The sequence below is a fragment of the Aulonocara sp. 'chitande type north' Nkhata Bay genome, linkage group LG4 (genome assembly GCF_057382095.1).
Source record: "Aulonocara sp. 'chitande type north' Nkhata Bay isolate Kocher_YH1m ecotype deep benthic linkage group LG4, A_spYH_male_GT1.1, whole genome shotgun sequence".
NCBI lineage: Eukaryota > Metazoa > Chordata > Actinopteri > Cichliformes > Cichlidae > Aulonocara > Aulonocara sp. 'chitande type north' Nkhata Bay.
The window spans coordinates 20,562,642-20,706,156 of NC_141347.1; the positions used below are offsets into that span (position 1 = coordinate 20,562,642).

The 143,515-nt window shown below is 40.8% G+C and overlaps 9 protein-coding genes across 23 annotated transcripts; 1 reads left to right on the top strand and 8 right to left on the bottom strand.

Moving 5' to 3' along the window:
• Positions 1-3,245: 3,245 nt before the first annotated feature.
• On the bottom strand, positions 3,246-5,596 carry LOC147332459 (uncharacterized). The gene is made up of 2 exons (XM_086290600.1): positions 5,412-5,596; positions 3,246-4,475 (listed from the first exon to the last, which is right to left on the bottom strand). Exon 2 carries the CDS (start codon positions 4,472-4,474, stop codon positions 3,452-3,454), a length of 1,023 nt encoding a protein of 340 aa, XP_086146726.1. The 5' UTR covers position 4,475; positions 5,412-5,596; the 3' UTR covers positions 3,246-3,451.
• Positions 5,597-15,161: 9,565 nt separating this feature from the next.
• On the bottom strand, positions 15,162-21,749 carry LOC147332460 (uncharacterized). Its single transcript, XM_086289019.1, has 5 exons — positions 21,645-21,749; positions 18,069-18,129; positions 17,643-17,847; positions 17,406-17,549; positions 15,162-16,371 (listed from the first exon to the last, which is right to left on the bottom strand). Exons 3-5 carry the CDS (start codon positions 17,771-17,773, stop codon positions 15,549-15,551), a joined length of 1,098 nt encoding a protein of 365 aa, XP_086145145.1. The 5' UTR covers positions 17,774-17,847; positions 18,069-18,129; positions 21,645-21,749; the 3' UTR covers positions 15,162-15,548.
• Positions 19,632-27,587, bottom strand: LOC147332461 (uncharacterized). 2 transcript variants are annotated; one of them, XM_086289020.1, is made up of 2 exons: positions 27,343-27,587; positions 19,632-21,749 (listed from the first exon to the last, which is right to left on the bottom strand). In XM_086289020.1, exon 2 carries the CDS (start codon positions 21,746-21,748, stop codon positions 20,819-20,821), a length of 930 nt encoding a protein of 309 aa, XP_086145146.1. In that variant the 5' UTR covers position 21,749; positions 27,343-27,587; the 3' UTR covers positions 19,632-20,818. The 2 variants fall into 2 exon arrangements, with proteins under 2 accessions (XP_086145146.1, XP_086145147.1); XM_086289021.1 differs by lacking the exon at positions 27,343-27,587 and adding an exon at positions 26,753-27,096.
• Positions 27,588-29,415: 1,828 nt separating this feature from the next.
• LOC147332462 (uncharacterized) lies at positions 29,416-31,272 on the bottom strand. Its single transcript, XM_086289022.1, has 2 exons — positions 31,255-31,272; positions 29,416-30,337 (listed from the first exon to the last, which is right to left on the bottom strand). Exon 2 carries the CDS (start codon positions 30,334-30,336, stop codon positions 29,467-29,469), a length of 870 nt encoding a protein of 289 aa, XP_086145148.1. The 5' UTR covers position 30,337; positions 31,255-31,272; the 3' UTR covers positions 29,416-29,466.
• A 2,292-nt stretch (positions 31,273-33,564) lies between these two features.
• On the bottom strand, positions 33,565-34,870 carry LOC147332463 (uncharacterized). The gene is made up of 7 exons (XM_086290803.1): positions 34,866-34,870; positions 34,629-34,746; positions 34,469-34,551; positions 34,219-34,388; positions 33,940-34,092; positions 33,785-33,865; positions 33,565-33,710 (listed from the first exon to the last, which is right to left on the bottom strand). The coding sequence occupies exons 1-7, from the start codon at positions 34,868-34,870 to the stop codon at positions 33,565-33,567; spliced, it is 756 nt and encodes a 251-aa protein (XP_086146929.1).
• Positions 34,871-39,250: 4,380 nt separating this feature from the next.
• LOC147332464 (uncharacterized) lies at positions 39,251-43,006 on the bottom strand. The gene is made up of 2 exons (XM_086289023.1): positions 42,878-43,006; positions 39,251-41,235 (listed from the first exon to the last, which is right to left on the bottom strand). The coding sequence occupies exons 1-2, from the start codon at positions 42,922-42,924 to the stop codon at positions 40,539-40,541; spliced, it is 744 nt and encodes a 247-aa protein (XP_086145149.1). The 5' UTR covers positions 42,925-43,006; the 3' UTR covers positions 39,251-40,538.
• A 13,678-nt stretch (positions 43,007-56,684) lies between these two features.
• LOC147332465 (zona pellucida sperm-binding protein 3-like) lies at positions 56,685-59,215 on the bottom strand. The gene is made up of 10 exons (XM_086289024.1): positions 58,758-59,215; positions 58,565-58,680; positions 58,367-58,470; positions 58,125-58,299; positions 57,763-57,880; positions 57,603-57,685; positions 57,368-57,522; positions 57,093-57,242; positions 56,938-57,018; positions 56,685-56,863 (listed from the first exon to the last, which is right to left on the bottom strand). Exons 1-10 carry the CDS (start codon positions 59,136-59,138, stop codon positions 56,703-56,705), a joined length of 1,524 nt encoding a protein of 507 aa, XP_086145150.1. The 5' UTR covers positions 59,139-59,215; the 3' UTR covers positions 56,685-56,702.
• A 5,506-nt stretch (positions 59,216-64,721) lies between these two features.
• Positions 64,722-69,887, top strand: LOC147332466 (uncharacterized). Its single transcript, XM_086289040.1, has 4 exons — positions 64,722-64,997; positions 65,291-65,647; positions 65,718-65,824; positions 66,469-69,887. Exons 1-4 carry the CDS (start codon positions 64,949-64,951, stop codon positions 66,685-66,687), a joined length of 732 nt encoding a protein of 243 aa, XP_086145166.1. The 5' UTR covers positions 64,722-64,948; the 3' UTR covers positions 66,688-69,887.
• tnrc6c1 (trinucleotide repeat containing adaptor 6C1) lies at positions 68,710-114,277 on the bottom strand. Of its 14 annotated transcripts, none has more exons than XM_086289028.1 (22): positions 114,101-114,277; positions 105,627-105,727; positions 104,563-104,586; positions 96,480-96,553; positions 95,713-96,069; positions 83,618-86,038; positions 81,942-82,136; positions 80,640-80,806; positions 80,451-80,528; positions 80,052-80,270; positions 79,670-79,804; positions 79,281-79,400; positions 79,027-79,110; positions 78,706-78,946; positions 78,470-78,622; positions 78,005-78,181; positions 77,626-77,790; positions 77,150-77,260; positions 76,220-76,438; positions 75,527-75,600; positions 75,288-75,427; positions 68,710-75,189 (listed from the first exon to the last, which is right to left on the bottom strand). In XM_086289028.1, exons 2-22 carry the CDS (start codon positions 105,686-105,688, stop codon positions 74,790-74,792), a joined length of 5,616 nt encoding a protein of 1,871 aa, XP_086145154.1. In that variant the 5' UTR covers positions 105,689-105,727; positions 114,101-114,277; the 3' UTR covers positions 68,710-74,789. The 14 variants fall into 14 exon arrangements, with proteins under 14 accessions (XP_086145154.1, XP_086145153.1, XP_086145156.1 ...); XM_086289027.1 differs by having other exon boundaries at positions 75,527-75,597; positions 79,670-79,810; positions 114,101-114,276; XM_086289030.1 differs by having other exon boundaries at positions 75,527-75,597; positions 77,641-77,790; positions 79,670-79,810; positions 114,101-114,274.
• Positions 114,278-143,515: the final 29,238 nt, after the last annotated feature.

Consider the following 143,515-nt stretch of genomic DNA (forward strand, 5'->3'; position numbering starts at 1 on the left):
CATCATCCTCTTCATGCATGTTGTCTTACTCCAAGCTGTATAGGCTCGAAAGCCTATACCAATTAAGCATATTAGGTGATGTGCATCTCTGTAATGAGAAGGGGTGTGGTCTAATGACATCAACACCCTATATCAGGTGTGCATAATTATTAGGCAACTTCCTTTCCTTTGGCAAAATGGGTCAAAAGAAGGACTTGACAGGCTCAGAAAAGTCAAAAATAGTGAGATATCTTGCAGAGGGATGCAGCAGTCTCAAAATTGCAAAGCTTCTGAAGCGTGATCATCGAAAAATCAAGCGTGTCATTCAAAATAGTCAACAGGGTCGCAAGAAGCGTGTGGAAAAACCAAGGCGCAAAATAACTGCCCATGAACTGAGAAAAGTCAAGCGTGCAGCTGCCAAGATGCCACTTGCCACCAGTTTGGCCATATTTCAGAGCTGCAACATCACTGGAGTGCCCAAAAGCACAAGGTGTGCAATACTCAGAGACATGGCCAAGGTAAGAAAGGCTGAAAGACGACCACCACTGAACAAGACACACAAGCTGAAACGTCAAGACTGGGCCAAGAAATATCTCAAGACTGGTTTTTCCAAGGTTTTATGGACTGATGAAATGAGAGTGAGTCTTGATGGGCCAGATGGATGGGCCCGTGGCTGGATTGGTAAAAGGCAGAGAGCTCCAGTCCGACTCAGACGCCAGCAAGGTGGAGGTGGAGTACTGGTTTGGGCTGGTATCATCAAAGATGAGCTTGTGGGGCCTTTTCGGGTTGAGGATGGAGTCAAGCTCAACTCCCAGTCCTACTGCCAGTTTCTGGAAGACACCTTCTTCAAGCAGTGGTACAGGAAGAAGTCTGAATCCTTCAAGAAAAACATGATTTTCATGCAGGACAATGCTCCATCACACGCGTCCAAGTACTCCACAGCGTGGCTGGCAAGAAAGGGTATAAAAGAAGAAAAACTAATGACATGGCCTCCTTGTTCACCTGATCTGAACCCCATTGAGAACCTGTGGTCCATCATCAAATGTGAGATTTACAAGGAGGGAAAACAGTACACCTCTCTGAACAGTGTCTGGGAGGCTGTGGTTGCTGCTGCACGCAATGTTGATGGTGAACAGATCAAAACACTGACAGAATCCATGGATGGCAGGCTTTTGAGTGTCCTTGCAAAGAAAGGTGGCTATATTGGTCACTGATTTGTTTTTGTTTTGTTTTTAAATGTCAGAAATGTATATTTGTGAATGTGGAGATGTTATATTGATGTCACTGGTAAAAATAAATAATTGAAATGGGTATATATTTGTTTTTTGTTAAGTTGCCTAATAATTATGCACAGTAATAGTCACCTGCACACACAGATATCCCCCTAAAATAGCTAAAACTAAAAACAAACTAAAAACTACTTCCAAAAACATTCAGCTTTGATATTAATGAGTTTTTTGGGTTCATTGAGAAAATGTTTGTTGTTCAATAATAAAATTATTCCTCAAAAATACAACTTGCCTAATAATTCTGCACTCCCTGTATATTTTACACAGGGCTCTGTATTATCACAGCAGGACTACTGGTGTACATGGAATGATCAGCAGATGAATAACAAGAGACATGAAGACCTAGTTACCACCGTGAGGTAGCTGATGAACTGGTGATGAATGGAGGGATGAGTTGGTCTTAAATGTCATCCTGCTGATTGGCGCTGATGGGTTACAGGTGGAAGATGCAGGTGTGGAACCTTCACGGATGGACACAGCAAAACAGGAACCAAGCTGAAAAACACCAGACACTCGTTTGGATCATAACACCTTTAAACATGCACTATGCCTGGTAGGACAGGGGAAAGGCTCTGAAAATCATGCCCAGAAATTTGTATAATATTTGGATATGTTCTACAAAACAACTTTGCTTATTGAGACACTGAACGCTTGTACTTTTCAGTTCCTCCTAACATAATATAGAGTAACCCTGATAAATGTTCTCTAGCAGTTTCTGGCCTACAAGTAAAAAATAAAAATGTAAAGAAGTCACCTTGTGTAGTGGCTTTCTTAATTTCTTCTTGGAGTTGTCTATTTTTCTTATATTTTAAAAAACACTCTGGATGGATGAGACTGTTTTATGCATCGGTTTGTGCAACAACGATGGTAAAACCATCGTGTCGCACCATATCCTTTTGAGGCTTTTCAAAATAAAACATTGAATAACTATACATGGAGCTAACACCTTGGATGTATCTAGCTGCAGACCTTGTTTATTGAGCTGTAAGTAAGGAAGTAAAATAAGTTGATACTATGAGCTGAGCTGCCCTCGCCCATTGTTTTCAATGAAGTAGTATCTCAGGATTGACGATGCGTCAGGTGTCAGCGTGGTAACTACTGTCAATGAAGAGTCTCCTCTGTCCAGAGTCAGGATCAGTATAACATGTGAGGTTGTCAGAGCTGAGGGTATAAGCAAAACTGTCAATTTACTAGTTGTCTACATCCCTACTCTCAACCTATGGTCACGAGCTTTGAGTAGTGACCGAAAGAACGAGACTGCAGAAATAAGCTTTTTGTGAAAGGTGGTTGGCCTCTCCCTTACAAATAGGAAGAGGAGTTCAGTCACTTGAGAGGGGCTCACAGTCTGACCACAAAAAACGTTGTGTGCTCCTTCCTGCTGCTGGCTGAGGTCTGTTGTTGTGTTTGTGAGAGGAATACTTTTCCTCAGAAACAATAAAGAAAAACAGTCAAAGACAAGAAAAGTCACCTTGTGGTTTTCTGATCTTCCTCAGCTGGAATCATCAGCACTGCTTCCATCAGTCAGCTCATGTCATTTTCTTCCACAGAAAACTCTCTGATCTCCTTCAGCAGGTTGGTAGTGAGCTGATATGTATGCTCTGGATTAGACCTCATACGCTGATTTTCATGTCTCATAATGCTGTGTGATGCACATTTGGTCTGTTATCAATGCCTCAATTTGCTCCTTGACTGTAATTATAATAAAATCCTTGTTACTTCTCTTATTGTCGGCCACATATCTTATCTGCTGTTTTTTATACACTAAGTTGTGAATCATGAAAGTCCTGCAACAAACAGTCAGAGATGGATTTGAATCAAGTGAATCGTGTTGGTTTTAGGTCAGCAGATCTCCAGGAAATTTGTATTATTGAAAACATTAACTATTATATCAAATACGACTTTTGTGTCAAGGCAGTTACGACACATCACAAAATGACCATCACACACATGAAAATATATTTTATTGAACAGTGTTTTCAAAACTACAGAAATAATCAAACTTCTACACTCTGCACCATAATGAAGTATATTATACTTAATAAGACCAGATTATTGCAGTGCATTAAATTTTATTGTGTTTTTATATAATATTTGTTATTTATAAGTAGATTTTTCTTATTGAAAAACATGCAACAAATTCCTTTCTCAATGTTTTTTCGGGTCATGAACGGATTAATGGCATTTCAATTCATGTCAGTGGGGAAAATTGCTTTGACATACGAATGATTTGACTTATTAGCTCCGTCACGAAACAAATTAAAGTCGTGAGACAAGGCACCACTGTATATAATAAGAAAGACTGAAAAAATTATTGTTAGAAAACAACAACAGAATAAACACTGAACCCGGTTTTTCTCATTGCACCTGTCTCTTCGTGAGGGAGATGTGTAATGCCAAGGATCAGAGTTGTACGTGTCCAGGACGACAGAGTCACCATTTTCCCTGCTCTCTGGGATATTGACCACAACATCACTTTGTGTGTTGCTTCTTGGTGCTGGCTGACGTCTGTTGTTGCGTTTGTGAGAGGAATATTTTTCTGGGATCACAATAAACAACAACAGTCCAACACAAGCGAGGTCCCCCCACATGTTTCTTATCTCTGATAGCTGGGAGTCATGAACTCTGTTTCTGAGAGCCAGTGAGTTGATGTTATTGAGATGCAAGGAAAACTTTCTCAACACTCTTAGAAGGCAGGTAGTGACCCGATATGTATGTTGTGGATCATACTCTGTCCCTCGAGCTTCATATGGCTCATAATGCTGTGTGATATAGACTTGGTCTATTGTCCGTACTGCGTTGCGCCCCCTGACTCTAATTATAATGCGAGCCCTGTTACTTTCCTCAATGTCCGACTCCACGACATAATCTGGAAGTTCCAGTGATGCATCTTGGTAGATGTTACCGACAGTGTAGTATCGGTATCCCCTGGGCAGTGGGTCTAACAGCTGTTCATCGTTGCGATAATGATGTGAGCCATAATCACCACGGTTTGGGTCAAAGGTCAGCAGGATGATGTTGTTATTGTCAAAGTCAACTGTGGTTGCAAACCAGTGGAGCAAGCAGAGGCTGTACTCGGGCACAGACTGGCCAAAGCCTACTGACCTCAGATCAGTGATTGAGTTGAGCGCTCGTCTTACAGCTGACACAGAGCTGAAGGTCAGGAGGAGAGCCACACAGCAGCTCATCATTCTTCCAAACATCTTCATCCTGTGGAGATTTAAGAAGTCACTGTTTTTATTGTTCATACTTTATATTCTGACATTCGTTACATGTTTTTTTTTACCAGTGAAACATCAAATGACTATGTGTTGACTGCAAAAAGTGATTAACAGATTATTAATGATTAAGACAGCTTTAAATTTATTCCTAGTTTATAATTTGATAGCCATTCAGCCACACAAACTCTGAAACAGGTTTTAATTGTTTGTCTCCTCTCTGGTTTATACCATCCATCATGGGTTGGAATTGCATTTTAAAATTTAGCTTTCTTCAGTTGAAATCAAAAGTTACTTTTTTAATATTAGAGTTTACTTTTAATTAAGAGGGTGTTAAGAGAGGCTTGTTAGTGAGAAATGTTGTTTTCTCAAACAGCTTTAACTTTGTGACATAAAGAGAGAAAATCACACTAATAACTTGTATCTGTAACTTGTTGGCTGAAGCCTCCTGTCAGCTTCAGATAAATAACAGGGAAGGATCGCTCAACACTCAGTTTACAGAGGATTAATTAAACAAAGCAAACTAAGTAATTCTTTAACAAAGAGGTGAAGCATATTTTATAGCCATGACCAAACATGCTTTTATTTTCCCCACTTATTCATTACACTTTTGTTAACCCAGAGTTTTACTTATTTATGTTGTCAGGTTTGGCTCTGGTTTCATGATATTCGCCTCTCCCTTTCTCAGAAAGTTAAACTAATTATATTGTTTAAAACTGTAATACTGCAGATGAATAGATCATTTTTATGTGAATGAGTGTGCTTGTAATTTAAGAGAAGGTGGACTAAGTGCAATGTAATTGACTCCATGTTAAACCCACTTCATTGTATCTTTAAATGTAGAATAAATGCTGCATTAGAGACGAAGGTAAAGTCATGTGAGTGACAGTAAGTAAAAATGAATCCACCAGGAAATGAGAGAACGTACCTGTGTAAGTCTGCTGCTGCTGTTTGTGTGAGGACAGTCGTAGCTCCCTTTATGTTTTGCGTTTCCTGGTAAATGAAACCAGAGCAATAAGCTCCGCTAGTCGTCAAGAGGAAGTTTGATAATCCAGCTATTTAGATGAGGCTATCAAAGAGCAACACCAGTAGTAGTTTAGCAGTCACATAAATGCAAATTATTGATCTTTTTACGAGCAGGTTTAGGTCCAAAGTTTGAATATGGACGTGTCTGCCGGACTGCAGGGTGAGAGATTGCAGTAGTGTCTGTAATCTAGAAGCTGGTTACAAATGAATTTCAAATAGTGTACAGATGTTTTTAATGGCAGCGTTTTCTTGTATGATTTGTTTGGTAATTCAGGTTTTCATCGTTTAAAGGTGTTCTATCATTGCTGTCATCATATAATCTTATATCTTTCTGCCGTCATATGTAGAAAGATGTGATTGTGTTACAACTCAAACTTTTTCCCCCCAAAGATTTATTTATTGCTTTTCCAAAAGTATTTTAAACAAGGAAGACAGAGAAAAATAAAATAAAATAAAGGAGGAAATTGATAAAAATACAACTCAAACTTTTAGTTTCATTATATCAAACTTCAACTAAAAGTTTGCGTCATTTTTTATTTGAATGTTTTTACTAAAACATCAGAGGTCAGAGGTCACATTTTCTAGAAGTCTTGTAAATGCAATGACTAATTCCACTAGGATTTTATCATTGATACCAGGAGGCTAAGAGGTAACGCTAGCTGCCGCCAGTAGTTTTCCTTTAAAAAAAAAGGTCCTTCTTTTATCAAACTAAGATGTTTAATGGAAGAACTTTATGCGCTGCCCATCCACTGCAGCCTACTCAGCAGTGATTTAAGATGTCTTTCAGTCCTGTCTTTGATTAAATATTATTCATGAGCTCCACTGTTTCACTGGACTGCACTCTTTAGACGGAAAAAACAAACGAACCTGTGACGCACAATGCCCACAATGAATCTATATTCTACGATCATCATGTTTCTGTGCTTTTAAAGTCCTTCAACAGCTGCAAGGAACACTGTCAGTAATTCTGCCCTATAGAAATCGTGTCAGCAGGGTTAAGTAAACTGGATTTGCCTGCACCAGTTGGTCCACTGAGTTCTTTTTTCTTCTTCTAAGAAATCTGTGAGACATAAAGGAAAAAATGTAAATGTTGGCATAGATGTATTTAAATGAATGGCTACAATAGACCAATGAGTCAGAAGTCAATACTTTAGTAGTGAGTGACGCCATAGAGCTTTATTAAGGACTAAAAAAGGCCTCTATGTTGTTATATCAATCCACCTTTAATACTTAACCATGACATCATAAAGGAGGAGGAGTTTACTTTCCAGGCATTTGCTCTTTGTTTACTTGCTGTTCAAAGTCAACAAAGATCTCAGAGTCAGTGTGTCTGAAGCTGTCAAAATAATGTTACAGGATTAAACCTGATCTGTACGGTGGCCACTAGAGACAAAGCACGCACAAACTCCAAAACACATGCAAATTCCAAAACACAACGGAAGTGCTCCAGGACGCTAGGGGCAGTGTTGAGCTCGATTTGCAAAATAAACGGCAAGTTTGTTGCAAACATGGGCTGTATAGGACGCTCTAGTCTCCGCTTCCCAGGTTGCCTAGCAACCATGATACTAACCGCTGGAAACGTGTCATACAACTTTGTTTGACAGAAATGAAGGAGAACATCTTTTGTTCATTTGTTTGTTTGTTTCTACAAGAGCTTTGTGTGATTTGATAAGTATCTGAGGCTGAGACCACAGGACAGTTTGCACGTGTTTTGGAGTTTGCATGTGTTTTGGAGTTTGCACGTGTTTTGGAGTTTGTACATGCTTTGTCTCTAGGGGCCACCGTAGTACCATAACCTCATGAAACATCTCCAAGCAGTAAAGTTTTACAGTCTCTGTAGATCAGGGGTGTCAAACATAAAGCCCAGCTAGGACTCCACTACAGCCCAATGAATTTTTACCTTTTAAGCATGTTTTAATTAGATAGGTCAGAAGGTCGAGTGGTTGCCACATGATCAGAAGGTCGGGGGTTCGAATCCACTGAACGGCTACCCTGAGGTACCCCTGAGCAAGATACCGTCCCTACACACTGCTCCCTGCGTGCCTGCCCACTGCTTCACTGAGTGAATGAGTAAAATGGGGAAAAGTAATTTCCCCACGGGGATCAATACAGCACACATTATTATTTAATTATCTGCTATAGAAATTCATCTTTTCCCTCCCAAAACTGATTCTGTTTATTTGCTTTTAAACACTGACAAAATGTTAGTTAAGATAAGATAAGATAAGATAACCTTTATTAGTCCCACACGTGGGAAATTTGTTTTGTCACAGCAGGAAGTGGACAGTGCAAAAGTTATGACGCAAAAATTAGAATACAATAAGAATAAATACAGTACACAACTGTACAGAATAGAATAAAATAATATACTATATACAGTAGAATAAAATAGAATAAAAATATACAATAAGATAAAAATAGAATACGAATGCTATATACAACTGAGTAAAAATACAACGATGCCAGAAAGGATTATTGCACTTAGTGTTATTGCACATGTATGGATGTGTGTGTTTGTTCAGTTAAAGTCTTTATTATGGAGTCTGACAGCAGTGGGGAGGAAAGACCTGCGAAATCTCTCCGTCCCACACCGTGGGTGCCGCAGTCTCCCACTGAAGGAGCTGCTCAGTGCTGTCACAGTCTGCTGCATGGGGTGGGAGACGTTGTCCAACAGGGATGACAGCTTAGCCGCCATTCTCCTGTCACTCACCACCTCCACTGGGTCCAGAGGGCATCCTAGAACAGAGCTGGCCCTTCGGATCACCCTGTTCAGTCTCTTCCTGTCCCCAGCAGAGATGCTGCCGCCCCAGCAGACCACGCCATAAAAGATAGCAGAAGCCACCACAGAGTCATAGAAGGTCTTCAGGAGTGGGCCCTCCACCCCAAACGACCTGAGTCTCCGCAGCAGGTACAACCTGCTCTGCCCTTTCCTGTAGAGGGCGTCTGAGTTATGAGTCCAGTCCAGTCTGTTGTTCAGATGAACACCAAGGTACCTGTGGCTGTCCACAGCCTCAATGTCCATACCTTGGATGTTCAGTGGTTGCAGTGGAGAATGCTTGTGCCTGCGGAAGTCTACCACCAGCTCCTTGGTTTTACTGGCGTTGATCTGGAGCTGGTGGTAGACTTCCGCAGGCACAAGCATTCTCCACTGCAACCACTGAACATCCAAGGTATGGACATTGAGGCTGTGGACAGCCACAGGTACCTTGGTGTTCATCTGAACAACAGACTTAGTTAGTTAGTTTGTTTGTTGCAATAATATCGTATCATGAGAGACCTATTGTGATGTCGTATTGTGGGGTGTCTGGTGATTCCCACATCTACTTACCAGAGTGTCTTCTAATAAAGAAGGTTAGAAATGAAGCTTTGAAACTTTGAATACTTAGTATTTAGAGAATTCAGTCAGCTCTTATTATGACACCAAAAGGGGGCAGATCTAGAGAAACTTTCTTAGGGTGGCAAATGGAGAAATCAAGTAGGGTGGCAAAATCAAAGCCTTTTTTCTTTTTTTTTTACACATATGCAGGTGTTACATTCTGTAATATGCGAGGTTTCAGACGTCACCAGTGATCCCACTCTCCCTGCTTTACAGAGAGCGCAGTCTGCCTTTTCGACTCGCTGTGAATGCCTACTAGTTAAACTGTGTGTGCAAAGCCGAGGTTAGCTGAGTAGGGTTTGTCGTATTGAGTTACTCTTCCTCCCTTCCTCAAGCCTCATTTACTTATCTAAAATGCCCTTTGTGTGTGTATGTAACGTTGCCCATTGGCTTGCTGTGCGCAGCCCTCATGGTTTTCAGTTATACAATTGGTAATACAATCCCTGTTTCTGTTAGATTCCTGTGTAAGAGCTGTTACTCTCCCCCTGGCCTCTAGCAGAGGGGGTCGTAACAGTCTAAATGTGCAGAAAGCATTTGTAGAACTTGAACCTAAATGAAAGTAAGAATGAGCCAGCAAAAGAGTCCAGGGTCAGAGATGTAGTAGAGTCTCCAATGTCGAAGCTTATGAATAAATTTAAAATAGAGTGTACATGTTTTTAATGGCAGTGTTTTCTTGTACGATTTGTTTGGTAATTCAGGTTTTATTTAATCCATTTAATGTTGTTCTATAGTTACCATCATACTATAAAACTTTTGAGATCATTCATATGTAGAAAGATGTGATTGTGTTACAACTCAACCCTTTTTTTCTTGTCATCATTTATCAAACTAAGATATTTTATGGCAGAACTTCAAACACTCCACATGCACCCGATACTGATTGTCTTCCAGCTATCATTTTGATTAAATATTAGTCATACACTGCACAAAAACCCTTTGATGCACTTACTGTAATGCCCACAATGAATCTATGCTTCTTTAATCATCACATCTCTGTGTTTTGAAAGTCCTTCGACAGCTGCAAGGAACACTGTCAGTATTTCTGTCTTCTAGAAATTATGTCACCAGGGTTGAATAAACTGGATTTGCCTGCACCAGCTGGTCCTCTGAGTCCATTTGTTTGTTCTATGAAATCTGTGAGACACAAAGAAAACAATGCAAATGTTGGCATAGACGTATTTAAATGAATGTCTACATTAGACCAATGAGTCAAAGTCAATACTTTAGCAGTGAGAGATGCCATAGAGCTTTGTTAAGGACTAAAATAGTTCTTTCTTTTGTTATATGAATCCACCTTTAATTGTGCAGCATCACACAATTGCGAGGACGAGTTCGTTTTCCAGGTATTTGCTGTTTGCTTACTTGCTGTTGAAAGTCATCAAAGAGCTCAGAGTCAGGGTGTTACTAAGCACAGCATCTGAAATAATGTTACAGGATTAAACCTTGTTTAACCGTGAAACTTCACTGTAGGTCACTGTAGGTCACTGTAGGTCACTGTAGGTCAGCTTTTCTGTTATTTAATTATCTGCTATAGAAATTCGTCTTTTTCCCCAAGAAATTTGATTCTGTTTTTTGTTTTTAAGCATTGACAAAATGTTAGTTAGTTTCTTTGTACTGTATGTGGCAGACAATGGGAGAAGTAATGGGACTCAAATTATAATTAGAGTCAGGGAGCAGAATGATGTATGATAATAGACCAAGTGTATATCACACAGCATTATGAAACATCTGAAAATTAGGGCACGAGGTATAATCCAGAACATACCAGGTGACTACCAACCTGCTGATCAGAGAGTTTTCTGTGCAAGAAAATGACATAAGCTGACGGTTTAGAAGCAGTGCTGATGATTCCCAACTACTGTCATGGTTTTCTGCGTGGCAGGCAGAATGTAGGACTCGAACACAGAGTAAACTCAAAACAGCAGCTTTACTGCTGGAAAAAGTCTTACACAGAAAACAGAAAACAAACCCAAAAACAAGAAACTCATAACCAAAAAATAAGAAACTGAACTGGGAACAGAGAACTCGGAAATACAAGGAGTACGACAGAAACACACAGCGATGAGGGTGTATGATTGTTAACGAAGGGATAGAGGACAGAGGAAAACACGGGGCTCAAATACACAAGGAAGCAACGAGGGAATGGGAAACTGGAGGGAAACACAGCTGGGACTAATCTGACATAACAAGACAAAGGAGAAGTAAACTCAACACACTGAACACAGAACAAGAGACTATCAAAGTAGAACAAAACAGGCACGGAGACGCAGACTTGACAAGGAGGCACAGCTGACTGGGAAAAAAGAGCGAACATAGAGACCGGGGTGACTAGACATGACACGTGGGACACGGGAACAGAAACTAAACAAAAAGATGAAAATAGAGGGAGGGAGAACTAAGATTGCTGAGAGCTTGAAAAATAAGAATAACCAAAACCAAGAGCAACAGTAATCAAAGAATATTAAACCAAAAACACAAACACTGGATCATGAGACCCATTTCCATGACAACTATGACAGATAAGAAACATGTGGGGTGACTGGTCCTGATTCAGGACAGAGAAGAGACTTCATTGGTTGCTGTGCTGGCACACTCACACCTGACCCAACATCAGGCCCAGAAAATGGGCAGATTCACTTAAGTTGCAGCTCGTTACCTGTTTCAAAGGGATCAAGTGTTGTTTTTTACACATATATAACTTGGCTGCATAAATAACTGGAAGCTGAAACTACAATATAGAGAATCAGCCCAATTAAAAAGCCCTGCAATTACATATACTCAAGGTTATGTTTTTATTGTAAATGAAAGGAAATAATCAGGAAATGAGTGTTTAGCAGTCATAATAAGAGCTGACTGAATTCTTTAAATACTAAGTAAAACTGCTTCAAAGCTTCCTTTGTAACCTTCTTAACTAGAACATAGTCTGGTTAGTAAATGTGGGAATCAATAGACACCCCACAATACGACATCTCACTGTCACTCATGATACAGTATTATTGAAACAACATACAGTGGGGCAAAAAAGTATTTAGTCAGCCACCGATTGTGCAAGTTCCCCCACTTAAAATGATGACAGAGGTCAGTAATTTGCACCAGAGGTACACTTCAACTGTGAGAGACAGAATGTGAAAAAAAAATCCATGAATCCACATGGTAGGATTTGTAAAGAATTTATTCGTAAATCAGGGTGGAAAATAAGTATTTGGTCAATAACAAAAATACAACTCAATACTTTGTAACATAACCTTTGTTGGCAATAACAGAGGTCAAACGTTTACTATAGGTCTTTACCAGGTTTGCACACACAGTAGCTGGTATTTTGGCCCATTCCTCCATGCAGATCTTCTCGAGAACAGTGATGTTTTGGGGCTGTCGCCGAGCAACACGGACTTTCAACTCCCGCCACAGATTTTCTATGGGGTTGAGGTCTGGAGACTGGCTAGGCCACTCCAGGACTTTCAAATGCTTCTTACGGAGCCACTCCTTTGTTGCCCGGGCGGTGTGTTTTGGATCATTGTCATGTTGGAAGACCCAGCCTCATTTCATCTTCAAGGTTCTCACTGATGGAAGGAGGTTTTGGCTCAAAATCTCACGATACATGGCCCCATTCATTCTGTCCTTAACACGGATCAGTCGTCCTGTCCCCTTGGCAGAAAAACAGCCCCATAGCATGATGTTTCCACCCCCATGCTTCACAGTAGGTATGGTGTTCTTGGGATGCAACTCAGTATTCTTCGTCCTCCAAACACGATGAGTTGAGTTTATACCAAAAAGTTCTACTTTGGTTTCATCTGACCACATGACATTCTCCCAATCCTCTGCTGTATCATCCATGTGCTCTCTGGCAAACTTCAGACGGGCCTGGACATGCACTGGCTTCAGCAGCGGAACACGTCTGGCACTGCGGGATTTGATTCCCTGCCGTTGTAGTGTGTTACTGATGGTGACCTTTGTTACTTTGGTCCCAGCTCTCTGGAGGTCATTCACCAGGTCCCCCCGTGTGGTTCTGGGATCTTTGCTCACCGTTCTCATGATCATTTTGACCCCACGGGATGAGATCTTGCGTGGAGCCCCAGATCGAGGGAGATTATCAGTGGTCTTGTATGTCTTCCATTTTCTGATGATTGCTCCCACAGTTGATTTTTTCACACCAAGCTGCTTGCCTATTGTAGATTCACTCTTCCCAGTCTGGTGCAGGTCTACAATGCTTTTCCTGGTGTCCTTCGAAAGCTCTTTGGTCTTGGCCATGGCGGAGTTTGGAGTCTGACTGTTTGAGGCTGTGGACAGGTGTCTTTTATACAGATGATGAGTTCAAACAGGTGCCATTCATACAGGTAACGAGTGGGGGACAGAAAAGCTTCTTACAGAAGACGTTACAGGTCTGTGAGAGCCAGAGATCTTCCTTGTTTGAGGTGACCAAATACTTATTTTCCACCCTGATTTACGAATATATTCTTTACAAATCCTACCATGTGGATTCATGGATTTTTTTTTTCACATTCTGTCTCTCACAGTTGAAGTGTACCTCTGGTGCAAATTACTGACCTCTGTCATCATTTTAAGTGGGGGAACTTGCACAATCGGTGGCTGACTAAATACTTTTTTGCCCCACTGTATATTATCTGCTGTTTGTTATACACTATGTTGTGAAACATGAAAGACCTGCAACAAACAGTCCCAGATGAATTTGAATCAAGTGAACTGTGTTGGTTTTATGTCAGCAGGTCTCTGGGAAACTCAATTTGTATTACTGAAAAAATAAACTAATATATAAAATACAACACAGAGAGACTGAGGAGGAGCTTCTTCCCGCAGGCGATACGGTCTCTCAATCACACCACCACACAGTACTGACCCACACATATGGTTCTTACACACACACTGGACTTTCTGGACTTTGGTTTTGCACAACACTATATTCTTCATTTCCGGTTAATACTTGTACAGCTGCTGTTATTGTGTATATATTTATTTATATTTAGATTTCTTCATACATTCTTATATAGTTCTATATTGTGTATTTTGTTGTACAGTTATTTTATTTTCAACTTTAATTTATATATTTTATCTTATTCTTCCCAGTTAAATTTACCCTTCATTCTAATTTGTGTTGTACAGTTATTTCATTTTTAACCTTAATTTATATTTTATTCCTTCCTAGTTAAATTTACCCTTTTTAATTTTTCATATTTATTTCCTATCTTATTCATAGCCTTTTCCTTTTTTGTTTTCTTTAGGTCACGAGCAGTTGTCCAAGCATTTCACTACATATCGTACTGTGTATGACTGTGTACGTGACAAATAAAATTTGAATTTGAATTTGAATTTGAATTTGAAAATATGACTTTTAGTCAAGACAGTTACGACACATCACACACGTGAAAATATATTTTATTGAACAGCGTTTTCAAGATTACAGAAAGAACACAAACCCATCAGTGAAACAGACTCTCAATCAACACGTGTCATTTATCCATCAGAGTAATTGTGCATTCTCCTCAAACGAGCCACACTGATTCACAAACTGTTGTTTTGTAAATTCAGTTCAATTCAATTTTATTTATTCAGCGCCAAATCACAACAACAGTCGCCTCAAGCTCCATAAAACTGTTATTAAACACTTTCTTGTTGTTTCTTGTTGTTTCTTGGCAGTTTTAATAGGAAAATGCGGCACAGGCATCTGAGTGTTTCAGGTTTTCAGTCCAAGCAAGCAAACATCACTTCACTGTAATATTCTGACGACTTCTTCAGCTCCTGGTGATCATGTGTTGATCACTGACAGTTTGTACTACTTTTTAGTACGTATACCTACTATACCCCTGCAGTTTTAGGTATAAGTGGTTGTAATTTGTTTTTCTTTTATCCCACACAAAATTCAACATGCGACGAATAAACACGTTTTAGGAAATATCATGAAATGCGAGATGCTGTGATTTTATTTGAAATGTTCCATGTTTTTAAAAATAGAATTTGATAAAACTAGTGAAGATCTGAGGCAGTTTGTTCAAGCAGTGGGCAGAAACTAAATGTCACATCATCCTCTTTATTTTCACATCAAGGCAACACAAAGTGACCCGCTCTACTGCAAGAAAAGCATTGCAGTAGTCAACCCATAAAGAAATCCATGAATCAGCTTTGTCAATAGAGACAAAATGTAAACAATCCCCACCTTCTAAGTTTGATTTAAATGGTCTAAGAATGATTCCTGTGAGATGATAATGCCATATTATGATCAACAGTACTGAATATTGTGGTAAGAAGTAGCATTACTATACCAAATATAATTTCACACCTTTCATGAGAGCAGCTTCTGTGCTGTGACACTGATGAAAGCCTGATTGGAAGATTTCATGGTAGCTATTAATATTCAGGTACTCACTAATTTGGTTTTCAACTATCTGAAGAATAAATAGAGACCAAGAATAAAGTGAATAATTATTATACTGTCTTATAATGTAAAAATATGTAAATTTCTGTCTTTTTCACAAGGGAAAATACCAGGAAAAAGGCTGCAGGGGCTAAGTGACTGAGGGGAAAAAGTCTGGCAGGACATGAAGAACAAGATGAACGATGCCACACAGTTTGCTCAAGGGTTTTGCAATAAGTGGCAAAACAGAAAAGCTCAATTCAATATGAGTGTTGACATTGAGTTTAGTTGAATTACTATTTACGTGAGTATGACAGATACAGAAGACCAAAAACAAGTGAAGCAACAATCACAACAGCACAGATGAAACAATAAACACAAGTGTTGTCGTCCTGAGATTGGAAATGCAAATTAGAGTTGTACCTTTCTGAAAAGAAAAAATCATTGTTTTGATGGCTCTGTGAACTCTGGAGCACATCATGCGGACGTCTGTTGTACTCGTGAGAGGAATAGTTCTCCTGGACTACTCTGCGAGACTGTAAGTTGATGTTATCACGGTCCAAGGAAAACCTTCTCAACTCTGTTAACAGGTCAGTGGTGACCTCATATGTATGTTGTGGATCATACGCTGTCTGTCGATCTTCATAGGTCTCATAATGCTGTGTGATATAGACTCGGTCTATTCTCTGTGAAGTTCGCCGTCCCACATTCTGCTCCCAGACTCTGATTATGATCCGAGCCCTGTTGCCGTACTCGTGCTCTGATTGGAAGACATGATGTGGAAGTCGCAACGATCCTTCTCGATGGATATTACCAAGACTGTAGTACTGATATCCCCACGGCGGTGGCTCTAACAGCTTTTCCTTGTTGCGATAATGATGTGAGCCATAATCACCACTATTTGGGCCAAAGGTCAGACTTATGTCACCATTCATGTTGATGTCAACTGCATTGGCAAACCAGTGGAGCAACCGGAAGCTGTGCTCATTCACGGACTGGCCAAAGCCTACTGACCTCAGATCAGTGATTGAGTTGAGCTTTCGTCTTACAGCTGACACAGAGCTGAAGGTCAGGAGGAGAGCCACACAGCAGCTCATCATTCTTCCAAACATCTTCATCCTGTAGAGATTTAAGAAGTCACTGTTTTTATTGTTCATGCATACTTTATATTCTGACATTCATTACATGATTTTCACCAGTGATGAATCTAATGATTATGTCATGACTGCATATTAACAGATGTTAATGATTAAGACAGCTTTTAATGTACTCCTAGTTTATAATTTGATAGCCATTCAGCCACACAAACTCTGAAACAGGTTTTACTTGTTTTTCTCCTCTCTGGTTTATACCATCTATTATGGGTTGGAATTGCATTTTAAAATTTTGCTTTCTTCAACTGAAATCAAAAGTTACTTTTTTGATTAATTGTTACGAGAGGCTTTTTTATTAAGAAATGTGGTTTTCTCAAACAGCTTTAACTTTGTGACATAAAGAGAGAAAATCACACTAATAACTTGTATCTGTAACGTGAGCTTCAGATAAACAGGGAAGGATCGCTCAACAATAAGTTGTCAGAGGATTAATTAAACAAAGCAAACTAAATAATTCTTTAACAAAGAATTGAGACATATTTATAGCCATTAGCAAATTGTTTAACATGAAATTTCCCACTCGTGGGACTAAAAAAAGGTATCTATCTATCTATCTATCTATCTATCTATCTATCTATCTATCTATCTATCTATCTATCTATCTATCTATCTATCTATCTATCTATCTATCTATCTATCTATCTATCTATTGAAACAACTACATATTTGAGTGCTTTTTCATTCATCTTTTTATTTTTTCCCACTTAGCCATTACACTTCTGTTAACCCATAATTTTATTTATTTATGTTGTCAGGTGGTTTCATGATACTCACCTCTCCATGTGTCAGAAAGTTAAACCAATAACATCAAAACTAGATCATTTTGCACTTGAATGAGTATGCTTCCAATTTAAGAGAAGGCGGACAAAGTACAATCCATTTCATCGTATCTTTAAATATTTTGTCATTGGTAGAATAAATGGAGCATTAGAAAACAGGGTAAAGTCATGTGAGTGAAAATAAATTGGAATGAATTCCCCAGAAAATGAGAGAACTTACCTGTGTAAGCCTGCTGCTGCTGCTGTTTGTGTGAGGACAGTCGTAGCTCCCTGTATGTTTTGCTTTTCCTGGTAAGTGAAACCAGACCAACAAGTTCTGCTAGTTGATAAGATGAAGTCTGATAATCCAACTATTTGGATGAGGCTGTAAAAGAGGAACACCATCATGGATTTAAGTGTTTCTAGTTTAACAGTTCTTTTCTAATTTAAAAAAACAAACAAACTGTGATGCACTTACTGTAATGCCGACAGTGAACCTATGCTTCTACGATCACCACGCCTCTGTGTTTTGAAAGTTCTTGGACAGCTGTGTGGAACTCTGCCAGGGGTCAGCCAGTTCAACCAGTATTTCCGCCTTCTTTGAATCATTTAAGACAGATTAAGTAAACTGGATTTGCCTGCACCAGCTGGTCCAGTCACTCTATTTGTTTGTTCTAAGAAATCTGTGAGACACCAAGAAAACAATGCAAATCTTGGCATAGATGTATTTAAATGTATGTCTACATTAAATCAATCAGTCAAAGTCAAAACTTTAGCAGTGACTGATGTCATAGAGCTTTATTAAGGACTAAAATAGTTTTTTCTTTTGTTATACTGATTCATCTGTAAACTGACACCATAAGGGAGGAGGAGTTCGTTTTCCAGGTATTTGCTCTTTGCTTACTTGCTGTTCAAAATCTTCAAAGGGGCCAGAGTCAGGGTGTCACAACGCACGGCCGCTGAAACTGTCAACATAATGTTACAGGATTAAACCTCTTCTAACCGTAAGCTTTACAACATTTCACGTGAAACATCTCCAAGCTGTAAAACTTTACAGTCAATGTAGATCAGGGGTGTCAAACACACAACCCAGCTAGGTCTCCATTATAGCGCACTGAATGGAAAATGTGAAGGACATGAATTTCTGCCTTTTGCATTTGATAAAGACCTCACCTGCGGGCATCCAAACTACAAAGTAATAAACAAAGTGAATAACAGGAACTTTTCATTCATCACACACTGACAAAATAATAGTTGTGTAAAATCTGAAATGACCATGGTGTTGATTCACGATGTGCTCTGGCATCGGCATCGGTTGCTACTGACAACAAGAAATAAAACCAAGAGATTAATTTAGGATGGCACGTGCCACCCCTGAGGGTCCAGCCCTGCTGCCAAGCATTAGGAACCTTCCTAAATAAAATTGAGACTAGTTCGACAAATACAATAGCAACATAACCTTGAATGTTTGTAACTGCAGGCATTGTTTATGGGGCTGTTCAGAGTAAATAAATAATTTGATATTATATGCTGAGCTGCTCTAACCCATGATTCTTGATGAAGTAGTATGTGGGCACCGGTCAGGTGTCAGAAGTGTGCAGATGAAGCCTCGTAAAGCCTCATGAAACCTTAAAACTTTCAGTCCAGCTGGTTCAAAGTAAGTTTAATTTCTCGAGGCTTCGTCTGACCACGCCCCCTGCTGGTCAAAACCTTTATTGTCATTTCAACCACCTGTGAGGCCTCGTGGCTGTTGAGCTCTATCAATGTCAAAAACCTGTCAGTAAGACTTCACTCAGTGTTTAAATAAATCCAACAGGATATGAGAAGTTTATGTTAAACCTGTTGTGGTGTTTTCAAAAGATGGGACAGTGACTGTGCTCATGAATATTGGGCTGATGGTATTTTCTTTCACATAATGGTGAGGAGGCAGGCGTGCACCAGTATCCCACAGCACAGACACTCATAGGTGATGTGTTGTGCCCCAGTTAATTGGCACACAATAAATACTTAAAAGTGTATTAATTTTGTTTCATTTAACTTAACAAAAAAAAAAAAAACCAACTTGTGAATGTTTTAGTAGTAATGTTTATATGTAACATTCAGCTAAAAGTGTTTCCACCCAGGGGGAAACCCTTCTCCTTTCAGCTGGCTCTTTAAAATCAAGCTCCTCTGTCTCACAGATGAAAACCCAACACGAACGCTAACACGCAAATTTATACATGTTCATAAATCACACCAATGCTCAGACCACCTTCTGAACCAGCGAGGTTTCAGACGTCACCAGTGACACCACTGCCCGTAAAGAAGAAGAGATGTTCATCCAGCTCCTTTGTCCATCATTCCACCCACTGGCAAACAAGATGGCATCACCACAGAGTCGGATGTTCATCCAGCTCTTTTTCTTTGTAGCAAATAAATTACACACAAATTAATCAAAAGTTTTGTTCAGAATTTTTATTTCCAGACCAAGTAGAGGAAAATATATATAATTTACATGTCTACAAATAAACACCTGCAAACATCTAAATGTGTAAAAAGTATTTGTAGACCTTAACAAGCTGTTGAACCTGATTGAACAGAAGAATAAGTCAGCAAAACGTCTGTCAGTTAAATTGATGATTCCAACACAGGATGTGTCACAAGATGTTTGTTTCGCTAATATTTGGGTTGTTTGGGATACATACAGATAGATAGAACATGAAGAAAGCAGCAACATGCATTGAAAATAGAAAATGCGCACAAAAAACAGACAGAAACGGGAGCCAGTGTTGTTACAGAAGTGTAATAAATAAGATTCATGTAGATAAAAAACAAAAACAAATTAAGCTAAAAAGGAGAAAACAAGTTCACAAAGTCCTAAAGAGAAACCTTTGTTTCTCTTCTTGTTTTGTTTTGCATCTAAGTCTTTAAGGTTTTCAGTTCAAGCAAGGAAACACCATTTCAAAGTGTACAATGGAACAACTCCTGTTATTCAACTGGTTGTAACAAAGTGTTGTAGCTGACTGATTCTTAGGACATGGAGTTCTGGTTGTAATTTATTTTTCTTTTTATCACACACAATGTGAGATCAAACTAACTGGGTTTATTTACTATAAAATTAATAAACCCTTATTAAGGAAAGTCATGAAATATGAGATGATGTGGTGTGAAATTAAAAAATTTAGCTGATTATTAAAATAGAAATGGGGAAAGTTGGGGAACAAAAAATAAATCCATAAATTAGCAATTTCTCTCGAAAAAGCTGACTCACTTACAGCCTTAAATCAGGGTGTTATCTGCGTAGTTATGATAAGCCACCCTCTATTAAAGGAAGCATAGACAGAACAAAATTGGCTGAATAAAAACAAACTACATTTTCAACAATCTTATGGATACTTTGAAACCAATAATAGAGACAATAAATATTATAGTGTAAAATATACCTGTTTTTTCAAGAAGGATTGACAACTTCAGTCTTCAGTGCTGCAGGGAAAATGTCAGGAAAAAGACTTTAGGGGCTGAGCTTCTGAGGAAAAGAAAAAAGGGAGTGTATCAAGACTGCAGGAGGAAGACTGATGGCGAAACACGGTTTGCTCAAGGGTTTTGCAGTCAGTGGCAGTACACTGTAATAAAATGCTCTATTTAATCTGTGTGTTGACACTGATTGTAGTTAAATTAATATATAAGTGAGTATGCCAGATACAGAAGACCAAAGATGACTGAAACACCAAACACAACACAGAAACACCTAACACAGGTGTTGTCGTCCTGCAAAGTAGAGTTGAAGCTTTCTGGGGAGACAAAAGCATTGTGTTGCCTGCTCTCTGTGATGTTGACCACAGTATCACTTAGTGTGTTGCTTCTCTGTGATGGCTGCCATCTGTTGTGTTTGTGAGAGGAATTGCTCTTCTGGATCACAATAAACAACAACAGTCCAAGACAAGCGAGGTCACCCCACATGTTTCTCATCTCTGATAGCTGGGAGTCATCAGCACTGCTTCTAAAGTGGTCTCTGAGAGACATCAGTAAATTGATGTCATTACTGTCCATGGAAAACTTGCTGATCGCTCTTAAGAGGTCAGCAGTGATCTCATATGTATATTGTGGATCATAATCTGTCCCTCGATATTCAGATGTACCATAATGCTGTGTGATATAGACTCGGTCTATTATCTGTGAAGTTCGCCATCCATGGTTTGGCTCCCTGACTCTGATTATGATCCGAGCCCTGTTGCCGGCCTCGTGCTCTAATTGGAAGACATGATGTGGAAGTCGCAACGATCCTTCTCGATGGATATTCCCAAGACTGTAGTACTGATATCCCCACGGCGGTGGCTCTAACAGCTCTTCATCGTTGCGATAATGATGTGAGCCATAATCAAAACTATTTGGGCCAAAGATCAGACTTATGTCATCGTTTATGTCAATGTCAATTTCATTGGCAAACCAGTGGAGCAACCAGAGGCTCTGCTCAGGCACAGACTGGCCAAAGCCTACTGACCTCAGATCAGTGATTGAGTTGAGCTTTCGTCTTACAGCTGACACAGAGCTGAAGGTCAGGAGGAGAGCCACACAGCAGCTCATCATTCTTCCAAACATCTTCATCCTGTGGAGATTTAAGAAGTCACTGTTTTTATTGTTCATGCATACTTTATATTCTGACATTCATTAGATGATTTTTTTTGACCAAGTGAAGCATCAAATGATTATGTGATGACTGCATATTGTGATTAATAGAATATTAATTATTAAGACAGCTTTAACTGTCTGTCCGTCCGTCCATGTATATACAGTGGGATGCAAAAGTTTGGGGAACCTTGTTAACCCTCTCAGGCTCAAATTAGTTTTTTTGTTGCGAATGCACAACCAAGTCCTGCAGTGGTACTTCTGAGTAAAAAAAACTCATAAAATATGTATGTGGGGTAATCAGGTTGTTAGTTTTTAACTGTTGCAAATCGGCAACGTCTGCCTTGAGAGGGTTAATAGTCATTATTTTCCTGTATAAATCGTTGGTTGTTACAACAAAAAATGTCAGTTAAATGTGTCATATAGGAGACACACACAGTGATATTTGAGAAGTGAAATGAAGTTTATTGGATTTACAGAAAGTGTGCAGTAATTGTTTAAACAAAATCAGACAGGTGCATAAATTTGGGCACTGTTGTTATTTTATTGATTCCAAAACTTTTAGAACCAATTACTGGAACTCAAATTGGCTTGGTAAGCTCAGTGACCCCTGACCTACATACACAGGTGAATCCAATAATGAGAAAGAGTATTTAAGGGGGTCAATTTTAAGTTTCCCTCCTCTTTTAATTTTCTCTGAAGAGTAGCAACACGGGGGTCTCAAAACTACTCTCAAATGACCTGAAGACAAAGATTGTTCACCGTCATGGTTTAGGGGAAGGACACAGAAAGCTGTCTCAGAGATTTAAGCATCATCTTGCAGCAGATGGAGTCACTGTGCATCATTCAACCATTCGGCGCACTTTACACAAGGAGATGCTGTATGCAAGAGTGATGCAGAGGAAGCCTTTTCTTCACCCACAGCACATTTGGACAAGCGACCTTCATTCTGGAATAAGGTGCTGTGGACTGATGAAACTAAAATTGAGCTATTTGGGCATAACAAGGGGCGTTACGCATGGAGGAAAAAGCACACAGCATTCCAACTCCTGCTACCTACAGTAAAATATGGTGGTGGTTCCATCACGCTGTGGGGCTGTGTGGCCAGTGTGGCCAGTGCAGGGACTGGGAATCTTGTCAAAGTTGAGAGACACATGGATTCCACTCAGTAGCAGCAGATTCTGGAGACCAATGTCCAGGAATCAGTGACAAAGCTGAAGCTGCGCCGGGGCTGGATCTTTCAACAAGACAACGACCGGAAACACTCAAACTCCACTAAGGCATTCATGCAGAGGAACAAGTACAACGTTCTGGAACGGCCATCTCAGACCCTAGACCTGAATATTATTGAAATCTGTGGTGTGAGTTAAAGAGAGCTGTCCATGCCCGGAAGCCATCAAACCTGAATGAACTAGAGATGTTTTGTAAAGAGGAATGGTCCAAAATACCGTCAACCACAATCCAGACTCTCATTGGAACCTACAGGAAGCGTTTAGAGGCTGTAATTTCTGCAAAAGGCGGATCTACTAAATATTGATTTCATTTCTTTTTTTTGGTGCCCAAATTTATGCACCTGCCCGATTTTGTTTAAACAATTATTGTACACTTTCTGTAAATCCAATCAACTTTATCTATCTATCTATCTATCTATCTATCTATCTATCTATCTATCTATCTATCTATCTATCTATCTATCTATCTATAATATATATGTATATGTGTGTGTATGTATGTATATGTGTGTGTATGTATGTATATGTGTGTGTATGTATGTATGTATACAGTGTATAAACATACTTTTGCACCAACACACATGTATACATGTCACTGTTATGAAAATAGTGGGTGAGAACTAGACTTGTAGTCAAGACCATCTAAACCAGCGGTCCCCAACCCCCGGGCCTCGGACCGGTACCGGTCCGTGAGTCGTTTGGTACCGGGCCGCGAGAGTTGAGGCTCAGGTGTGAAATGTATAGTTTTCAGGGTTTTTATCGGTTTTCAGCGTTATTTTGTTATCGGTTTTATCGGTTACTCGGTTTTCCTGGGTCTTTTCACGTGTGTTATGAATAAATTTTAATTTTTTCGGTACCGGTACTAGTTTTATTTTGTTGTATTTATCCGCAACACCTTAAAGGCCGGTCCGTGAAAATATTGTCGGGCATAAACCGGTCCGTGGCGCAAAAAAGGTTGGAGACCGCTGGCCTAAACCAAGATCAAGACGAGGACAGTCCAAGTCATGACCAAGACAAAGTCAAGACTGAGACCGAGACAAAAAAAAGTCTTTAAACTGCACCCAGATGCTGCTTTGTTTACGGGTGTCAGGCATATTTATGTGTTTTTGCAATGCACTCGCACAGCCCTCCTCACCGCTGTCTACTGTCTCACTCACTTACTGAGAGGACAGCTCCACTCGACTGCCGCGTCTCTCTCTCTCTCTCTTTTTTTCTTTTCTGTATTTCCTTTCCAGGGCCTTTTTTTTAAACTTTAACTTTATTGAAATTATAAAGCGAACAGTCAGTCATTCTAGTTCAGTTTGTACAGTAGACATACAAGGCAAATAAGAGTAACAATATACAGTACAATGAAATAAGAAGGATAAATAAATAAAGAAAAAGAAAGGGGGGGTGGGATGTGACAGACTTCATAACAACTTTGTACTTGAAAGTTGTGACAGCTCATTCGTTAAACATGTCTGAATGAATTTCAATCAATGATAAATCTTTTTTATTGGAAGTTAATTTAAGAGAGTTTAAGTAATATTCAATTTCAATCAAAAACAAATTAAATGATGGGGTTGAGTTTTGAAATTTACATTTATATATATGGAATTTCCCTAATAAGATAGAAAAATTGACAATGGCACATATTTTTTTTTCTTTAGTTTCAAAATAAGTGATAATGTTCTTCCCTTCAATTTTGATTTCGTATGTTGTCTTGCACAGTATATAATTTTCAAGCTCTCTCCAAAATGTAGCACTATATGAACAGCCATAAAACAAATGGGTAACACTTTCAAGTTCAGTTTTACAAAAGGTACATTTTCTATCAATGTCACAGAATCTTGAAATGTACGTGTTAGATGGATATATGTTATGTAATATTTTCAAATGTAATTCTCTAACTTTGTTTGTAATACAAAATCTAAAAGGAACAAGCCACGCTTTATCCCAGTTGATATTATCAAAAATAGCATTCCGAAAAAACTTCCCTCTTGGAGTTATTTTCTTCGCATTATACAAACATTCTCTAATATGTTTATTGGTGCATTTCTTGCTTAAGAAATCAATACCATTTATATAAAGAGTGTTAACGGATGCATGTGGTGTGTTCTGTGTTTTGTAGCTTTTCATCAACTCAGTCAGTCCACTGGGAATGGACTTTATTACAGAGCTAAAATCTTTAAATTTGATAGGGAATATTTTTTCTGTAATAAAGTCATTGTAACTAAGTAGCTGGCCTTCAGAGTCAAATAAGTCTTTTAAATATATTATATTTTTATCAATCCAATTCTGCAAATATAGTGATTTGTTCCTCTTAGTAATACATTCGTTATTCCAGATAATAGATCTATGTGGAGAAAAGTTATGTGAATAACATAATTTCCAAGCCAACAATGCCTGTTGATAAAATGCAGACATTTTAACTGGTAACTTTGATATACTATAATTACAAGACAATAGGAACTGTAAACCTCCAACATTTCTAAAAATGTTATGTGGAATGAAATGCCATAATGATCCAGGAGATTTTAAGCATTCTTTTAGCCATTTCACCTTAAATGTATAGTTCAGGTCCATGAAGTCCAGAAGGCCAAAACCACCTTTATCTTTAGGTCCACAAAGCAATGATTTTTTTAGATGATGGTGCTTATTCTTCCATACAAAGTTAACAAATAAGCTATTAACATTTTTACATGTGGAATCATACACATTAAGGGAAAGAGCTGGATACACAAATCTGGAAACACCTTCAGCTTTAGTCAAAAGGATTCTACCAAAAATGGATAGGTCTCTTTGGAGCCATAAGTTCAATATAGTTTTAGTTTTTTCCATCTGTTCTGCCGTTTTTTCCACTATACTACAAAATGTATCATCATTCAATAAATTATTATTTAGCTTCCAAAAACCACGTAGTTTACTTTGACTTTGTTTATTGCCAACTAAGTGAATTGTGATCAATTTGTGATCAGTTAATGGAGCAAAATCATGAGAAGATTCTGAAACAAAATGTAAACATGAAGAAGATATTAACCACAAATCAATTCTGGATTGTAGAGATCTATTTGCATTGCTCCAGGTAAACTCTTTTGTATCAGAGTTGAAGAATCTCCATACATCTATAACTGCAAGTTGTTCACAGAAAAATGCAGTGCTTTTAAATTTTGAGTGTTGAGATGTTCTTATTGGCACTCTATCTATAAGATCGTCTGGAGCATCATTGTAATTAATCTCCTCCAAGAATCATGTGGGCTCCTTTATATTTTGATTTTAAAAAAAAATCAAGTTTCTCAGATAATTGTATGCACATAGATTTGGCCTGAGTTGTGTTGTTATGACTGTATAAATTACAGACTATAAAGAAGGTGTTGTCCAATTTGAAAACCAGAATAATCCATCTGCCTTCACCTGAAGACTGCCGCGTCTCTCACCCTCTCTGTTTTTCACATAATGATATTATCATATCCTCGCATGTGATTGGCCACAATATGGAGGGATTGGAGCATAGCAGAGCCACTGTTTGTACTAATTACAAATTATTTGAATGTATTTAACTTTTTTATATTACACCCCCTGGCATATGTTAATTTATGTCTCGAACTCCTGTTAGCTTCGAGCTGGTGGGTAACAGACGTCTCCGAAAACGTCGGAGCACTTTTGCAAATATGTGATGTCTTGATAAACCGATCAGATATTTGATTTTTTACACGGCTACATTCACGCCTGAAAATATCTTAAACGTTTATCTCGCAAAAGTTCATCTTACTTTTTTCCCTCCTATGTCCCTTGCGGGGCTCCGTAGAAATCTCCCCTGTCATAAACTCCAGCGACTTAATATCATCGCCTTCCTCAGCTGTCGGTCCTTTCTTCGGCCCATATTTAGAGACGCGCTCGTAGCGTTACCCCGATGACCCGTTAGCAAGTTTGCCACTAGCGTCCTTAATCCAAAATATCCCAGGGATGATTCAAATTAAGCAGTGTTAACCGAGGTTGTTACTGGCCGTCCAGTGGCTCCGGACCGAAATCAAAACTGAAATCAAAACGCTGAAAACGGAAAAACTAGTCCAGTAGCGAAAGCAGTGCGTGCGGCACGACAACAAACAGGTGTCATGATACACACCTCTCCCTGTGCCAGAAAGTGAAACTATGACATTTTTCTAAATTGTAATTATACTACAGACTTATAGATCATTTTTCATGTGAATGAGTATGCTTGTAATTTAAGTGCAGTGTAATCCACTTCATGTTAAACCCACTTCATTGTATCTTTAAATATAGAATAAATTCTGCATTAGGGCAAAATCATGTGAGTGAAAGTAAGTGAAAAGGAATCCATGAGGAAATGAGAGAACTTACCTTTGTAAGTCTGCTGTTGTTTGTGTGAGGACAGTCGTAACTCCCTTTAAGTTTTGCTTTCCTGGTAAATGAAACCAGAGCAATAAGCTCCGCTAGTGGCGAAGATGAAGGTTGACAATCCAGATATTTAGATGAGGCTATTAAAGAGCAACGCCATCATGGATTTAAGGGTTTCTAGTTTAGCAGTCACGTGAAAGCAAATTATTGATCATTTTATGAGCAAGTTTATGCCCAAAGTTTGAATATGGGCGTGTCTGCCCGACTGTAGGGTGAGAGGTTGCAGTAGTGTCTGTAATATAGGAGCTGGTTACAAATGAATTTCAAATAGTGTACACATTTATTCAGTGGCAGTGTTTTCTTGTATGATTTGTTTGGTCATTCAAGTTTCCTTATTTAAAGGCGTTCTATAGTTACTGTCATCATATAATAACTTTGAGATCATTCATACATAGAAAGATGTGATTGTGTGTGTTACAACTCAGACTTTTAGTTTCATTATCTCAAACTGTAACTAAAATTGAGTTTCATTTTTGATTTGATTTGTACTAAAAGTCTGTGAAACACAAAGAAAACCATGTAAATGTTGGCATAAAAGTATTTTAATGAATGAATGTGTGCAGTCGACCAATGAGTCAGAAGTCAACACTTTAGCAGTGAGTGACCCTGTAGAACTTTGTTTAGAATTACAGTACTTCTCTCTTTAGTTATATTAGTACACTTTTAATACTGGAGCGTGACACCTTACTGGAGGAGAAGTCTGTTTTCAAGGTGTTTGCTCTTTGCTTACATTGTGGAAATAAAATCATCAAAGAGCTCAGAGTCAGGGCGTCACGAAGCACAGCATCTGAAACTGACAAAATAATGTTACAGGATCAAATTTCATCTAACTCTAAGCTTTACAACATTCTTCATGAAACATCTCCAAGCTGTAAAGAAACAGTCACTGTGGATCAGGGGCATCAAACATAACACCCAATAGAAAATGAATGCTTAAAACAGGCAGCAACAGGAGCCAGCGTTGTGACAGAACTGTAATAAATGAAATTGATGTACATAATAATCCAAATGAAAATCTAAAGAGGAGACAACAAGTTTAGAGACTCCTAAAGAAGAACCATTGTTGACTGTGGATGTTTGGATGAAAGTGATGCTCAGTGACGAATGTGCACGAGTCAAGCAGATGATGCTGAAATGTTCATTTATTGCTGTTCCAATGACACAAAGATGACTGATGATAATAAGCACATTTCCCCAAAATGGACTATATGATGAATAAACCCATTGTAAGGAAAGGCATGAAATATGAGACCATGTGGTGTTAATTTAACAACTTACACGATTATTGAAATAGAAATGGATATAGTTGGAGACGATCTAAGACAGTTTGTTTGAGCAGCAGGCAGCAGCGCTACTAAATGTCATATCACCCTCTTTATTTTCACATCAAGGCACCACAGGATGAGCGGCTCTACTGCAGATACCTGCCAGGTTCATATTAATTAAACATGTCAGGTATAAATTTAGGGCCCAAACTTTCTCAGTGATTTATCTGAAGTAAGTTTAAAAAAACAATTAAATATCTTACTGGAAGTCTGTGCAGTGAGCTAAGAATCAGAGTGATATGCTCTTTAATAAAAATATCGTTGCAGTAGTCAACCAAAAAATAAATCAGTAAATCAGCTTCTTTTTTAAAAAAAGAAGCTGATTCGGTTACAGCCTTAAATATAGATGTCATCTGCATTGTGGAACTTCACATGGTAAATAATCCCGACCTTCTAAGTTTTATTTAACAATCTGAGAATGGTTCCCATAAGACTCCAATAATGCCAGTGTCTGTATTCAGGCAGATATAATTTAACCCCTTTAATAAGATCACTGTCTTCACAGTGACGAAGGCTTGATTGCAAAACACCATAGTTGCAATTAATATTCAAATAGTAACTATTTTGATTTTAAAAGTTCTTTCGCAATAATCGTACCAATTATGGAAAATTTCAAATCCATAATAATCATAATAATTATATTATATTATATTATATTATATTATATTATATTATATTATATTATATTATATTATATTATATTATATTATTTTATTCAAGAGGGATTTGACAATGGGAAGTTTTAGCGATGCAAACACAGCACATTCTGTGTGCTGATACTGATTTTAATTAAATTAATACTTGGGCAAGTTTTCAAGATACAGAAGACCAAAAACAAAAACAAAAAAAAAATAATGAAAATCAAACAGATTGAATAACCGACCCAAGTGAACCAATCATTCTGACGTCTGTTGTGAGAGGAATGGTTCTCCTGCATCACAGTGAACAGCAATAGTCCAAGACAGGCAACGTAGCCCCACGTGTTTCTTGTGTTTCTTTCCTCTGAAAACTGGGAATCATCTCTGAGAGACATCAGTAAGTTAATAGGGTCCAAGAAAAACCTCCTCAATGCTCTTAAGAGGTTAGTAGTGACCCGATATGTATGTAGTGGATCATAATCTGTCCCTCGATGTTCAGATGTCTCATAATGCTGTGTGATATAGACTCGGTCTATTATCTGTGAAGTTCGCCATCCCACATTCTGCTCCCAGACTCTGATTATGATCCGAGCCCTGTTGCCGTACTCGTGCTCTGATTGAGGGTGAGTGACATAATGTGGAAGTCGCAACGATCCTTGTTGATGGATATTCCCAAGACTGTAGTAGTGATATCCCCACGGCAGTGGGTTTAACAGCTGTTCATCGTTGCGATAATGATGTGAGCCATAATCAAAACTATTTGGGTCAAAGGTCAGACTTATGTCACCGTTTATGTCAATGTCAATTTCACTGGCAAACCAGCGGAGCAACCAAATGCCCTGCTCAGGCACAGACTGGCCAAAGCCTACTGACCTCAGATCAGTGATTGAGTTGAGCTTTCTTACAGCTGACACAGAGCTGAAGGTCAGGAGGAGAGCCACACAGCAGCTCATCATTCTTCCAAACATCTTCATCCTGTGGAGATTTAAGAAGTCACTGTTTTTATTGTTCATGCATACTTTATATTATTAATTATATTGTGATTAATAGGATAATCATGATTAAAACAGCTTTAAATGTATTCCTAGTTTATAATTTGATAGTCATTCAGCCACACAAACACTGAAACAGGTTTTACTTGTTTGTCTCCTCTCTGGTTTATACCATCTATTATGGGTTGGAATTTAAAATGTTGTTTTCTTCAGTTGAAATCAAAAGTTACTTTTTTAATATTAGAGTTTACTTTTAATTAAGAGGGTGTTAAGAGAGGCTTGTTAGTGAGAAATGTTGTTTTCTCAAACAGCTTTAACTTTGTGACATAAAGAGAGAAAATCACACTAATAACTTGTATCTGTAACTTGTTGGCTGAAGCCTCCTGTCAGCTTCAGATAAATAACAGGGAAGGATTGCTCAACACTCAGTTTACAGAGGATTAATTAAACAAAGCAAACTAAGTAATTCTTTAACAAAGAAGTGAAGCATATTTTATAGCCATGACCAAACATGCTTTTATTTTATTCATTACACTTCTTTTAAACCAGAATTTTATTTATGTTGTCAGGTGTGGCTCAGAAACGAGTCCAGTATCTAAAGCAGTGCGTGCGACACGACAACAACCAGGTTTCATGATACTCACCTCTCCCTGTGTCAGAAAGTTAAACTGATTACGTTTGTCAAAACTGTAATATTGCAGACTTATAGATCATTTTTCATGTGAATGAGTATGTTTGTAATTTAAGAGAAGGCAGACTAAGTGCAGTGTAATCCACTCCATGTTAAACCCACTTCACTGTATCTTTAAATATAAAATAAATGCTGCATTAGAGACCAGAGTAAAGTCATGTGAGTGAAAGTAAGCAAAAATGAATCCACCAGGAAATGAGAGAACTTACCTGTGTAAGTCTGCTGCTGTTGTTTGTGTGAGGACAGTCGTAGCTCCTTTTATGTTTTGCTTTTCTTGTAAATGAAACCAGAGAAACAAGCTCTGCTAGTCGTGAAGAGGAAGTTTGATATTCCAAATATTTGGATGAGGCTATTAAAGAGCAACACCATCATGGATTTAAGGGTTTCTAGTTTAGCAGTCACGTAAAAGACCATTTTATGTCCAAAGTTTCAATATGGACATGTCGACTGTAGGGTGAGAGGTGTATTAGAATAATTCAGCCTTCTAGAGATCGTGTCAGCAGGGATGGTTAAACTTTATTTGCCTCCAGCAGCAGGCTCACTGAGTCTATTTGTTTTAAGAAATGTGTGAGACACAAAGAAAGCAATGAATGTGTGTGTTGAACCAACGAGTCAGAAGTCAACACTTTAACAGAAGTTAACACTTTAAAACACTTTTAAGGACTTACAGTGCTTCTCTTCTATGTTATATTAATCCACCTTTAACACTGTGTAGCCGGTCTGGCCTGAAACTCCGATCGCTCCGATCGGACACTTTTATCTTTTCATTGATGGAAAGTTGGTTTTGTGGCTCCATCCCGCAGAGCTGATCCATCACTTACTGTTGAAGAAAGCTGGAACCAGCTTAATGGAGAATTACTGAATCAGCTGGTAGAGTCTGTATCTCAATTCAAGACATTTTAAAATCCAGGGGAGGTGCCAACAATGCAGGCCTAGATGTTTGCTGTATTTTATGGAGCTACTAAATCAAATTATTATTATTTTTTGTCACTTAAATGGTTTATTTCCTACAAAATAAAAACCCTGAATCAACATCTGTCTCAGGTCAGCCAATAAGAGGCTATGCTGAAGTGCATGCTCTCCTCTTTGAACAAGATAATGAGTTAAATGTTATCTTTTATAGTGGCAGGAAACAGGAACTACAGCAGAGGTCATCCTTATTCTCAGATATATGTAGGTTATAATATAAACATAATGAAAAGAGCCAGACAGGCTGAAGGAGCTGTTATCGCCAATATGCTTTCATATCAAGGACGGACTTAAGTGGGAAAGATTTTGAAGCTATTAAAGGTTTAAACGCTCCTGTCAATGTTCCCTCTAAGGCAGCGGTCTCCAACCTTTTTCGCGCCACAGACCGGTTTGTGCCCGACAATATTTTCACGGACCGGCGTTTAAGGTGTCGCGGATAAATACAACAAAATAAAAGTAGCACATAACATACGTAAAAAGACCCAGGAAAACCGAGTTAACGATAAAAACAATAACAAAATAACGAAAAGAAAAGAGGGCGATGACATTGATGCCAAGGGTTCTGAACTTATGTTTTGTTTTCACAGTGAACTGATGTCACTCATGTTGCAAAGACACTCATGCAACTTTGGTCAGCCACCAAAATGTTCATATAGAGATTATTGGGAGCAGCAGAAATGTTGGCCATGATGACACATTCACAGTTGTCCACCCAACACCCCAACTGATTGTCTTGTAAGTAGAGAAACAACTTCCTAAATGAAATTCATTTACCACAGTGAGCAATCTAGTTTCCTCCAGTGCTGGAATCAGGCATGACAGAGCATGTCTCAGGAGACCAGCTCAGTTACTGCAGATTAAACTGAATCATGTCTTAATTCACCCATTTTGTACTATTAGACGTTGGCACTGCATGAAGCAGTTTGATTATTCTACAGATCGATGTTTTATGTATTGCCTTGACTTTGATGCTGGCCCTCAAAGGGTTGATTATGTCTGCTGACGAGTCATTTTATTGATGGACAAACAGCACATTTCAGATTTAGCTTTAAGTGCTGCCATTTTGCTCTGTCCTTCACTAAATCCCGGAACTTGTGTTTTCTTCCTCCTGCCTGACAGCTCCATATTTAATATAATCCTGCCATCCACCTGTGCATTGTTGGTGTTATTGATGAGCTGCAAGTCAGACTCAAAACTGGATCTCCTTCCATATACAACCCTCATTCGAGACAGACCAGCACCATCTCACAACCTCATGTTAGAAGACAAGTCCAGTATTAAAATGCAAGTGCACTCGTCAGTTCTTCCCACAGCTATAGGAGTTAGAACCAGCAACATGTTAAGTGCAGCAGTCTCCCATAATCTAAGGTTTCTCCATGTTGCCTGCTACTCTACATCATGATCTCCTTCCAAAAGTCTCATCTTGACCAGTGACCCCGTGTTTCCAAAGAAATGTGCCTTGTTGCAGTCCATTTGCAAGATTGTGTAACTGTGACAGAACAGATTAGTCAGATCAGAGTACAATGTATAGCTAAGTTTATTTCTTAGGGTCAGGCTGTAGCAGTTGCATTAGACAGCATGGTCTCCTCCACTTCAAACTCTGAGGTGGTGTTGACATGGGGAGCTGCAGTGGTGCTGTTGTCCAGAGAGGATTCTTCAAGGTTCACTTTAAACTCTGGAGCATCTTCTTCCCCACCTGTAATTGGAGGAAAGAGAACCCCACATTATCACTGTTCAAATTTTAAAAGACTTGACAAGACCTTAGTTTACCTTTTCCAGCCATTTCACTTTTGCCATCAGTCTCATCAAAGTCTGGTGCAGACAAGTCAGGAAGCAGTCCTTTCTCCAAATCTATTATTTTAAGAAGTTTCACTTATAACAAAACCAGACTAAAAATTTGTAATTACTGTTGCCCTTCTGGTTACCAAGTTTATGTATTCCACTTCTCCACTGGCTGCCATACACAGCAGGCCCGCCGATTTTATTGAGACCCACAGGCAGTTTCTCCACAGGTAGAGGCCTGCTCTTCTGTGAGTGCAGGACCTTCACTGGTCCTAGTTTAGCTTCATGTTCCCACACTTCCCAAAAGAAAATAGGACACCATCAGACTTTCGAGCACAAAACTGGGTTAATGCTGACATCTAGTGGTGACCAGCATGCACAAAACTAAACAGCAGCTACAATGGACAGACTGGAAACTCTACCCTGATTAGTCCTCAGTCCACTTTTCCTCAGCGGTTCAGGTTCCACTGGTTTCCCAAACCCACGGGGACCAAATCTCCCTTGGCTGATGGGCTTACTGCGGGGCTGGACGACTTCATTCTGGCTTTGACACTGCCCACAGAGGTAGTCGTTCCCATCAGCTGACCGCCATCTGAAGAGAATCATTGGCACGTTTTAGTCAGTCCCACATGCATTGACTTTCAATCATCTGTTGGACACTTTCAGACACACCTTTCATTTATGAAGGTGCATGCTTTATTTGTGGATTCTGCATCATTCACTGGGACAGCAGTCAGATGGCATGTGATGTAGACCTAACAAGAGAATTTGTCAGAAAGACAAAGAAAGCACATCTGCAAGAGTACGACTTACTGCCACAATACATTCTCACCTCCCCTTTGTCGGCATTGTGGAACCTAAAGGCATCGATCACCAAGTGGAGCTTTTCGTCTTGTGCCCTGGGTAGGAAGAAGGCCCTCGACCCTGGAAGCCTTGAATCAACCAAGCACCTAAACAAGATTTTAGGGTAATGTGAGAGTCAGATAAACTACACTTAACTTGCATTGACTGTAGAAACTTTAATAAACCTCAAGTCTGCATAACTTAAACCATTCTAGCCAGCCTTTACACCATCTTCATCATCAACAGTTACACATCTACTTACCAGAGTGTCTTCTAATAAAGAAGGTTAGAAATGAAGCTTTGAAACTTTGAATACTTAGTATTTAGAGAATTCAGTCAGCTCTTATTATGACACCAAAAGGGGGCAGATCTAGAGAAACTTTCTTAGGGTGGCAAATGGAGAAATCAAGTAGGGTGGCAAAATCAAAGCCTTTTTTCTTTTTTTTTTTACACATATGCAGGTGTTACATTCTGTAATATGCGAGGTTTCAGACGTCACCAGTGATCCCACTCTCCCTGCTTTACAGAGAGCGCAGTCTGCCTTTTCGGCTCGCTGCGAATGCCTACTAGTTAAACTGTGTGTGCAAAGCCGAGGTTAGCTGAGTAGGGTTTGTTGTATTGAGTTACTCTTCCTCCCTTCCTCAAGCCTCATTTACTTATCTAAAATGCCCTTTGTGTGTGTATGTAACGTTGCCCATTGGCTTGCTGTGCGCAGCCCTCATGGTTTTCAGTTATACAATTGGTAATAAAATCCCTGTTTCTGTTAGATTCCTGTGTAAGAGCTGTTACTCTCCCCCTGGCCTCTAGCAGAGGGGGTCGTAACAGTCTAAATGTGCAGAAAGCATTTGTAGAACTTGAACCTAAATGAAAGTAAGAATGAGCCAGCAAAAGAGTCCAGGGTCAGAGATGTAGTAGAGTCTCCAATGTCGAAGCTTATGAATAAATTTAAAATAGAGTGTACATGTTTTTAATGGCAGTGTTTTCTTGTACGATTTGTTTGGTAATTCGGGTTTTATTTAACCCATTTAATGTTGTTCTATAGTTACCATCATACTATAAAACTTTTGAGATCATTCATATGTAGAAAGATGTGATTGTGTTACAACTCAACCCTTTTTTTATTGTCATCATTTATCAAACTAAGATATTTTATGGCAGAACTTCAAACACTCCACATGCACCCGATACTGATTGTCTTCCAGCTATCATTTTGATTAAATATTAGTCATACACTGCACAAAAACCCTTTGATGCACTTACTGTAATGCCCACAATGAGTCTATGCTTCTTCAATCATCACATCTCTGTGTTTTGAAAGTCGTATTGTGGGGTGTCTGTTGATTCCCACATCTACTTACCAGACTATGTTCTAGTTAAGAAGGTTACAAAGGAAGCTTTGAAGCAGTTTTACTTAGTATTTAAAGAATTCAGTCAGCTCTTATTATGACTGCTAAACACTCATTTCCTGATTATTTCCTTTCATTTACAATAAAAACATAACCTTGAGTATATGTAATTGCAGGGCTTTTTAATTGGGCTGATTCTCTATATTGTAGTTTCAGCTTCCAGTTATTTATGCAGCCAAGTTATATATGTGTAAAAAACAACACTGGATCCCTTTGAAACAGGTAACGAGCTGCAACTTAAGTGATTGTGCAGGACAGCTGGCTGGGATCTTCACCAGGATTTTCAACAAATCCCTCGCACAGGCGACTGTCCCACTCTGCCTGAAGTCCTCCACCATAGTCCCCTTGCCTAAGAAGCCCCACATCTGAATGACTACAGACCGGTGGCACTCACCCCAGTGGTAATGAAATGCTTTGAGAAGCTGGTCCGCAGACACATCACAGCAGCCCTGCCCCGCAGCCTGGATCCACACCAGTTTGCCTACAGAGCAAACCGATCCACGGAAGACGCTGTAGCCACAGCACTCCATGCTGCATTAACTCACCTGGAAGAGCATGGTAGCTATGTGCGGATGCTCTTCGTGGATTACTGCTCAGCTTTTAACACCATCCTTCCACACAAACTGGTGGCCAAGCTACAAGACCTGGGGCTTCCATACAGCACCTGCATGTGGATCAATAGCTTCCTCTCGGGCCGTAGACAGAGAGTCAGAGTTGGCCATCACACATCCTCAGCCCTGAGTCTCAGCACTGGCTCACCCCAGGGCTGTGTGCTCAGTCCACTGCTCTACTCTCTCTACACACACGACTGCACTCCTCGCCACCACAGCAACATCTTTGTGAAATTTGCAGATGACACCACAGTGGTGGGGCTCATTTCCAAGGGAGACGAGTCTACGTACAGAGACGAGGTGGAGCAGCTGACGTCATGGTGTAAGGCCAATAACCTCCTCCTCAACACTTCAAAAACCAAAGAACTCATAATAGACTTCAGAAGGAAAAAGGCAGAGATCCAACCACTATTCATAAATGGGGACTGTGTAGAAAGGGTGGCAAGCTTCCGCTTCCTGGGAGTCAATATAGAGGAGAACCTTTCCTGGAGTGTGAACACCTCCGAGCTGCTGAAAAAGGCCCAACAGAGACTGTACTTCCTGAGAATTCTCAGGAGGAATAACATCACACAGAGACTGCTGGTGTCCTTCTACAGAGCCACCATTGAGAGTGTTCTAACTTACTGCATATGCATCTGGTACACTAGCTGCACAGGGGCTCAGAGGAAAGCACTCCAAGGGATCATTAACACCGCCCAAAAGATCACTGGCTGCCCTCTCCCCACACTGGAAGTTCTACACAACGCCCACTGTTTTAAAAAGGCCCAAAACATCATAAAAGACACCTCACATCCTGGCCACTCCCTGTTCGAACTGTTGCCCTCAGGCAGACGGTACAGGGCAATCAGAGCAAGGACTAATAGACTCAAACACAGCTGTTATCCAACCGCAATAACACATCTGAATACTACAAAAAAATGTCCATCACGCCACTCTTGTGTTAATCTATGCACGGTCTGAAGCATGTGTGTGGGAATGTATGTGAATGTTTTACTGTTATATCTTATTAGTATTTTAAGTATTCTATCTATTTTATTTATTGAATTTTATTGTTTTATTTATATTTTGATATTGCTAGGGATGATGCAATGATCGGGGACCATTCTTAATTTCGTTGTTCTCATGACAATGACAATAAAGTTTCTGATTCTGATTCTGATTCTGAATCTGCCCATTTTCTGGGCCTGATGTTGGGTCAGGTGCGAGTGTGCCAGCACAGCAACCAATGAAGTCTCTTCTCTGTCCTGAATCAGGACCAGTCACCCCACATGTTTCTTATCTGTCATAGTTGTCATGGAAATGGGTCTCATGATCCAGTGTTTGTGTTTTTGGTTTAATATTCTTTGATTACTGTTGCTCTTGGTTTTGGTTATTCTTATTTTTCAAGCTCTCAGCAATCTTAGTTCTCCCTCCCTCTATTTTCATCTTTGTGTTTAGTTTCTGTTCCCGTGTCCCACGTGTCATGTCTAGTCACCCCAGTCTCTATTTCCCAGTCAGTGAAAACAGAGCGAGCGATGGATAATAGTAACAAACTCATCAGTGAAATAGACTCTCAATCAACACGTGTCATTTATCCATCAGAGTAATTGTGCATTCTCCTCAAACGAGCCACACTGATTCACAAACTGTTATTGAACTTGTAAACTTTTTACTCTAAGTAAACTTCACACTTTCTTGTTGTTTCTTGTTGTTTCTTGGCAGTTTTAATAGGAAAATGCGGCACAGGCATCTGAGTGTTTCAGGTTTTCAGTCCAAGCAAGCAAACACCACTTCACTGTAATATTCTGACAACTTCTTCAGCTCCTGCTGATCATGTGTTGATCACTGACAGTTTGTACTACTTTTTACTACGTATACCTACTATACCCCTGCAGTTTTAGGTATAAGTGGTTGTAACTTGTTTCTCTTTTATCCCACACAAAATTCAACATGTGATAAATAAACACGTTTTAGGAAACATCATGAAATACGAGATGCTGTGATTTTAACACAACATGACGCGCTCTACTGCAAGAAAAGAAGTGCAGTAGTCAACCAATACATAAATCCATGAATCAGCTTTGTCAATAGAGACAAAATGTAAACAATCCCCACCTTCTATGTCTAAGAATGATTCCTGTAAGATGATAATGCCATATTATGATCAACAGTATTGAATACTGTTTTAAGAACTAACAATACCAGTACACCAAATATAATTTCACACCTTTCATGAGAGCAGCTTCTGTGCTGTGACATTGATGAAAGCCTGATTGGAAGATTTCATGGTAGCTATTAATACTCAAGTACTCACTAATTTGGTTAATATCTACTTTTTCAACAATCTGAAGAATAAATAGACCAATAATAAAGCCAATAATTATTGTACTGTGTTATAATGTTAAAATACGTCAATTTCTCTCTTTTTCACAAGGAGCTTCATAACCGAAGTTTTCAGTGATTCGGGGAAAATACCAGGAAAAAGACTGCAGGGGCTAAATGACTAAGGGAAGAAAAACCCTGGCAGGACATGACGAAGAAGATGAACGATGTAACACAGTTTACTAAGCGTTTTGCAGTAAGTGGCAATACATCAAAAACGAAAAGCTCAATTTAATCTGCGTTGATGTAACTGGTGTGTTCCTGCGTTGTGTCTGACAAAGAAAGGTAAAAGAAAGAAAGACCTCCAAGTAAATAACGTGACCGCTCCAGCTCCTACGACCAAATACAAACAGTGGGGAAGAGGGTTAGCTCAACCCATCACATCTTCCAAGTGTTACGATTCTTTGATGTGGGGTTGAGAACAAAACCACCAATACACCAACCAAGTAGATTCAAAAAACTGATGTATTAAACACACGTGTGGGAGAAGCACACAACGTCACCGTCTGCATAGATCTCAACTAAAAAACACATCAGACTGTTTTTGTATATCAGGTTCAGCCTCTTAATGCATAAGCAAAAACATATCATATCATATCATACGCCTATTACAGTTAGTGACCTTTAGACACTTCCTATATCTGTATTAAAGAACTATTTTCAGTCGTCTTAGACTGCAGATATTTCCTGTCGTTCTATTCTTTTCGTACCCGACCGGAGCACATCCTGTCCTTAACTGTAGCTAAGCAGGCACGTCTACAAGTTACAAGCAAAATGCTTTTTTAAGGCTCTGCGCGTTCAATAGCTTCTAGATTAACATGTTACTAATAAAAGCCCTCTTGTCTAATAATGTATTTTCCACACAAGCTAGCCAGAATTATATATTCATGTTAGTGTTAACGGTGCCCAAAACACATTTATGGCACACACATACTACACATTTATTGCATCTAACAAAAACAGGCACAATGATGACAATAACTGAACTAAAATCACAATCAGAAACATCAGGGTGGATAAATATACATTATATGTGTGTTGTACAGTGTCTGGAAATAAATCACACCAAGCTTTCTCACAGGCAAATTGTAGAAAACGGGAGAGGCCAAAGGGGTACACTGTATTTATAGGGTTGCACCAAAGAAGAAGAACAATGAGGAGGGGCTCTAACTGATAAAGAACATAACTACAGGCTTGAAGGTCCTAAAAGTCAGGTATAAACTGGAAAATAAAATATGTGGTCTACAACACATTTTGTGTAATTACAACAATATGTAATTCATGGCCCAGTTACATTGACATTGAGTTTAGTTGATTTAATATTTAGATGACTATGACAGATACACAAGACCAAAAAAGACTGAAGCAAGAAGCACAACAAGACAGATGAAACAATAAACACAGGTGTTGTCCTCCAAATTAGAGTACCTTTCTGAAAAGGCAAAAGCATCGTTTTGACGACTCTGTGTGCTATGGAGCACATCATGCTGACGTGTGTTTTATTCGTGAGAGGAATTTTTTCTACTGGATCACAATAAACAACAACAGTCCCAGACAAGCGAGGTGTCCCCACATGTTTCTTATCTCTGATAGCTGGGAGTCATCAGCGTTGCTTCTATAGCGGTTTCTGAGAGACATCAGTAAATTGATGTCATCACTGTCCATGGAAAACCTCCTGATCGCTCTTAAGAGGCTAGTAGTGATCCCATATGTATGTTGTGGATCATACGCTGTCCGATGATATCCAGCTGCCTCATAATGCTGTGTGATATAGACTTGGTCTATTATACGTGAAGTTCGCCGTCTCACATTCTGCTCCCTGACTCTGATTATGATTCGAGCCCTGTTACCGTCCTCTTGCTCCGATTGGATGACCTGAGGTGGAAGTTGCAACGATCCTTCTCGATGGATATTACCAAGACTGTAGTATCGGTATCCCCTCGGCAGTGGCTCTAACAGCTCTTCATCGTTGCGATATTGATGTGAGCCATAATCACGATGGTTTGGGCCAAAGGTCAGACTTATGTCATCATTTGTGTTGATGTCAATTTCATTGGCAAACCAGTGGAGGAACCGGAGGCAGTCCTCTTGGGCAGATGTGTCAGAGCCTACTGACCTCAGATGAGTGATTGAGTTGAGCTTTCTTACAGCTGACACAGAGCTGAAGGTCAGGAGGAGAGCCACACAGCAGCTCATCATTCTTCCAAACATCTTCATCCTGGAGAGATTTAAGAAGTTGTTGTTGTTATTGTTCATGCATACTTTATATTCTGACATTCATTACGTGATTCATGACCAAGTGAAACGATTATGTGATGACTGCATAATGTGATTAATAGGATAATCATGATTAAGACAACTTTAAATGTACTCCTAGTTTATAATTTGATAGCCATTCAGCCACACAAACTCTGAAACAGGTTTTACTTGTTTTTCTCCTCTCTGGTTTATACCATCTATTATGGGTTGGAATTGCATTTTAAAATTTTGCTTTCTTCAACTGAAATCAAAAGTTAGTTTTTTGATTAACTGTTACGAGAGGCTTTTTATTAAGAAAAGTTGTTTTCTCAAACAGCTTTAACTTTGTGACATAAAGAGAGAAAATCACACTAATAACTTGTATCGGTAACTTGAAGCCTCCTGTCAGCTTCAGATAAACAGGGAAGGATCGCTCAACAATAAGTTGTCAGAGGATTAATTAAACAAAGCAAACCAAGTAATTCTTTAACAAAGAAGTGATGCATATTTTATAGCCATTAGCAAATTGAAACAACTACATATTTGAGTGCTTTTTCATTCATCTTTTTATTTTTTCCCACTTAGCCATTACACTTCTGTTAACCCATAATTTTCTTTATTTATGTTGTCAGGTGGTTTCATGATACTCACCTCTCCATGTGTCAGAAAGTTAAACTAATAACATCAAAACTAGATCATTTTGCACTTGAATGAGTATGCTTCCAATTTAAGAGAAAGTGGACAAAGTACAATCCATTTCATCGTATCTTTAAATATTTTGTCATTGGTAGAATAAATGGAGCATTAGAAAAGAGGGTAAAGTCATGTGAGTGAAAATAAAGAAAATGAGAGAACCTGTGTAAGTCTGCTGCTGCTGTTCGTATGAGGACAGTCGTAGCTCCCTGTATGCTTTGCTGTTCTTGTAAATAGAACCAGACCAACAAGTTCTGCTAGTTGATAAGATGAAGCTTGATGATCCAGCCATTTTGATGAGAGTATTAAAGAGCAACATCATCATGGATTTAAGTGTTTCTAGTTTAACAGTCACGTAAAAGCGGATTATTGATAATTGTATGAGCAGGTTTAGGTCCAAAGTTTAAACATGGACGTGTCTGCAGGGTGATTGACGCAGTTGTCGCCATAATAAACTTGTTAGTTGTCTCTTAGCTAATTTTTATTTTCACAAATGCAAATACAGTAGCCAAAAGCCTAATTTTAAACACTACTACAATGATACTGTATCTTACATAAAATTGATTCGTGAATTACTTAATAAAAAGGCTATGAAAACTATTAATATTTGTACTAATTACAAATTATTTGAATGTATTTAACTTTTTATATCAAGTTTAAAAACAAAACAAGGAGGTCGAGGCACGATGTGCCGGGAGTGCGGTGCTCCCCCCGCACTCCCGGCACATCGGGAGCGCACTCCCGATGCTCGACCTCAGCTTCGAGCTGGTGGGTAACAGACTTCTCCAAAAACGAACACTTTTACAAATATGCGCAAATATGTCTTGATGAACCGATCAGATATTTGAAGGTAACACAGCTACATTCATGCCTGAAAACATCTTAAACGTTTATCTTATAAGTTTATTAAAAGTACTACTTATCCTCACAATAGTTTTGCGATCTCGCAAAAGTCCATCTTATTTTTTTCTCTCATGTCCCAAGTGGCCACTTCATTGTATCTTTAAATATAGAAAAAAAAATTCTGCATTAGGGCAAAATCATGTGAGTAAGTGAAAAGGAATCCACCAGGAAACTTACCTTTGTAAGTCTGCTGTTGTTTGTGTGAGGACAGTCGTAACTCCCTTTAAGTTTTGCTTTCCTGGTAAATGAAACCAGAGCAATAAGCTCCGCTAGTGGCGAAGATGAATGTTGACAATCCAGATATTTAGATGAGGCTATTAAAGAGCAACGCCATCATGGATTTAAGGGTTTCTAGTTTAGCAGTCACGTGAAAGCAAATTATTGATCATTTTATGAGCAAGTTTATGGCCAAAGTTTGAATATGGGCGTGTCTGCCCGACTGTAGGGTGAGAGGTTGCAGTATTGTTTAATATAGGAGCTGGTTACAAATGAATTTTAAATAGTGTACACATTTATTCAGTGGCAGTGTTTTCTTGTATGATTTGTTTGGTCATTCAAGTTTCCTCATTTAAAGGCGTTCTATAGTTACTGTCATTATATTAACAAACTTTGAGATCCCTACATAGAAAGATGTGATTGTGTTACAACTAGAGATGGACCGATCAGTCCGATACTGACCTAAATTACTGGATCGGATATAGGAGAGAAATAAAAAATGTAATCCGATCCAAGAAGAAAAGCACCTCACAAAACTTGCGACATGGCATAACTCGGCTCATAACCGTAGAACGTCGGAGCAGTGTGCATCACGTGATAGAGCGGCTGTGGGGTGGGTCTGGTTCAGCATTTGGAGCCTCGTTACCAAATGTTGTGCCAAAAAGTGATTGTCTGCCAAAAACTGATTTCCGGTATTTGCCAAAAACTGATTGCTCGTATTTAAACTGCTATAAACTTGTTGGGCTATAATATGTTAAACATATGTCAAATGCATCCCTCATGGATGACATAAAGTCATCTTGAGCCACAAACAACATTCGTGTAACAAGGTAGAAGCCGCAATCAGTTTTTGGCAGCGACTTTTATATAACCTTTATTTATGCAGTTAAAAAAAATCTCATTAACATTAAAAATGTCTTTTGTAAGAGTAAGTTGGTCAAGAGGACAACAGACATGGCAGCAAATATTACAATATTTCTGTGAAAATATTTTAAGTGGGGATAAAGGACCGGATTGGTTATAATGTAAGTACAATAGCAGAGAGTTGTAAAGATACTTGAAAAACAGATATTGTTTTAATTCTCTATATAGCCCCTTTGTAAACCCTGTTCACCAAAGTCTATTTACGAACATACGTAAAGATATTACACATAAAAAATACACAGAAATATTGGAAATCAGTTTTTGGCACAACACCGGCATTTCATCTCCGAGAAAGTTATCCCAGAGAGAAGTAGGGGAGACCGGGGATAGTTGTAACGTGGGTCAGTTGTAACACTTCCAATTTCTCCAATCAGGGCTAAGTTTCAAATGATGTGACTCATCCTGTGCATGCCCAACTCAGTTCTGCTATCACATGTGAAAAATCAGCACATTTTGTCAAACACAGACAATTTAACATAAAAAAAAGTAATTTGTATGCCAAAAAGAAAGTTTTTCTACTTTATTTCAATTTCTAATAGCATTATCTGCTTTGCAGCTAAACTCATCAAACTTAAATTATGTTACTTGTATGTCTATGGGGATATATTCTGTGTAAGTCTTTAGTGCTAATGTTTTAGCCGTTGGCTGTAATGTTAGCTAGTTCATGGCTATAGGAGTCTGGGTCAGTTGTAACAATAATGCAGATGTTACAACTTACCACACTATTACTTTAACTTATATTAAACAAGTTGGGGCAACGACATCAGCAGAGAGAGGTTCACTGGTCGCTTTTGTATATGCGGTTAATGCCATTGGCAACACAATTCCTCCACTGTTTGTGTTCCCACACATACATTATGCAGACCACTGGGTCAGAGATGGACCAGTAGGAAGTATTGATAGTGGAAATAAATCAGGATGGGTGCACGAAACAGATTTCCTCATCTTTCAAACAGTCAGCTCCTGCTGCCAACATGATGTTTCATAAAAAGTAATGGAACTGCGATGCTGGTGAACAACTACATTTTTTCAGCTTCATTGTTATGTTCAAAATTGGTGCAAGAGTTGTAGGTTATAATGCCCACTGAGCCAATGAAGCCAAACTCAAGGAAGACCAACCAAAATTAATGAAATATTCAGTTGCAGAAAATTCCATAATTTGTCTTTTTTGGGGGGTTGGAATATGTTCAAAAGCTAGATTTCTGCATTCTGTCACACACACACAGAGCTACATACACTGAACAAAAATATAAACGCAACACTTTTGTTTTTGCTCCCATTCCCCATGGGATGGACGTAGAGACCTAAAATTCATTCCAGATACACAATATTACCATCCCTCCCAAACAGTGGTCACAAATCAGTCCAAATGTGTGGTAGTGGGCACATCTGCTATATTGAGATAATCCATCCCACCTCACAGGTGTGCCACATCAGGATGCTGATCTGACATCATGAGTAGTGCACAGGTGTACCTCAGACTGCCCACAACAAAAGGCCACCCTGGAATGTGCAGTTTTTTGCGCTATTGGGGGTCTGGGGACCCAGAACCGGTCAGTATCTGGTGTGACCACCATTTGCCTGATGCAGTGCAACACATCGTCGCATGGAGTCTATCAGATTGTCAATTGTGGCCTGTGGAATGTTGGTCCACTCCACTTCAATGGCTGTGCGAGGTCGTTGGATATTCGTGGGAACTGGTACACGCTGTCGTATTCGCCGGTCAAGCACATCCCAAACATGCTCAATGGGTGACATGTCCGGTGAGTATGCTGGCCATGCAAGAACTGGGACATTCTCAGCTGCCATCTGCCCTGAACAATGTGAACCATGATTCATCCGTGAAGCGCACACCTCTCCAACGTGCCAGACGCCATCGAATGTGAGCATTTGCCCACACAAGTCTGTTACGGCGACGAGCTGGAGTCAGGTCAAGACCCTGATGAGGACGACGGGCATGCAGTTGAGCGTCCCTGAGACGGTTTCTGACAGTTTGTGCAGAAATTGTTTGGTTGTGCAAACCAATTGTTCCAGCAGCTGTCTGGGTGGCTGGTCTCAGACGATCTTGGAGGTGAACCTGCTGGATGTGGAGGTCCTGGGCTGGTGTGGTTACACGAGGTCTGCGGTTGTGAGGCCGGTTGGATGTGCTGCCATATTCTCTGAAACACCTGTGGAGACGGCTTATGGTTGAGAAATGAACATTCAATGCACGGGCGACAGATCTGGTTGACATTCCTGCTGTCAGCATGCCAATTGCACGCTCCCTCATTGCTTGTGGCATCTGTGGCATTTTGCTGTGAGACAAAACTGCACATTCCAGGGTGGCCTTTTGTTGTGGGCAGTCTGAGGTACACCTGTGCACTACTCATGATGTCAGATCAGCATCCTGATGTGGCACACCTGTGAGGTGGGATGGATTATCTCAATATGGCAGATGTGCCCACTACCACACATTTGGACTGATTTGTGACCACTGTTTGGGAGGGATGGTAATATTGTGTATCTGGAATGAATTTTAGGTCTCTACGTCCATCCCATGGGGAATGGGAGCAAAAACAAAAGTGTTGCGTTTATATTTTTGTTCAGTGTAAATGGCTCTAAGTGCATTCATGTGTTGAATAAACAAAGATTACATGTTAATGTTTTGTTAGTACCCTTATTTCATTGTGTTACATTTCACCCCAGGATATGTTACAACTAACCCAGACTAGGGGGTTAATTGTAACATTTCACTCTTTGTGTTTGAGACCATACCATTCAATGGGTAATTGTGCTGCAGAGAAAATAGCTGCACTATTTAATAGCAGAGACATGTAAATACTTTGCATCACATTTTGAATCCACTACCTTAAACGAGCTCCAATTTACAGACAGAAATGTCAAAAATGTTACAACTATCCGATAGTAGTTCATCTCTGAATGTTTGTAAAGCATTCCAGCCTTAAGCTTAACAACCGATATATGGGGCGACTGCCTCTCTCTCCCTCCCTCTCCTGCTGCTACTTCAATCATGAAACTGATCAATGATCAGCTGATGGCTTTTCTGTCGCGAGTCTGTCTCTCTTCTTTGTTTTTGGCTCACTTTGCACCAGAAAGAGGAAACCAGCGGCTGAACAACAGCAGCACATTTAACCTTGATAAGCTGTAGTTAGAATTTATTTAATATTACTTTCTACACCAGGATCCTTTTCTACGTAACTGACGGCTGGTAACTGTGCAGGGGCGGATCTAGCAAAGTTTAGCCAGGGGGGCCGATAGGGCATTAACAGGGAAAAGGGGGCACAAAGACATAATTTTCTTTCTTATTCTCATTTAGAATGTCTAGTTTTTAATAAATAATTATCTGAATCTTACACACAAAGTTTTAATTTGATGTAAAATGTATAGAAGTCCATTACTGTATATAGTAACTATTAAGTCGAATATAACCTAGTAAGCTATAGTACTTTATCCTTTGGGAAGGTACCATCTGTGCAGTCTGCAATTCTGTTGAAGAAAGATGTTGAATCTATTTAATTATTAATAATTGATTTCTGTGCATTTTTTTCACACTGCATCAAATTAAAGTTGATTACATCGATTAAGCATCATGAGGTGGTTCCCTATTTTTTTTTTTTTTTTTTGCTGGGAGTTTGCAGCCCTATTGGTTAGGTTGCTTACTCTTTAAAATACCAGAATAGGGAGGATGCAGTAAGTTTAAGTTTATTAGATTGATCAGTATTGCTGAACCGTGAAATATTTTGGGTGCAGTGTATTTTTTGCATACAGGTATAACAGACTAGCTTTAGTGTTTTTTGGTTTTTAAACTTGAGTTTGAACTTATACAAAATGCAGCAAGATATTAAAAAAACAGTTTTATTGATTAAAAAAGACACTATATCGGATTCATATCGGTATCGGCCGATATCCAAATTTATGATATCGGTATCGGACATAAAAAAGTGGTATCGTGCGATCTCTAGTTACAACTCAAACTTTTAGTTTCATTATCTCAAACTGTAACTGAAATTGAGTTTTATTTTTTATTTGATTTGTACTAAAAGTCTGTGAAACACAAAGAAAACAATGTAAATGTTGGCATAAAAGTATTTTAATGAATGAATGTGTGCATTCGACCAGTGAGTCAGAAGTCAACACTTTAGCAGTGAGTGACCCTGTAGAACTTTGTTTAGGATTACAGTACTTCTCTCTTTAGTTATATTAGTACACTTTTAATACTGGAGCGTGACACCATACTGGAGGAGAAGTCTGTTTTCAAGGTGTTTGCTCTTTGCTTACATTGTGGAAATAAAATCATCAAAGAGCTCAGAGTCAGGGCGTCACGAAGCACAGCATCTGAAACTGACAAAATAATGTTACAGGATCAATTCAATTCAATTCAATTCAATTTTATTTATATAGCGCCAAATCACAACAAAAGTCGCCTCAAGGCGCTTCATAGATACAGAGAAAAACCCAACAATCATATGACCCCCTATGAGCAAGCACTTTGGCGACAGTGGGAAGGAAAAACTCCCTTTTAACAGGAAGAAACCTCCGGCAGAACCAGGCTCAGGGAGGGGCGGCCATCTGCTGCGACCGGTTGGGGTGAGAGAAGGAAGACAGGATAAAGACATGCTGTGGAAGAGAGACAGAGGTTAATAACAGATATGATTCAATGCAGAGAGGTCTATTAATACATAGTGAGTGAGAAAGGTGACTGGAAAGGAAAAACTCAATGCATCATGGGAATCCCCCGGCAGCCTACATCTATTGCAGCATAACAAAGGGAGGATTCAGGGTCACCTGGTCCAGCCCTAACTATATGCTTTAGAAAAAAGGAAAGTTTTAAGCCTAATCTTAAAAGTAGAGATAGTGTCTGTCTCCCGAATCCAAACTGGAAGCTGGTTCCACAGAAGAGGGGCCTGAAAACTGAAGGCTCTCCCTCCCATTCTACTTTTAAATACTCTAGGAACAACAAGTAGGCCTGCAGAGCGAGAGCGGAGCGCTCTAATAGGGTGATATGGTACTACAAGGTCATTAAGATAAGATGGGGCCTGATTATTTAAGACCTTGTATGTGAGGAGCAGGATTTTGAATTCAATTCTGGATTTAACAGGAAGCCAATGAAGGGAAGCCAAAACAGGAGAAATATGCTCTCTCTTTCTAGTCCCTGTCAGGACTCTTGCTGCAGCATTTTGGATTAGCTGAAGGCTTTTCAGTGAGTTTTTTGGACATCCTGATAATAATGAATTACAGTAGTCCAGCCTGGAAGTAATAAATGCATGAACTAGTTTTTCAGCGTCACTCTGAGACAGGATATTTCTAATTTTAGAGATGTTGCGCAAATGGAAGAAAGCAGTCTTACATATTTGTTTAATATGTGCGTTGAAGGACATGTCCTGGTCAAAAATGACTCCAAGGTTCCTCACCGCGTTACTGGAGGCCAAGGTAATGCCATCCAGAGTAAGAATCTGATTAGATACCATATTTCTAAGATTTTCAGGGCCGAGTACAATAACCTCAGTTTTATCTGAATTAAGAAGCAGAAAGTTAGCGGCCATCCAGGTCTTTATGTCTTTAAGACATTCCTGCAGTTTAACTAATTGGTGTGTGTTATCTGGCTTCATGGACAGATAGAGCTGGGTGTCATCTGCATAGCAGTGAAAATGTATGCTATGTCTTCTAATGATACTGCCTAAGGGAAGCATGTATAATGTAAACAGAATTGGTCCTAGCACTGAACCCTGTGGAACTCCATAATTAACCTCAGTGTGTGAAGAGGACTCTCCATTTACATGCACGAATTGGAGTCTATTAGATAGATATGATACAAACCACTGCAGCGCAGTACTTGTAATACCTACAGCATGTTCTAATCGCTCTAATAGGATATTATGATCAACAGTATCGAACGCTGCACTGAGGTCTAGCAGGACAAGCACAGAGATGAGTCCACTGTCAGAGGCCATAAGAAGATCATTTGTAACCTTCACTAAAGCTGTTTCTGTGCTGTGCTGAGCTCTGAAACCTGACTGAAACTCTTCAAATAAACCATTCCTCTGCAGATGATCTGTTAGCTGTTTGACAACTACTCTTTCAAGGATTTTTGATATGAAAGGAAGGTTGGAGATTGGCCTATAATTAGCTAAGACTGCTGGGTCTAGAGATGGCTTTTTGAGTAAAGGTTTAACTACAGCCAGCTTGAAGGCCTGTGGTACATAGCCGATTATTAGAGATAGGTTGATCATATTTAAGATCGAAGAATTAATTAATGGCAGGACTTCTTTGAGCAGTTTTGTAGGAATGGGGTCTAGAAGACACGTTGATGGTTTGGAGGAAGTAATTATTGAAGTTAACTCAGAAAGATCAATTGGAGAAAAAGAGTCTAACTTAATATCAATGGTACTAAGAGTAGCTGTAGATAATATTACATCTGTGGGATGATTATTGGTAATTTTTTCTCTAATGATAAAAATTTTATTTGTGAAGAAGTTCATGAAGTCATTACTAGTTAACGTTAAAGGGATGGTTGGCTCAAAAGAGCTCTGACTTTTTGTCAGCCTGGCTACAGTGCTGAAGAGATCAAATGTCATCTAACTCTAAGCTTTACAACATTCCTCATGAAACATCTCCAAGCTGTAAAGAAACAGTCACTGTGGATCAGGGGCATCAAACATAACACCCAATAGAAAATGAATGCATAAAACAGGCAGCAACAGGAGCCAGCGTTGTGACAGAACTGTAATAAATGAAATTGATGTACATAATAATCCAAATGAAAATCTAAAGAGGAGACAACAAGTTTAGAGACTCCTAAAGAAGAACCATTGTTGACTGTGGATGTTTGGATGAAAGTGATGCTCAGTGACGAATGTGCACGAGTCAAGCAGATGATGCTGAAATGTTCATTTATTGCTGTTCCAATGACACAAAGATGACTGATGATAATAAGCACATTTCCCCAAAATGGACTATATGATGAATAAACCCATTGTAAGGAAAGGCATGAAATATGAGACCATGTGGTGTTAATTTAACAACTTACACGATTATTGAAATAGAAAGGGATATAGTTGGAGACGATCTAAGACAGTTTGTTTGAGCAGCAGGCAGCAGCGCTACTAAATGTCATATCACCCTCTTTATTTTCACATCAAGGCACCACAGGATGAGCGGCTCTACTGCAGATACCTGCCAGGTTCATATTAATTAAACATGTCAGGTATAAATTTAGGGCCCAAACTTTCTCAGTGATTTATCTGAAGTAAGTTTAAAAAAAAAATTAAATATCTTACTGGAAGTCTGTGCAGTGAGCTAAGAATCAGAGTGATATGCTCTTTAATAAAAATATCGTTGCAGTAGTCAACCAAAAAATAAATCAGTAAATCAGCTTCTTTTTTAAAAAAAGAAGCTGATTCGGTTACAGCCTTAAATATAGATGTCATCTGCATTGTGGAACTTCACATGGTAAATAATCCCGACCTTCTAAGTTTTATTTAACAATCTGAGAATGGTTCCCATAAGACTCCAATAATGCCAGTGTCTGTATTCAGGCAGATATAATTTAACCCCTTTAATAAGATCACTGTCTTCACAGTGACGAAGGCTTGATTGCAAAACACCATAGTTGCAATTAATATTCAAATAGTAACTATTTTGATTTTAAAAGTTCTTTCGCAATAATCGTACCAATTATGGAAAATTTCGAATCAATAATAATCATAATAATTATATTATATTATATTATATTATATTATATTATATTATATTATATTATATTATATTATATTATATTATATTATATTATATTTAAAAAATGGTAAATGGCCTGTATTTGTATAGCGCTTTACTAGACCCCAAAGCGCCTTACACAACACAACCAGCCATTCACACACTGGTGATGGCAAGCTACAATGTAGCCACAGCCACCTAATATATATATATATATATATATATATATATATATATATATGTATATATATATATATATATATATATATATATATATATTGATAGATATATATATATATATATATATATATATATATATATATTGATATATATATATATATATCAATATATATATATATATATATATTGATATATATTGATATATATATATATTGATATATATATATATTGATATATATATATATATATATATATATATATATATATATATATATATATATATATATATATATATATATATATATATATATATATATATATATATATATATATATAGTGATATCCCCACGGCAGTGGGTCTAACAGCTGTTCATCGTTGCGATAATGATGTGAGCCAGAATCAAAACTATTTGGGTCAAAGATCAGACTTATGTCATCGTTTATGTCAATGTCAATTTCACTGGCAAACCAGTGGAGCAACCAGAGGCTCTGCTCAGGCACAGACTGGCCAAAGCCTACTGACCTCAGATCAGTGATTGAGTTGAGCTTTCGTCTTACAGCTGACACAGAGCTGAAGGTCAGGAGGAGAGCCACACAGCAGCTCATCATTCTTCCAAACATCTTCATCCTGTGGAGATTTAAGAAGTCACTGTTTTTACTGTTCATGCAATTGCTTTTTAAAATGTTGTTTTCTTCAGTTGAAATCAAAAGTTACTTTTTTAATATTAGAGTTTACTTTTAATTAAGAGGGTGTTAAGAGAGGCTTGTTAGTGAGAAATGTTGTTTTCTCAAACAGCTTTAACTTTGTGACATAAAGAGAGAAAATCACACTAATAACTTGTATCTGTAACTTGTTGGCTGAAGCTTCCTGTCAGCTTCAGATAAATAACAGGGAAGGATTGCTCAACACTCAGTTTACAGAGGATTAATTAAACAAAGCAAACTAAGTAATTCTTTAACAAAGAAGTGAAGCATATTTTATAGCCATTGACAAACATGCTTTTATTTTATTCATTACACTTCTTTTAAACCAGAATTTTATTTATGTTGTCAGGTGTGGCTCAGAAACGAGTCCAGTATCTAAAGCAGTGCGTGCGACACGACAACAAACAGGTTTCGTGATACTCACCTCTCCCTGTGTCAGAAAGTTAAACTGATTACGTTTGTCAAAACTGTAATATTGCAGACTTATAGATCATTTTTCATGTGAATGAGTATGTTTGTAATTTAAGAGAAGGCAGACTAAGTGCAGTGTAATCCACTCCATGTTAAACCCACTTCACTGTATCTTGAAATATAAAATAAATGCTGCATTAGAGACCAGGGTAAAGTCATGTGAGTGAAAGTAAGCAAAAATGAATCCAAAAGGAAATGAGAGAACGTACCTGTGTAAGTCTGCTGCTGTTGTTTGTGTGAGGACAGTCGTAGCTCCTTTTATGTTTTGCTTTTCTTGTAAATGAAACCAGAGAAACAAGCTCTGCTAGTCGTGAAGAGGAAGTTTGATATTCCAAATATTTGGATGAGGCTATTAAAGAGCAACACCATCATGGATTTAAGGGTTTCTAGTTTAGCAGTCACGTAAAAGACCATTTTATGTCCAAAGTTTCAATATGGACATGTCGACTGTAGGGGGAGAGGTGTATTAGAATAATTCAGCCTTCTGGAGATCGTGTCAGCAGGGATGGTTAAACTTTATTTGCCTCCAGCAGCAGGCTCACTGAGTCTATTTGTTTTAAGAAATGTGTGAGACACAAAGAAAGCAATGAATGTGTGTGTTGAACCAACGAGTCAGAAGTCAACACTTTAACAGAAGTTAACACTTTAAAACACTTTTAAGGACTTACAGTGCTTCTCTTCTATGTTATATTAATCCACCTTTAACACTGTGTAGCCGGTCTGGCCTGAAACTCCGATCGCCGTGTTCTCTGCGTTGTGCTGTGCGAATGACCAGAGGAGTCAACTCTCACTTTGGCAGCTGGGGCGGATTTATTCTCCCATAACTCTCCTCAGCGGTGCGTCAAGGCGACTGTTCAAAATAAAAATAAATCCGTACAGCAACTTCATCTTACTGGGCTTCTGCATGCACACCTCTCCTCAGCGGGGCCTCTAGGCGACTGAGGTGCAACACAATAACAAATTGATCTATTAAAATACTCGAACACATCTTTAAACATATATAAGAAATTAAAATGCACTGAATTGTGACATTTCCTCATCAACAACAAAATTAAGCTCTAGGGAGACCCCATTTACCAGTGGCAATTTTACATATTTTTAGTTACATATATTTAACAATAAGTTGAAGCAGTGAACATGAATTACAAACAACTAAAAGATATAACCAGTAGGTCCTACACATGACACAAAAATAAAAGAGGGAGCTCACATACCTGTTCAAAAGAAAAATAAATCAAATCTGAAGGTGGGCTTCTGCACGCACACCTTCAGGGGAGAGAGAAGAATAGCGGACCACATGAGAAACCACCTGCATGCTCCTGTGCCCTAACCTGAGATCGGCTAATTAGCATGCTGCAATAAAGTGCTGTACTCGACAGAGAAACAACAATTCACACTAAAACATCTGACAAAACTGTGAGACAAAATGCATCAAAGGTCAAAGGTCACACAAACCAAATAAAAGCTCCCAAAAAATAAATACAGAAAATAAATATATATAAATAAACACATATTCATAACCAAAACTGACAAAGCAAAATAACACTACAGGATGGATCTTTGGTGAAATATAAATTATTTTTTTAAGACACCCGTTACAACTGCACCATGACACCATAAGGGAGGAGAAGTTTGTTTTCCAGGTGTTTGCTCTTTTCAAACTTACTGGGAAAAATCATCAAAGTCCTCAGACCTCAGGGTGTCACAATGCACGGCATCTGAAACTGCCAACATAATGTTACAGGATTAAACCTCTTCTAACTATAAGCTTTACAACATTCCTCATGAAGCATCTCCAAGCTGTAAAGCTTTACAGTCGCTGTAGATCAGGGGTGTCAAACATAAAGCCCAGCTAGGATGGGGTGTCTGGTGATCTGTACCTCAATTCAAGACATTTTAAAATCCAGGGGAGGTGCCAACAATGCAGGCCTAGATGTTTGCTGTATTTTATGGAGCTACTAAATCAAATTATTATTATTTTTTGTCACTTAAATGGTTTATTTCCTACAGAATAAAAACCCTGAATCAACATCTGTCTCAGGTCAGCCAATAAGAGGCTATGCTGAAGTGCATGCTCTCCTCTTTGAACAAGATAATGAGTTAAATGTTATCTTTTATAGTGGCAGGAAACAGGAACTACAGCAGAGGTCATCCTTATTCTCAGATATATGTAGGTTATAATATAAACATAATGAAAAGAGCCAGACAGGCTGAAGGAGCTGTTATCGCCAATATGCTTTCATATCAAGGACGGACTTAAGTGGGAAAGATTTTGAAGCTATTAAAGGTTTAAACGCTCCTGTCAATGTTCCCTCTAAGGCAGCGGTCTCCAACCTTTTTCGCGCCACGGACCGGTTTGTGCCCGACAATATTTTCACGGACCGGCGTTTAAGGTGTCGCGGATAAATACAACAAAATAAAAGTAGCACCGGTACCGAAAAAAAGAAGATTTATTCATAACATACGTAAAAAGACCCAGGAAAACAGAGTTAACGATAAAAACAATAACAAAATAACGAAAAGAAAAGAGGGCGATGACATTAATGCCAAGGGTTCTGAACTTATGTTTTGTTTTCACAGTGAACTGATGTCACTCATGCAACTTTGATCAGCCACCAAAATGTTCATATAGAGAGATTATTGGGAGCAGCAGAAATTGTGGCCATGATGACACATTCACAGTTGTCCACCCAACACCCCACCTGATTGTCTAAGTAGAGAAATAAGTTCCTAAATGAAATTCATCTACCACAGTGAGCAATCTAGTTTCCTCCAGTGCTGGAATCAGGCATGACAGACAGCATGTCTCAGGAGACCAGCTCAGTTACTGCAGATTAAACTGAATCATGTCTTAATTCACCCATTTTGTACTATTAGACGTTGGCACTGCATGAAGCAGTTTGATTATTCTACAGATCGATGTTTTATGTATTGCCTTGACTTTGATGCTGGCCCTCAAAGGGTTGATTATGTCTGCTGACGAGTCATTTTATTGATGGACAAACAGCACATTTCAGATTCAGCTCGAATATTTCAAATCTGATCTAAATTTAAAAAAAAAAAAAAAAAAAAAAAAAAAAAATGTTCCTTGATCTCTTCCCCCCCAGCAGTATATAATACATAAGTATTGTTTCCAATCACTAAAAATCTCATGTTAGTGCTGCCATTTTGCTCTGTCCTTCACTACATCCCGGAACTTGTGTTTTCTTCCTCCTGCCTGACAGCTCCATATTTAATATAATCCTGCCATCCACCTGTGCATTGTTGGTGTTATTGATGAGCTGCAAGTCAGACTCAAAACTGGATCTCCTTCCATATACAACCCTCATTCGAGACAGACCAGCACCATCTCACAACCTCATGTTAGAAGTCAAGTCCAGTATTAAAATGCAAGTGCACTCGTCAGTTCTTCCCACAGCTATAGGAGTTAGAACCAGCAACATGTTAAGTGCAGCAGTCTCCCATAATCTAAGGTTTCTCCATGTTGCCTGCTACTCTACATCATGATCTCCTTCCAAAAGTCTCATCTTGACCAGTGACCCCGTGTTTCCAAAGAAATGTGCCTTGTTGCAGTCCATTTGCAAGATTGTGTAACTGTGACAGAACAGATTAGTCAGATCAGAGTACAATGTATAGTTAAGTTTATTTCTTAGGGTCAGACTCTATAGCAGTTGCATTAGACAGCATGGTCTCCTCCACTTCAAACTCTGAGGTGGTGTTGACATGGGGAGCTGCAGTGGTGCTGTTGTCCAGAGAGGATTCTTCAAGGTTCACTTTAAACTCTGGAGCATCTTCTTCCCCACCTGTAATTGGAGGAAAGAGAACCCCACATTATCACTGTTCAAATTTTAAAAGACTTGACAAGACCTTAGTTTACCTTTTCCAGCCATTTCACTTTTGCCATCAGTCTCTTCAAGGTCTGGTGCAGACAAGTCAGGAAGCAGTCCTTTCTCCAAATCTATTATTTTAAGAAGTTTCACTTATAACAAAACCAGACTAAAAATGAGTAATTACTGTTGCCCTTCTGGTTACCAAGTTTGTGTATTCCACTTCTCCACTGGCTGCCATACACAGGCCCGCCGATTTTATTGAGACCCACAGGCAGCTTCTCCACAGGTAGAGGCCTGCTCTTCTGTGAGTGCAGGACCTTCACTGGTCCTAGTTTAGCTTCATGTTCCCACACTTCCCAAAAGAAAAAGGACACCATCAGACTTTTGAGCACAAAACTGGGTTAACGCTGACATCTAGTGGTGACCAGCATGCACAAAACTAAACAGCAGCTACAATGGACAGACTGGAAACTCTACCCTGATTAGTCCTCAGTGGTTCAGGTTCCACTGGTTTCCCAAACCCACGGGGACCAAATCTCCCTTGGCTGATGGGCTTACTGCGGGGCTGGACGACTTCATTCTGGCTTTGACACTGCCCACAGAGGTAGTCGTTCCCATCAGCTGACCGCCATCTGAAGAGAATCATTGGCACGTTTTAGTCAGTCCCACATGCATTGACTTTCAATCATCTGTTGGACACTTTCAGACACACCTTTCATTTATGAAGGTGCATGCTTTATTTGTGGATTCTGCATCATTCACTGGGACAGCAGTCAGATGGCATGTGATGTAGACCTAACAAGAGAATTTGTCAGGAAGATAAAGAAAGCACATCTGCAAGAGTACGACTTACTGCCACAATACATTCTCACCTCCCCGTTGTCGGCATTGTGGAACCTAAAGGCATCGATCACCAAGTGGAGCTTTTCGTCTTGTGCCCTGGGTAGGAAGAAGGCCCTCGACCCTGGAAGCCTTGAATCAACCAAGCACCTAAACAAGATTTTAGGGTAATGTGAGAGTCAGATAAACTACACTTAACTTGCATTGACTGTAGAAACTTTAACCTCAAGTCTCCATAACTCAAACCATTCTAGCCAGCCTTTACACCATCTTCATCATCAACAGTTACACTCCCTAAATGGCTCATCACTTTAGCCCCTCATTACTTTGCAACTCCCGCTCAGGCTTAAAATCCACTCTAACGTAGTCCAAATCCAGGCCTTTGTGTGCTTACCCATTTTCAATAAAACTGTATCTGGGTTGAGTGTTCACGTCTGGGTGAAGAGTGGCCACACAGCTGTTCATGAACACCCGGAGTCCCGCGTGATGTCCAACTCTGACTGAGGCCTCGATGCTGATGGGCTCGCCGAGGTAAAACACATTAACCCCACGCTCGTGCTGCCAGTCGTCTGCACAGAGAGCAGAGCGGTGAGCATAAAATCAAGGCCAAGAAGTCAGTGATGGAAGTCAACTCACCTGTCATCAGCTTCAGGTCAAACTCCAAGCGTTCCTCTGTGGTCTGCCTAGATGTGAAGGGGATCCAGGCAGGCTGGAGTGGAGAGCTGGACAAACTGTACTTCCTAAAATACAAAGCACGTTTTTAAAAGAGTGAAGAATATATTGATAATCTTTGAAGGTGTACTTTATTAAAAATAAATAAATGGGAATACAGACCTTTCATAATGGCACTCAATTGGAATCACAGCCTCCTCCATTCGGATTACGCCATGAGGAGAGGCCACAGGAGCGTAAATGAGGAGGTTTGTGTAGACTAGACATCCTTCAGTCATCTGTGGAGAGCAGGTGTGTTTATAAGTAGACGATGTAAGATTTAATACGTGTATAAGCTGCAGCACAGATTAGTTACCATGTGTTTGGTGCCGCAGTCCGCGAGGCCAGCGTGGATCCTGTACTCATCCTCAGAGGCCGCTGCGGCTCTGCAGTCGTCGCTGCCCTCCACTCCAAGGCGGAGGTCGTCGCTGTTAACAGGAGCTCCAACAGCAAACATGTCTGCCTTGATCACGACCTCCAGAGAGTCCGGGTGGCAGATCACGCCAACGGTGTTCACGTGCTCCCGTTCTTTTTGCTCCTGGTGCGCGCTGTGAGTGTGGCTGTGGCTCCACGAACGCGGAGCCCTCTGGAAGAAAGCATGAAGCGGTGGCGGCGGGAAAACTAAAGATGACTGAACGCAGAGTCCCGACAGGAAGAGCCCAACGAGGAGGTCAACCCAAAAATGTAAAGGCTCCATAAAGAAAACAAAACGAGGCAACCAGCTTCGGACCGCGAGCGCTCCTGTCTGACCCACGAGACAGCGCTCTAGGCTGACACGAGGAGCGTTTTAAGCTTCAACCAATCAGCCTCGTCAGCGTACCCCGCACACCTGAGTCCACTCAAACACTAATGAGCTTCTACCTGCATCCACGCAGTCTCGGGGTTCCTCTTGCCTCCTTTCCTAAACTCCCTTCCTTCACAGAAACCTCATTGAGATTAAGAAAAAGTGGGTAGGAAAGACGGGTAGGAGGCTTCATATGGATTTGGGAAAAGATATAACTACGTACTTCATGCAGATCGTGTTAACGAGAGCAGTCTGTGAGAAACTGTTGGAACTGTACAAAGATCTAACACCGAAAAAGGGTGCTTTGTGTACCTCGTGGTTGTAGTAGTTGCTTCTATGTGAGTAATTTACTTGTAGGGGAGACCGGGGATAGTTGTAACGTGGGTCAGTTGTAACACTTTCAATTTCTCCAATCAGGGCTAAGTTTCAAATGATGTGACTCATCCTGTGCATGCCCAATTCAGTTCTGCTATCACATGTGAAAAATCAGCACATTTTGTCAAACACAGACAATTTAACATGAAAAAAAGTAATTTGTATGCCAAAAAGTAAGTTTTTCTACTTTATTTCAATTTCTAATAGCATTATCTGCTTTGCAGTTAAACTCATCAAACTTAAATGATGTTATTTGAATGTCTATGGGGATATATTCTGTGTAGGTCTTTAGTGCTAATGTTTTAGCCGTTGGCTGTAATGTTAGCGAGTTCATGGCTATAGGAGTCTGGGTCAGTTGTAACAATAATGCAGATGTTACAACTTACCACACTATTACTTTAACTTATATTAAACAAGTTGGGGCAACGACATCAGCAGAGAGAGGTTCACTGGTCGCATTTGTATATGCGGTAATGCCATTGGCAACACAATTCCTCCACTGTTTGTGTTCCCACACATACATTATGCAGACCACTGTGTCAGAGATGGACCAGTAGGAAGTACTGGTAGTGGAAATAAATCAGGATGGGTGCAAGAAACAGATTTCCTCATCTTTCTGAAGCACTTTGCAAACCACACCAAGGTAAGCCATGATAAAAAGTAATGGAATTGCGATGCTGGTGAACAACTACATTTTTTCAGCTTCATTGTTATGTTCAAAATTGGTGCAAGAGTTGTAGGTTATAATACCCACTGAGCCAATGAGGCCAAACTCAAGGAAGACCAACCAAAATTAATGAAATATTCAGTTGCAGAAAATTCCATAATTTGTCTTTTTTGGGGGGTTGGAATATGTTCAAAAGCTAGATTTCTGCATTCTGTCACACACACACAGAGCTACATAAATGGATGTAAGTGCATTCATGTGTTGAATAAACAAAGATTACATGTTAATGTTTTGTTAGTACCCTTATTTCATTGTGTTACATTTCACCCCAGGATATGTTACAACTAACCCAGACTATGGGGTTAATTGTAACATTTCACTCTTCGTGTTTGAGACCATACCATGCAATGGGTAATTGTGCTGCAGAGAAAATAACTGCACTATTTAATAGCAGAGACATGTAAATACTTTGCATTACATTTTGAATCCACTACCTTAAAAGAGCTTCAATTTACAGACAGAAATGTCAAAAATGTTACAACTATCCCCGGTCTCCCCTACTGAGAGGGAGCGAACGAGTGCGTAACTGGCACATTGGATGAGTGGCTCAAAGCTGTGAGCGAGGTGCCCACATGGCTCTGTCGTGAAACTCTTCTTCAGTGTTCACGATGAGTGTTTAGAGCTGATGCCCACTCACTGATGCTCAACGACGACACTGCTCAGATCAGGTGCGATTCTAGGATTAGAGCTTTGGGGGTGCTGAGCACCCAGAGAGCTGCTCAACCAGGCAAAATAAACTTTACACGTCTTCCCTGTCTCTGTCAGTCCCTGCATCCTTAAATGTCTCCAGTTGTCCCAAGTTCTCTATGACTGCCTCCTTGGTGCATTTAAACCCCTGTTCCTCCCTGTCCTCGTCATCTGTTGTCTTCGTCTCTGTTATCAGTCATCATAATTTTACCATCTTTGTGCAAGTCTGCAAATTTCTTTATTAAATCATAAGATTCTTAAATTCATCAAGTCTCTCTGTGCCTGGATCCTCGTCACAAAACACAACATCACTGTTTTTGTTACTGTACATTTTAACACAATTTAATCCCCAAATTTTGAAAAGTCTGTAACAAAACCATCAAATCTGATAAAGTTTATTTAAATGCTGCAAAAGATGAATGGATTGGAATAGAAAAAAATACACATCCTAACCTTAATTACTGGGGGAGAATAATGAATGATGCTCATAGTGAGTAAAAAGTAAACTGAGTGCATTTTTGGACAGAGATTCACTTTTAATGAGTATGTATAATATAATACAGATACATACAAAAATACTCCCAAAACAGAATAAATTATTACAAAATATTAATAAAAAAAAATAAAAATGGAGGCAACTTTGCCTGTGGTAGAATGTATACAATGTATGAAAAAATCTTTACTGCAGACACTAATTTGACTAATTTAATAATACTAATTTTGTGTTGTAAGATTTATGAGTTTCATGCTTTCATAGTGGTACTTGGGAGAGCTTGACATTTTCTCAGGTGGTACACACTGTAAAAAGTTTGAGAAACACTGATAAGTGTATGTGTGCTATTGGAAAACATTTAAAGCTGTAGTACAGAATCTTTGAAACAAGCTTAAAACATTTTTAGAATATAAACAGAGCATCTGCTTCTCTTTACAGCTCCTCACTCCACCAGGGCTGTTTGGCACTTTCTGATAGTGTGCAAATGTGATGTATGTACTGTGGCAGTCATACAGACGACTGGACGGTCCAAAAGTTAGCCGACCTATTACTGGCTGAGGTTTTAGTAGAGTTGTGGCTGAACCACATAAAAATATATCATTAATTTTAATCTCCCAAATCAATGATAATGTTATGTTGGAATGTTGTTAAAGAGGGTCAAAATGTTTCAACCCAGTTTGTTTAGCAGATTCTGTATAGCAGCTTTAATATAGGGAGAACACAACTTCCTGATTGTGAGTAAATTTTTTTTTCTTTGTCAGTTTAAACAGTTTCTGTTGTGCCTGTCACTGTTCCCTGTCTGTTTTCTTACCTGGCTCTTCCTGACCTTGTACTTTCTCATGTTCCCCTCTTTCCTCTCTCCCTCTTTGGACTGACAATCATACACAAATAGATTGTATTCAATTAGATGAAAAAATTAAATTAATATGAAAAAAATACTATTAAGATCGCTAACAAAAAGTCCTCTTTCAGTGTACTTTCAACCAAAAGGCAAATAACCAAACCACATGAACATCTAATAAAAGATATAAATATTGAAACACTGATCCAACATTATCTTTTATTGACGGATCATTTGGTACACAGGTACACTTTTACCTGAATGTTGCTCCTTTTTTTGAAAAAAAACTTCCTTATATCCATTATGAACCTGGCTGTCTCTCTGTACACACACACACACACACACACACACACACACCAGGAGTTATAATGTTAATGGGCATTCAGTCAGTTAGCTAGTTAGTATCCATTTCAAACAGGACAGTGGTAACAACACCAGGCTACGGACAATTTTAAGTTTTACATTTTAAATATGCTATATAAAATTCAATGGGAGCAACAGGACGGTCAAATGTCGCTGATTTTACTACAGAGTAGGACGGATTGTAGGGTAGCAAACATCGTCGGAAAACACGTTTTCAACACTGCAGGTTACCTGGTGTAATGGTTTTCAGCTAAAAAGAAACATGGTCTGACTCCTACCCAACTATATAAAGAGTAACTGCAGGTTAAATGCAGCTAACATGTCCTGTTTTCAGCCAGGCACTTACACCTCCGCTCCGCTGCGTCTCACAGTAGGGGAGAGACGAGCTGGAACAAACCATTTTTTTTTGGGGGGGGGGGGGGTAGCTATACTTTTGTTGTTGAAATGTTACGTACTGTATGCTTTTTATATTTTTAGTAATGTGTCACAAAAACAGCAAATATTGTCAAAAAAGTAAGAAATCTTTGGGGGTGCTTCAGCCCAAAAATGGGCTAAAATCGCCCCTGGCTCAGATCGTCATGAAACGGGGCAGAAATCAGCTGATTTGCGCTGTCTTTATCTGAGCAGTGCGCAGATTTCACCGTACTGATTTAGTAACGATGTTAGAGATTGAGGAAATGTTTGTTAGATGTTCATGTGTGAATATTGCAATGTGCAACAAAGAGACAAAACAAAACAAAAAAACCCGAAAGCAAAAGAGATGAGCGCATTTACGCACGTGGCCCAGTAGCACAGTAACCTTCATTGTTAACAAAGGCAGAGCTGATAGTGAATAATATAATACAGGTCAACTGTTACACCCAGAGATGAGAAATATGATGCATTCAAATAAAATGCATCATATTTCTTTTTTACTAATGATTTATTATTTACATTTTATTCTTTGTTTATGTATAAGGTAGTTCTCTGGTGCTGTGTGTGGGTCCTATAGAACATAATTCCTATTTTGTCTTTCTTTGCTTTAGTTTCATTTACATACACTTTTAGGTGATATTTTATTTCTGAGGCTTTCTAATGAATGGCCCTTACTGAAAAAAACTTACTGAACAAATTCATTAAATGAATCACATCATATATATTTCCATGTACATGATGTTTTAAGTTATTTTTCTGTGTGTGGGTAAAGAGAATGAAAAGGAACTCTTGGAGACGAGTGTCAGGGATGATTTTGTTACAGAAGGGTGGCAGCAAGACTGAAAGGGAAGGTTTACAAGATGGTAGTGAGACCTGCTATTATGTACAGTTTTGAGACAGTAGTACTGACAAAAAGACAGGAGGCTGAGCTGAAGATGTTAAGATTTTAATTGGGAGTGATGATAATGGACAGGATTAGGAATGAGTACATCACACGGACAACTCAGGTTTGGAGACAAAGTTAGAGAGGTGAGGCTGAAATAGTTTGGGCATGTGCAGAGAAGGGACAGCTGGATGTTGAAGATGAAGCTGCCAGGAAGGAGGAAAAAAGGAAGACCTCAGAATGAAACAAATTTCCCACGTGTGGGACTAATAAAGGTTATCTTATCTTATCTTATGTAGTGAAGGGGGACATGCAGAGGGCTGCTGAGGTGACCCCTGAAGGGAGAAGCCAGAAGATAATTTTCCTGTGAGTATGTAAGTAACGTTCACAGATTTATGTTCTGTATTGTTTTACGTATGTTAGATCTTTCTGTGTTAAGGAAGCTATAAAACCACCTCCCACACTCTGCTCCACCAAGCATGGCCTCCTGACTGCAGGAACTTCACACAGTCACACAGAAACAAACTAGTTTTCTTATTTAATCTGTGTTTAGTTGATAATGTTGTAACCTGACTGTTGGAGGCAGTCAGAAGATTCGCATGTTAGAACTCTATATTTGTTTTTACTTGACTAATTAAAAAAAAAAAAAACTTCTTGAGGATGTTGAGGATTCATTTTCACTGTAGTTTTTTACTCAGAGGGGTGTGCACCCAGCACGTGACAACCTTTACAAGTCAGAAAATCTCAGCGTGGAGCTCGGAGACCAAGGGGAGGATTTTAACAGCTGCTCTCGCTTTGAAGTCGTCTTCCTGCTTCAAGGTGAAGAACAATAAATAGGGTGAGGCTGTCCACAGAGACTCACAAGAGTGTGAAACAAAGAGGAAAGACACATTATGACTGAGCTGCGGTGGATCTCAGAGCTTCTGTAACTGAACGGACAATGAAGGCGAGGCCGGCCTGGATTCTTATTTTCTTTCAGCTGTTCGAAGGTAAGAAATACGGACATTTGAATCATATTAATAATAATGTGTGTGTGTGTAGACTTAAACTAAAAGTTTGTGAGAGAAGGTTTGAAATCATAAACCTTGGTAATGAATAAAAGGAACATTTGATCTCATGATGGGGGAAACAAATCAACCTCCACAACGAGATGTAAAGAAAGTGGAAAATCTGATGGCTCCTTCTCCAGCTGTTTGGACATGTGATAGACAGAAGGGTTAATCCTCAGGGATGTTGAGACATATTTCCGTGTGGAGTTAACGTCTATCATTCCCTCCTTCAGCCAACGCAGAGGTGATCTTAAAACGTCTGACGGAGGGTCAGGCTGTGGTGATCTCCTGCTCCTCTTGGCAGGCCCACGGAGGCCTGACGAGCCTCCACCTGTACCACCGCGGTGTCCAGAGCCAGACAACCCTGGTGTCCGTGACTGAGGCCGGTGAGGTCACGGTCGCCACGGATCACAGAGCTCGCCTGGTGCTCCGTGGAGACCTGAGCTCCATGAAGGTCAACGTGACCATTTCTCGCTTAGAGCTGAGCGACACAGGGCTGTACATGTGGGATCTGAGCTACAGAGACACTAACAGCTCTGATCAGATGATCCTCTGCGCTCAGAAGACCTTCGTGCTGGTTGAGGTGGCAGGTATGTGGTTACACCACCTCACAGTGCAGGATTCAAGCTTGTTGAGATTTAACTGTTGTTTGTGCTGCAGGGAGGCCGTGCCACTGCTCTCCTGGTTACGCCCCTCTACTCTGGACCATCTTCACAGCAGCAGGGCTTCTTCTGCTGACCCTCACCTGGCTGGCCATCCAGAAATGTGTGAGTAGTTACCTCAGAGATGCAGCTTTAACTGAGCTCTGATAGTTTGGTTGCATAACTCCATCAAAATAACGGCTACAGCTGCACGAGTGAGTTACACGAGGCTAATTATCGATTAATGTGTCGGCTATGATCCTGGTCTGACAGTCATCTGGTTTTTTTTGAGGGAATCTTCTGATAAAGTGTGATGTGTGACTGCAGCATCGTTACTCAAAATGTGCAAAAGGTATTAGCAGACAGGAGCCCAAGTTAGAGGTGAACCACAGCAGGATCTGTGTTCAACAACCCAGACAACCTCAAATGACTGTACGCTTCATTTCCTGCTGCGTTATTATTAATACCATCAGTTTTGCACAAAATAGCCAAGGTGCAAAACCCAAGGACAGAACAGTTTCTAATGTAATTAGTATCATTTGCCTTTTTAAGTAACAAACTTTATTTATAAGGTCTGTGATCAGGTACTGGTGGAGTGAGCGTTAAAGGAGAGATTACTGGAGTATTTTGATATTTTCAGACTGAAAACCCCCGAGGGATTTTTTATTTTATTTTTTTAAATCAAGACGACACATCCAAGCTACAAAAACAAAAGCTGAAACTTTTTGTTCTATCACAATCTAAAAAAAAAACCCAAACATGTGTTGTAGGTGAAGTTAAGGTCTCATCGCAAACCACAACCTCATGCTCCGATCTATGAGGAAATGGGCAGGAAGCAGCAGCACCAGAGCCCCAGAGGCCCCCAGAATAACCACGAGGCCCCCTCGCACCTGGAGGAAGTCAACTTCCCAGTGTACGCTAACCCAAACATCCGACAGCTTCAGGACAACTACTACGCCTGTCCCAGACAGCTCAAACTGAGAGACTGACACCATCGGGCCAACGGTGCTGCGAGCAGTAACAGGAAATAACAGACGCCTTTGCAAAAATACAAGCGCTGCACACGCTCTGATGGTGATTTGCATTCAGGATACAAAAGGATGAAGAAATAGCACGAACCTCCACTGAGGCGACTCACTCTCTGAGCAGTATTCACTTTTAAAATTGTATTTTGTACACATGCATTTAGTTTACTTTGTTCTTTTTAAACATAATTTAAGAAGTTTTTCTCTGTTCAAAACCCTTTTTATATATGTGATCAAACATTTGAGTGGTGATACTTGTAACTCATTTTGGCTCAACTTGAAAGAAAGGCAGACGTGAAAAGTAAAAATGAGGTCAGAGGTCACATGTGACATTTAGAATTCCTGCACACCATTATCAGTTAGCAAAACAAAAATAGCTCTTTATAACATTATCACTTTTATCTTCAGCTAAATCTACTGAGCTTGAAGGAGCAGTCAAGCTGACATTTTAAATCCTTATACCAGGGGTGTCGTTATATGGCTTGGGGGCCAGAAACAGCCAGGTAGAGAAGACCTCCCCCATGACCAGTCACACTACACCAAAGTAATTAAGTAATATATAAACAAAGTAACAGTCTTTTCACCATCTACTCTTCCATTTCCATTAACTACAGCAGCATTTCTTCATCACAAACTCTGATGTTCTGCTGAAATTGCACTTTTTTTCCTTACATCTGGGAGATTCAGTGTGTGGTTAAACTTCTTCACAATGACAGAAATGAGTTAAACATCGCTGTTTACACGATAAATTTTTACGCTGATAACACACCACACTTGTAAGAATCATAGTGTCTGAGTCAGAAGGCTTTTTGTCAATTTTAGACCAATAAATCATTGAGTCGACCTTAAAGACCTCGATGGACTGTTAACCCGACCCCGCTCTACACTCTGTGGAAAGTCTTTGAGCTATCGTGTTTACAGACAGGACAACACACATTAAACCTTCTTGGTGGAAGCAATACATGAGAAGGGGACGGCTTTAACAGCCAAGTAACAAAAAAATGCTATTTTTATTAATATTTGAAAGAAGCTCCATAGTTCATGAAAACATTTGTTTCGGTGCATGTCATTTAACAATCACATTCTATGAGGAGTAAGAGATATACAGAGAGAAACAAAATAAAAACAAAACATTACAAGCCACTGACTTCTCATTAACTCTCAGTACAGACGTTTTTACTTAATAATTCAAACAAAAGAAAAAAAAAAAGCAGCCCTAATCCCATAACTTTCCCACCCACCCTCTGTAAAACCTTAACCGAGGAGAAAAACAAACAAAAACAACAACAAAAAAAACCCTTGGAGGGTGACAGGCTAGAATCCCACAGTGCTAAAGAGTGAGACGCTCATTGGTTTTTAGGAATACACAGCATGGTGATGTAGCGCTAGGCCAATCTGAATCAGAGGGTGGGGGGAGGAAGCTGGAGATGGAGGTCTCCAACCCCTCTCTGCCCTCTTTATCAAAGAAAAAAACAAAACAACTCAAACAAATAAAAACACATTGGATCCCCAAAACCCCTGCAATAGATCAGCCACCTACAGCAAGTAGGCCATAAAATCCCCACCTTCACCCCTCCCACCCCCACCCCAAACACTTGTGCATAGTTTCATGATCCTTTTACAACCAGCTCACGTTTTACAAACATCCTCCAAGCTGTGAAAAATGCTCCACAAAAAGAAAGAAAACAAAATTCATCTATTATTAACATTAATACCCGCTGTGGGAGAATGAGAGCGAGAGAGAGACACAGAGAGAGAGAGAGAGAGAGAAAGAGATTAATGCACAATGTTTCCTGAATCAGTCAGGACGGGACCTCATTAAGAAAACACAATAAAGATTCAAACATACAGCATTTTGCATGTTATTCACCATCTTTTTTTTTTCTTAAACAAACTCAGACCATTTTTGTTTTTGTTTTTTCCATGTAAAGCAATTTTAATATATAGATTTATATATAAAGCACTCCATTTTTATTTTAAAGTCCATTATTTGGTTATTATGTAACTGCTACGGATTTAGAAACAAAAGGTATTCTCTCTTCTTCTGAAATCCATAACTTTCAGTGCTTAGAATTGTTTCTTTTAAGTCATCCTTTGTTTTTTTTTGTTTTGTTTTTTTCTTTAAACTCATAAAAATGTACATTAAAATGGCGTGGAGTTGGTACTCTGGAACCCTGGCCTTCCTGAGACAAGATCCACTTTTTCGTGTGTGTGCAAGATAGTGAGCAATTATGTCTTTTTTTGTCTTCTTTTCTGTTTTTTTTATATAAAAGGAAAAAAATATATATAATCAACATAAAACAAACAGGCTTCAGATAGTCCATGAACAACATTAACACAGAATAAAGAAGGTTAAACATAACAAGACAACACTGTTCAATCCCAGAGTTCTGAAAGTAGCACAATAAAATCTTCATTCTGTGAAGTGTTGCACTTTTTCTTAAAAATGGAAGCATTTGTCCTTTTTTTTAAAATCTTTTTTTAATTTTTTTTTTTAGTTTCCCCACATGGTTTCATTCCTTTGTTTTGCTGATTTGTTTCTGAACTCCAGAATAAAAACTGTAAACTGTCAGTGGCCTTGCAGAAGAACAGATGAGTGAACTAAGAGAAAACCGAACGAAAGCTAACAAACCCCGAAAAATAAAATAAAAATAAAAAGGTAGGCACCTCTGAATGAGCCCTAGAAGCCAAGGCTCGGTCTGATGTCATGTCCTTCACCCTCCGTTGCTCAGATTTGGGAGAGCTGAAGTCCTTCTACCCCAATCTATGGCCACAGGTCTGCAAAATACTTTTTTTTTGCTGCATTTTTTTTTTATACATATGATTTTTTTTTGATTTTTTTTAAAGTTTATAGTCTGAAAAATGGTGCAATACTCAATTATGATCCATACTTTCTTGGATTATTCCACAATGAAAGCCACTAAGGTAGATAAACATTACATTTTCTTTTTAAAAACACACTTATTTTTAGTCCTTGAGTAAACATTTACACATGAACTGTCCCCCCAGATACCTCTTCCCCCCTCCCCTCAGTACTTGTATCATGTTGTTCATATAGCTGGATGAGGGGTGAGGCTGACACTCAGTGCAACGCTAGAGGCTAGTAACAATTAACATCAGAATATAGTATTTGACAAGCAAAAAGAAAACAACAACAACAAAAATGATACTGAACTGAAGAGAAACGTGAGGCAGAGATCCCTCCGCTGTAATCACGAGCTCTCACGCATCGTTTCACCTCGCAGACATTCATTCACAACGTACAGTACAAGCGGCCTTGTGCAAACACTCAAATACGACTGATGTAAATTTGCCTTTAAAAAAAAAAAAAAAAAACCTTTTTAAAACCGATCTTTGTTTTTTTTTTCACTCTGAACTGATGCTTAAAAATAAAATAAAATAAAACTCCAAAGTGAATGAATGAGACAAGAAAAAGAAAAACACTACAAAAAAAAAAAGTGTTCACATTACATTATTGGCGCTTCTTTTGATTCAAGTATTTGTTTTCATTATTTTGTATTACTCTGATATGTTTATGATCTTGTCTTCTGGGAAACATTGATGTTGGATACAGAGGGTAAGGAGCTGATGCCAGGGCAGAGGGCGGGGAGGTAAGGGTAAGGGTGTGGGTGGGTGGGGCGTTAGGCTTAAGTGGAAAACAGAAATCTAGCCATAGACACACATACACCCACAAATGTACGCTTGGTTGTATCCTGTGTATGAGCTAGCATGTGCATATTCAACCCAGACCTTTGTTTTTAGAGATTTGCTAATTCAGCTCTTTTTGCCCCCAGATCCTCGACTGATCCACGACTGAGAAGTAGATTTTACTCGAGCTCCAGTTGCCTTTGAGTCCGTGTGACTTAAAATAACAATAATAAATCGTAAAAAAATCAGAGGGGGGAGGGGAGGATGTGATTTCCAACACTAGACCGGTAGATAAGAGTGCAGACGAAGGCGTGGGAGAGGGTGGGGCTTCTCAGTGCTGGTGAAATCCCAGGGCACGTCTGAGACTCTGTCCTGGTCACCCATCCCTCCCACTCGGTTCAACTTCCCCCTCCTCCCGTTGATTCAAGTCCAGTGTGGAGCAAAATGCAGGTTTTTCAGGAACAATCGCACAAAAACAGACAGCACAGGCAATAGTGATTGTTTCGTTGAATGATGCGAGTCTAAAGTGACTCTGGAAGAGGGTCAAAAACCACCCCGCAAAGAGTTTTAAGACTTGGTACCGAACTTGAGGTGCGTCTCTTGTTTCTGCTGATACGTCAGATCCCCGCTTGGACCCCCAAAGTCAAATGTGCAGACATGACCTGTTTTCTATATATTCATATATATGCGTGTATACTGGCTGGCACAACCTTCAGGTTTGGAGGTCCAGAGTGAACCTCCAGGATACAGCTTCTCCCAGGCGTGGCTCGGAGAAACGAGCCCAGAGAGGGTGAGAAGGCGGCAGCTTGCAGAGAAACAGAAATCAGGCGTCTCGGCCTCAGAGTGCACAGCTGAAACAGACTGTGGTTTTTTTTGTAGTTTCTAGTTTTTGCAAAAACCTTGATGATAAAGGAAAAAAGAGAAAGAAAGATAATGTTTTTGGTTTTTAAAGAGATGTACCCGATGTGACCCATAAACAGTGCACAGACACATACAGGGACGCTCCCTCCTCCTCCTCCTACTGGTGAGTGACCAGCTCCACTCATCTGGCTTAAGCCTCCCACAGCTCCCACAGCCCTGCAGCGATAACATACACTCATTGTTGCTAAGGATAAATCAGGATGTGGCCAAAAGTGAAAGTAGACTTTTAGAAATCTGTTGGCACAAAAACTCAACTTGGTGCCTCCAGCAGGTCATTTAGTGTCATCTAACAGCTCTGTCCACTACACGCCCCGCCCCCACCCTTTATTTTTTTCTATTCTGAAGAGAGGCTCCATCAGTGTCCCCTACATTTGAATCCAGGTGAGGTTTCAAGAGAAGCTGCCCGGTAATAAAGGTTGAAAGGGTTAAGTGGAAAATTGGCGGATGAAGGGGATGGCTGTGAGCGAACACCTCCTTGTCTTTGCATAGAAATGGAAGGCTGTCATCAAGTTGAGGTGGTTCTAAGTGATAACTGGGTGCTCCCAGAGTTAAAGCACCAGCGTGAGCGAGGCCCATCAACACTAAAAACGATGGGTGTGTTACGACACAGCGCAGTGGACGCTCGGTCACCCCAGGATGGACAGAAGAAGTTGGCTTGTCATCCTGGAGAACCTTAAACTACACCCCCCTCCTTTTCATCCTGATTTGACTCCTCAATTCTGAACCCCCTCCCTCCCTCAGTGATTCACGCGGCTGAGGCGTACCTCTAAACTACACGCTGGTTCTGCCTTGGAGGCAGCGGCGGTGGGAGGGACAGGAAAGAAGATGAACACTGCATAAAGACCATGAAATCATCAAATATAACAATCGTTCATGATAACAGCAACAATATCAGCAAACTTCTCACAACAAAACAAAATTAAAATGCACACCAGCAACTCCAATAAAAAAAAAAAAAGAAAAAAAGAAGAAGGGGAAAATACAATAAAACAAAACATCAGTCGACTCCGTCTCCGGATAAAGTGATCCTTGCAGGAGAGAGACGGGAGGAGAGAGTGGAAGTGGAGGTTGCTGACAGACTCTGGTGTAGCAGTAGTAGTAGTGAGTAGTAGATTCAATACAAGGTGGCGGGCCAGTTCTGAAGGAGCTGCTCTTGGGAGGAAAAGGAGAAGGAAGAGGAGGGAAGCTAGTCTGTAAGGGTCCGCAGGGAGGCAGCGAGCGAGCGTGGGAGATGGAGGGAGGGGGCGAGGGCTGCTGCAGCACTGCACTCTGCAGCAGGCAGGCACTCAGTGGCCACACTATCACACAGGTTGGCAGGACCTCCAACAACAAAAACAATCCAAAAGCGGGGGTGGGGGCGATCCTCCCTGCTGAACCCAGTAGAACATGAACACGTCGAGTGTTTCCAGACACCAAGGATAAAGATTTCAAAAGCTGCAATGTAACAGTGATATCTACTTTGATAGCAGAGGGGTGGAGTTCTCTGAGGTCTTTTCCTGCCACCACCCATCATCGCTTGACTTAGTTCTTCTTTGTGTTTCCCTTCACTTTGCTACTGTTTGACATCCTTTCTGGTCCCGCTGACTCGAGGGAAGAAGGACTCCAAAAAATAAAATAAAATAAAATAAAATTGGGGAAAAAATAAAAATAAATTCACATCCACGTCAAGTTCAAAAATAAGTATACAGAGAAGCCACTAAGCAGATTGCTTTTTTTGTCTTTTCAATTTTTATTTGCCAGTGTTGCTTCTCCTTTCTTCTGTTCGTTGGCATTGAGGGTATGAGGAGTAGCCGTGCTCTTGCTATGTGCTGTGATAAGACCACCAACTCACACAAATCGTTGATTCAGACATTTCTTGAAATGCAAATGTGGGTAAAATGGAGGGAAGGGGAGTCATCTGGTCTTCTTGTTTTGGTTTGACGCCATCACCCCGTCATGCACGCACGCACGCACACACACACACACACACACACGCGCACACATGCACGCACACCTGCCTGTCCTTCTCCCCAAAAATCAGTCACAAGCATAATCGTGGAGAGTCAGGTGGTGTGTGCGTCCTTGTGTTTAGACAGAAGGCCAGCGTGCTACTCTCCTGACACCCTGCTGGGGGAGACAAAGGGAAGCTGTAGTGGCAGGGTTTTTTTTGTTTGTTTGTTTTTTGTTTTGCAATGAGGAGATGAGGGCCGGTACAGGCGGGTGGATGGGTGGGTGGTGAAGTTGGCGGGCAGACCGATAAAGTGTTTGCAGTTCATTCGTTACAGTCTCCTCTATTAATCCCGCGAGTAGGGGTGCTTGGACGGTGAGAGTCTGTGGCTATAATATTGCACGTCGCTTGAAATGGTTGCTTTGCAGGCGGAGTGGGCGCGCACGGTAGAGGGGGCGAGGCAGAGGCAGGGAACGACTTAAGTTTTTTTTCTCCTCCTCCACAGCATCAGTGACTGGGTCTGAGAGACTGAGACCAAACTGCGAGGTGTCTCCCCGCAAGTGAGTTGAGGTGCATCGAAGTGTTTCATCTTTACAGTTCCATAGTAATAGCAGTGGTTCATCACTGTCGCCCATCTTAACTGTACATGCGACGACCCCACCCACCCCGTCCCTCGACACCACCACATAAGATTGACAGACACATTTTGAATAATATCATTTCTTAGCTTTGTTTGCAATGGTTCAAGAAGAGAAATTAAAAATAAAACTACAAAAATAAATGGCTTGAACAAGGCGAACAGAGTTGCATCATTCCCTTTGAGCGCTGTGAGGGGAACTCAATCTGCTTTTAAACAAACAAACAAAACTAAACAAAACAATGCACTGAAGTCGCGAGCTGTGGTTGCTTAAGCGGTTGTTAAGCCGCAGCAGCATGTACTCTCCACTCAGGTTTCACTGGCTCAGAAATAAGGGTGTGCAGGTGTCCGTATGCTTCTTCACCAAGTACAGAGTGAGTGAGGATAGCAGGGCAGGAAATAGTTTAAGGCTAATTATTAGTGCTGAGAGAAACAAATGTGGAGTCTGGACCAGCTGAAAGTTCAACAACCACTCTGATTGAAGGGTTTTTTAAACTTTGGGAATGACGCCTTTTTGTTTTCCATGGATCTCTGAGGTGCAGTATGATTGCCTCAAATAGGCAGTGAGGGATTAGTTTAAAGATGGCAGCTCGTCACTGTGTCAGTTTGACTAAAAGTACGTCTCGCACGGCAAAGTTCTCAAAAGTTCATTTCTGAAAAAATAAAATAAAATAAAGTTCTCGTTCCTGTGAAGAAAAAGCTGAACACTGTGATCAAAATATCCGTTATTGGGATTCACAACAGAACTGCAACTAAAAATGTCAGTAAAAACCCAGGAGGAGACGAGGCTGACGAGGGCGAGCAGCAAGGTGTTTCCTCGTCCTCCTCCGTCTCTCCTTTCCACCTTTACATCCACGCTGATTATCTCCACATTGATTTGCAAGGTTTTTGCTCCTGTTTGTGTTTGTTTTTGTAAGCCTAGACTCTTCTATCCTACATGGACTCCCCGCTCAGCAGGTCCCCAGGCAGCAGTGTATTGATTGGGGTGGGGCTCCCCATGACCCGTCCCTCCTCTCCACTCGGGGGTCCCCACAGGCTGGAATACTGCTGAACACCACCCCACAGCAGCTCTCCACCTGTTTTTGTTCCGCCTGCTCCCAGGCCGCCGCTGCTACTGTTGCTGCCGGCGCCGTTGTTGTTGTTGTTCCAGTGGGGCGAGTGCCCGATGGGGTGAGACGCTCCAGACCCGGTCCCGCCCATCCTTGTCTGATTGGTGCCTGGAGTGGCCTGCCAGCTGGTTGTTCCTCCGAGTGACTGGCCCTGTGCAAAGAAGCGGTTCACTTCCTCTTCCCCGGCGAACTCGGCCAGGATGGTGGTGTTCCCGAGCACGCACCTGCGTGGAGATTGAAGCACAAAGACAAATGATTCATGGTTAAATGCCCTAAAATTAACTGAGTGAAACACTTTGAACCAATGCGCTGATGCACGTACATGTGCAGGGACTTTTGCGCCTTGGCAGCTTCGTCCTTGGAGCTGTAGCGCACTACAGCATTTCCCTGTGTCAGGTTGAGGTGGAATGTGATGAGGGGGCCGTGTTGCATGCACAGTGTTCGCAGAGTCGAACCATCAATCTGAAAAAGAAAAAACAGCTGCCAATGGTGAGCCAGCTCATTTAATTTTAGCTACAAAGGGGCGTATTTTCAAAAACTGTGGAGAAGCAAGCCTCTTACCTGCGGAGTGAGGTTCCTCAGCACGAGCCAGCTACTTGTTCTGGTGGAGCTGTCTGTACTCCATGTGGTACCTGCTGTGCACGAGAAAGAGACAGCAGTGAAAGGAAGAAGTCTGTTGGCATGTGGTTCATACTTCCCAAGCTTATGTGAAACCAGAATCAAGTCAGTTAAGCTCAATGGGTGGTGTCAACTTCACCCACGAAAAAAGAAAAGCTGACCAGAGTCAGTTGATTTCAACGTTCAACCACAACAAGATCTTCTCGAGGCGTTATTCCTGCCTGTGCTCTACCTGCACAGCAGCCCTGCGGTCGTAGGCCACATCAAAATGCCTCCTCCTATGAGAGTATACTGACAACCACGCTCACACATAGTACTTTAAATACACTAACCTCTGCACGGCTCACAGAATGTGAACTTTTCCTCTTTGCTATACGGTTTCATTTCTAATTATTCCACTGTTTTCATTTTTTAAATGTCCAGTATTTTCACATGAATGCTGTTTTCTTCCAAATCACCCATGGAAACAATTCCTATTAGAAGTGCATTGTCTTCCAAAAGTTTGAAGCTCTGTTGGTTTGTTATTTTAACAGTTATATCTGTCTTTTGGATTAATGACATGACAAAATTCACGTGAAGCATTTGAAGAGGAACATGACAAACATTAGAGACACAATAACCTCTTTGTAACACTACCTGTGGTGTAAGAGCTGCTCCAGCCTTGTCCCAGACCCAGAGAGCTGCCCCCCCAGGTGGAGGAAGGCTTTGTGTTGGTGAGGCCAGGCGGGGGGCGGGAAGGGGCTGTGGTGCTGCTCCGAGGGCCCTGTGGGACCTTCCACAGCTCGTGGGACAGAGAGGCCTGGCTGTGAGAAATGGGGCCTGGAGACCAAGTGGATTTCATCTCTGACAGTTTACCTACAAGAAAAAGAAGATGGCAAAGGTTGGTCTGCAGAATCATTCGTCCGAAAGACAACCGCTCCCGCAGGAAGGAGTCCTGCAGGATGAAATCGCTGAAAAGTTCTGAGAAACTGTCCAAAGGTGAATATGAATAAGCAAGTAAAGACTGCATTACAAAGTACAGCCTTCGCTGGATTTTACTCCAAAATAATCTCATCTTGTGTCATGGTACAAATCTATCTTCTGTTTCTGTGAAGCACACACTTTACATATAAACCAAAAATAACTGAACTTGGTGGCCTTCATGCACATTTGTGTGTGGCGCAGGAGGCACAAAACCCCACAGTGTGTTAGCGTATGCATGAGATGTGTTTGAGAGACACACAAAAGGAAAATTACTTCTTTCAAACAGACCAGTTAAGAGTCGCTATAAAAACGGGAAACACGACAAGCTGTACTCTCCATGCCGCACACAGAGGAGGAAGGAGATGCACTAACATCGCAGGGAGGGGATTATGCACTGCATGATACACAAAACTGACAGGGATACAGCTCAAATGAAGGTCACGTTTAATCAGGGGCAGTGACTCGTATGGAAAAGAAGACACGTCTCTCCAGTGAATGGCTGAAGCTCTGGGTGTTAAAGTAACAGGAAGGAGAGGAAAATGCTGACTTGCAGTGAAATTAGCCACTGCAGTGTGGCGAGGGGGTTGTGGATAAACCATGTACCTGCATCCTCCATCTCCGGGGACGAAAGACTGAACGAGCTAGTGTAGCCACTGACTGGCCAATCAGTGGAGGGAGGCAGAGCCTCGTTCTGAGATGAGGTGGGAGAGGAGCCTAAGCCGACGCCAGCAACACAAACAAATAGATACAAAACAAATAAGGAAAACGCAGCAGAGAGAAAATGGCATAAAGAAAAACACACAACAAATGATGACAGTAAGGTTCTTTAAGAAGAGAAGAATATAGAATATGACAATGATTACAGCAGCAGTTAAAAAAGTAGGAAAATGAAGAACGAAAGAAAAAGAAGCAGGCTCTCAGGTGGCAGAAATACACCGGATCACGGCTGATTCATACACCTTTCTTTTTTAAAATCATCTCCAATTCATCTCTTTACTTATTTGACTTTAAACATCAGAACCAAAACACTCAAACTGAGCATCTTGATTTGGAGGCGACGTGGTCCGGCCTTCACTCACTTCTCCTGTTCTCACCTCCGCTCCTGTCCCGGAGCAGGTAGCGGTTGACATCTTGGATATTTGTGTTGATGGTGGGTCCGCTGGGGACGCTGCCGGGGGTCATGTTGGGGTCAGTTTCAGGGTCGATATTCTGGAGGCCCTTCCACGGTACACCAGGACAAAACTCTGAAAGTAAAAGGAACACGTGCGCATGATTTTCTTACTTACGGGACACCAAAGAAACTTATAACAGGCATGTTTCACAGGTAAAGGTTTTTCTATTATGCTCATTTTCTGCACATGAATTCAAATGCCTGTCCTGAAGATATGACAAAGCAGTTTTTGGCAGACAACATAACAAACTTAAAGCTGACAAACTGAGAACATGAGCGCTGCTCACCTGGTGGCCAGTTGATATTGGTCCCATTGGCCATTTTGTCACTGCTGCCTTTGCTTTGTCCCCAGCTGTCTGGAGGCACCAGAGGGCTGGAAGGAGACTCTGAGCTGGATATCAGGCTGTAGGGGCTGTAAGATTCATCCAGCTGAGTGGGCTTTCCAGGAGGGCCCAGGTTGGCACCTAAGAAAAGCACAATGAGACAATGAGACATCTAAAACCCAAATACATTAACAGTTTTTAAATAACTGGCAGAAACTGCTGAAACAGTATTTTCAACACGCTCAAATACAAAGGGATTTTCAAGCTGGCGTTGGGTCTCGTAAACATATTGTTTGAATATATCATGCTGGATATACAACTTCCAGTCCACATTTCAGATCTGCATTTTACACATTGAACACTCGTCTCCAGTGTCAAAAGGCTATTAGGTGAAATAATCATGACAGTGAGCCCCGTTCTCTTTCTCACCGTGCTTGCCCAGGTTGGGCTCCAATGGAGAAGAGTTTCCAGAGAGGCTTTCGATTGAGTTTGGGTGTGTCCACTGTGACAGGCGCGATTGGGGTTGGGGGGGTTCCTTCATTGACAGACTTCCCACCTCCATGCAGTTTACATTCAGTCCAGCTGAGGACATTAAGGAGATGTTACTTCACAATCCTGCAAGGACTACTTTTCCACATTCAAAGAGCAATGCTGATACTACTCACAGAGAGAGTAGGGGCTGTAGGTGTTAGGAGATGACTGCGGCTCTTTGGTCTGCAGGTCCGGGAGGCCTGGAGCCTGGGGATGACCTGGAAATGAATCCAGGGAGGATTTGGCTCCACCAGGATGCAGGCCTGAGTGGGAAGGGGGCGGTTGCTGTTGCTGCTGCTTCATCAGCAGGGCCTGGGCCAGCTGACGCTGGTGCTGTTGGATCTGCTGCTGCATGTTATTGATTGTACGTGCAACCTAGGGAAAAAAATAAACATGATGGATATTCAATGCGCAGGTTTTACAGATCCAGTAGGAGAATTAAAAAGTGAACCTACTTGCTGCTCTTGTTGTCGAATGGGGCCAGAAACATTGCGCTGCGCCTGCAACATCTGCTGCTGAATTTGTAAACGCTGGTACGCCTGTGCAGGCATAAACAGGATTAAAAGTTTCTCAATGCCACGTACAATAAAGGTAGATTAAACAATATGACCACATGTCCTTTTTAGTTACGTATGAGGTTAAAGATGAATTTAAAATGCTCAGATGTATCCAACAAAACTGAAAGCAGATAAAACTAAATGAGACTCACCAGTTGCAGCTGGTAAAGTTGATTTAGAAGGGTCATATGTTGAGGGTTTATTGGTGAGGTTAAAAGTGCAGGATTCAGACCAATGTTTTTTGCTGCAAACTGTAAGAGCTGTGCTTGAACCTGTGGAAGAAAAAGATAAGTAGGCAACGACTTAACAAAATGAAGATGCAAATCTGAGAATCTGCCTTATGTATAGTCTGCACCTTTCTCGTGTTAGACTCTGAGACATTTGAATTGAAATAATAAATGTAAGAATCTCACATGGCTGCTTTTAAAGGTTATGGTACAAGTCTGAAGTATTCACCACTGTATACATACAAACTCGTTCTCTCCTAATATTTAGACAGGAAGTGTTAAATAAGTTCATATGTTTGTGTGTATGAGTGTACCTGAGGGGAGAGAAACTGAGGCACTTGAGCACGTAGACTAGGCTGAGAGGAGCTGAGAGGCGGCACTGGTGGCTGAGGAGGCGGCTGCGGCATGGCCCGGACTTGTGCTGCTCCACCACCGCCAAACATTCCACTCTGCACCTGCCGAAAAGAGGACATGTCGATCATTTTCTTTAGCATTTACTCTACTGAAGTGACCTTGTTTTAATGGAGACTATTTACATTTGTGGCTTTTAAGCATCATAAGACCAGCTCAGGTATGATGTACTACAACGTGCAGAAATCCCAGGAAACATTTAGACACTCTGCTGTCATCAGCAGGGAATTTAATACTGCACATGCAGAGCGTATTTAAATATGGATTAACAATGGAGTGACTCACCTTATCCATGAAGGGCAGGCGGGGATCTGCTGAGGGGTCTTTGGAAAGAAGCGGAGGCCGAGGGCAGCTCATGGGCTTGTTGATGAGCCCGTTGTTGTAGTCGTGGCCAGCTATCCCCATCCCACGCTTGTCAAGCTCCGTCTTCTTTTCCAGCAGGGCACTCATGGCCTGATCCAGGTTCATGTTGTTGCTCTTCAAAGCCTCCTCTGCTGGATCCCTCTGAAAACAGAAAAGAGATTAATCCCAAAATGTTCGGATCAAAATTATGCTGTTATAAGCATTTCATGATTAGCTTTATTATTATTAATTACTAGTCTTTTAATAAGAAGTTTATAAAATGGCTATTGAATGTTTTTTTTTTATATATATTTATATTTGAAGAAAAGACTAAGCACTCACAGGGAAGCCCATGTCAGTCAGCTGCTTGATGAGACGATTCATGATCCAGACCTCATCCTGCTTCCCTGGGATCTTCCCCTGTAGGAGATGTGATCAAAAATGACAATGTCAGTGCAATTAACTGATTTCTTATGATGTCAAATAAAAGCATAAGGAAGTGTTCTTTATCCAAGCATTTGTGCTGCACACCTTTGGTGGGGGCTTTTTATTTGCATTGCTCCAAGAGTTACAGGAAGAGTTGCTCTCCTGGGAGGCAGTGCTATTCCACATGTCTACCTCCTCTGCATCCCACTGACCACCTGACAGGCTCAGGTCTTCACTTCCACCTCCCCATCCATCTTGCATAGGTTTGGGAGCTGGAAACAACCACACAAAAACGCATAACAACAAATAATAAGGGCAAAACAGGTACCTTATGTGGCATATTTGTGATGTTTGTCATTATTTAAAATAACATGCTCAAAGTACTACAATATCTCACATATCAACAGGATGGATACTGAAACCCAGTATTGGAACAATGACTGGGCCAAAGTATTAATAAAAAAAAAAAAAACCTTGATTAAAGCAGAGTTCTGTTCTGTTTTTAATACCCATTATCTCTCTTTTAGAGCCTCTGAGTGTGAGTGCAGCTGTCTCTTACAACCATGGCTGCACTGTGCATCAAATACACAGACTTGCTCGAAAGTGTGGTTTCATTTCTGAAGAGTAAATGCTCACAACACTCAAAGCCACACATGCAACAAGTTTTTCTTTTTTTTTTCTTTTTAAATATAAATATGCCAAGACGGAAACATGAGCAATATGTCAAAACATTTAGCAAAAGAGTAATTTGCCTTAGTTAAATTAACATAGTTGAATCACTAAAAGTAACCATTAGTCAGCTGAACGAGGCGTTTTGGTGGTTAAAAAAAAAAAAAAATGTTAACATTAAGAACATGAATGTAAGTTATCTGTTACCATGAGCACAAAGCTACTATTAATTCTATTGTTATTGTCTTTATAAATAACAAGAAGTTAATTATTAAAATAAGCAGTATGAATAAGAGCAACAGGTAAATTCTATTCTATTATCTACTATTCCCTGGTCCAAGTTAATCTCAACTATATGGGTAGGATGTTTGAACCACGCTTGACAACCTGGCTCAAAAGCACTGGGGATGGTTGGGTAATATGCATGAGTCTCTTAAGCTAGTAATGTTTATAATGCACAATTAAAAACTTGTTTGTACGATGTTTTACATCTAGTAAATGTGAAGGTTTTATGTTTCACATAGAGACTACGTCAAAAACATAATATAGCCACTAGGGGTCAGTGTAGATTTATGTGCAAAACCCAAGTACTCCTGCTTCCCTTGTGCCATATTGATGTCCTTGACTTGACTCACCGGGAGAGAATTTTTAAACTTCTGTTTTTAAGCAGTATAGCAACACATACAGTATGATTGTATCCCAAAGCTATCCACACTTGGACGAGACTGAGCCATTTACCAGGTTTACAAGATGCAGGTGTCATTGTCGGGTTGCCCCTGCCATAGCTCTCTGGATTGCTTTCCCCCCAGCCCCCACAGTTCCCGCTGGGTTTGCCCCAGGCAGACGTCCCATTATCCACGCTAACCGGGGAAGATGCAGGTTCCCCCCAGGAGCTCTCCGATTTTGTGTGGGAGCTGGATATCTCTCCCCAACCTGGAGGACACACAAACACAATCAGTACTACTCAGAAACCAATCAGATCATGCGGCGTTTTTTTCAATATTGTGACCACACAGTGTCAAACTAAACTACAAAGATTTTGTTGTTACGATACGCCATTTGTTCATTACACTGACTTCTGTTTGCAAAATTGTGTGTTTAAATGACAGTTAAGAGACCAAATCATTATTTCTTGCCCTTCATACAGAGCAAGAATAAAGGCTCTTTGTGCCATACAGCACGGCCTGGTTTACTTTGCTAGCTAAGTTTAAATGTGCATGGTAGATGCCCAAGACACAGAAAATGGGATGGAAATCTAACAGTGATGTATGATTGTGTCTTGACCATATTCAATGTCTATATATACATAGAAAAACCAAACATTTTAGTATTTGATCCCTAATAACCTGAGGCTTAAATATAACTGAGTCCGGTTAACACCACTAAACTGATTTAGCCTTCTGCTTTGAAGTGTGAAATGCCAGCCATGCAGAGAGGCAGAAACCTGGGTTTGGCTTAGCAGGAAGGTTGATGGAGGGAGGAGATGCCCATTTAAGATTTGGCATGGTCCCGTCCCTTTTGGCAAGAAAGACAGAGTGCTGTCTCTAGGCCTGCAGCAGCGCCAAGCTCAGTTTAGCTCTCTCCCCAAGGAAAGGTCAAGTCCCAAAGGCTGCTTCAAAATTATAGTTAACATTCAACCCTCTTGTGTCACTGGGTAAGAGGTGCACTGATCTAAACAAGATATAATCTCATCTGAAGAGTTTGTTTCTATCCATCGTAAGTCACTAAAACTCTATATTAAACAGCCAGTGAACAGCCTGCTGTCAGGATTGATCCAAAGGGTTCAACATGAAGAGTCAAATGAGGGCCAGCAGGAGGCTTCTGCCCAGTGCATAGTGTCTTGCTCCTCCTCCTCCTGTTCCTCACTTCAACTACTGACAGATGGTGGCTCCTATAGAATTACACACTTCCTATCCACCTCAAACAGTTTGTGGTGAATCAATATTTTCACGAGGCCCTTTGTAAACAGCATTCTTGTGTTTCCTCTGCCATGTGAGGTTGCCAGGGTTGCCCCCATAGTCGAGCCGAGAGTTGTGAAGTGTGAGGGCGTCACTGAGGGACAGGCCTGGCCCTACCCACCTGATTTAGATAGTTGATTAGAGGCAAATCCAAAGAGAGTAAACTAGGTTAAGATATTACCTTTAAGTGGATCAACAGCTTGGAGCTTAGCAGCGGACAAAGCCAACCACCAAACAAGCTTTTTAGCACCTTTTGCTTTGAACAGTGAACAAGGATGAAGAAACTAGGAAACCCAGGCAGGCATTATAGTTTACCATTAACTAGATTAAACTCATTGAAATCAAAATTTGAATGCTGACTGTGTATATTAACTATACATTGTTAGCATTCATAAACAGGGAAATCTGAGCAAGTCATGTTACAGTCTGCATAATATATAGTTTATATCACCTTACCTTGAGCCATCAGGGGACCTCTGCTGTGAGATGCTCCAGGCTGGTGTTGCACAGTAGGATCCAAAGGCCCGCTGGTGGGGCCTGAGTTCTGGCTGTTTTGGCTGTGGCTCTGTAGGGGTGCAGGTGGCCCGTGGTAAGGGTGATTGAGAGGGTGGGGATGGTTGTTGTTGGTGCTGGGGGGATTATTGCCTCCAGTAGTAACTTTAGCTTGGGACGATCCTGAATTGTTCCTGTCCCACAGATTGACTGCCTTGTTGTAGGTACCGGGATCGCCCCAAGCAGAGGTCCCGTCATCGATCTCCATCTTGCGTCGGATGGAAGGAGGGGAAGGCTCTTCCCAGCCTGTAGGCTCAGTTGTTGAGGATTCCTGCTTATTTCCACCCCTACCTGGACCTTGTTTCACTGAGCCCGATCCCCCCCAGGACCCCATGCTCCCTCCTCCATTGTTACCACTAGGCCCATCTTGAGGCTTGCCCCCCCAGCCTTGAGAGGGACCACTGGGTCGCTGAGGAAGTGACTCTCCCCAGCCACCATTACCTCCAGGTCCTTGAGAAGACATTCCCCAGCCTCGTGGTTCTCCTTCCCAAGCAGTAGTGGGACTCTTTTTACTCTCTTCTGAGTCCCCCCACTCTGCTGTGTTATTGCTCACTCCACTGCTAGCCCAAGTGTGAGATGCTTTGGGCTGTTCTCCCCAGTTCTGGGATCCTGACTTGATGTGAGAATCTTCCCACCCACTTGGCTTCTCTCCCCAGGACTGACCACCATTTTTGGGTATACTGGTGCTTGGACCTCCTGGTGGAGGGTTTCCCCAACCACCAGGGCCACCTGGGGGCTTGATGTTGCTGGGTGGCTCTCCCCAACCAGAGCTTGGCTGGTTGGTAGCTGCTATGTTACCACCCCAACTAGAAGTGCCCTGAGAACCAGGCGCATCATTTTTGCTCCCAGAGTCAGTCATCTGGCTAGGGCCTGTGTTAGTGTTGGAGGGCCCCTGGGCATCGACTGGAGTGGTTGAGCCAGAGCCCCATGATCCAGTGCCTACATCACTCTTACGTTTGGTATCGTCCATGTCCCAGGAAGTGTGCTGGCGAACGGGAGTCTGTCCCCAGCCACTGTTGCACAGCACCCTGGGGTCCAGATCCTGGGCAGGCATCAAAGGAGCTGATTTTTCTCTGGATGACCGGTCTTTTTGCTGGGGATGGCCTTCCATGCTGTCACTGCTTCCTTCACTAGCCGCAGCTGTGCTTACAGCCCTGCTCCATGAGATGGACTGAGAGTCCTGTGCGGGAGAGCTGGGTGTATCCCATCCTCCCTGGGTCTCTTCAGGGTGTTCACCCCAGCCTCCAGAGTTCCCTGTTCCATCTCCTTCATGGCCCCAGCCAGGTGCCTCCTTAGATGAACTTGCCTTTGAGTTGCCACTGTTACCCCATACTGAATTACCATCTTCACCATTGACCTGTGAGCCTCCTGGCGGTGGCTGGGTCATGGAACCCAAGCCTACAGGTGCACTTCCCCAGCCAGGCAAACTGCGGATGGGGCTGGGGGGTTCCTGCTTATTAGTGTGATTTGGTCCATCAGTTTTAAGGTTCTGAGGTTCTGAACTGAAAGACACATTCGTGGACGGGGAGGGGTGTGGCTCTGCATCAGAAGCCATCATGGTAATCCAGGCATTGCCAATCCCCGAGGAGTTGCTGTTAGTGTTGGCTCCGGTACAGGTGCTGGTCTGGGCTGGTGGGGGGCCAGGTGGATTGCAGAGGTTGGGTGTAGAGTGAGGAGGTGAAATGGTGTTGGCTCCCCCTGAGCTGCCTCCCCCTGTGCCACTTCCGTCATGCCCCAACATGGGCCAGGCAGACGGGTTGGCATTAGGGTTTAGGTTCAAGTTAAAGTTGGTGCTGGAGGATGATGAAGGACCCCAGCTCCTAGTACTGCCTCCTCCTCCTGGGCTGTCACTCTTCGTTTCACTCCCCATTGAGGACTGAGGGGGGCAATGGGAAGATACAGCCCCAGGGCCCCAGCTGCGACTGGCTGCAACCTGGCCAGAGAGCATGCTGGTTCCAGTATGATTGGCAGGGCTGGGCCCACTGTTGGCTTTGCTGCTGAGGTGGTTGGCAGGGAAGTGGCCTGTTTGGCTATTTGCTCCCGTGGCCATACTCACTGTACTACAACTACTGCTAGTACTACTGCTTCTGCTGCTGCTGGTCAGGTGACCAGAGTCAGTGTCCAAAGGGCATCCTCCTGGAGGGACCTGGCTCTGGCTGAGTGTAATAGAAGGCCAAGCCTCTGTGTCCTTCTGGTCGATAATTAGTTGATCCCAGCCACTGAGATTGGTGGAAGATGCAGCACTCGTAGCACTTCTGTTGGCTGGCAGGTGCCCCCAGAGGGGATTATCATACTGGGCTCCCTGGCCACTCTGTGGGGGCAGTTCTGTGTGAAAGACACACACAAGGAAAATAGACACACACACAAAAAAAATCATGAGCCATAAGCAGGAGCAACAGGATGACAGCAGAGAGACTAAGTTGCATACGTCATCACACCCACATTTGCTTAGTAAGATTGAAATACCATGGCAACATGCAATGTGTCTTCACCATGCTTTATAAATGAAAATACATACCACCCACATAAAAATAAATAAATAAAAGGAAAAATTACTAATATGATAACAGAGGGGGCTTTAATTAGTAAATGAATAAAAATTATGTACTTTATTTGTATACTACACATTTCTAAAGGAACAAACACTTTAAAATATGTCATTTATCAAAATAAGGTGCCGTGCATTCAGTACGTTTAAAGAATTTGTAGTAAAACATGATATTATATTTTTCTCTCGTCTTTCCCTCAAATGTTCAATTAGTTTAGTGCAATTCTTTAAAAAATGGCAGTGATAACATTGCTTTTCTAATTGAAAATGATTGAAAAGTTATGAGTATTTAAAGAAAGGAACAACAGAAAGATTGGAAACGTGGTACAAAGCTAGAATACTATCTTGGAACCTTTTAAGCTAATTGGTAACATGATTAGATAAAAAAGTTTCCAGAGGCTGATGGGAAGAAGTTCATACAGACTGCAAGAGGAAGTATTTTATATTTTATCATAAAAAAACAAACAAACTGCTCTACGTATAATAATAATAATAATAACTATTATTATCATCATTGTGATTATTATTATGTATTGTAGGTCATAAAAAGATTCAGGCTCAGGAATACTTGTCAACATTATCACTGCATTCATGAATGCAAGTTAAAACTACGCTACCATTTAAAAAAACAAAACTGCCTCATTCTATGGGCCTCAGGTAATTTAAGATTGACTGAGGAGAAGTGGAACAATGTTCTGTGGTCTGACCAATCAAAATGAGCAATTTCTGGGAGAAATAATGGAAGTGGAATGCTCCAGACGGAAGAGGACAGGGACATTCCAGCTTGCAATCAACACACAATTCAAAAGCCAGGAACCGTGATGCAGAGGTGCTTTAGTGGACATGGCAAGTCTCCACCTGTGCACCATTAATCCTGACAGATATATGTGCACAGGCTTTAGAGCAACATATGCTGCTATCTAGGGAATGTCTTTTTTAGTGAATGACTGACCCATATCAGCAAATCAATAACAAACCAAATTCTGCATGTATTTCAAATGCACTGAAATGTATTTATTTTTGTAATACCTTCAGGTAAAAATAACATAGTCTTAATTTTTTTGACAGCTTTGCTCTTTATTTTACTGTGCATGTATACAGCTCAAGCATCAATAATAAAGTTTTCCGTTTCTAAGGTTATTTATAACAAACAAGGTTAAAAATAAATCAAATTAAAAACATTTGCATGTAAAATATTTTTGCTGAAATAATTTAACACACACTGCAAACAGAAGTCATAACAGATAGATACTGCACCTTTCCAACTAGTGACGCACAGATCTGATATGTGATATTCCTTTATTGTTGGGGCCTCTCTGTTTACTACAACAGTTGTCAGCACACAGAGCACAGGCTGAATTAATGCTGCGCTCATTTTACCTCTGAAGTTGAAGCTGGGAGTGATGCCACTGCTGTGGTAGCAGTAGTAAAAGCAAGAAATAGCAGGATTTATTTTGGTCTTTAGCAAGGTCGAACCATTCATCCATCGCCAGCAATAACACACAATACCTTGGTCGTTTTTCTGTGTACAGCTTGCTTAGCGAGTCACAAATACACAACATTTATAGCACAGATTCCCAGTTTTACTACTGTTGACGTGCACTGCCACCATCTTGGATTATGAAGTCGGGGTTGGCGGGGCTTCTCCAACTTTCTGAGTGGAAAAATCCTACAACTGGAAGGCAGCATAACACAATATGAGGGAGCTATCAATTCAGCTGCACTGGCTCCCCATTAACTCCAGAGTTAATTTTAAATAAAACATGCTTTTGGGCAAGTTTTTGTTTTTTAATGTTCATTTTGTTGTGACATTTATATTCAAAGGTGCTAAATAAACAAAAATGCTTCCCCATCAGCGTCTCTTGTGTTTGGTTTAACACCTGTTTTAAAGCCTTCGTTTCACTCATGGTAACACAAGTCAACTCAGTTATTTCAGATTTCCTGTTTCTTTTGAGCTCTACTCCAGCTGAGATACAAGTGTGTGACTCAACACATTCCTGTTGTGAGCAGGGCTATATTAGAAGCTAGCGTTATTGTAAAGGAAAACAGTAAACAGTAGTGATCCTCACACTCAACTTAAATAACCCTAGTGCAAATAATTATTATCTATTAAATTTTTTAATTCATTTCTGTGTCCCAAGTTATTTCACTAATAAATACCAATTTAGTACATATATATATATATATTAAACTCCAGCATCTTAATTTACAAAGTTCATAAAGCAACAATTAGGCTAAATGATGTTATCTTACATTATTCTTTCCATCAGACTGTGGATTACAGCTCAAAGTTGTCACAGGGCCTGTACTCAGTATTGGCAGTTACCCAAAGCCATTGTAATGGTGTAGTATAGGAACTGGAAAAAGCTGGATTGGAGCATCCTTATACCAAAAAGTCAAAAAAGGAATTCCATACTTGGGAACCATGTTGCAGAATGCAATCAATGACAACATCTTTTACTTACGACCTCTACACCTCAGAAAACATCCATCTACCCATACAACTGCATGCAAAAATGCTTCATCTTATTTCTCCGAGAGCGAGTAGAATGGATCAAGCAATCCGGCTGCGATTTTCAGCACTGAAACAATAAACTCTACTCCAATCATCAACCTTGCGCCACCTCACTGGCTCATTTCTGCTACATCTCAAACTGAAGCCTCTGTTGTTTACATGCGCCCTCACATGCGTGCATAGTTTGTATGCAAATACGGCGACTGTCACAACAACAGGAGGGAAGTGATAGGATGCGTGCACCAAGATGTTTTCAAGCTTACATTAATGCTTGCAACTACAGACAAGGGAGAGAGGGTGCAGAAGAGAGCAAGGGGGAGAAAAAAAAAAAAAAAAAGAAAGAAAGAAAAAGAGGGCAATGTATTTCTGACACACAGCGCCGTCGTTCTGTAGCGTCACTCGACTGAGAAGTGCAGGGCCGCCATTTTCTCAGTCCTGAACTAGAGCCAAAAAGGCTCTGATCTCCTGTCTGGATAACCAGTGCTCCTGCTTCAACAGCACACATGCTTTCCTCACAATAACACACACAGAACATCGTAACACGACACTGCATGCTCGACAGTGTACTGTCGCTTTAATATTTAAAAGTGCGCAAACGCAATCAGCCGAAACAACACAGGGATGGGAGGAAAAACAGAGAGCAAGAAGAAAGTAGAAGAGTGTGCAACACAGTAATGAAATACCTGTGGAGAGGTGCCTCCCGACCATCCTGTAAAGAGCTAGGTTGTGTGCAACGCAGCGACCATCCTTGTCTCAATATGTCTGCTCGGCTCGCCAAGCTTCTGAGGCTCATATCTGAAATGCTGCCAAGAAGTTGCACAGCTCTTGCACGGCATGAGACAACCCCCCCCCCCCCATCCTCCTCCACCACCTCCCTTCCTTCCTCACCCCTCTTGCTCGGCCCCTCCCACTAACCCTGCTCTGACTGGGTCTTTCCTCTCCTATCTATTGCTTCTCTCCGGCTTTATTTATATCGCGCTCTATTCCTATCCTGATGGAGGATATTCTCCCTCTCTGGAAAAGCACCGAGACGCGGCCGACTCAGCGGGGAGGGGGAGGGGATGAGAGTGAGAGAAACAGAGGGGAGACTTTTATTATTCACTCTCAAGCCATGATGTAAAACAAAAAAGCAGGGCTCTTCTCTCCCGCCCATGCCCTCACATCTTTCAACCTTTCAAAACTGTCACTAAACATTTAGCTCCGTCTGCAATTAGTGCTGCCGCCCACGACGGAAAACCTCTTGAATAGCGGCAGCAGGCGAAAGAGAGCGAGAGAAGCCCTTCAGAGCTGGAATGGCAATTTTCCTCACACATGAACAGACACAGGATAAGAATGCACAGGATGACAAATGTCGATTTTTGTCAAAATTTATGGCTGCAAGTCGGAAATGCAGTAATCAAAAACAGAGCTGTCACTTTGGGGAGATGGTTTCTGGACACATGAAATAAGCAAGGTTGAAGGGATCTGCTAATTTGTGTGTGATTTAGTCTGGTTCAAAACATGGTGCTGGAGTGACGCGCACAGAGACAACAGAGGAAGATACCCATGAGATAGAAGGCAGAGAGGGAAGAGGATAGGAAGAGCAGGGAGCAGCAGCTCCCTAGATCAAGGCTGCTATTGTTTACAAATGATCCCAGCACCCACACAAGACAATAAGTCAATGTTTAGTGGAGAACAGAGTCCCTTTATGGCTGAAGTTCAGCCCCCTGTGCCTCTCGGCTGTGAGGTCCTAATGCACGGTGAGGTCATGGCCACTCGCTCGCTTTGTGTGCTAACTTACACAAAGTACAGATGGTGCATCCAAGTAGAGGAAAAAACAAACAGCTTCCTGACAACAACTCGGATGCTTCGTTGTATATCTATTACTTTATCGTGCAGCAAACTGTAAAAGCAAAAGCTACAGTTTAAAAGAAAGCTAAAGCATTCGGATATCCAGTGGTGGGATCACTAAAATTTGAAATGTTCAAGTATTTAGTTTGTGATCCTTTAGCTTGGAAAGCTAGGTGGTCTGTGTGACAATTCAGGTCAAAAGCTGGTGGAGGATTGTTTGCTTTAAAAATTCTCTTTCAAAAAGCGGTTAACACACTTTGGGTCATTTTGCTGAATGCTCATTTTTCTTGATTGTAAAATGATGCGGTCTGATCTGGTACTGGACTGCCTGTGTGCCTTCTGTTCTCTGTCCTTCACTTTAACATTTGTACAACACACCTGACTAGAGGCGAGGGAAGCTCGAGTTTCCTTGCTGAAGTGGCCTTCTTTGTGCAAACAATGCTTTAACGTTTCCCTTTTCACCTTCCCAAGAAATGTACGGCATGCACAATTTGCTCAACTATGCCTTCTATTTTCTGTAAAGTACTCCTATGAACTTGACGGATGTTTGGTAATAGAAATCTGAATACTTTCACGGCCAATGTATTCTCAGAAGGTGTACTTGTGGAGGAAATGGAGATGAGGGTAGAACAAGGGAGGGATCCAGAGGAACGAAAACATAAAAGAAAGAAGTCAGAAAATGAAGGACAAAGATGGATGTTGAGAGATAGGAGGAGGAAATAATCTAGGAGGGCTATGTGGGCCTCAGCTGTACTGATCCTGGCTTAATGAAGTCCCTGAGGGGCACAGAGACTGGATGGTACAGAGCTGACAATGCATGCTGCCAGCCAGATGAATGAACTCTCTGATAAACACACAAACGTGCACCTCCCAGGAATCTGCTACCTCTGCCTATGATGGTCTCAAACGCCACACTGCGTTTGATTTGATGCATTGTAATCAGTGCAAAACATTACAGCAGCGGCAGCAGGGGTTCGTTTTATCAAACTTATTGATAGAATGGGTTTGATGCAGAAACATTGCAAAAACAATTGTTCTGCGTCATGCTATACTATTTTGAAGTCTCAGTACTACAAAACAAGACAACTAAAAAAAATAAATAATTGTCTTTCCTACTTTGATATTTCCTGTTCTACTTCTGCACAAAGCAACAAAAATAACACAAGAGGGACTCAAAAATTCGGCGAATTTGTGATGTAGAAACTGTTGGGAAGTTGAATTAACTAGTTTAATTTTTATTACAATGCAACCCACTTACTGACCTTAACTGGGGCAAGTTGTATCCAACATTTCATTGCTGATATTATGGAGCATCTTTGCTCTACAAATCCTTTTAGGCACTTTTCAGCTCAGCTCACATGAGCTGATTTGATGGGGGGTTTTTTCCCCATGAGACAGAAAAATGTGTAAATGTGTTTGCAGTTTTGCACAAATTGTTAGAGGAATTGTAATGATTTTTTAAAAATTACATATCAGCTAGAGATGATGGTTAATCAAAAACGCTATTAATAGGGTTGGTAGCCACTAATGTGACACATTTTTGTTATAAGCATTACAATTCCAGTTGATAGCACGCAGAAAATGGCCCTTTTGCACACCCACACCACAACAAGATGCAAGACAAAGCTATTTAGTCACTGCATGCTGTGTTTGGGATATTCTGCAATAATGGCAAGTTTTAGTGTTACAGATTTAAGAGTTAGAGTTGAGGCAGGGTTAAACTGTATGGCAACAGTGACCCGGATATCCTGACAAGGCAAAGTGGAACAGGACACAATGCCAGCTGTCATCAACCACAGGCATAACCAGCAGATTTGTTGAAGGCAAATATAACACTCCTCAATAGATATTTGCAGCGCAGCAGTAGCAACAAAGCCAAAGTGGCACAGATAGCTTGCTAAATTCTCTGACAAACAAGGGTGAGATAAGGACAGGAGCTGTGCGTATATACATATGCAAAACCTGATTTAATGGATGCTTTCTTTGCAACTGCTTTGCCGATAATCTCAACATTATCTCAAGGGGAAAAGAATGGCAGAAGGACAATCTGTGCCTTTTAAAAAGTACACAGCAAAGACATCTGGCCATCATGTTTGGCTGTCAGTATCATCTTTCTCCTCCCTCTCTAAAGGATAAACCAGGTCAAGGTCTTTCTTCAACATGCCAGTCTTAAAATAGCTTGGTGTCATGCCTTCTCTACATGAAAGGGCCTCGGGATATGAATTGTTGCAAAGCAAAAAAACAAAACAGCAACATCAGGGAGAGAGTGATAATAATGGGAAGACTCACAGTTACACATATAATATAGTATGTGGAGCCTGACTAATCACGGATACTTACTTACAGTATGTGTGAGCATGTGTTTTGGCGTGGCAGAGGTTGAGGAAAAGAACAACCAGCACACCAGACAAAGTCAGAAGAGCAGGGACACAGTGTAAGAAAGACAAGATAGAAGAAAATAAAATTTTTAAAAAAAATCAGCGAGAGCTGATGTTTAATCACATCACAAGATGTCCCAGTCCTCTTTGAGGGGATTCCCAAGGCTCTTTTACAGCATCATCAGCAGACTTAAAGAGCACATCAAGTCTAACAAGCATGTACTCTCTCTCTGCTCCACCAGACAAGCCATTAGCACATTAGCTGCACTGTCCTTTCACTTGACAAAGACGGCTCATACCACAATGTTATGCCATTTTTGTCTTAATGCAGCTTATGGGCATAAAAAACCTGATCATGTTTTAAGGGCTTTTCCCCACAGAGCATTACACAAATACAAAAAGGGGGTAGCTATAAATTTTAGCACTTTCAACCATGCAGTCATAACAGTTCACCTAAACAAGTCAAGTCAAAGGGAGGCCAGGATTTCCCTATGTAATATCCTCACATATCCCTGATAGAGACAGCCGTTTAATCCAGAGAATAGCTAATAATCTTTATGACATACAATCTTAACTCTTGCCCTGAGCCTGGACTATTAAACACACCAGCTGTTTACTGTTATGAGTCAAGTTGAGCAGGGACATTCAAGTTATGACTGTTTACGTTAACATACATTCGCATGTATACACAGTGGTGCACACAGAATTACCTTTACTGCTCGTCAAAAGGCCTCATGTGGGCAGGTAATGAAATACAGTGTAAAATGAGATGGAAACATGATAAAACTAGAAGAGCAAAAGGGAACTCAGTGAAACTCGACTGAAGTTAACTAAAGAGACATATGACGAATCACAAGGGGAGATGGCGCAGAGTCATGCTTGTGCAAAACTGTCCATTTGAGCTGCCTTTAGTGTTGTGAGGTCGTTCTGTCTGTCTATCATAATGTAATCAGTCCGTTTAAAGACGCAGAGAGAGCAAAAGCAGAGCCGAACCAGCCTGCCAGAGAGGGGCGGGGAGAAACAGCAGCTTTTACCGTAAGCCATGAGTCACTTCAGCCCACAGAACTGGATGTCTGCCATGCTAGTTCTCTCCTTCTTTCTTTTATTCCTTCTCACTCGGTCTTTCTATCTATGCCAGGTCAGGCCCACTGAGGCAGCCAGCTAGCTTGCTAGCTAGTGCAGTGTTGCTCCGCCTACAAAAGCAGGAAATACTGAAGGGATGGTCAGGAAAGCTCAAGAAAGAGTAGGAGGAAGATGATAATGGAGGAGGTGGTGGAGGTGGAGGCGGAGACAGAGACGTGGACAGGATAAACATCTTATCACCATGGAGATAAGGCTGCACTCAAACAGCAGACGACACATTTATGAGAAAGTTTGTGCTGCTCCTCAGGCATTGAAAAGTGTCCAGTGCCCCTAAAGTGTCACCAAAGAGCACCTTTTTAGGAAATAACCGTTCCCTGCCGCCACTTAAAAACACATAAGAACCTGATTTACTGCCAAACATAAAACCACAGGAAGGAGAGTACACAGACACACAAAGATAGCCAGCTGTGTTTACTTGCCATCCTTTACCCCAGTATTCCTACATCCACATCCCTAATTCCCAGACAGGCTGAATGAAAATAAACAATAGCCAGCGGCACCTGTGCATTTGCACAGCCTTGCAGGTACACTGCATGATTACCAGCACAGTGCCTTACAAAAACAGGAGTGGATACAGCCATTGCTTTTTAAGAATGCCAGAACTCTTTGGCACAGCTGAGATAAGTCAAACAGATATTAGTAGAGATCTTTGAAGAACCAACACTGTTGTTGTTCTGGCATGACATACTTTTTGACTAAGTAGCTGTAGCCAGCCAAAGTTATTATTGGAGTAGTGTTCTACATGTTGCAACTAAAACTGCAGACTTGACAGTGACTGATGGGATACACTCAAATTTGCTCGAGTACAGACTGAACCAAGAGTTTACATCCTGCAGCAATGAGTACCTGCACTCTCTAATTGTATTAAGTAACGTCAACTTTATTTTGTCTTGTTTGATTAAATTTTAGTGATGCAGACAGTGAGAGCAAGAAAGTGTTGTCCATGCAGAAGCCTGATTAAAATGTGTAGCATCTTACTATAATACACAATCTGTATGTGTGTTTGTTTCCTTGTCCATTTACTCCTCTTACAAGACCAGGATGAGGGGACACACAGGTACATTTTAGGTCCCTGAAGGTTTTTAACTATATCAAGTCTTGTGACCATGTCATGTTGCCAAGCAACAACCTAGCAACAGGGCTAAAATCAACTGTTTTTAACATTTGTGCACCTATAAAAAGCATCATCCAATTTTATTTCACGATATCTAATTTGTATCCACAAAACATGTATTATATATGACATGTTATGATGCCATCAGGTTACCTGGCAACCACCTAGCAATGTGCTAAAATGAAGAAGCATTGCTGCTCCCACAACACATTATAAAAGCAGCGTATCATTTTTATCCCATCACAAGCAGGTCAAACAATATTATAGGAAGTGCATCATCTATATGTATAACATAATGTAACTCCACTGAATTTCACTCCTCATTCTCAATTTATATCCACTTCATGTGGATAAGCTGAATATATCATCAGTAAAACAAGTAATTCCAAATAACCTCTTACGATTTATGTAATTAAACATCACAAGATTTTTTTTAGAAAACATTAAATGTACTTATTCAAACCAACAGACCTGTGGGCAAGCTGGCTGCAGTGGAAGAGGAGCAGGAAAGAGAGGCGTGTATGGCTACTGTTGCTGCTGCAGGTTCACTAGTGGTGGGACGTCCCGTGGTGATGAGAGGCAGCGTCCCCAAGGGAAGAGGCTGGCCCCGCTTTAACAGCTGCTTGTGCTCCTGCTGACGAAAGCGTGGGGGCACCTCTCTGGGCGGGTAGCGCTGCTGGAGCGGAGTCTGGGACTGCTGTGCTGTCTGCGGCTGACCTCCGGAGGGGATGCGCTTGCCATTTCCACTGCTTGGGGGTACAGATGGGATGGCACTGGGGTTGACGGGGGGAAGAGGAGGGCTGGGGTTGAGCTTGGTAGAGTCTGGCACTGATGAAATGGGTGGGGATAAGTAACAACAAGAAAACAGAAATGCAGGGATGAGGAAGGGTAAAGCAGAGCTGTTGAGCACACACTAGTACTAAAATACTATATTAGTTGCAAATGGACTGGTCCATATTCCAAATAAATAAATAAAATCACTCGCTAGAGACCGTTTATATGACTTATATCTGACACATAACACATTTAAAGAAAACTAAAAGGAACTGCTGAATACTGCCCTCTTCCTCTATAAATTACTGTCAGTAATTCATTTTAAATGTTTTCTGTAAAGCTACTGTGGTTAAGCATTTCCTTCACTGACTCTTTTCAAAGCCCTGGATACTTTTGGAAGATTTCTATGAAGTTAAATTCAGAAAGGCTAAAGGAGCAGAAATCTATAAATGCACAAGATTTACTCAAGGCAGTGGTCAGTCCAAACAGATGGTTGTTCTTTGGAGAACCACAGGACTGTAATAACCTCGGGGTGGCACTATAAAAGAAAAAATGATGACTTTAGAGATGGCCAAGACACCCAACTCCCTCACAGCCTGTCATGGTGCCGGTTCACAGATTATATGTGTTGAAGAGGTCAAGTACCAGAAAATGGACTTAGACCTGCCTGCTACATTATTGTGGGCTATTGTCTCCATCAGGACGGTGCTGTAAAGAGCGCTGAGCACCATCAACATAAGCTGTTCATGGTTTGTGGCAGGTTATGGCCCCTGAAATGATCACCTCTCAGCGCTCTACAAAAGCCGTTAGTTATTAACTGCTTGCACGGCTGCTGAAGCAAAGTGCTCTTATCCAACTAGCTTTAGTTACCCTTAGCAACAGAGTGCGAGGCTCTCTCTGCTCTGACCAGCCATTTCTCATGGTCGAAGCCCTGCAGGGTTTCACATGAGCAGCGAAGCCTAAGAACTGCACATAAGTTAAAAAACCTCCAATAACATTTATTCATGCATTCGTATTTTTATTTTTTTTCCAATTGAGGGACATTAGAAGTTGGGAACAAAACATTGGTATATCATCACTATAAAACTGGTGTGTTACAAAAGAAAATTAAACTCCAATAGTCACTCTCTTACTCCCCAGAGGAAAATATCTAGCCTCTCTGCAGCTTAAAAATGCATCATCATATCTACAATCTTGGTGTCAACTGTTGCATGCAGCTACCAGGCTAATGTGTACTTGAGACGTTTTATTGGGGATTCGTGAGAGCATCTACTATGTATTTAAAAAAAAAAAAAAAATGCAACCACTGTGAAGCCTCCAGTTTAGTTTTACGCTGTCACAATCTTCATTTCCAAGAGACAGAAGAGTGAAGGGCCAAGTTAAGGCTAGCAAGCTTAATCCATATGCTGGATGGGTGCAACGCATATATGATGCTCGCCAATTAGTGAGAAGTAACAGACTAACAAATTACCAGAATTTCACAAAACTGGAGTGCAAACTCACTGGATTGGTTGCATCTTATAGAGAGTCGTGTTACCCGTGAAATCATTTGATTAAAATGCTGCAAAAACCCCCAGCACTGCAAACATGGTCAAGAAGTGACTTGAACTACTGGTAAAGGGTCTAAGACTACAATCAACTACAGCTCCAGATATCGTCACGCCTGTCAAAGAGGCGATTTGCTCTCATCTTTAAGCGTTCACAAAACACAAATTAGTTAAAATATTTATTCCCATTATAGATTTTATAAAGGGAGAAATTATCTACAGTGACCAAAACTGTGTTTTTACCACATGCAGGTTTTAGTACTTTTGGGGTAAGTGAAGGTGTAAAGCTTAATAATGGGTGATGCATCCCTTGTTTGTTCATCACTACCTAATCACACCTCTCTAAAATGTATACACTGAAATAAGAGTTGTTGCTATAAAAAACACGGCTGCTATAACCGACAAGATCCACTTGTCAAACATCAGAGCCGTGAAGTCCAAAACACCCCCAGGATGCTAATTTACAGTCGCTGAATTTGGAAATAGGCGGTCGGAAGCCACCACCAAATCAAACATGTTGGTCAGCTTGGGGTCACGGAGCTGCTCCAGAATGAGATGGATCATGAGACACAAAGCGCACTGGATAATCTCCTCAGCACATTTTATTACATAATAAAATAAGCTGGTAAACTAGAATGCAAACAGGATGCCAAAAAAAAAGAAAAAAAAAAAAAAGAAAAAAAAGTGCTTAAGAGCTACACATACTGTACAAGAGCAGACCCCCAAACACCAGCTGACTGGACATAATGTGCACTGAGCCACAATGGCATTTGAGCTCTTGCTGCGGGGGAAGGGGGGTCTTTAAAAACCACCAGCCAGAAGAAAAAGAAAATCTTTGTGCTGCAGCCTAACTGTATTATAAAGAGCGGGGCCTTGCGATTGGCTGACAAAATGAGTGTGTGCAAGGCAGCAGTGAATAACTTGCACACATGCGGCTAGTCCGGCATCACACACAAAAACAAAGAGTTATGTAATGCTGAGGCCCACACAGAGGGGAGAGGGCGAGATGGTGTCGTGGAAGCACACTCAGCCTTGTAAATACTCAGACATGTTCGCTCACACGTCACAAATGGCAACATTTTTCTATGCACGTTTGTTTGTATATGTGTGTGTGTGTGTGTGTGTGTGTGTGTGTGTGTGTGTGTGTGTGTGTGTGTGTGTGTGTCAGTCATAGTATGATCCAGTTTCACCCAAATCTGTCCGAGTATCTCCCTCTCCCTGCAGCTCAGCAATGTTGCGGGTGGAGGGGGGGGGGGAGAGACGACACACGCTATAGTGTTGGAGCTCGCCTCTCATCAGATCTCTCTACATCTGCTTCATTTCCTCTTCATTCTTTATCCCTCCCCACCTTCCTGTGCTCCCCTCTCCCTTTCTCCTTCACTCCCAGTGATCTACCATTATCCTCTTGTCATTATTACTGTATTAAAGGCGGCAGATGGACACGATAATTCCTGCCCAATTCTACCCGCTGAGTTTAAGAGGTGATTTCCTCTTAAAAAAAACTGAAGACTGTTGTAGGTTATGCCACAATGTGCAATCGTAGTTATGAACATGAGCATTACACAGTTGGGACTCCATGATGTGACGTAGATTCTTCTGGAAGCTGAAGAGGGGGGAGAGCTGGCTGCCCTTTTAGCCAATCAGAGGGAAGAAACAAGGAGGGGACAGGGGAGGGAGGGAGGGAGAGCGAGCGAACGAGAGAATCGACATTCGGGAGGAAGGGAAGGAGGCAGGGAGCGAGGATAAGTGATGAAGAGTGTAGTGTGTGTAAGAAAGTCTCCACCCCCTCGTGCACTCCTCTGTTAGCTCGAGACTCACTGCCTGAAATCAACTTGGGTCCAAATCCGCTTACAACTGGATCACCATTTGCCGGTGCTGCTTTGGTTTCTTCAGATTGCATGAGCGACACAAGTCCTCCAAATTCAGTTATCCTGATAAACTGATGATTTAATGTAAAAATATCCTTTTATTCTCAATTAAAATTCAGAGACTGATCAAGGCAGGGCTTAATAAATGTTTCTGGCAGGTGTGGTGTACAGTGCTTGTATCTCAGGCAGTACTTAGCAGCGAAACAGTGAAATAGAGTAAGAAGAGACGAGACCGACTCCTGCTGACAGCCTGTTTGCAATAACAGAGTCCTCAGCTGTGCCACTGCACAGGAGAATTCCCACTTCATCAAAGATGCACATCAAGCCTTGGCCTTGGGGCTGTGTGTGCTTCATGCAGAGGAAGCCATCCCATTTTCTATTTTAAAAGGGGTCTTAATTTCCTCAGAAACAATGATAGTATGCTTGCCTGGCTGTTTAAGAGCTAGAGGTTGTGGGCTGCCTGGTTAGGATTGTCTGGGGATATATTAAAAGAGTTGGAAGAAGGTGGAGGAGAAAGAGAGTGAAAAGCATTGGCAATCTCTCTGAGTGGAAGGAAAAAAAAAAGGTCTGTGACCTTGCAGACAAAGGATACTTCTGTGCAGGTGCTTGGATAGCAATGTGCAGAAGAACTGAAGACTAGCGAATGCAAGTACTCATTACAAGGTAAGTTAGTTTTAAAACTGTCCTAACAACAATACGTGATGAATGAATGTTTTCAAATGATGTTCCTCTGAGTCGCAAACCAATTTTCAAAAACATAATTAATATATTAACAGTACTGTGCAGCCTGTACAATATTTACAAGTATATATTAAATACTATCAGTATTCTCCTCCCCTATATGTACAATAATAGCATGCTAATAATCATTCTCACTGCTCTGTTCCTTCATTGAAGTGGTTCGTCTCGCTCTTGGACAGAGTACATACTGAAATGCAAGCCTTCTATAACTGAGCCTTTAATCCCACAAGTTAGGCCATGAATGGAGCTTTATAAACTAGCTAAAGAAAATCTCGCTGCTGTAAACAGGATTGCTGTTTGCTTATTGTCCAGTATGTTACATGTGTTCAATCTAACAGCCAGGCCTTCTTGTGACTAAGAGTGAAATCCTGTTTGATGCCTTTGCATCATTTGCCTCCAAACTGTCACAGCACACCACTTTAACGGAACTGAAATAGAAGAAAACACACATGCTGCCTATTTCTAGAAAAAAGTAGCAGAAAGAGTGAATCGTGAGGGAGGAACGGCGGCATGTCTTTGAGGCTCTCCGTCTCATTTTTCCTGTGGGCTTTAAAATGTGAGCAGCGAGCCTCACAAGAGAGAAGATTAAAGGGTTTAATTAGAAGTGAATAAATACGACACTGTAGTTAAGAGGGAAACCCGTCACTGCATTACATTCCACACAGAGAAAAATGCTGTTTAAAAAAATAAAATAAATAAATAAATAAATAAATAAATAATAATAATAATAATAATAAGATTTTTAAAAAATATTTAATATCTGACAGCACAGTGCAGAGAACGCAAGGTTGTGATGGTCAAAGCGTTAATCAAACGGTAACTATGGGTCTGAATATATAATCTCAGGATCGACATTCACTTCCAGCTCTTAAGTGTTTCTCTCCAGACCTACTCTCCACCTGCAGAAGAGCTCCACAGGTTGAAGTAGGGGGGATCTCAGAAGACAAAACAGCTCTTGTGCCAGCAGCTGCAGGCAGCCCAGATTCCAGCGTGTTATGATTTACAGGAACCGAAGTGTGAAAGACAGTGGAACGTCCTGTCCTCCTGACCTGGGCAGCCCCTGCTGAGCCCGAAAAATGGTTCAGTCTCACATAACAGCGTCAAACTGAAACTGCAACAAAGAAATGCCACTTGGCACTTATGTTACAAGTATCTGTTTCGCCACATTCAGGGGCTGAAAATGCTTAATTTGTCAAACACATTCTAGACATTTTTGTTTGCCACAGACTTGACCTTTGCACCTTCTCCAATAAAGCTTCCTTTCAGATTGCAGCTCACTAACCAACCAGTCCACATCCACTTTTTGACAGGCTAAACTCAGCGTGTGGGTATATTTCAAGAAAAGACACACACATACACAAAAAAGATCACGCGTGAATTATATAGCACACAAGTGTTTTATCAAAGACCCTTTCACATCTGAGTGTTGCTAATTAAATTGTACCGTAATGTCAAAACCCAAGCCCATCTGTCAGTTGTCATAAATATAATGGCTCAAGTGACAATATGCAATGACAACAGGCTCATATGCACAATTTATGGTGTAAATACAGCTGAACACAGCTGTTACTTGTGTTGTTCCTTAAAGTGCAGCATTCATTTAAGCTGTGCTGCTCGGGATAAGACATGCAGTGGTATAAATTTCCCCCCTGATCGCACCACAATTTATGGCTCTCTAGCACAAAGCGCTGGGCGTAATTAAGCGAATGTGAAACGGCAAATTAATCTGTTATGAAATTACTGCCACGACACTACTTTGTAATAATGTTATCTTTTATTGCACTATGTAAATGTGCGCCTTGATGTGCATGCATGTTGTCCCCAGTCTCTGATAGGGACAAAAATGCACAGCATGGATAGGCACACAATAGCTCATTAACCCCTAGAAATGAACTCTAGAGTAGCTTGTTGATGGTGGATGTGCACAATGCTTATTACTAATAGACTCATCTATTATTTTTCTTTTTAGGGTGCGTCGCTGACACCATGAGTGCGGCCCAGCACACACTGTGATAAAGGTCTCTGTGATACTCACATCACAGCGTTGCTGCCATGCTTCATGGCTTCCCCACACCATTAAAGCTGTTTGAGCATCTTTAGTTTAAAAAAAAAAAAAAAAAAAAAAATGCCGCATGCCAGTAGATACATCCTACACATGTTACACGTGTATGTTTTAGGCTGGTTTCCTGGGGTTATGCAAAATTAATCAATCATACAGTAGGACTTTAAATACTGTAAAATAGAGCGATAGATATAGAGACAGACAAATATAGATCTCTCTCTCATATCTCTTTTCTCTATATATCTATGTGATGCCTTCTTGAAAGTATAAAAATAGTGATTTCTGTGACTGATATTAGATACTGAAATGGTGTGGATATGCTAAAATACCTGGCATCGTAAATGCTCACATTTGGTTCTCATTTTTCAAAATCATAGAATTTGCCTACAAGTGGACAGACCAGCTTTTCAAGCAGTCTCAGCCCAGATATTTTATTGTGTTTGGTCATCTGACAGCTTATACTCCAACCCCAAATGTCCAAACAGGCAATCACACTAGATTGTTTTAACTGAACCTATTGTATTAGTTAACAAATATTACAGCACTTTCAAGGATGCTGAAGCAAAGGAGTCTGTAGTAGCTGTGATATAAAACCATATGCGTAACGGTGGATTTGCACAGACACAGAGCATATATATGCTGTTTGTGTTTGCAGGTCACATTAGGAGACTGTAAGAGTGAGAGCGTGTGTGTCATAAAAATGAGCCAGTAGAAATATCCTACAAAGGGGCCCCTCAGCTGTGCCGGCAAACAGGAAACGGGAGTGCATTCTCACAGTTTCACATAGCTCTGCCCATTTTTGTGTGTTCTCAAACACTGTTTTCCTGCACTCTCCCAAATCAACCAGAGGCACCAGCCACCTCTCTACATTTCACACAAATAAAAACCACAACAATTTCTTCCATCTCTGTTCCTTACAGCCCACCTTTTTCTCTCCTTCCTCCTTCTCTGGTCCCAGGGCGGGCCTCAGTGCTAGACCAGACAGGAGGTGGTGTAGTGTTACTATGGCGCTTGGGGTCTTCCTGGAAATCTCCTGTGTATGAATGCCTGTTTATTCAGCCTCCGCACTAGCCCTGCTCTCCTAATTAGCTCCCACTGTACCTTACACTAGTATCAGACACAATCTGCCTCTTTTAGTTGATTAGTCAATTAAGATTCATGGTGTCTTTCAGAAAAAAAGACAACTGTTTCAGCCCCTTTTCACGATCTTTTCCAGTCATTAATAGATAATAACTGCAGTGCCTCGTTAACTGCCACAGTAATATTGAGGTAAAGACAATCTATAATCTGTGTGATCTTCTTCAGAAATGATCAACATGAGCACAGTGCAACAGAAAAATATGTAAAAGGTGCTAAAAAGTCAAGTGTGATAATAGAAAAGCCTGTTATAAATGGTGAATTTTAGATCTGGTACTTAATAGGGGTTAAGATAAAGAGTTGAAGTGTCAAATAAATACTATGAAAAGAAACGGCATGTTATATGTGCTAACACTCACTAATAACCATTCTCTTTCTACCCTTCAGGCCATCCTGTCAGCATCTTTGAGCAGTTCTAATCAGATTTCCCGCTGCCTATCCCTCATGACACATTAAGTCCCTCTCCCATCTGCTTGCTCATGCCGACATGAAGATCTGCTTCCAGGCTAACTGACTGTCCACCACATCCTACCTGCTTCCCTCTGATTGTTAAAACCACTGGCTTGGGGAGACAGTGAAGAGAGTGGGTCTGTAGCTGCCACAAAGCAGGAGTTAAAACCTGCAAGCTAAGTGCAGTCTTCACTACAAAACTACATTTCTAGGCATTTTTATTCAGATGGTTTATTTGTTGGGGTTTTTTTCTCCTTCAGATTTTCTTCCTCTCCTCTACCCTCTGAGGTAAGCCTGAGGACCCCTATGTGGAGGCTTTGAGAGGAGATGGACCATTCTTATGCTTCTTATTAGGTTGTAGGTAGTAGGCTCAGGTAGTACAGCAGAGCTGGTGGCCAGTAATGTTTTCAGTTGCAATATATTTTTCAACTTTAAAAGCAAATCCTTCATAATCAACAGCATAGCAATGAGCTGAGAATCAACTGACGCCTAGTGGCAAAAAGGTAGAACTGCATATACTGTGTGGTTCCCCTTCTGACAACAATGTAACACCCTCACACAGTCAGTGTCCTTCCTGCTATCACAAGATATCACACAGACTCGCAGCAAAGGTCTACACTGACAACTCCAGTATTAAAACATGCATAACAGACGCTCCTTTTATTCTGTGGTAAAGAAATCAAATGAGTCTTTCTTTGATGTTGTGCATCAATTGTACAAAAAACAAGCAGCAACAACTCACCTTTGGTAATCTGCTCTGTGGCCTGAAAAAACAAACAAACAAGTTAACAACAGATCAAACTTAAAATGATAAGATAAACATGTAATGCATTCCATGTAAGATCCAGAAAACAGTATGCAGTTTTGCATGAAATAATTTTTAACATTTTTGCTCATGATCCACGCAACAGTAATGAAGCAAACTAGTCAGGGCAATGCTAAGGGACAGGTAGTGCTCGTGTATTTAAACACTAAATTGATTAACGCTCGACACATTTAAGAGCTCCAAACAAGATTTAGTTTGCCGTGGTTTGACTGCTGGCACTCGCCTCATTGCAAGACGGTGGAGTTAAGTCCATCTGACAGATGAGGACCTGATTATTGCTGTGTTATTTAATTGAATAGTGTAAACTGTATTATTTATTAAGTTAATGAGGGAAAACTAGCCTGTAGCTTGTACTTTTTCCAGCACTAGCAAAAAAAAAAAAAAAAAAAAAAAAAAAAAGCTTAAGCACAAGCACAACAGATTGCTAGAAGAGGACTTAAGGTTAGGGGATATGAATATATAAATGTGCTGACATAGGAGCTCTATACACCGAAAACACTTATAATGTAGAGCTGTGCCTGGCCTTGTACTACATAGCATACTAGCATCTAAAATACTACAAATGCCAACAAGCTTGTTCTTTTCACCATAGAATAATCTGTAATTATTTATGATTGCTTTAGTCTATAAAATGTAGACATTTTATCCTAAAATTATAATTAGAACTAACAAAAAATATTTTCTGTGTAACCAAAACAAGCAGCACAACAGGTCAAATGTTGCTTGAGCCCTTGTAATGGAGACTACAGACAAAGAGGAGTCCCTGCATTAAACACAAAGTTAACTGGAAACTGGTTAAAAATAAAACATTAATAATTATAAAATCACTCCAATCCCCACCCAAAATCCAGCTGACTGCCAGTAACTGCTGCAATTAGCTGGAGTTTACAGTATCTTATCATATGATAAAGAACAGGAAGGAACAATTACAGCAACATGATAAAAGCATGTGGGTTTCAAAAACACTCTGCAAGCCTACCTTTTTTTGAGCAGCCTCTTTCTTTTTCTTCTCGTCTTGTTTTTTCTTTTTCTTATCTTCCATCAAATGGTTCTCTTCTTGTATTTTTGCTTCTTTTCACAGCTTAAATAAAAAGAGAGATGGAGAGAGATGGACAAGGTTTTACCCCAAGAACCAGTCAAAGAGAGGAGTACTTTGGCTCAGCAGAGTGAACACAGATGAAAGTGATTTCTTGACATTTTCTTTTCAGCTGAATGGTTCATTTTATCAGTCTTCAAGCTGAAATCAGTGTGTCAGTAGCTGCGTTTGTAACACGTGACGATATGTGGACTAGTAACACACTGAAATCACTGTCAGCTGAGGTGAATAGTTTTGATTATCGTCAACTCCAAAATCCAAATTCAATCAACATCTGTTCAGGATCTTCCAGAACAACCCCAAACCAATCAGGGTTAACTGCAATCCACAGCACTCAAAATGATCCACTGCCAAAGTTCTAATAGTACCTACTCAGCCCAACCTGGTTTCAGTTGTTTCCTAATACAATTGTGAATGGGGTCATTACAGCAATGTGGCTGAAAGATGTGACGTCATTTGGATAGAAAAACAAAACAAAACAAAAAACCACAAAAAATAAAATAAAATAAAATAAAATATGGTGGATGTCAAGGTTATAGTATACCTGCTTCTCAGTTTATGGCTTTTTCTCAGACTCTGGGACATTTCTCATATACTCGGGTTTGAAAAACTGAAGTTTTGATTTTCATGAAGCCACTCTCATGACTCATTGAGTGACGCCACTAACTAGCCAATTGGTGGCGTGCAGTCTGTTAACGTCACAGAACCCCAGCTGAGTAGGTACTAAACAACCACCTGGTACCAAGTACTCCAACCTAATGTAAAAACCCTAAAAACCAAAAGTCTTGTCATTTAGCTTCAGCTGACTAAATGTCATAAGATTATGACAGAATAAATCTAAAGTTCATTCACTTGACTTAAGAGTAAAAGTTTGTTGTGATTTTATAGGTAAGAGTTACTCGGCACGTTTACAGATTGATATCAAGAGAAATAAAACAAAAGCAAAATGTGTCCATATGTCCACTCTTCTCTTCTTTCTCGCAGTTTTATGAGAAAGAGCATGGGAGCTGGCTGCCACCCTGTTTATTGGGATAGATCAAATTTCCTTTCTAATCTTACTGCACAAAAAGATTGAAAGTGATCCAATCAGAAGCAAACTCATCCCGCCTTTCTAAACAATTTAATTTGTTAATTTGTAACTCTGATTTGATCTAGTCTCTCCAGAACACTTCCATCTTGTTTTTATTCATCACTGTTTTTGTACTTGTGCATTCATTTTTATTTAGTCATCGTCTTGCTTCTGTTAAGAGAAAGAAAGAAGAAGAAAAAAAAAAAAAAAAAAAAAAAAAAGGCTGACAAAAACTATCACAGAAATTATTGGTCAATGAAATTAAGACTGGACCCATGTCCATGGCACTTGTTTTGGTGGTAAACATGAGGCAGGTGCTTGTGAGTGACTCGTCCACAATCCACAGACGTAAGACTGTGAGTTTATTTCACATTCCACTTTTAAGCAGCATATTTCTTTAAGTGTGCAAAGATGTGTGCATACGTTTTTCAGTTGTCTTTAGGTTTTTTTCTGGAAGCTATTAGGAAGGCATTGTGGGTTTAGCATGTTGGTGCTCTTAAGTTGAGCCTGCCGCTCTTTAGTCTACACACACTCTACAAGACCAACAGATTCTAACACAAATAATGTGTTCGCACTACATCGAAACAAAAATCTCAAAACCTCGGGTTGTACCCTGCACTTTTAGTTTACGGTCTTGAGGATTTAAATGTCGACAACTCAAGCTGAAAACCATCTGCCAATGGCCTATTGTTTCACACTAGTTCGGTGGCCTTTTCAAAGCATGAGTGAAACAGGATGGAAATGTGCACTGATTTCATTTCAACCTTCCTGATTCCTTAGGTCCCCAGCAACACACCCGGCAAGTGTCAAGATCATCAGATAAACGGCTGGTATGAAAAAGCAAAGATGACACTGACACACAGACATACACACAGAGATTCCTTCATTTCTTATGAGCTACAAAAGCATCCAGCATCTATATCCAGCCTACACCAAGAAATGAATAAATAAATTACAGCTAGAAACAGTGTTTTAAAAGAAGGACATAGTAAAAATGAATTGGCCTGGGAAAAAAAAAAATCATATATACATTTGAAAGTCAAGTTGCTTGAACCACAAATGTGAAACTGCACATAAAACCTTCAGCTTTTTTTCCCCCTGCCAAGCCTAAGCTGCTGCAGGCGACAGCGATATGAGCCACTGCCTGGCAACAAGCGCTCCCGGAAGGCCCGAGGTGAGCAGTCAGGTGGAGATAGAATGCGCCCTGAAGTGCTGACAGCGCTGACATTAGTCTGGTTGTAGAAGTTCAACAATAGGACTTCCAAAAAAAAAAAAAAAAAAAGAAAAAGAAAGAAAAAACAGAAAAAAGAAAGATGAGCTTGGGCAAGTAACACATAAGTTTCCAATTAAGCAGCTAAGTGAGGATTTTAAAGCATGTCTTTAAACCATGGGTTCAAGAGTACTTCGTAACTATATAAATGACTTGCTTATTGCCTTTACTGAATGTTTTTTTCCCTTAAACTCTATGTCAAAAAAAAAAAAAAGTACCAAAACATAGAAAAACAACAACCACAGTGCCGGAGATTATACCTAGGTATGTAATTGTGAAACACAGGTTTTCTGAGCTCTCTTTCAAATATTGTTTGACAACAAAACTTTCTTCCCTTTCATAACAGAGAGAAGAGAACTGCTGTCTCATCTCACTTCAGAGATCTGCATTATTTTTTTTTTAAACCACAACAGCCACAAGTGAAATAGAAGGAGCTGCTGTGAACATTTTTTATATTTAAAGAGAGAAAAAAAGACAGTACATTTGTCTTGTCAACAGCAGCCTTCAAAAACATCCTGCGATTAGGTAACGGCACACTTTAATGAGCTAAACCTCAATATCATGCAATTTTTATAAACTCAATTGCCAACAACTTCAATAATATCGCTCAATCAGTTCAACACATGCCCTTAGCTGACTCTGATGCAGGCAGGCTGTGTCCAAAGAGCAGCAACAAGAAGGCCCCGTATTATAAACTGTAGCTCAGATTGTGAGCCTGACCAAACCATGCAAACACAGACTCCCATAAACTTGGCTATTAATTCATAACTGTAATCACGTAATCTCTAACTGGCTGATACGGAACCTGCTGAGTACAGCTGCCGAGCTAAATTTAGCAGGTGCTGCTTGTTTCAAAGGCATCAGTGGGACTTGTGTCACGTAGGATCATGGGAGAAGGGAGATGCTCCAGTTAATGTGAGCTGGTGTCAGCCACCAACCCACATGAGGAGCAGAGCGAAGCGTCAAAATAAAGTAAGTAAGAAACATTTGGTCCCTAAGCAGGATGAAGGATGTCTCCCTCAATGAGAGCTGTCGCTTAGCATCTTGGGCTACGTCCACACTAATAGTTTTCTCTCCGTTTTGGCCTCCCGTCCACACTGAGACGGCGTTTTCCCCGAAGGAAAATGCAGCATTTTCGACTTGTGCGTCGCAGTTTGGACAGCAAAAACTGAGACTTTCTAAAACGATGATACGTGTTAGTCATATGGTGCAGTCATGTGACCAATTAAACTAAGATAGCAGAGGGCATTATACAGCAGTTGTTTTGTTTTGTTTGCTCTCAATTTTGACAGCCCTATTAAAGAGGAATATCAGTTTGTACATGCTTCAGATAGCTATGATGCAAAATTCAGAGTTGATTCTCACTATAGGTGTGAATGTGAACATGAATGGTTGTCTCTGGGTGTCAGCTCTGTGACCGACCTGTAACTGGTCTAGGGTGACCTGCGACTTTAATGTGCGCTAAATAATATTTGTATTTGATTTAGGGCTGCACGATTTTGCATAAAATGAGAATCACGATTTTTTGGCTTAGAATTGAGATCACGATTCTCTCACGATTTTCTTTTCCAGTATAAATATTTATTGCACTTATTAACTGCACATCAACTTCGCAACAGTTGAGACTGAACATAAAAACAATAAATGTCTCACGTTTTGTTGTTGCTGCAAAACGTTGTACTGCTTGAAATTCCGTCTCCACCGTTGCTCGACGCTGCGTGTATAGAGCAGGTAGTGCAACAATAGAAAAATAGTTGCGGGACGGCACTGTGTAGCGTTTGTCTAGGGTGTTGATCATTTTCCTAAATCCCTCGTTTTGCACAGTGTTGATGGGAGCCATATCTTTGGTCAGGTGATAAGTAATAGCCTCCGTAATTTCTTTGTGCCTGCGGGAGTTCGACGGGTATAGGGAAGCGCTGTATAAGGTTCCCGTTATTGATGTTTGGGTGGTTGACCGGGACGGATTTTCTCCTGTCACTTTCTCGTCATCCCTGACGTGTTCTCCGTTGTTTTTTCCCTGCTAATTTTAGCATCATACGGCACAGCTTCTGTATCACGTGGTATAAGGCTCCGCCCTTGTCATTTGTTGAGCAGGAAGGGTGAGCGCTTGTTTTCATGCAGATTACGTCCCGGATCAAAATGCGGTACAATCACCGTCGTCCTTTTTTTTTTTTTTTTTTTTTTTTTTTTAAATCGTTGTCATTTGGAAATGAGATCGCACATAAGTATGAATCGAGATCACGATTTTCTAACGATTAATCGTGCAGCCCTAATTTAATTCACTGCTGAATTTGTAAGTTTGCTCACTTACAAAGATATGAATGGTCTGTAATTTTGAAAACATATCCTCCAAGGGTTACAAAGTGGTAAGATGTTTCCTGTAGTTGGTCACCATGTTTGCACATATCTCCAGGGGGATTTTGAACCACTCCTCTTTATTGTAACTCCTCAAGTCCTTTATCTTTCTTGATTTTGCTAATGTTACTATGACCAAACAACTCTTTCTCCTCATCTCTGCAAGTACATAAATTCTTTGTGTAGATGTATGCACTTTGACTACGAGAGCTATCTGGAGATCCGGGGATGAAATATGGAGCATCTTGAAAACTTCTCTCTCTCTAATCTATTTCCATGCTGCAGCAGCTGATCCTGAACAAATTGGGAACTGCCTCAAATCTTTGAAACTTGATTTTCTTTACATTTTTTTTTACCCCACTTACTTTCAAGATCTTTAAAAAAAAAAGAAAGAAAGAAAGAAAGAAAGAAAAAAAAAAAAAATCACAGGTATCCACAAACTTATTCCCCATGATGACCCCTGAACCTGGTAAATCAATAACAAAAACAACAGCAATATTAAGCAATGAGATCAACAGATCCTAGAAGCCAATTCAGGTTGCACTTGTCACTGCTTAAAGAGACTGCAATCACTCACCTAATCTGAAACAGCTGATCCTAATTTTAGGGATTTGAAGGTGTGAAACTAGTCTGTGTATACCAACTTATTTCAGTGTGACTTGTCAAATATTTCTTCATTACTGTTCATTTGAATGAAGAAAATGAAGTGATTTTAAGTCTCTGTTAGTGTATAGCACCTTTCTTAATAGGCACTGATTCAATGAAGATCTGGATCAAATAAATCACAAAAAAAGCAGTCTTAATGGGATGTACTTTTAACAAATGTGCAACACGAATATGCTATGAATCTGTAGTGGCAAAGCACTGCTCATGATAAGGACACCGTTCAATAAGCTCAGCTCTGTTGTGGAATTACACCCTCCTGTCAGAACAACAGGATTAGAGCTTGGTGTCCCTCTTAAAACCAGACACACACTCAGACACAAAAAAGGCAACACACACTGCACATAGACCAAGGGCAGTCTAACAAAAGCAGGTGTAAAACTGGTTGAAAATGTGGAGTGGAGATGGAGAGGAAACTCAATAGATGAACTGTCAAAACTGCACACGCTGCTGCCGTGGATGTGTAAATGCCTCACTGCCCCTCACTGTACCACTAAAGAGGAGGGGGGTGCTACAAACGATGAGGCAGGCTTGTGCGTTGTGTGTGAGAGTTGGGGGAAGGGGTGCTAGACGGCAGTCACTGGGCACAGAGCCAGGAATGCCATCGCTGCAAGCCAAACAAGAGAACGGCGAGCACTCGGGAGAAGGCTTGCTAACAACCGCAGCAGCAGCCGCAGCAGCAGCAGCCACAGCTATGGCAGCGCGTGTAGCGCCCTCTGCTCGCCTGCACGCCGGGCGACGCAGCTTTTCAAGCCTGCTGATCAGTCACCGCACTCAGGTTTTCAAATGCAAAAACCTCAAGCGCATTGGAAAGAAAAGAGAGAAAGAAAAGGAGCAACTTTTTGTCAGTAATGCGCTCAGAATGTGTGAAGGTTTAAAATCTGCTGGGTAAGCACTTACAACGTCTTTGTGCTCTGCAAAGAGGATTGCACTCTGTAAACTACTTGAAGCTATTCTCAGTGTAGCCATGTTAATGCTTTCTGACCCGGACTAATGACGGGGGAAAAGAGAAACTTGTGCTGCACTCCTGGTGCTATGTAGAGGCCCTAAAATAACTTGTATGGACAAACTCCAAAAGCACACAGTGTCAGCTGCTCCAAAAGTAAAGGGAACACGTTCACAGGGTTAGGGTGCATGTTGACAATTTCTTTTCTTTTTTCCCCCCCAACAGATCAAAGAAAATCCTCAACAAATGCTTAATTAAAATGCAATCATGCAGCTCTGTCACAGTTTTTTCACATTGTTTCAGATTTTTATTTCTGAAAGGGGCAATTAGGAAAACACTTTCATGCAGTATTTGTCCAGAAAACAAAACAAAACAGCTACTACTTCAAAAGAAAAAAAAGAAAAAAAAAAGAACAAATGAACGAAATAGAATAAGAGGTTGTTTCTTACTGAAAATGATAGAAATAACAGAACCAAGATATGATAATAATTTCCTCTGGGATACATTTCTTAAGAAATTCTTGAACTCAAGCAAACCAAATATGTGGGGGGCTTTTTGTTTGTTTTTTTTAAAGGGGAGATAAAATTACTCAAAAACATCTTGCAAGACAAAAGTAGAGTTTTGTGTGTGAAATCAATTAACTGCCTTCATAAGAAATCAAGCTCATCATTTCCACTGAAGACTCCAAGCGAGCATCTGATCGCTGACACAGAAAACAAGCCGCCAAACCAAATGACATAATCTGGCAAAAGCAACCCCTCATCCCTCCAGTCCAGCTCTAAGCAAAATAACCCGTGAAGACTTCTGAACTGAAAGTGAGGCTGTGACCTAAGCTGTATAGTAATCACAGCATTTAGTAGTCTGTTTTTGTTATCAAGCCCCCCTTTGGCGCCTCTCTGTGAATACACACTGCCTCTTTCAGGAGGACTGGGTGCTGACCGGGGGCCCCAAACCTGGCAGGGACAGAAAAGACCTCCAGCCCGCTTCTCTTAACCCTTTGCCAGGTCCAAACACACACACACAAATTAAGGACTCCAACGCATTAGTAAAACAAGCGGACCTCAAAGCTTGCATCAATCTGCCCTCTACATGCATCGGGGTACTGGTATCCCCAGCATCAGCCGCACACACTGTCTTCTAATGGAGAGTGTGTGTGTCCCTACAGGATGTCAAGCTGCAGGAAAAAGCCAGGTACAGATAACTGGTGCATCTTAAGGGTTACACTGGTCTCTGATGGGAAACAAAGAACTGAGAAGAGATTTCCAACACATATACTGTATAAATTATTGAGCAGTCTGGGAGCAATTTCAACCACAGCGCCGGGGTTATAATCAAAGCATTGAAAGGGGGAGAGTTTTTGCATCTAAAAGTAGGCAGAAAGTGAGGACCAGCAGTTACCAACTATTAAAAAAAAAAAGCCGAGCGGATGAGGATGCATGAGGTGCAAGCAGCAGTCCTAGTAAATGAAACAGAGAGCGGCCGTACGAGGGCATGAGTACAATAGGTAAAACCCTGGTGGCTAATGCGTTTAAACCCAGTCAGGTGATGCAAGCTAGATCCAGCCACCTCTCTGTGCAGCACCGAGGATATTTCGGCTTTAATGCTCGTGTCAACTCTCTTGCACGGCAGCGCAACAACAAGCGTCCCACCAATGTCTGCCAAGCTGCTACACATACGACAACTCGACAAGCGACAACACAGGGCGCCCTTGAATCACCGCAGCTGTGCAGCCACGGTGTTTTAATGACGAGCTAGCTCAAGTTAGGAACATACTATGAAGAAAACCTCCGTGCTAACCTCAGCGACCGCGCTAGAAGTTAAAATAAGCTCCAGTGTGCACTCGACAAATGCGATATATACAAAAAGGGGGGGTTAAGCAGCACTCACGAAGAAGACAGCACTGATGTCAAAGTGGGCTGAGCTGAAAATATTTTGATTCCCAGCTGCCATGTTTGCTATCGAAACTCGCCACATTTCCCCCCCAACAAGAAACAAAAACGCGACAAGGCACATCTCCGTCGCGGTAAACCTCACGGACTCGGTGATAAATCCTACCGTGAAGCGTTCAGTCGGTTCTCAGCAGCGGCGGAGCCTCTGCAGCCATTTTGTAGTAACTGACCGGAGCAGGAGCTCGAGACGGTTGAATCGGTGGTAACGGGGAAGGGGGGCGGAGCTCCACCTTGCCATGTGATCTTCAACAACAAAACAAACTGGTCCCACTTCACATCGCTCCGCCCAGGCGTTTCCATGACAACTGCAGCTCCTCCATCACTCCCCTCTCTGTGCTGCTCGCTTCAGCTCGCAGCCGTGCGTGGACTCGCCTCCCTTCACCTCCCCCACCTCTCCTACCTCCCCTTTTCCTCACGGTATACGGTGTAGATTCAACGAAGAAAGTACGCACATATAAAAGTCAGTAAGCTCCGTGTAAAACGTGAACTGTTGGGGGGGGGGGGGGGGGGGGGGGGGGGGATAATAAGAAACATAACAGCGTTTCAGCAGCGCTGGCACCTGCGCTGTGTTTTAACGCCAACAGAGGGCACAGTTTGTTTTACAACGCAGATAGCCTCGTCATAGTCATAATATACATTCGCACCATGAAGCGGTGAGAGTTTTATTTATTTATATATTTTAATCTTTCTGCTGTTAAAACCAGTTCAGCAGGGAAACGTAACAGAACATGCAGTACAAATGATATAGGAATGGATGTGTCCAGTTTAAGCAACCAAAGAGAGAAACACTGTGCATCACAGCATTTATCTGAGAGCTTTAAGATTTAAGCTTGTAATAGGTTTGTGAAAATATGCAAAATCTCTTTATGAATTATGTTTTTTTATGTGCATTTCAGGTTTGTTTTTCGTTAGTAAGTTTCCAGAGAAGATGGGTGTATTCATCAAGGGTCATAAGAAGGTCATAAGAAGAGTTAAGATAACATTGTTACAGAGGCATGTAGACATCTCTGTCCGAATAAACATGTGCACTAAATGCAGTCATGCATTCCTTTCCTATGCAAGCTTTTCCCCACTGGGAAAAAAGCCATCCATAACTTGAAATTTGGGGTTGCTATCTCAAACTTTTAACACAATAACTTAGAATTTTAAGCCATTTTCTCAATTTTGAGTTATTTTCTCAAAAGTTTGAATTTGTAAGTTGAAAAGTTGAGATATCTAACTTGAAATTTTGACTTGATGGCAATTTATTTGTTTTGTTTTTTTGTCTGTTTGTTTGTTTCTTTGGTGCTCAGGAATCAATCTTCCATATTTTCTGCCCTATCTTAGTCTTATCTTAGTTAGGCATAATCTTTTTTTTCACACTTAATACAATAACTTTGGTACTTAACAACCTGTAATGATGAGAAAATTGACCTTGCAAGACACTCAATGAGATAAACAGCATGTTGTAAAGGGAGGTTTTAATCTGTGTAGACTGTGCAGACTGACAGTACCCGTTTTTAAGAAATAATTATAAGATTAATAATAATAATAATTGTTCCTAGTCAATACTGATTGACGCAGTTAAAATAAAGTGATTAGACTACACTGTGCAGTTACATGAGATGTTTTTATTTACTCTATTTCTAAAATTACAGCATGATTTGCTTTCCTCTTTGGGATAAATTCAGCAGCACTGAAAATGTGTGTTTCATTTTTAGGGAAATAAAACAATTGTGGTTTAATTTGGCTACATGAAAACATCAAAATATTAAGTAAGGCTTTGATTAAATATATAGTTGTAATGCGTAAATCAGGAGAACTTGGAAAGTTTATTATAGACATTATTTTTGAGGTGAATGACAGTGATGATTGATAATACAAATGCACTAGAATATAGATCTAGCATGTTTATGTTGCCAATTTTGAATGTTTTTCTAATACACAGCCAGGATTTTGGTCATTTAGTGTGAGAAATTCCCCGTGCGCGTGACTCAAAGGAAATCTTATGTTTTCCATCAAACTGAAGAGAAACAAATATGACTGGAGTGCCTTCTGAGTCAATTCGTCTCCACTCAGTAAGTCAGTTCTGGGCCTGAATAAATGCCCTCCTATCTCACTTGCAGCCACAAAAGACCACTCCGCTTGAGTATCTGTGGCATCTGAAAAGAGTCTGAAAACATCAAATGGAGAACGCCCACATGAACTAACCATAATTCTGACTACAAAGCAGGTTGATCGCCACCGTGTGCTCACAATTACAGCACCATCTGTACTTGCTGTCAGAGCCATATAGATTACAGTGTCACCCACATCTGGATAATCGCAGAAAAATGCATTACAGTGACGGTGGCAAAACACAATTAGTCAGTCTACAAGATGATCGAGTGCAAGGGGAGTATGTGGAGAGGGAGACACTAATCACACGCCATAGTGATGAATCTTCTGTGTGTCATGGCAGTAGATAATAATCCATCGCCTGAATCCTTTTCCGAGTTTGTGCGTGGTGTGTGTGTGTGTGTGTGTGTGTGTGTGAGCATGTATGCATGTAAAGAGGGGAGATCTCCTTGAACAGCTGCCATAAAAAAAAAGTTTATGCTCCCTGTGGGAAGATATTCTCACCAATTATTACATTTAAAATGACTGAACGATTTCTCTAACAGTATACTGTGACCCTGCTTTTATGCCATGCTTGTTCCTCGTACTACTTCCTAAATTTCAGCACAGTGCCATGAAGTCGACATCTGCGATTTGTTATGAAATGTTTTAACCACTAAAGTATTGTAGATCATAGATTCATGCAATCCTTTTAGTTGCTTACTAAACCAATGCAAATTAAGATGGCGGCCGTAAACACGATGGCTACCAAAAGCGAGCATGTCATCATTGCCTTTTTGAACATGTTAGTTTAAAGTAGCATCTAAGTAGATTTGCAGAACTGCTAGCATAACTGCAGAATCAGCAGGAGTGCTAATAATTAATCAGGAATGCTCAGAAAGGGGCGGAAACCTTAAGCATTGCTCAGGGCAGTGGTTCCAAAAGTGTACATGGATGGAGGTTATGAAAAATAAGAAGTAAAAAAAAATACTTTGGTGCACCTTTGAGCAGAATTCATGCCTCATCCTTTATTAATTGGTAATAATTGCTAAAAAGTTATGGGAAATTGGGGGTAAGCTTCTTTTTTTTCAGTTTCTACAGTGAGGCAGGCTGCAAAGTCACTTTACTCTGACATTTGAATACTTCAAGCATGAACCAGTATAAACTTGTATCTCAGCGTGGCATGCAGTGTGTCCTAAAAGAAATATGAGTGAACTGGACAAGCAAAGGAAAAAAGAAGGAGTGACACACCACTAAATTTCTATACTAGATAAAGAGTATCTTAAAATCATATCCTTAAGAAATACAACAAATTTGCAAGTTTTGGTTCAAACTGTTGTCAGTATCTGTCATCAGGAGGTCAGGAGAGAGGTTCAACAGTGTGTGTATACAGCCATCTACGAAACACAGTGGAGGCTCTACCATGGTTTGGGGCTGTATTTAACCCAGTGGTATTGAGTATCTTGTCAAAACTGATGGAGGAATGAATGCAGAAAAGTACAGTCATATTGTGATCCATCATGGAATGCATCTGATTGGCAGCATGACAATGGACGATGACCCCAAACACACTGCCGATGCAGTAAAATCATACTTGGATAGAAACACACAGTCCTGCATTATGAGCTCGTGTACCACTGCCTGTTTTCAGCTTAGCTTGTTTTTGTCATGTCATTTTGAGTTTTGTATTCCACCTAAAATCTCCTATGATTTCATTCTCAGTTTTAGATTATCATTACTGTTTATTGTTAACTCCCCGAATCTTAGTTTTCCTGCTCACCTGTGCTGTTGTTGTCTAATCTCCTTTTCTGTGTTGGGGGTTCATTTGTTTTTGATACTTCCTGTTTTACTTTGGTATCTTCTGTCTCTTGTGTCTTGTTTTCCAGTTTTGTGTCCCCTGTCTCATCATCTTGTATTACTTTGTGTGTCTCGTTTCCCTGGTGTTTCCCATATCCCTGATTACCTCATGTATCCATTTAAAGCCTCAGTTTCCCATAGCTCTTTGTCAGATTGTAGTGTTGCCTACTAATGTATTTCCCCTGCTGTTTGTTACTTTGGATTCGTTTTCAGACTTCTCATTGTTGCATTTTGCATTTGGGTCCATGCCCACACCTATCCCTAACAAAATAGAGTTTGTACAATGATTTTCAAGTTCATTGTACAAACTCCGTTTTTGCCTAATGTAATGTATTTCTATTTATTTTTGCCCGTTTCTCATTTCCCTACTCAAAATATTTTTACACAGTACTATATGTGCTGTTATGCAATTAGCAGAATACAAAGAAAAGAAAAACAACAAATGCATCTCAGTATGTTGTGATCCATACAAGAGAATCTGACCTTGCTGTCTCTGCATTAACAGCACTGATCAATACACACAGACAGGCAGTGTGTATGTGAGAAATTCAATTATCACCTCGGCCAGCTGAGATGGCCTGTCTGGGTGCGACTGAAGTTCAATGGTTAGACTGTTACCAGCCTGCCCCTGTGGGAAAGGCGGAGGGGTCAATCAAGGTGTCATTTTAAACTATGTGAAGAAGCGGGACTTTGAGACCTCCAGGGAGCAGGGGTTAGAGGTTTTACTTGAATTAAAAACACAACCTAAGATGTAGTCACATACAGATGGGTCGGTGTGCTGTCGTAAAAGCCTTATTCATGTATTTGCATGTTAGCACAGCAACTTCTAAACAACTGCACATTTCATGCACAACAATATTACATGTTTTCTTCACGATTGTGTAAGACAGCCATTTGTTTTTTATGTTTTTATTCTGTGCTTCTCCCCAGTGCTTTCTGCATCCAATAAAGGAGAATTAGATGACTCTAATGAAGGGATATTTTCTCAGAATTTATTTTGTACATTATCATTAGAAAAATACCGCAAACGCAGCTTGAACCAAAGCTTGTTCAGACAAGCATGGCAAATCAGTTTGTTGACAGAATGAAGGTCTCTCTTTAAGAGTCGCTGTCGTTTTAACACTTCTGTCACTGATGCTTGTGTCCCAAATAAGAAAAGGCTGCGATTAATTTACGGGGGGTATCTCTATACTGCATTTCATAGACTGTAATTGAACGAGAGACAAGTGATTGTGCTATGCAGCTAATCAGATGTGTGCTGTGTGGGTGGGCATTAACCCCCCGTACAGACTGTATTCCTTTTGCAGCTCAGCGTTAATCAGATTTATGGCGTGCGTAAACATAATTGTGTGTCTTTATGGATTCAAATGATTCAGCTGAACAATTAATCTCTGGTAAACATTAATTTGCTTTCTCAGTGCTGTTTGTCTTTGCTGTCTTTCTTCTAACCCCCCCTCCCCCCCAACGTGGCAGTTTCTGCATTCACTCGAGCCCACGAATATGGCGCGCAGGCTCTCTGTCTCGCATTGGGGAAAGATGGAGGGGGAGGAGAAGATGGCACAGCGATATGCTATGAAAGCTTGTCAGTTCGTCATCCTTCAAAGTCAGTGCGTCCCATTGCTGCCTTCACCTGCCAAGGTCACTCTGCTGATGTTTCAGGTGGTGGTGGTGGGGGCGGAGAGACTCACAAAGACCATTACCCCACCAACAAAGCTATGATTACTTCTATTTTCATTTGAGATGAGATTAAAGTCCTTGGGAGGTGGGGGTATCAATCTGTTGTAACTTAATGAGTCTTCTTTAGTGAGCAAACAGACGCTCGGGCCAACAGAGGCCACGGTCGATATCTGTCCGCCACTCATGATTGTATGCACAGAAAAGAGAGACTACAGGCTTAGAGAGGGAGGAAAGGAGAAGGGAAGGGACAACCCGTCTTGTTTTTAAAGCTGTCATATCGTAAACTAACTTCCAATTAACAAAAGTATTACACGAAACAATGATGTAAACACATTATCCATTACTTCAGTTTCTGCTTTATTACTACTGGGACCACGAAAGTGTTTAGTTTGGTGGATTAATACTGTACACACGCGCACGCATCACCTCCTCTTCTCCCCGCAGCATCCACACGTCAGAGTGATGAATGTCTCCTTCCTGCGAGTGACCTCCAAGGTCAGCAGTAGCGGTGGGGGGGGAAAAAATGCGGCCCATTTCCCTCCCGGCAGCAACAGCAAGGTAACAGCTCAGGCATAATTCACCATCGCTTGGCCGCTGCTCTAATCGCAAATGTAATCAAACTGGCTGGGACTCTGCAGGCTCTGCTGAGCTAGGCTGGACTGCGCCCGGGTGGGGTGGGCTGAGCTGAAAAAACAGGGAGGGATGTTTTTGAAGCTGGAGCACGCTCTCTGTAGTCTTCTGATGGAACAAAGAGTATGCATGCCGGTGTAAGGTGCACACAGAGCCGTAACACCTGTCCCGTTATTGACGCAGGCAGCACGCTGATCGATCACAAGCAGCGGGAACATATCAGAGCACTGCAAAGCAAAACACGTGCCACACTTGTGCCACCTCTGCCTGTAAATGAAACACAAGCATGCCATCGTGCACAGAGCCAGCGATAGTGGCCTAATGAATACAGGCAGCTTTGCAGTCGGTAGCATCCCCTCACCGGAGATATATTATCTAGGCCACAGCATCAATCTTCCTGTCAGCAGCCACTGCAGCCGCTATCTGTGCCTCGCCATCATAAACACATATATTATTCATGAATTAGCATTATTGTCCACTTAATTATTCATCAGGTCTTAATTATCCGGCAGATAATCTATTCCAGGTCGTGGGAAATTAGATAAGGAAAGATAACGTTGTTGCTAGGCTCTAACCATCTTTAGTGCGAGTGTGGAGAGCTTTCCACTCGAGTGGTTTTTATGATGGGTGCATTAAACGAGTTTTGGGAGCATTATTGGTAAAATTGGGGGGAAAAGAGGGATAAAGCAGGAGAGTCAGTGAGGTGAAATAGTCTGAGATGTATTTAGATTGATGGGGCAATAAGAAGTAGTTTTTAAAAAGGATGATGTATTGCAATTAGCACCCTGAGGAGTGCGTGATAATGAGACCATTAATTTCAAAGATCTCCTGTCACCTATTGTAGAGACTATAAACGGAGTGTACAGAGGGAGCCTAAAAAATTTACCTCTCTTTGTACTGCTGTAATCAAAACCTCATCGCTTCTTCATGTGCTTCCCCTTTCAAAGTCAACGCTGCTGTCCACCAGCTCTGGCCATGTTCTCACTCCTGTCACCTCATCTCCCCTCCTCCTGCAGACGCCTACCTTACCCTCTCCTTCCCTCCTTGTTTTCTAGTCAAAGCACACACACACCACAGAAGACGATGAATCATTCATAGGAGCACATAATGCCCTCAGCCCTCTCGCCAGAGACAGAGAGAGAGGGGAGGGCAGACAGAAAGACAGTGGGAGAAGAGGATTATGAGAGTGAAGCTGGAAATGAAATGGGTTAAGATGTAAGACAATACAGTGTGCGATAGATTAAGCAGATGGATTAGATTAAAAGCATGTTATTGGGAGGCCGGTTAAGACATTTGACAATTTAATAAGCTCTGACTGACTGATATGGATGATTTTCATAGGGTGTATAAGACAGTTTTTCTTTCATGTATTTTTAATCATATCTGGACTAAAGCACTTTTCCTTTTCTACTTAATTGACGTGTCTGTCTGCTTATGTAGCTACAGTGTTCATGAACAGAGTAAGTATGAAGTCGTTTGATCACAGAGCTGCAGCACTTTGTAAGTCAAAGAGGGACCACATTGAATAAAGACAGTAAAACAAAAAAGATGTGCAGGGGAATAATGATGTTATCCCCTGCTGAAAATTTGCTCACTTACAAAGAAATGAAGAGTCTCTAACCTTTATAGTAGTTTCATTCTAATGAAGAGACAGAATAACAAACAAAATTATAGAAAAATGTGTGTTACATAAAGTATTAAATTGATTTTCATGCCATTGAGTGGAATAGCTATTTGATCTCAAAGCAAAACATGACTTGCGGTAAGATGTTTCTTGTAGTTGGTCACCAGGCTTGCAGATCTCAGGAGGGATTTTGACCCACTCCTCTTTACATAAACTCTCTAAATTCTTAAGATTTCTTGGCTGCTGTTTGGCAGCTTGAATCTTCAGTTCCCTCCACTGAGGTCTGGAGACTGGCTAAACCCCTCCATGACCTTACTGTGCTTCTTCTTTAGCCACTCCTTTGTTGTGTTGGTGGTGTCTCATGGATCACTGCAATGATGAAATATCTATTTACAACCCATCTTCAGTGTTCTGGTTAAGGGAAGGAGGTTACGGAGGAAGGAACTACTAATTAGTCAAACATGCTGAGTCAGCCGTTTTCATATGAAATATATGAATAAATCATTTTGTTCAAGGCATTTAGAAAATGTTCAGAACACCGCACTTCTAAAAAGATAAAACACTTTATTTAATGTAAATTTTATTAAAAAAAAGAGCAACTAATGTTCAAAACCAGGAAGGTGTTTTTAAAAGTTCATATTAATGAAATATATTTATTAAATGTAGTTTTAAAGTAATAGAAGCATTCTTCTTTAAATATCCTTGAGATTTATCTGTAGCTTGAGTGGTATCCATATCTGGCAAGGTATGTTTGATATGAGGTCCAGGAGTTGACATTGTATGTCTCTGTTTATCCATGACTTATTTATTATTTATTTATATTGTTTCATAACAAGTAAGTACTGTGAAAAAAATCTTGAGCCACATCTTATTTCTTTGTGTTTTAATGAGAAAATGAGAAAAAGGTGCTGCGATTTATTGAAACTTCTGCAAACATACTTGGAAATACGGTATATAAGGCAAAAAGAGAGTTTGTAGGATTCTCACAGTCACAATGTGAGCTCTCTTAGGTGAGCTGATCCCATACTAGTTCAATAATGTTGATGTCCAGGGCTCTGGGGAGGCCAATCCATGACTGATAGTGTTCAACTGTGTGTTTTTCTGTTTTTCTGTCACTTTTTCTGACAGTGTGTTTTGGATTACTGTCGAGCTAAAAAATGAAGCTATTGCCGATCAAATGCTTTCCAGATGGTTTTGCGCAGTGGATCAAAATCTGATGGTACTTTTCTGCATTCATAATTCCACCAATTTCGACCAGATCCCCAAAACCACTGGCCGAAATCCAGGTCCCAAACCAAATACTCAAACCAGATTTTCAGTCCATTTCTTGTGAAATTTGGCACACCCCAGCCTTTTCTCCCTGTTTCTTTTCCTTAAAAATTGCTTCCTGACAACCACACTTCCACTGAGACCATTTCTGATGAGGCTTCAGTGAACAGCGGATGAATCATCTGAAGGGCCAGTTGCATCTCTCAGATCCTGCGACAGATCTGAATTTTTCCTATTTCATAGGGACATGACTTTAAAATAATATTCATGTGCTGTAAATACTTATTTAGGCCCGTCACTTCATCTTTTGTCTGCCATTTGTCCAGTTTCTTTGAATATTTTGAGGAAAAACTGCACAACTTGCTGAGATATGACAAGTTTTCAGCTAATAGCTCTTTGGGAATCCCCATGTCGGTGCAAAAGATTGATGTTTCTGAAAAAGGTCGAAATCTGCTGGCTTATAAGCCTTATAAGACCTTAACTCTGGTCAGCAAGTCTCTTGATCACACATGAATCACTAGTAATGCATTCATTGTTCCCTGTGGCTGTGTGGTGCAAGAGCTGAGTGAAACAACACACAAGTATGTACTGACAGAATAACCACAGACACACATGCTCACAGGGAGGTCTTTGTTTTGTTTTCAGCGGAACTCTGATAATATAAGCAGCAGTTAGAAACTCGAGCCAGACAGGGAGGATTGGATAAAAGATTTTTTAAGTCAACCTTCGTTCATCAGCTCTGTGCGGACTTTCCACTTCTCCGCTATGAAAACCAGGACATCTAAAAAAAAAAAATGAATCCAACAGAAAAATGCCAAAAACTGCTGTTCCTAAAGTGGCCACTTGAGGCTGGTTAAAAAAGGGAGTCAATCCTCGGTTTAAAATGTGTGCTTTTGGTGCAGACATAATCATGCTTACTATAGCTAATTTTCCTCTTTGTAATTATTGTTTGGCTATCATTTAGTCTGTACTGAGGCTTTAGTTATGCAGTTTATGAGACAGGCTTGATTTGAGAGAAAGCTAAATACTCTGTAGGAGCCATTCTTGGGTTAATACCTTATGTGGTCAGTAGAGGTCACCTTTTTCTGTTTTGATTATGTAATGTAAAGGTATTTAAGGTAGACGCACGTAATCGGCGTCAGGTGACCGTTGCGCTGTTATGCTAAGTCGATACAGAATAAAGACCAAAAAAAGGACAAGATACATACTGCTGGATTTATTGGACTGTTAACTTAATTCATGCATACCAGTGACATCGCGTCACCCCCCGTTAACGACCACCTCAGTGGCTTCAAGCGTAGGCTTAGCCTCTACAACTCAGTTTCTCCTCTACACCTCACCCCACCTCCCTTACCCCTGTTTAATAAACAGTAAAAAAAAAAAAAAATGAAATAGCACTAATGCTTTATCAATTCAGCAGCTGCCGAAGTGTTTGGTAGAAAAGAAAACCCCTTTGGGTCATGATACTGTAAGATATCCTTACAAATCACTGAATATGCACACATGAAAGCACAAAATGATGTAAAAATTAAAAAACACTATATGAGGTATGTCAGTTATCGCTGTACAAAACACTCAATTATGGTTGTGCCACAGCAGGAAAACAAATACGCTCGCAATCAGCAGCATATGTATATCATATGAGGCATTCATATTAAAGTACTGCATGACATTGGCTGCTAGGGAAATCCAGTAGCTTGCGTGGCAGGCAGGACCTGATGAGTGCTGGAAAGTACCAGAGAGTTACAAGGGTAGAGCAAAGTATGTGCCATTGATGGCAGTGACAAATAGCTTTTCTTTTGGAGCACCCTGAAGCCATTTCAGTCATGGCTTTTTGCATGCCGTCCATTATATTCCCACTGATACAAAATTTAACAGCTTTTTTGTTTAGTTTTTTATGGTTGCTCATCGTGTTGCTGCAGAGAAATGTGTGCCCTGTTAAATCATATCTCATGGAGAGCGACCGAAAAGTGAAACCCACAGTAACAAATTACGCCATTAAGCCACAAAAGGCCACAAGATGACAAACCTCGCAGATATCAGAAGGAACAGGCGCTGTTCTGCTGTTCCATTATCCTCTCACCTCTCCAACCTATGCGGGAGCTTATTTTTCCATCTCAAGGAGCCCGAGTGTTTGTCTGATAATGCACCGACTCACCGAGAGCTCAATCCTTCCTCTCCTGCTTTCCCTTCTCTTACGTGCAAATGCATTTGATGTCTTCATTGGAAGTCTGGGGGTACAGTGTGTGTGTTTTGTATGTGCACATCAGTGCCACTGTTATCTTGGTAGTACCTCTTCAGCTCCTAATTGCCGCGCTAAAACAGGGGCCGTGGGGACAGACGCTCTAAACCCTCACCCCATCTTCACTCTTTCAAATAGAAGTGGGAAAGAAAAAGAGAGAGAGAGGTGGAGACACTGAAGTAAGGAGGGAGAATGAAGGTACTGATGCAAGGTGTAAGAGGCAGAAGTAACGAGCCTCATGTGGGAAAATCCAAGAGAAGAAAAATGTGAGAGGACAGAGAAGAAGATTGATATTGAAATATGCACAAAAAAGAAAATCTGTGAGACATGTAAGTAATGGAAGTAATTATTGCCCCAATGCTTTTACGATGATTAACGTCATCGTAAAAGCGCGTGCATGCCATCAATTTAAACACACGTTTTCATATCAGCCTGGGGGAAAATTTGAAATCCACTCGACTAGTTATCTGGGTATGCTACATACGTGGTATCATCGCATAAACAGGATAAAAAAGAAGTCACCTGAAGGATGACTTTTACTCCAAGCAAAAGAGGTTAATCTTCATACCAAGAATAAACTGCCTGCACACTCAAAGATGCTTGTGTACTTCCTTGCAACAAACCATACAGCTTTAATGATATTTGGTGGATTAGCACTGCTGGAAATCTGAGTAAAGTAGATGCGTCCAGGTGTTGAAACTAGTGTTAGAATAATTGGCTTACAAACAGAGGACTAAATAGGTTTTAGTTTTTATTAAAGTGTCTGAGTATTCACCTCATTAAATGGGCAGTAAAATTATTATTAAAAAAAAAAAAAAAAGTCCCCTGTGCTCTTTTGTAGGCTTTTTCGAAGCAGGCAGCTGGCTAGACGCCTTGGCCCAAGGGGAGCAGCTAACTCACTCAGCTAAGGCCCCCACTGCTGGTTGCCATAGAAATAATGGGAAGAAAATACAGAACCTGCCAAATGGAAACTGTCAATTACTGTAGATATGTAGATACAGGCCGGGAGTGTGGGGTAGACGTCTTCTGAGCACAGCACGCATTCCTATCTGTCTCTACCCACTGTCTCTCTCTTTCTCTCTCTCTCTCACACACACACACACACGGACACTCAGACACAAACGTGCCTCTCCCTCTTCATTTCTCCCTTTTACGCAGCAGTGATAAGGTGCTAAGTCCAACTGTGAGGGGTTTGGGTGGGGTGCGGGGTGTCTGGGGCAGCACTGAGGAGTCAACTCCCCTCTGTAATCCACATATTGATCCTTTTACTCGGCTTGAGTCACAATCAATACAGGCAATAAAACCAGACGTAGCAGCCTCTCTGGGGAACTGTGACACACCCTCAGACAAGCTGTGCATGTGTACACACACACACACACACACACACACACACACACACCTCATGACAGCATAGTGTGTGTGTGTGTGTGTGTGTGTGTGTGTGTGTGTGTGTGTGTGTGTGTGTGTGTGTGTCATCACAAATCAGTCCGCTGGACAGCTCTTGGTTGCTGTCATGCGAGGTTTCCCTCTCGAGACACTGTGAACATTTAACATGACAAAACAGTTGCTGTGCTGCATAAGTGATCAGACAGAGCTGCTGAGGCTCCAACCAGAGAGAAGCTGCAGCACAGCACACACTACCATCAGTCATGAACACACGCCTTGTGCATAAATGCACAGTTGCGAAAAACTGCAGATGCAGATTTATACTAAATGAGTGTCACGCAGTGTATTGATTTGTATAGACACACGCACAGTGAGATACACTGCCACCTGCAGGTGTGCCAGTGACAGGGGACACCCAACTGAGGACCACATGCACTCACCAGACCCTCTTTTTTTGTCTGCAGAACTGCCTTAATTCATCACAGTACAGATTCTTCAGAGCTTTGGTCTATATTGACATTACATTACAGAACCAACAGCAGCGTGAAACATCGATGCAAGGCAGGATGGAGCCATGCTTTCACGATGTTTATGACAACTTTTGATTCTACCGTCTAAACGTAGCAGAAGACATCAAGACTCGTCAGCTGCAGCCCATCCGCTTCAAGGTTTGGTGTGTTTTACATACAGAGATGCTCGTCTGCATACCTTGGTTGTAATGAGTGGTTATCTGAGTTCGCCTTCCAATCTGCTTGAAGCAGTCTGGTCATTCTCACCCGAACATAATTTTAACCCAAAGAACTGCAGCTCACTGGATTCTTTCTTTCGTACTATCCCCTGTAAGCTAAACATGGATATGCAGGATAATCTCAGCAGATAAGTAGTTTCTGAAATACTAGTACAGCCCATCTGGCACCAACAACCATACCACGTTCCAAGCCACCTTTCTTTCCCTTTCTGATGATCAGTTTGAACTTTCACTGGCTGGCTTGACCACATCTACATGCTTACATATACTGAGTTACAGCCATGTGACTGGCTGATTGGATAGGTGCGTTAATGAACACTTAGAACAGATAGAGGGGCTAAACAATCCATGGGCTGGGTGTGAGAGGTCCCTCATGATGCTCAATACCCTAATATAAATGCCCTCTAAAGAAGGGAAGCTGCAGCTGAGAGTGAGGCTGAGAGCTTATTTAGAGCTCAGGGAGTGAGTTCTCCTTACCCTGGAAAAAAAAATACAGATTAGCTGTGAAATTACAGCAGGGAGGATGTTTATAATTTACTCTACATCACAGGGTCTGTTATTGTTACTACCCCAATCCCTCTGGTAATCATCATTACTTTTATTGTGGCTGTTAGCATAGCATCATTAGCATACAGTATTGCAGATGGGTGAGGGGAGACCTGAGGTGGATTGTGCTGCTCATAATACCATAATTTCAGACCAAAGCTATTGTTATAGAGGCAATGCAATTACGCAATTTTGCATCTTTTAATATCTGTTGGAAATTACACCGTTCCAGCTTCAATCAAATTCATGAGGTGTGTGAGACGCAGTGACAGAGTAGATTATATTTATGGAAATCAGCCCATGAAAATCACATTTCTGTGATTAGACATCTCCCACAGCAGAGTTAATACTTTTAGTTGCAAATATTATGCGTTGTTTGCATGCATAATCTTGTACAGTCAGTTTTCCTGGGGACAGATTTTTGCAAACAATACATTCTGGGGGAAAAAATAGGTATGAGACTCCAACTGATGACTGCAAACTAAGACTGAAATTGGGCCTGGTAGCGGATTCTCTGCCGTTCACTCTGATACTCACGAGTAGCATCGTTGCAGAAAAAAAAGAGAAGCAGTTTTAGAACAACAATAAAATGTGGTCTAAAGTAGAGGAAAGTAATGGAGAAATAACTTTCTAATAAGATGTGAAGACAGACAGAAGCTGTAATATTTAAGAGTAGCACCGTGTCGAGCTGGGAAGTCAAACCAAGCCTGCGATAACTTGACAAATCCCAGCACTTGCGCTCTTGAGAGGATTGTGCTTCATTAGCAGATAAAGAGTGGAGGAGACAGAAGAAGAAAAAGAAAAGGGCCAGGGGAGACGGGACTGCTCTTTGTTCCTCAGTCTATACTCATTTCACTGTTATCTGCTTTAGGGAGCTTTATTTGATGACATGACCCATAAGTTGCAGGCCCAGGAATTAACAAAGAGCACAGGTTGCATACGTAACTAGGATGCTCTCTTATCACATTCCCCCACAGTGCGGAAGGCAAATAAACATGTTTGAATGAGCGAGAGAGAAAGAGGAGTTAAAATTTATGAAACAGACTTACTCTACAGAAAAAAATAGCTGCATGTAAACAGCATTTGGTCTTCAGTAGGGATTCTTGTTGCAATATCTGCAATATCACATCTTCAGTGTCCTTGATCAGCTTAAAGATTGATTTAACCATCTAATTTCAGGGAATAAGTAATCGTTTTGGGAAATATGCTAAATGCCAAATGCTAACTGTAAAGACAGTAACTGCAGGCTAGCTAGCAAAAGACACTGGTTCTCAACGCTAATCTCAGATAGCTGGCTTCCTGTTAGCTGCACAAAAACCAAACACGAGCTTTAGTTTTTATTACTAGTGGTTCTGGCACGTCAGAACCGTTTAAACCAGGGGCTCCCTGAGCAATTTTTGAACAAATCCCCCAGCTGTTAAGAGCTGAAAATATGTTTGAGCCTTGAGCTGACACAGACTTAAACTAGCCACTTAGCCACCACTGTTGAGGTTCATCAAAATTAAGAGGATAAGTAGACATACTGTTGAACTGTAGCTTTATATTTAACAGACAGGGGGCGTTGCCTCACAGCGAGAAGACTCCTGCTTCAAACCCCGGCTGAGGCCTTTCTGTGGAGATTGCACGTTCTCCCCGCATGGGTTCTCTCCAGGTTCCTCAGCTTTCTTCCATAGTCGATAAACATGCTTGTGAAGTTAATCAGTGGTCCTAAAGTGGCTATGGATGTAAGGTAGTTAAAATGATTAAATGTTGCTTTGAGTGGTCAACTAGTTTAACTAGAGAATCATTATATAAATGTCAGCCTACTTCACAGAGTAGTACCACACATCTAAACCAAATAAACATAGTCATAAAAACGTTCAGTAATTCTTTTTATAATGATACACACAAGCCAATAAAATCAATTTTTCATCCTCACAGCTGTAAACTCCCCTGGGAACTCCAAGGAGAGTTCAGAGGTCAGGGTTTCAGACTACATCAGGAATGACCTGTGACATTATAACCTTCTGCTTCTGCTTTTCAGTGACCAGTATGACTGCCCTATAAGCCTCAGCCACTCCCAAAGACAAAGCACATTCCTGGAATTTACGCCGTAAACATTTTTATCTTGCCATTTCACAGCCCAGGCAACCATTGAGTACATGTGCAGTTCAAAAGACTCTTTTAATTTAACGGTAAAAACAGAAGAATGAAAAAGAAGAGAGAGTGTCGAGGGGACGGTGAATAAGGGGATTATTTATAAGCCGCAGATCAATAATCATTGCATTTCTAATTTCACCACAACAGGGTTTGGCACACGCATGTCTATGTGTTAAAGGGCAAGACGGGGGAGGGGGAGAATATTTAGACCATTACTCCCTTCAGACAGCATACACACACACACACACACACACACGCTTGTGTTAATTTTCAGTTCTGCAGAGCCTTTCATTCTGGTGATAAATGGAAGGTTGAGGTCTTGCTATTAAATCAGTTCTCTCTCAGATGATTGAATAAGAGTTCCTGGGAGAGATTTAGATGGATATCTTTTTTCTTCTGTTAGAGCAGCGAGAGCAAAACATGCTGCCTGTACACCGAAGACACCATTTAACATTTCTCTAAACTATTTCTTCTCACTTTACAAATGTGAACTCCCATAAAGATCCTCTGAATCCATAAACACCGTGTACACCTGTCATATGTCTTCATTAGAAACACCTGGTTGTGAGCAGTTCATGCAGCACCATTCTGTTGGCCCAACATTTTGCATGATTGAACAGGTGAGTCACAAGCCAAAAGACTCCAAGGGACTGATTTTTATCAAGACATTCACAGATCCCACAGACCTGATGAACTGCTTGTTTGTTTGTGGTACTCGTGGTATTGCAGGGTCTTCTATTAAACTTGGCGGTTTAGACGTGAGCTGTGTCCAGATAACTTGACTTAACTGATCTAGTGACGTTTACAGAGGGGTCATCCACGGGACAGTTTGATGATTGCAATAGAATGAAAAAAAACCTCTTGACCTTGTGATCCTCTAGCACACAGGTAACAAAACATAAGGCTCAGGGCTCAGAATTGGCCCAGCGAAGACTCCAATCTGGACTACTGAACGGATTTGGAAAATGTAAAGGAGGGCATAGATTTTACAGCTTTTCCTACTCATAAAGACTTGCCCCACAAACAAAGACAAGTTCCTGTTTTTTCCACAATGTAATAGAGAATTTTTATTTTTTTTAAAGTGGATCCACAAGGGAGAAAAAATTGTGTAAATGTGAATTTACACTATTTGCTATGGCAGCATTTGTTATCATGTAGAAAAACCGAGACATGCTGTTGAAATAACACTTCTTTTTCGTATACTAAATGGTATTAAATATGTAGTTACACACTTTACAACGACAAAGTGGGGTTTCGCTGGTTCAGCCAACTTAAAATAAAAGCGGGCTATATCTGACATCCCTGCCCTAGCACAACCATTAAGTTTGCAATTTCAATCAGACTAGTGCACATTAACACATTCACATCCTCTTTTATAATCCACTGTTTATCCTTGGGCCACATAAAGCGTACAAAATTGTTGTTAGTGCTAATTGCTTTTTGGTAGCAAACTAATATGATGAAACTAAGATAGTAAATGAAGTGAACATTACCTTCATGCATGCCGACGTTAGTATTTCGCCTCTTAAAGTTGCATTCACGGCTGTAGATGCCAGTCTTGCTAAGTGTCTCACAAATGAAAAGAGCACCAAGTCTATTTATTAACTTGCATAATCTACTTTCAGAGATGATTTCTTATTTCTGTTGGGTATAAGGAGTTGCCTCCAACCCCCTTTTTAATCTGCACCAATCAGCAGACTCTATTTACCAAGGGTACACTCTGCCGCAGTCACTTCACTGTTAATTGCCATTTCATTTTGTCACCACAATGGAGACTGCATACCAAATAGCCATTTCCCAGGTAACTTTACATTAGGTACACAATATATCCTTTTTTGGGGGGGGAGACTTTAATCTATTCTGCCTGACGGCTAACAGTGTTTGATAGTTGACAGCGTTGGCTGTGTGAAATGTCATGTGTGGGATATGAATTTCCCCAGTGAGCTCGAAAATGTCTGGAAAACACCTAGCAGTCGCAGCCGTGAAACCTGATATCGCCTGAGGAAGTTGTGGTTTAGTCACAGCTCTGCCTGTAGACAGAAAGCAATCATCTCTCGCTCTCTGTTACTCTCTCTCAGTCTGTCCCTGATCAAACATTAACTCCGCAGGGAGTGACAGGCACACGCTGAGCCCACCTGTTTCGTCGGCCCTGTTTGTGCGTGTTTGAAACCATGCAGAACCCCAGCTTGCCTCTGCCATCGAGGCAGTAAGAGAAATAACAGTGATGAGAGCACAGAAAACACACACACGCAAAACGAATCCACCCACCAATCGAAAAGGGCAAACTGGCATCCACACCGTCCATTGACTCGGTGGGAATGAGTGTGTGCCCCGGCTGCATTCAGACGCAGAGCGAGGACGGAGGGGAGGACTATACCCCGACGGCCTATTCTTTGCTCCACAGCAGCCAGCCGAGATGAGCCCTATTCGCCATTCCTATCTCGTAGCTGCAGCCTCACGGGCTCATCCATCTCCATTTCCCGCTCCCTGTCGTCGTCCTTCCAGCGCCAGCTCAGCCTTAATCAATCTAATTACCAACCGCAGAATAGACCCCAGACCCATCTACCTGTCCACCTATGTCTGTCCAGGCTGTCTCCGTGCTTGCTTTGGGCCCAGACAGCCCCACCCTGCTGAATCGCTCAACGAGTATCAGATGTTTTTTTTTCTTTTATTGTTTACTATTTATGCACAGCCCAGTGATATCACTAATAAACACGCAAACTGCCATCGTCACATGTTTCTTTTTGTTGTGAAGTGCTCTCTTTTAGTGGATTCAGTCGATTATAAATAAACCAATTAAATTAAATTCTAAATGAGACCATTTAACAAATATTAGCATTAATTTTGAACACGCAGGCCTTGTTAGAAACAGTTAGAGAGTGAAAATGAGCTTTCATGTGCTCGTCCAACTTCCTGATGGCTACAAAGGGATCAAATCACAGCCGTACTACTAGGTCTTCATAATATGAAGCGTGGCCAAGCGAGGAAAGGAAAATTAGTCTGATATTCCTCCCTCTCCCTCTCTGACAATGGCAAGCTAATTAAAATCCTGGCATTTCATATTCATGACTAATTAGCTAAATGAGATGGCAGCTCCAAAGTGGGCTGCTCTTAATTAAGCCAGAGAATTTGAGTTACACCTTGGTGCTGAGGTGTGTGTCTCTATGTACACTGTGTGTGCCTTTGTGTGTGTGTCTATAACAGCAAGACAATATTAATCTTGTCTGGTGGCCTGACATTCTCCAAGAAGCTGACCCCTGTCTCAGCTGAGGCAGAGGGTAAAGGTTGCCTCATGTTCTCTGTATATACTGTACACCATGTATACGTGTTGCTCTGTAGCGTCTGCAGCACTGTTTTATGCCTGGTTAATTGTCAAGGTGTTAGTAGAAACGACAGTAACATTACTTATTTTACATGAAATAGGTGTCTTCTAATAGATCGTTACATCAGCTTGAGTGGTATAATGATACAAGCTGTTACAGCTGAGGGCGAGAGGCGGTGTACACCCTGGACAGGTTGCTAGTCTATCACAGGGCTAATGCAGCCAATCACCAGCTAACCTAACATGCATGTACCTGGACTGTGGGAGGAAATTGGAGGCTACAGCCCCTGTGGGGCGATGCTGGTCCTGAAACAAAGATATCATAAGAGGGGCTATCTCACGTGTCACCTCACAAGCTCCTTATTTCTCTTCTCATTTGGTGATGTCTTATTTGTTTTTTTGGTATTTTGTGACAGCTATAATAAGAAAATATTGTGTATTTGTTGCCTTTCAACTGCTGTCCCATCAGTATGGCTGTTATGATCATAGCAAAATAAGATAAATAAGGATTATAAGTTAGTTAAACATTACAAATCCAGTAAATAAATGTTGACTTGGAAATGAGCACCACAACCACTTTAGAGGCTGTGGAAGTAATCAAAGATCGGATTGATCTACTGTTTATCACCAGTGCTGGGGTTGTAATTCCAAGCAATCTAATAGCAAATTATGGGGAAAAAAACAAAACAAACCCTTTTGGCATCCAACATCAGTTAAGACACATTTTAAATAACTGTGTGTTAGTAACTGTCACGTCCGGTGTGGCAGCCGTGTGGGGTTGAAGATAGGACCCAAAATACGGCAGCTCTGGTGCAGGTGATTTATTAAACAAAAGAAAATACAAACAGCAATGGCGCGGGAACATGAAACTGGAACCTAAATTGGGCAGAGCTAACAAAACAAACCAGAAACGTAGCTGCAGGGACGACGGATGGAGAGACGCAGGGAGACCGAGGTAAACACCACAGACGAACCAGCAACGACAGAAGACACGACTTAAAAACACTCAGAGAACACAGGGAGATTACACACAGGTGGGGAACACAGCTGGGAGTGATTAACGTGGCGAGACTAGGGAGGCGAACTGAAAACACTCACATAAGACGCAGACCTTCACAATAAAACAGGAACTTACACATGCAAGGACACAGACTAAGAAACGCGGACTTGATACAGGAACACACGGGCAGAACAGAGTAAACACTAAACAGAGGAAGAACAGAACCAACAATCACACTAATAGAAAACACAAAACGCTGGGTCAAAAGGACCCGGGACCATGACAGTAACATAACATTAAATCTTATAGAGGTCAAAGCTCTCTCCTGTTTATGTAACTACTGTACTTGCACCTAAAAGTGCACCTGTGTTTTAATAAATCATTAATTTACTTCAGTGCATGAGACATAATTGTTTGATCACTAACTTTAATTACTAAAGGGAAAAATTTCAGTGCACTGTAGAAAAAAGTTGTTTTTCCCTGTTAAATTTTACTGAATTTTCCAGTTTAAAAAAAAAAAAGATAGAAAAATAAACTTTAAATTAGCACATCTAATTAAAAATATCCTGTAATCATGAAAGTGTTTTTTTATGTAGAATTTCTGTATTTTCACATGGTGGTAAATTTCTGCTATTTTACGTTTTTTTCTGGCGCTCCAGCTGCTGGGATGTGCATTTTATTGCGGTTTCACAAACACCTCCCATTATTTAGTTAGGCCAACTTAATTTTACCAGACAGAACTTTCAGGAGTTTTCCACGAGTCTTGCCTTTTTGCATAAATCTTGTGTGGTGGACTTTAAAGACACGAGGCACAGGCCAACAGAGCCATTAAAATGGAAAAGAAACACTGTTTCATCAGCTCTTCAACAGGATAAACATCTCCCTTGAAAGTGCAGCTTCGACTGCCAGCTCCTACTCAGCCACAGTGCATTTTTTAAGTACTCTGTCTTTGGCATTTCAGCGGTAGTTTACTGTGCTGTCCATCTACTAGAGAGATTAAACAAAAATCTTGGTAGCCTAGATAGAATATTATTCTCAACAAGTTTTTATTGAGTTATATTTTTAATGTGTGCCAAAAGTAATCTTGACATTTAATCTGTGATGTCAGGAGGAGAAAGAAAAAAGAACAAAAGTAAAAATGAATTGTATTACATTTCCTTCCATCCTTCTGATTCTAGTAATCTCAATCAGAAAATCCTCTTTTGTTCTTTACAAGATTCCCAAATCCCGGATAAATCACAAACGACATTAGTGAAACCTCTCTGTCTTTGTAGAGATTTGTATCCTTCAAATCTCTCAGAGTTTGACTGCTTTCATGTGGTGCTGTTGGAAAGGTGCTGAACTGCACAGCTTTGAAGATAGGCCCGGCCTTTAATTAACCATTTCTGCAGAAATATAGCTGCGATGAGACAGAAACTTGATGAAAATATTCTGTGGGAATTTGGTTGAGACCTACCAAGAGGATCTGTTCTGTTTCTCTTTGTTTTGATTCAGGTTCAGGAAGAACTGACATTAAGGATTAAAACTCTGTCATGTCAAAGCTGAGCCAAAGAAAGGTTGCTTTCTTGCCTGTATAATAAGTGCCATCTGCTATAGATGAATAACAGAAAAGCCTATTTATTACTTTATTAACCTTGTAAAGTCTGACCCTCACTCTAATACTGTGGTATCAGATAACAATACTGTACAAAAAGTCTCAAATCAAGGAATGTTTTTTGCTTGTACAGGAACCTAAATCAAGGGGGTTGAAACAGTATTGTTTCTACAACCTAGTTGAATCTATAAAAAACTGCCAAAGATAACTCAATTTGACAGGTATAAAACAACATTCTTGCACCAACAAAATGATTTTCAAAGAGTTATTTTCTGAAACTCTGGGGAAACTGCACAAAGAAGAAGTCTTGAAATATCTACAGCAGGTAAACAGCATCTTAAAGCCATGCCCTAAAGAAATAGAGCAGAAATCCAGGAAAGACCTAACACAGGATCTGAGAGATAATCTGGACCTTCACTTGATCCATCTACTGTTGACTGAAGTCTCATCAGAAATGGTCTCAGTGAAAGGGTGGCTGTCAAGAAGCCATGATTAGGAAGGGAAACAGAGAGAAATGGCTGAGAAACACTAAATTATACAAGAGCTGCACTGAGAATCTGGCATCTTTGTACAAGAGACAGTAACTGTCCACAACCATCTATAACACATGGTGGAGAATCTGACATGCTTGGACTGCATGTCAGCCAGTGATATTGAATCTTGTCAGAGATCTTGATTGATGGAATGATAAATGGAAGGAAAAGTAGTAGTATTTTGCAGTACGATCTGGAAAGCTTCTGATTGGCAATGCCTTTATTTTCCAGCATGACAACGATCCCAAACACCCTGCCAATGCAGTAAAAGCAGACCTGCATAGCAAAATACAGCCCGGACCTCAACATTATTAATGAAAACATCCAAAGAAGAGCTTCGACTGTCCTTCGAGAAGCCCGGAGAACTATTCGTGAAGGCTACTTAAAGAAATTACAGTTCAGACTGTGTTGAAGAATAAAGGTCCTCATAACTAATAATGACTTTCATATAAAAACTCTGTTTTTGCCTTATATATCATATTTCCTTTTATGTTAGAAATGAAGGGCTGAGTCATATATTCCCTCATATTTCATTATTTAAAAATAAATATATATTTTTTGCTTTTCTCATCTTATTAAGGTTTAGACTTCACAGGGTTAAAAAACTCAAAACTTTTCAACTCAATAATGGTAATGTAAAGTAGGGGGATTTTTTTTATGTGGGTGTCTTCAGAACAAAAATATCTAACTAACATCATGCTTTTAGCTGTGGGCAATAGGATGTAGGTTTCTACCCACTGAATCAAGGACACTACGGCTTCATGCTTTCATTGTTAATGTCACATTATCCTTGCAATTTCAGCAGCTTGCAACACATAATGTGGCCTCCTCCACTCTGTATTTTAACCCCGGTGTCGCTGTTAGCGAATGAAACATTGTAGGGGTATTCTTTAATGAAAGGTACCTGAGCCAGAGAGCAGTAAATACTCAAAATTATAAACCACATACTTCCTCAATAAAGGAGCCTCATTTGAAGGTGTGCAGGGATTACAAGGACAGCAGTTTCCCCTTCTGTGGCACTCTCGGTGTCATTAGCACGGCTGTAAAAGCCTTACCGAAGAGAAAAAAGACAAACAAGGCTGTCAGGGTTTTTCCAGCTGTAATATAGATGATGGAAAGGAACTGAACGCTTCCTGTCGACGACATTGTTGAAACTAGGTGTTGTAATGACAGAAAAAGAGGGGAAAATGAACACAATAACAGGTTTCTGGGCTGACTTACACAGACACACACTGTCTGAAGTCACAATAGATAAATCTAATTTAATGTGGTGTACTCTGTTATGGTGTTACAGCACAAATGTGGACTACTGTTGTGCGTGTACCTCTGCGTGTAATATGCAGTTCTGCTAAACTGTGGGGTTTTATTCCACTCACTCTATAGCATGTCGTTTAGCACCAATGCAACAGACTTGTGGAAAATTATGAAAATTATGAAATGATAACATGTAGGAGTTTTATTCTTTGGGACACCTTGAAAGAAGAAACCAATGCACATGCAAAGCTAAGAAACACAAAGGTCAGTGAGAGGGTAGCATATAGAAAAAGGGAGAGCTTAAATCATCTTGCACTGACAGTCTTATCATCTGCATGGTGCATAATCTCCAAAGCTCCTGGCGGATGATGTGCACTAGTCTGTACGTGTGCGAGCACACCTATATGAAAGATCAAAAGCAATAGAAATTCTCCCAGGAAAGGCTGAAAAAACCCTAAAATATCCTCAAATTACTGTAGGTCGGTCATAAACATGCATGCTGATTGGATCTCCATATGGTGCAGAATATTTCATCACATTGGGGCTCAGAATTAAATACAGCATCTGATTAAATTTCTCCTGCTGTCTTTAAAAGCCCATCCCACTGTGAAAAAGATGGCCCCCAAGAAGAGCCTTTGCTCTGTGTGGACTATGCAGTAAATTGTGCACATATTTTTGAGTTGTCACCTTGTTATCAGTCAGTTTTGTTTTTTTTTGATGGGTTTTTACAGTAGACATAACGTAGGATTACCGACCCTAACGCTTATGGTGTTGCGTCCGCTTTGACCTTCGTTCTCGCCCTTTCTCGCTGACAAAACAAATCCAAAGCAAATTAAAAAATAACCGCAAAGTGAGTATGTTAAAGATAAAAGTAAAGCAATAGGTAAAACAGCTTCTTTAGTCTTAACATCAAGCTTGCTCCATGTTTCAGCACCAACATCGATCAATTATTCAAATATTCCTGACTTGAAGGAAGGACCCGTCAAGACGAGTCTACTTTTCTGCAGCTGACACAGGTGAGTTGTCACGCTCAGAGCCACAAGTTTCCGGTTAAATCATTTGTTACAGCGCCTTCGTCCTGAGCTCCATCACAGCTGTCACACTTTTTTTTTTTACTCTTGTAAGACAGTTTGTTACTTTTTCTGTTTATGTCAGTATTTGTAGTAGTTAATGTATCAGTATCATAGATGTGTCTCTTACCCACCTCTGCATTCAAATTTAATTGTGTTTATATATATATATATATATATATATATATATATATATATATTATTAGTAGTGATCAGAGATGGGCAGTAACGCGTTACTGTAATCTGATTACTTTTTTCAAGTAACGAGTAAAGTAAGGGATTACTATTGCAAAAACAGTAATTCGATTACCGTTACTTTCCCGTAGGAACGCTGCGTTACTGCGTTACTAAAACTGATTTTTTGCGAGAATGTCTCACGACAGTGACGTAAGCGAGTGCGACGTTAGTGACAACAGCTGTGTGCAGATCAACAGTGGATCACATATTGATTGTGGGAGAGAGTATGAGCGTGCAGCGTTTAAGCGTGGAAGTACTGACCTTACTTTGAGTTTGATTCCATAAAAAGTGACAAAAACATTAGCGTCCATCGTGCGTGGGAAGAAAACTTCTTTTTACAGCGAAAAAAAACCCCTAAACTTCCAAGCAAGCACCGAGTGCACTACGACATAATGGGAAACTCACAGAGACACTCGCGGATTCTTCAACTGACCGCGGCACACCTGCACCAGGGTAAACCTCCGCCTACCGCAGTCCTGCTTTACAGGTGAAAATAGAGCAACAGGACCGCTGAGTCTTTGACTTTATTTATGTTCTGCTGTGTTTTACTTGCATCTATTTGAAAGACTGAGTGTAAACACAAAAAATATTTTATGTGCTGGAATGTGTAGGAAATAGGTTTAAATGTTAAACTAATTTATTCAACTCAGAGAATGTTGCATATAATTAAATTTTTGCTTGATGCATAAAGTTAAAAGATTAAAAATAATAAAACAAGTTAAAAAAAGAGACTTTTCCATTTGATTACATTTTGTATGATGGATTATGCAGAAAAAGTAGAATTGGGCTGAAAGATCTATCGCTTTATCACCTCTTCAGGTTGTAGATCGTGTTTTTAAAAAGTAACTAAGTAACTAAGTAATTAATTACTTTCGAAAATAAGTAATCAGTAAAGTAATGGGATTACTTTTTGGGGGAAGTAATCAGTAATTAGTTACTGATTACTTTTTTCAAGTAACTTGACCAACACTGGTAGTGATACACCATAGTCTATTTACATAGTCTGTGTTCTTGTGTTACAAGTAGCCTGCTAACAACGAAAATACATTTAGGAAGTCATTAAGCAACCAATAAATAAAATAGATTTGGAATAATAGTTATTAATAAATTACCTGGAAACTCTGACAAACAACAAACAGTTACAAGCTGTTCAGTTTTTCTGGTGAGTGCGTTTTGTTTTAGGCATACGCCACATAAAACATGGACGTAGCTAGCAATATGTCATCCGGCGGTTTACGAAGACCGTTTTAGATGAGTGTTTTCACTGGCAATATCTTGGTTTAAAAAAAAAAGAATCTGAAAAGCAGCGAGTCTGACTGACTGAATGTGTTTACAGAGGTTATGTCAGAAAGGACGAGAAATCGTTTTGCAACAACCTGATGGCTTTAAGATAGACAGTTTCAGACATTTTAAGGTACATTAGCACAGGCTTCATTTTTTCAACCCCAAGCTGTGTCCATGTTTTTTTACTGTCTGTAGCTTTACGCGTGCTTCTCTAGCTGACAGCCGACATCTTTGCTAACAAAGATAGCTAGCTCTTGGAAGCATTAAGTTAAAAACTGCCCATACTCTCTCATACAAATATGATCATTTCCAGTTCAAGAAAACCAAAATATTGAAGGTCGCAATGCCAGAACTTAAAATGTAAGTTCTGGGTAACATGATGTCGTCTACGGGCAACTTCAGCTAATGATTAATTAAATTTGATAGGCAGATTAATTTTTCCGTGTGTTGCTGCCTGCGCTGCTTCGAGCTGACAGCGTGGAGATAACCACTCAGCAATACCAAAGTAATGCCTTCCCATGTTCCCACTTACACCCTCGACAGATCCATTTTTCCTTCTCACCCCTGTGATGTGTTCATTGTGCAGATGTAAATAAAGTTGCAGTCATGGTACTTCAGCATCCAGGTCGTTCTACTGAAAAGGAGCGAGCGTACATAGAGGGTTTTTTTTTTATTTCTCACCCCTGGCATCAGTGATGGATTTTTATCCAGAGATATGCCGCTCACTGGATATTGTCTCTTTTTCAGACCATGCTCTGTAAACCCTGCAGATGATTGTGTGGGAAAATCCTCGCAGATCAGCAGTTTTGAAAATACTCAGTCCAGCCCGTCTGGCACCACCAAAAACCCACGCCACGTTCAAAGTCACTGAAATCACCTTTCTTCCCTGCTGCGTTGCTCGGTCATCTTGTCTTATCATGTCTGCATGCTTACAATGACACTGGCGTAAGAATAATCAAATAGCAAGATACAGCTGATGAGATAGAGTGGAGTCCGATCATAGGCCTTTGTTATTTGCTCATGTTTTCATTTTACTGTTACAGACACAAACGTGGACACGAGTTCTTTCGTTTTGTCTGCATAACATTCAGTATCTCAGGGCTTTATCTCACTCCGGATGAGCCATCAATCGATAGCAAACTCTCCACCCACCACAGAGAAAAGCAGCCAACACAGAGCCCCACATATGGATACCCATCATACTCCAAAGAGACAGGAGACATGGAACAAAGTGAAGTCTGTGGTGCTGTGGGGGCTCAGTGGAGCAGAGTAGAATGAACTGACAGAGGTACGGAGGGACTTTGTGCCAACATTTCTCCTTTAATAAAGAGCACGTACTCCCACCTCTCACTGCAAACTTAGAGAAGCTTTATTGGTTCACATCTGACTGACTGCTGTAGCCACAGGGGGTGGGTGTGCATGTGTGAGAGCTGGGTGGTCAGCATTCACCCAATATTAAACCCACACACCCACAATATCAAACCTTTCAAGCAAAGAGAGGCAGGTTAATGGAGAGGGAGGAAAAGCCCAGAGGACAGCTGTGCAAGAGACAATGAAGCAGTTCGCTTCATTGTCTATCTTTGACATGTAGAAAATCCAAGAGGTCAATGTGGCTCAGTTTAAAGTTTTACCTTAAGAAACATCTGCTTTGATGTGGGATTTGTTTAAGCAGGGAGGTGTTGCCTGTCACACCAGTCAGCTTGACCGTTATGACTTGACAGTCATAGGGGAAATAAGCGGCAGCCACACCTGCCCGGTCCTATCTGTGACAAGGTTTCCTGTAGATGCCTGATGGCAGTTCAATAACCCGAGCGATGTAAAGATGGACGGACAGTCAACTAAAAAGCCAGATGCTGAAACTCGAGGGCAGCTTCTGGGTTGTCGACAGTTTTGAGGTCAGTAGTATGAAATGAAATGAGGGGATCTGCTCACAGGTTGGCGCTGGATATCAGCTTTTACTTTTCCTCTTTGCTACTGCACAGATTCTTCATTTAGACTATTTGCTTCCTGTCACTCTCACTTTTCCGGCATTCTTCTTTTTCACGGTCATTTTTCCAACTATCAGCAGCAATTGGGGTAATAGTGGGAATAATTCAAGTATTTGTGGTCAATTTAAGCATGTGCACCATTCTCCATTTGCACCAAGCAAATGTGCAACCATGGGGAAAATTAAATTCTTATTATGCGACCTGCTTTCTTCTAAAAGCCTGTGTCCTGTAACAGCTCCAGTGTCTGCTACGTGCATACATAAAACACATTGTTTCTCCTCACTCCATTTATCAACAACCTTTCCGTTTCTGTTCCGGCTTGTCCTTAACCTCAATTACTATTCACCTGCCGTCTCACTTGGCTGCATACATCCAAGCGGCTTTAAATTCTTTTTCCAGACAGCCGGCTGGTTTCATTCGCCCTATCTCCGATGGAATTTGCGGGCTGTCAGGAGACTTGAGCAGTAAAGTCAAACACCAATCTGGCAAGTGTGTCTTTTGTACTTGAGCACATTTATGATTTTCCTCAGGCACTCACACACTCTGATTGGATCTTTTTCCGTGCTTTCAGTTCTGCATGCAGATGATGCACACATACACACGCGCGCACATAAATGGGCTCATCAAAGACAAATTTGCTCCTGTACTAATTCCTTAATGTCCATCTCTTTACAATCACTTCTAAAATCCCAAAGGAGGAAATATAGATCCAATGAAGGCTCTTCTCTAATATTCAAGGTAACACTTACCAATATGAACCAATATGATTTGTGTGCCACACGAAACAGTTGTGGTCAGAATTTTACAGACACCCATCGTTCATGGACATGACTGTCATTTCTTTGAACTTTTCTTATTCTAGGGTGGAGTGATTGTACAGTATACATCTTTAATGACTTTATAAAACAAGATAAATCATCAACGGTCCATAGATCATTGATCAATCGTCTTTGATCAGTGGTCATGACAATTTGCAATGATCAAAGAACTGACCTCACAGCCCATTGTTCATTCAGTGGGCTAGTTTCAGTTATTGTGCAAATGT

Excerpts from the sequence above, each read along its gene's own strand:
- LOC147332460 (XM_086289019.1), bottom strand. The coding sequence starts at position 17,773 with ATGATTCAAAGAAGGCGGAAATACTGGTTGAACTGGCTGACCCCTGGC. Across the intron at positions 17,550-17,642 it reads GGTTCACTGTCGGCATTACA|CCTCATCCAAATAGTTGGAT; the intron begins GTAAGTGCATCA and ends CCTCTTTTACAG. Across the intron at positions 16,372-17,405 it reads GCAGCAGCAGGCTTACACAG|GATGAAGATGTTTGGAAGAA; the intron begins GTAAGTTCTCTC and ends AAATCTCTACAG.
- LOC147332464 (XM_086289023.1), bottom strand. The coding sequence starts at position 42,924 with ATGAGAGAAAAAAATAAGATGGACTTTTGCGAGATCGCAAAACTATT. Across the intron at positions 41,236-42,877 it reads TGCGAGATCGCAAAACTATT|GATGAAGATGTTTGGAAGAA; the intron begins GTGAGGATAAGT and ends AAATCTCTCCAG.
- LOC147332462 (XM_086289022.1), bottom strand. The coding sequence starts at position 30,336 with ATGAAGATGTTTGGAAGAATGATGAGCTGCTGTGTGGCTCTCCTCCTG.
- tnrc6c1 (XM_086289025.1), bottom strand. The coding sequence starts at position 105,688 with ATGGAAGATAAGAAAAAGAAAAAACAAGACGAGAAGAAAAAGAAAGAG. Across the intron at positions 80,807-81,941 it reads ACCTGCATCTTGTAAACCTG|CTCCCAAACCTATGCAAGAT; the intron begins GTAAATGGCTCA and ends GGTTGTTTCCAG. Across the intron at positions 79,401-79,669 it reads CTCAGTTTCTCTCCCCTCAG|GTTCAAGCACAGCTCTTACA; the intron begins GTACACTCATAC and ends TTTCTTCCACAG.
- LOC147332466 (XM_086289040.1), top strand. The coding sequence starts at position 64,949 with ATGAAGGCGAGGCCGGCCTGGATTCTTATTTTCTTTCAGCTGTTCGAA. Across the intron at positions 64,998-65,290 it reads TTTCTTTCAGCTGTTCGAAG|CCAACGCAGAGGTGATCTTA; the intron begins GTAAGAAATACG and ends TCCCTCCTTCAG. Across the intron at positions 65,648-65,717 it reads CGTGCTGGTTGAGGTGGCAG|GGAGGCCGTGCCACTGCTCT; the intron begins GTATGTGGTTAC and ends TTTGTGCTGCAG.
- LOC147332465 (XM_086289024.1), bottom strand. The coding sequence starts at position 59,138 with ATGGAGCCTTTACATTTTTGGGTTGACCTCCTCGTTGGGCTCTTCCTG. Across the intron at positions 58,681-58,757 it reads ACTGCGGCACCAAACACATG|ATGACTGAAGGATGTCTAGT; the intron begins GTAACTAATCTG and ends TGCTCTCCACAG. Across the intron at positions 58,471-58,564 it reads ATTGAGTGCCATTATGAAAG|GAAGTACAGTTTGTCCAGCT; the intron begins GTCTGTATTCCC and ends TTTGTATTTTAG.
- LOC147332459 (XM_086290600.1), bottom strand. The coding sequence starts at position 4,474 with ATGAAGATGTTTGGAAGAATGATGAGCTGCTGTGTGGCTCTCCTCCTG.
- LOC147332463 (XM_086290803.1), bottom strand. Across the intron at positions 34,093-34,218 it reads TGGACTGAGGACTAATCAGG|TGTGGGAACATGAAGCTAAA; the intron begins GTAGAGTTTCCA and ends TCTTTTGGGAAG. Across the intron at positions 33,866-33,939 it reads AAGTGGAATACATAAACTTG|ATTTGGAGAAAGGACTGCTT; the intron begins GTAACCAGAAGG and ends TTAAAATAATAG.
- LOC147332461 (XM_086289020.1), bottom strand. The coding sequence starts at position 21,748 with ATGAAGATGTTTGGAAGAATGATGAGCTGCTGTGTGGCTCTCCTCCTG.